Source organism: Zootermopsis nevadensis, unplaced genomic scaffold (assembly GCF_977971745.1).
Source record: "Zootermopsis nevadensis isolate Lab colony 2312 unplaced genomic scaffold, Znev_1.0 Znev_ptg000018l, whole genome shotgun sequence".
NCBI classification, from domain to species: domain Eukaryota; kingdom Metazoa; phylum Arthropoda; class Insecta; order Blattodea; family Termopsidae; genus Zootermopsis; species Zootermopsis nevadensis.
Window position 1 is genome coordinate 5,785,066 of NW_028259150.1, and position 124,344 is coordinate 5,909,409.

A 124,344-nucleotide genomic window follows, 5' to 3' on the forward strand; every position below is an offset into this window, starting at 1 on the left:
GATTTAGCTCCGTGTGACTTCTTCCTTTTCCCAAAGATGAGGAGGGAAGGAGATTTGAGACGATAGAAGAGATTCAGGCAGAATCGCAGATGGTGCTTGACAGGCTGACAAAGAAAGATTTCCAGGGATGCTTCCAGGTTTGGCAGCGGCGCTGGGATCGTTGTGTTCACTCCCAGGGGAACTACTTCGAGGGTGATGGATGAATTTAATATCTGAGATAAGTGTACGGGGTTTTATAGGCACAGTCTAGAAACTTTCCGATCGCACCTCGTATCATAACCTTCATTTCACTATACTGATAATACTAGGTGACCTGTATAAGTCTTAAATTGTCCTTTTCATCCCTTTTGGCCACATTATTTTCCTGAGTAATTTATTTTCAGAGATGCTTGCAGTCAGTAAGAAACCACATTTCATACCTATACAATAATTTCGACCTTATTTTTTTATCCTTATCTTTAGGATTTTAAAAAGTGTATAGGATGATAACATTTTACTTACTGAATGATAACAAGCATGTCCAAAATACGGATTTTTTTTTCCAATTTTGTCGTTAATCTCATATATATTTATTATTGTTGTTCCCAGATATTTAAATTCTGGAACATTCTCCAGTGATTTGTTATATATTGTTATGTTAAGGTTTTGTTCCTGATTTCAGTTTTGTTGTGTTCATATATCATTTCTGTAATTGTGTATGACATTTTATTTTACAAACTTCTAGTAAATTTACAAAGTAATGAAAGTGAAAAGAAACAAATGTGTAGATGATCCTCATAATCAATAATGTGCTTGAAGAATCTGGAACATATTGCATATGTATTTACTTGAATTAATATTATAAGTAACAAGCAGACTGGAGACAACAGAAATTGCAAACGCCAGGAACAAAACTCCAGTATAAATGGACGTATACATCGTTGATAAGAATAATATAAGAGGAACAGTAACACTTTAAATGACATCTACTGTCAGATCTCGGTGTATAGGTTGGTTTGGAGTAATTTATATGCATGTAGGTTATGATAGACATATTTTAAGAACTGAAGGCAGTCCTAGTGTAATGTTCTGTAACATTGTAGTACTGCAACCACTATAGCAACCATGGTAACCTTGACCTCAGTGTCACAGGGGTGGTTGGGAAAGTGTTACATGGGTGTGGACCTGCTGCTGATATTTTTGTATCATAGTAGGTGATTGTTGTTTAGTTGCATTTTAAATGGTACATGCTGTATAATGAAGGTTAATTAATGCCTCAGTTTGCTTGAGAGTATGTTAATGAAACAAAAACTGAAAGAATGGAGTTGAGTATAATTCAAATGTGTATTTGAACTGCACAACTAAAATTGTAGTGTAGGCTCAAACTGTAGCCAGGTACTTAACATAGAGACTAAATTGTAGCCCAGGCTACTATTCAGAAAATTGTGGCATATATATTTATTTTCATCTTTATAAAGAAAAGTAATATATTCAGTGTAAGAGTATCTAGTTTATTTTAGTGGCTTATCTTGTTGTTGTTTCATTAATAGTATAGAGGTTTCTATTGAATCCGTAACATATATGCTGAGATTTACTTTTAAAGGGGATTTATCCAAAAAATTTAATTTTTGTGAATTTATTATTTATGTGGTTGGTAGTCAGTACATTGAAAGTACAATAGTAAATCTCAGGACAAGCTTTATAAGCCAGGATATCCTCCAGTACTGACACAGTGATTTTAATGCTGACTTTGTTGCAAGGCCTCTATCTGTTTAAACAGAGGAGGGTTACAGATGATATTTGAAGACAGGCTCCTGGAGATGTTCCTTATCAATTACACCCATTATGTTTTGTAATTTCACATAAAGATGGCAGTATTTTCTGTTGTAATACGTGTGACACTAAAGTCATATTGTGATGGAATGACAGTTTTTAAAGTATGATACCAGTATATTTTAGTATTTGTTGCATGTTTTTACTAAATGTTGGTGCACCCTCCTGATGGCTGTTGACAAAGTTTACCGCACACACCATGTATTTCTTGAACCATCTTCTTTGAGGTTAAGGAAGAAGTTCTTTGATTTTATATCCTTCAGTTATGGTATTTTAACTTTCCATTTGGTTGTCCACATAACAAGGTTGAGTGAATAAAACACATCTAGTATGGGACTGTCTGTCAGACAGAATTCTGTTTACTTCCAGAGAGGTTCCAACACATAAGATATAAGAGGCTTGAACTTGGTGGCAGTCAAGCCTATGATCATACAAGTGACTGATCTGCTTGTTGTGGCATAGAGAAAATTAAGATAGGGCGTAATCTGCTGAACAACCCTGGACTGACAAGAGACCATGTATATATTGTACATAGGAAAGTATAAATTGTGATTATGTACATTCATTTTAAAATGAAATAATATATAGACATGACAAAGACAAATGACAGACTTATCCTATCAGGGAGGATGCAAAATGACAGTAAACTATAATGGTGAGACCCACAACTTAAAATCTGGTCATGAGTCCTGATAGGGGATCAACACCAAGATGGAATGGGTGTCTGATCATCAGCAATTGTAAAGTGACGTGGACTATAGAGAGATTAAGAGGGTTGGAAGATGGGATGTACAGTTTCACTCTGTCAAATGTGGTAAGGAAATTGTGGTTCCTGACTGTAGTGCTCAAAAACATTAATATTTTCTTTCTGTCTCAAAGTGACATCCACTGGAAAGTTAACTAATTTGTGAAAGCTTTGCTAGATCATTTGATTTATTAGGGCAGTATTCCTTTTGCAGATTGGCCTTAGTGATTTATTTTTCTTAACATGAAATAATATATAGTCTCTGTGTGTTATATAGAGACTCTGATATTTTATCAGTTTTGATTTAGAAAAATATTTGAAAATAACTTTATTTTATTTTACAACATATAATCAAAATTAAACACTGGCAAATTGATGAATTAGCAGCTGCTTGCATTACTAAGAATTTAATTTACTATTGAAAGAAAGAATTGTTATAACTTAGTAATTAAAGGACATCACATCTCTTGAAGGTATAATAGATATTAAGACACAACACAAAGCATATCACTTACAGATTTTCAGTAATTCAAATAAAAACATACCTAGACTCAGAGCAAGCCCCATTAAGAGAAAGAAAAATGATCCTTGAAGATGGTTCAGACTAAGGGCAGAATATTCGTCAGTTAGATCTTGAAGAGCTAATATTCCAGCTTCAATTCTCCTTGCATCTAATATACTTTTTAGAAACTGATTTGGTAAACCAGCTTCGACAATGTGGGTCATTACCACATTAATCCGATCCAGAAGGTGGCTTCCTTTTGGCATCAGCATAACAGAATGTAATTGGAAGGAATCTTCTTGAAATGCATAAATCTCATGTTTACCCTCCTGTTTCACCAGTTCATCAACAATGTATGCCAGCAAAGCCCTACCACAAAATGTTGCGTAGTTGTCTTGAGTGGCAACATAATCCAGACACTTGAAAGGTTCACACTGGACTCTTGGTTCTAACTTATGTAAGAAATCTGCAGTGAAGAACTTATCTAGGACATAGTAGAAAGCATAGACAAGGTCAGACTGAACGAGTTCATCCACATTACTTATCTGGTGTAGGAGTCCAGGGTTTACCACATAGCTGGTGAAAAATGTCTGGAATACTGTGTTGACTGCGAGTGAGTAGATTATCATGCAGAGAAAGAATGATCGAAGAGGGAGACTGCAAGGCATTATGGGTACACCTTCACCCAAGAACACAGCCCACATACTGGACAGACAGACAGAAAATCGCCAATAATTACCTGGCACTTCATTGTGTCTGATGGTCTTGAAAGACAGCAAAATTCTTGTAAAAATACTTGCTAATATAATTACTAGGAAACCTACTAACCATGTCATTGGATCAAACACTCTGGCCATGCCCAGCCAGCGAGGATAAGGTTTTGCACGAGCTACAAACCATGTAAATCTATCAGTGAAATAGCTTATTGTGTCATCAAATATAAGATGATCCTCAAGCTTGCTCAGAAGGCTGGCAAATGTGATATCTGCTTTGCCATTTACTATGTCAGCTCTTAGTCCTGTCCAGGTACCATTTTCCAGCTGTATTCCTCCTCTTTCATCTCCAGGTGGTATTCGAAGTATGAGTGTCATGTTCATACCCTCAGCTATGCATTGCATCAGTTGTATTTCCAAGCCATCAGTGATTGATGTATTTGTCCCGATGCCTAGACGCTTATCGCATATAACAAAAGGATAAAATTCAAAAGTAGAAGCTCTGATTGGACAGCTGTTGAGATTATATGGAACTTTCTGTGGGTATAGAGGTGAGGTTTTTAGAAATCGTCCCCCTTCTTCATCCAAGATCCAAGAATTAATATGGACAGAATCTCTTAGCTCCCCACACAAACCTGAGGGAGACTGATAAGGGAACCATGTATACACAAGCACAATATGCATTTTGCTGTTGATATTTGAAGCTGGAAGTAACACTACTACATTCATTATCTGCCATTGCCACAATTCTTGCAGAACATCTTTTGCCACTTCTCTGGCATTAGTTACCTCTGCTAACAACATTATGACAAATCTTGCTCGTGAGTTCCAAGCAGGAATTGTTTCCAGGTTCTGTATCTGCTCCCTCAAGCTGTACACTGCCTGATCTTGCCAATCTTTGTGCTGCATGGTAACCAGAACATAGCTACTATGAACATCGTCGTTCCTTGTATCCCAGTTTGTTGGGTCATGTTTTATAATTCCATCTGCAGGACAAGTGACCACAACTGGCCAGAGACTTGAGCTATGAAGACGCTGTGTTAGGTTATCAATAAGTTGTTCTGTGTTTCCATCAGTTGACAGTGCTAGTTTTCCCAGTTTCCTTGATGCATGGATTTTGAAGTCTGGTGCTAAAAGGGTTGTGTTAGGCAGTGATACCACAACTGTTCCACCAGGTGTGAAGTAATGGACTCCAACTGCCAAAGCTGAATCCACAACAAGTTGGCCATCAGGGTACTGGTAGCCAGAACCAGTATTTGTACTGGGTAGGGACAATATCAACAAAGCAATCTGTTGAAAGATAAAAGATTTAAACTCAAATGTCTTTGTTGAGAGATATGGTATACAAATCACTGGCTTGAGTGAGTTTTTGATCTTCCTCTGAGATATGCTACTTTTGCCTGTGTGAAGATCTGAAGCTGTGAACAGCATCACAATGAAGTACTGTTTGCCAAATAGAAGTTAAGATTGCATCTCCCCTTTAATTGCTTTATATTATCGAAAGAGAAACTTTTATGATGGAAAATCACTCACAACACTTTTAGGGATGATGTTATTTTAGATATCTCTCAGTCTGAAAAGAATATATTTTGAAAAATACTTTCTTTTGAACCATTTAATGGATTTTCTCAAATGAGTATTTTTATGCTATGCAAGTGCCCTTTATATGTTTACAGGTAAAAATGAATGTGCATGATTGTAATGTTAAAGCACGAAACTGATTTTTTTTAAAAACGAAACAGTTTTTATTAAATCTTGAACAATACTTACTTTTTCCCATTGATAAAAGTCCTTGTACAGCATTTTTGTTAACATTATTTCCAGGCTGCTACAGCTAACGTACGAAAGTGAATGGGCAGCAAGCACATACTAACCACATCAAGGAATACATCGCAAACAACCATGAGATGCTTTTTTTTTTTTTGCTCAAACATAAGAAACAAATTGAGCTACTTGCAATTCTTAGAACTTGCACTTAGTCTATATGTGATAGACATATGTAGATTCTCTCCATATGTAACCTTTGCCTGTAAGATCTGAAGACATGACATAATACATTTGCTGTATACAGTGTGTTAAGAAAATGGCAAGATGCCATCATACATATTGTAGGCATGTAATGTTTGCATTGCTATCCTGTAAAATATTAACGTGCATTTGTAAAAGAAACCCGAGTTTCAAAAGTATCATAAATATCATATGACATGTTTGAATTCGCCATCTTTGCTCTCCTTAGTGACATATGAGAACATAATCTACTTTCTGTTCTCATTTTAAGTTAATTTTAAACCCAGAGCTCAGAGAAGAATGTATTGAATTACTATGATTCATATTTCTTACTCACTCTACAGGTATTTAAAAATCATCTGAAATGTGAAGCTGACAACTGACCTCAATCCAGTTCTGAGATGATGAATGTTTGAAGCTATATCTTTGTTTGCTCTTTGTACCTTACTGGCATACTGCTTAGGCATGTGGGAGGCTTAATGTTTAATGTTATCTTTGGCCCACTGTAACCCTTATTCTTACATTCTATTATATATAATTTTATGTTTTTGTTATTTTCAGTGACCGATTTGTTTGTTGGTTTTGTTTCTTCATAATGTTTTACACAGAAAAATATTTCAAATTGAAATTGCTGATTTTGTTGACATGTTTTATCTTGTAGGTATTTTTGTACTATGAAGCTTCTTCAAGCATTACTGGCATTCTGAGTGGATCCTATAAGAGTGTGTCTTTCTATTCTTCACTCAAAATTGCAGTAACTAATGAGCCAAATATATCCTTAAACATATTTAAAAGGCTTATTCTAACTAATTCTCTGTTAATAGAACCTGATGGTTCAACACAGCAGATCCATACATATTGTTTTTTTAAGATTCTTTTATTTTCTGAATTTAGCCCATCATAACTGTTTATCATCCCATCATTACTAGAATTGATGTGTAAACCACAGAGTTCCTTGTTATATAATTTGTCAGATAATTCATCTCTCTCAGGTCCGTATATTTTCTGTCAGTGCAATTTATGAATTTTATTTCAATTGTTTTCATATATTTAAATCCTGAAAAATTTTACATTCACTTGTTAGCTACTGTCATACTACAACTTAGCACCAATATTTATTTTTCATCATGATTACTTTATGTACATTTATTCCGTGACCAATTCTTTTATTAATTATATAAACATTTGTACTTTGTTATGCATTCTTTGCATGACATGCACAGAATAAATGCTTATATGGCCGATAACGTTTATCCATCCACATGATTCAACTTGAGAACCTCTGAAGAGATTCTAATGCAATTTTGCCATTGTAGAATACCCTGAAATCGTACATTTTAATTTCCTACAATCGATAATACCATTACGTGAGATGGGAGCAGACTAGCAAAATGCAAGAGAAATGACATCTAGAAATTGATCATCAGATGGAGTCTGACTCCTGTGAATCAGGCATAGAATCAATTGTTGAAGATTCGTATTAGTTTTAAGGTAACAGAGTAATAAAGCACAAATTCGTGATTCATGGTATGGTCAGTTACTCAATATTTTGTGGCATTACATTTCAAGCGGATAACTCAGATATTGTTTTATTAATCGTTAAAGCAGTGCACATGAAAGTTTCACAGTCGATACATAGAAATCTAAAATAAAACTTGTGTTTAGTCCATGATATAAATTATAACAGAATGTCAGAACTAAGTTGTTTACTTATCGACCGAATTGACAAGAACAAACATCATCATTCATTTCATTTATATTTCAAAACGCGCCCATTTTCATGCTGGTTAACTTGCTATTGATCGGCAAGCGACATCATTTTTCAGGTTTATTTGATGGACTGAGCAAATGCCTGTTACACTTCATATTTCTGATACACGAAAAGTAGAAAATAAATTTGTCGTAAGATCGATCCTTCTCAAAGCTTTTCGTAACTTCATGCCAACAAGTCTTTACAAGTTGTATTCTGTATTCATAAAAGAGACTGGTAACTAAGACTGTTTCTGTCGATGTTGGTTTTCTGGGTTGTAACGGCGTACTGATTCGTGGGTAGATACCAGCATTTCCGAGGATCAGGCTCCCTTCATCTTGAGGGCTGAAGATCACAACTCTGAAGACCAACATCAACATTGTCGTCACCGTGAGAAACCCAAACCTCAATTCCAGGACTTCCCTGCAGTCGTTGAATCTGGGTGGAAAATACCACTACCTACATTTACTTTAAATTATTTTAATCTTAGATTTAAATGTGTTAGAACAAGTACTACAATCATATATTATTTTCCTCATGTCCGTTTGTTAACCTGCAAGTAATAGCGCGCAATTATGGCATACTCGGTAACGTAGAGTTGTTTGGAGTCAGGCATTTGGAATTTGGCGGTAGATCATAATTATACCTACAAATTCTGAATGAAATATTGTTTATAAGTTTGTACTTAATTATAATTAAATTCTTCCCAAGAAGAAAATAGATACTACTAGGGTCTGCCACTGCTGATGCGACGTTAATACCGCAAGTAGTAATACTAATACTAATAATAACAATAGCAATATAACGTATTTAAAATTGCAAGAAATAAAATATTTATTACCTAAACATGATGTGACTAACGCATAATTCGGGAAGTTCTAGTTGAAATTGTTTTTCTAATGAAGATAATTAACAGTCTGATTTATGAATATTTTTCTATAATATTAATAGTTTAAGATAAATCTTGACATATATAGACTGTTGTTTATATTGCACATATTTAATAGTTTGTAATATATAGGGGCTACACATAAAGTGTACCTTTGCTATAATGCTCTGTAATGCTATATAATGCTATTCTCACTTTCTCATTATAGATATTAATAATTTGAATTAGTCATGGCATTATAGTAATTGAAAATGTTGTGGCAGGAATACCTTTAACATTGTAAGCTGGAAGTAACTAGTGCAGTCAAGTTGGTTTTAAATACATAAATTAATAAATGTGTGAATGGGAATAGCTTATATTCAATTGACTCATTTATTATTGATTTTTCCTTTAATACAGAATTCTCTTTGTATAGAAGTGGCATTTTGTACATTTTCTCCAAATGGATAATTTGCATTTAATTGCTGTGGGAAATTCTGTTTCAGAGTAACTATTCTTGATGTTATAAATAATTTTGTGATCTACATAAATTATGAACTCTGTTCAGAGAGAGGACTCAATAAGAGAAGTAACAAAATTATTTAAAATATCTTTTGCTTATATCTTTGTAACTCACAAATGCAATGATTTATTAAATGCATATTTTACCATGGACCATTAATTGTTAAATGTATTTGTGACGATACAGCTTCTAAGAACTCGGCCTCTTTTGCCTATTGATTAAAGTACAGTGCTAATGGTTTAGACTGTGTTATTCTCACCACAGTGGACTGTCTAGAAAATGCCAGCCTATGTATCATCCCTAGATATTTATTTACAATCTAAAATACCCTGAAATAAATTTAATATACACACTGTAATACATGTTAGTGTTGTAACGAATATGATTCAGGTGCCATTGAACAAGGCTGAAATTTTAAAGACGTACTGAAATCCAAATTTTGCAGCATCTGTATTCCAGCTTCAGTTTTAAAGACACACACACAAAAAGAACTGAGAAGGGAATAATGAGAAAGAACAATCCAATTTGACACATTAGGCTGCAGTGTTTGTATTTAGTCAATAAAGGAAAGTTTTTGGTAATTGTTTTGAGCTTGAACTACTTCTTTGCACTAATTTAACACTTCCATACTAAAACATTCAGCCTCCTACTTTTGTGTTGTATTTCTTTTAACTTCACCCATATCAGAAATTAAATTCAGATGAAATGCAAGATCCCAAAATCTGAAAAGAACTAACAAAGCCTCTAGAAGCATAAGAGGGCCAAGTGTTCTCCATATTCCCAAAGCCAAAACTATCACAGAGGTGATATTATGCATTGAAATGCTATACTTGACTTGATTATTCAATAATTTACTCCTAGACAACCAGGTAAAATCTACTATAAAAATTTCTGATTCCCCGTTGTCATCAATCAATTTGTCGTCAAAAAATGACGTCATCAACAATGTTACGTTATTTGTTTACTCGGCATTGTTGTGTTGGTATACCAACACAACAATGCCGAGTAAACAAATAACGCTTCACAGCTACGAGATCACCAACTACCAAGCCAGTCGCATGATCACTGCTCCAGAACGCAACCAGTTTATTGTCTCATTCAAGATTTTAAAACGCAACCAACCCCCCAAAGGGGGGGTAGGTCAAGTGTTTTAACCCACCATTCGGGGGGGTTAGTTTAGTGTCTTACTCAAGATTTTAAAACGCAACCAACCCCCTTGGTTGCGTTTTAAAAACTTGATCCCCCCCCCCCCCCCCGAGGAGCTGCGAAAGGAGCGCTCTGCTCTAGTATATACAAATTATAGATAGAATGTAATTGTCAGAACCATTGCTAAGAAAGGGTGAGTGGAGTTACCACTCAGGATCTCACAGATTAATATCAGAAAATACACAATAATTGTTGTGCACCATTCTAGCTTTGAGAGTTAAAAAAAAAAAAAAATCAAGTATTGGTTCTTTAAATATCATTTCCTGAGCCAGTTCATGTTGAACTGAAATTTCTGCTAGTCCAACTCTCTGTTTTTCCGTCATTGCCTATTAACATATCTTAGGTACCTTAAGCTTTGAGTAGCTACAGTCACAGCTTGATGCCATAATAGGAAGGCATAATTGTTGTCAAAAGTAACTGTAATATTAAGGGCACTACATAGGACGATTTTCCCTGGTCCCCACAACCCCATAGGGATAGCCCTGGGATGAGAAAGTGAGTATGTGAGAGAAACCTAATGAGGAGTACCCCATAGAATATAAATGAGAATGAATGAGATAAAATCAGGTGTTCTAAGATACTTCTACAGCTTTATTTTTTATGTTGGGCCTGACCTAAGAAAAATTAATGAAATGGGATCCTCTTGCCAATTCTGAAGCTAAGGGAGAAGCTCATATATGTGATTTGGCAAGAACATTGCTTTCATGGGTCAGCTTTTTTTTAAGGTACTACAGTTTTTTCTACCTTAATTCATCATTTCCAACATCACTGTTAAGAGTCTCATACTACATGCTTCAGACATTCAAGATGCACTTGGAATCTGTGCAAGAATTTAGTTATTTCTGTTAGTCAGTTGCATGTGTGATGTCATTTTTGGCTTTAAATGTCTCTGTTTTCCCTTTTCTAATAACAGTTTCATTCTTGAATCACATTTTTCAAGAACAGATATAATTAACATTTTTTCAGTTAAATTTAAACATGTAAAATACTCATAGTGAAATATTTACGATGTGCAGAATGTCTCTTTGCATTATCTTTCTCATTGTCACATGTCTTAAGAAAGAATTTTATATTAGTGTTATGCTATCAGAAATGCTGTTTCAATTAGACACAAGCATACAGAAATATTAAGAGAATAGATAAGGAGATCAAGATTCCGCTTTCTTATGACCCCTCACGCTACCTCCACAGTAAAAGTAACATTATATTTCTAGTTTTTGCTGCATGGTAATATTAAATGTTATTGCAAAAGGAAATGTACTCAACAAACACTGTATTGGCTTAACAGGAGCACTGAGGTTTCTTTTTCTGTATTTATCAACAGATCTCATACAGGAGAAAAATTTTCATTGCAGTTAAATTCTCTGTGCAAAAGCACCGGGTTTATTGTTATCAAGACAGAATTAGAATAAAATAATTTGACAATAACTGATGATTTAAAAAAATATAAAATATTATTTAAAGGAATTGCTACTTTTTTGTTGTTGCTTACTTTCAAACTGACCTGATAAGCAATAATTTAACAGTATGAATTCATCTGTAAATGAAGAACATGTTGTCAACAATATCTTGGCTGTTAATCTGAAACTTCTGAAGCTTCTTGGACTGTGGCAAGGTCACACAGCTTCTTTCAAATTCTCATGGGCAATAAAGCTGTTTATCTTTTATAGATGGGCACTTCTTATCATTATGTATCTCCACACTGCAACAGAATACTTAGATATTGTGTTCACATGGGGAGACTTAGAAAATCTAGCTGCTACTGGCAGTGTAACTTTAATTTACACTACTTGTATAATGAAACAGACAGTATTTCTGCTATTTGAGAAACGTCTTCAAGATTTGGTTCATAGTCTGCGAAGTGGTAATTTAGCAACATCATTGAGGTGGACCAAACAGCATTTTGAGATCTTGCATATTGCTGATCGCCGTGCACAAGCTGCTAGTTGGAGGTACTACTACCTCTGTATTGGCACTATTATCTCATTTTTTATAACATCCATTATTAGTTCATATGGTACAGCCTTTGGACTTGAAGGATTCAGCCAAGGGAACCAAACAGTAAAAACTTTAGTGTTCAAAGCATGGTTTCCATTTGACATTCAACAGTCAGGCTATTTTGAAATAGCTTTTTGTTTCCAAATAATAACTTGTACCATGGGACCAGCTATCAATGTAGGAATGGATACCTTACTTGTGAGTGTGATCATCAATTGTTGCGGTGAATTCAGAGTACTGAAGTATTCACTGAGAACAATCAGGGAACGAGCAGAAGAGTTACTGGCTTCAGAGAAGTCATTTCGAGAAGAAAATCTCAGTGTAAGTGAGATGATACAATCTAAGGAGAATGTAAGAACAGAACAAGCCGGGGTTTTAACAGGTAGGTAAGCATTATATTTAACTCATTTATTAGGAGATAGACTAAAGACCAAAGACATATGAACTCCTTCAGGCAGAAATCAAACCAATACATACAGAAAATATTTCGCTTGTGGATTTAGGTCCTTCCAGATTTTAGATGTCACATACGGGGTCCGATATTGTATATACCAGTCTGAAAATATGGTCGATTTCTGACAGATTATTATATAAGCCCTTGTGCATAATTTTAGCGAATGTTCGGTGCGGATGATTATTAAATTTATTTTATTTTAATGGTACATAAAGGCATTAATTTTAGGTAAATATGTTTAGATATATGAGTAATACTTAGAAAGAAATTGGGAGAAAGATTGAATGAAAAATAAAATGTTTCCACTGTACAATATGAGACAAAATACCCACTGGTGGTTTAACAATATATGAATCAGAAGAAGCTGGGAACCACTGCTCAAAATAACTAGCTTATTTGCTCAAGCATGTGGAATTGACACAATGTGGCAAAACTGTCATGTACCTGTCAACAATATGTATCTGTATACAAAAGTAAAATGTGCGTGATTGTGTGTCTTCTTTCAGTGGACATTGGATGTAATGAGATATTTTCTAACAGTCAAAATAACAAAAATCTTGGACAGGAAGTTCACTTCTCACAAGAAGATCTGGATTTAAAGTCAAACATCTGCTTAGTGGAATGTATACAGCACCATCAATTGATTTTAGAGTAAGTGGTAGTGATTTCTCTTATCTCAAATTTTAAAGTACTAATGGCAATCATCTGAATAACCAAAGTAGATAAAAATTCAAGTGCGGTTAGTAATATACAGGGCGATTGAAAAGGTTAGGGCCAAACTGAAGGAGCGCGTAGAGGAACTCAGAAAGAACAACTTTCGAATAGGAATCATGTCCTCCAAAGTTATCCTGAGTCAGTCGAGGCCACTGAATGTAGGGAAGTCTGATAACATACCGCTGAAATAATCATACTTTGCTATTCTCCTACTAGCTACATGTATCCCGTCAGATTCTACAGAGGCCCCTGGGCTGTTTACATTGTGTTTGTGAGTTGATAGAGACTGGTGTACCCCTATCTTCAATGGCCTCGACTGACTCAGGATAACTTCAAAGGACATGGATTCCTATTCAAAAGTTGTTCTCTCCGAGTCCCTCTATACGCTCCTTCAGTTTGGTCCTAACCTTTTGAATCACTCTGTATATCTTTACATTTTATTTAATAGCACATAGTTTGTTTAGCTAACAGAGAACTATTAAATTATAAAAAATGGGATCATATAATAGAATACATTTTATACTTTTATTGCAGACTGGTGGCAAGTATGGAGAATCTGCTGAACCCAGTGCTGTTTTTCCAGTTTTTTGGAAGTACATGCACTATATGTCTCATCCTCTTTTACTTAGCTATGGTGAGGGACTAACATACAAATCATGCTTTTAGGTACAGTGTCATACAGTTTCTTGATTACAAAGGTCCAGGTTTAGGTACCAGAGCAATGATTCAGCAGGAAATTGCATAAATTAATATCCAGTAACTGATGTTCAACAGTGTGTAAGTACTTGTTATTATTACTTACCCAGCTATCTGTCTGCTCGATATTCATCCACATACTCATTTGCATTTAATAATCCCTTTTGAGTGAATGGATTATAACTTGTTGGCCCTTAATTCTTCTTTAATTTGTACAATGGTATAACTTTCACTTTGGGAAGATACTAAAATGATTTCTGCCCCTTTTCAACAGAATCTTAAATAAATGGGTACTCTATTTTACTTTTACACAATTTCAGGTCAATTTTTGTTTTTTGAAATAGAATGAGTTTTACAGAAACACATTTGTCATTCCTTTATATTAAAGGAGATGTGATTTACAGTCTATTTAGTCCAATGTTTTAATGAAATTTGGTCTTTTGGTTTCTACTAATATTTATTAGTCAAAGTTTGGACCAAATTTGACAATACACCTCCTCCTCCTCTGTCCTTGACCCTTAACAGGGCGTGGTGGCGCTTCAAGGTTTGGAATCATCCATCCATGAAGTGCTCTCTTGGGAATTTAATCAGGTGGTTTCCCCTTGCCTGCCTGATACACACTACTAGTTTAAACCACATATAAGTACATCTTACTAATGTATGAACTGAAACAAATAGTAGTTACAGAAAATATTTAGTGTTCTGTACATACTGATACATCCGAGACACTTATTCTGAGGAAAGAGGCGGAATTTAGGATATCTCAGAGCAAACTGTTTCAGGGATTGAGTCTAAAAGAGTTGCAATAATGAGAGAATGAAGTAACTTACAAGTGTTGCTTCAGAAATTGTCCTAGGCACTTATTATTGTTAGGATGTTTAAATAAAGATAGTACTGCTGCAACATGTAGCATGTATGAAGACAAACTGAAATACAAAATATTCATGTTGTGAGAATGTGAACTATAAGAGTGTTTAAAGAGTAGGATAACTGCACTTTGGACATCACACATGTCGGAGGTTCCTGACCACCCACCTCGCAGTACCAACATCCCTGAAGGAGTACGTAGCTGGTAAGTGGTTTGAAACTGATAGCAACATGCAGCACACTTTAATTTCCTGGCTAAAGGTGCTTGACACCGATTTCTTCTACCCCAGTGCCTTGATGTTGCAGTGGGACAGAAGCTTAAACATCTGTGGTGACTATGTGGAAAAGTAAGGTGTACCAGGGCCTTTTATGTGTCATACGTGCATCCATGTAAGAATAAAATATTTCATGCCTCATTTATTAAATACCCTCATAGTTCCACTTGGCTTAGGATCGTATCTAAGGCAGGCTTTGATATCTGTAGTGTTGATACTTTGGGATTTGATACCAGAGATTTAAATAGTCTGTAAATCAACCAGATTGATATTAATTCTTTAGTAACACCTCTCTCCATATGGATACGAGTTCTTTCTTGTTCTTTGTTGTCAGACTTTTTGTGATTACTTATAAATTAGTGAAGAATAGCTTGTCCTGAAAAAAACAACAACCTGTTAATGCAAAGCATAATATTGCAAATTTGTTTCTTAGGCCACATTACAGTCTTTATCACACAATCAACACATTTCTGTCCAGTATTGCCAAAGTCTTATATTGTAATAATTTAGTTATTGTTAATTGTATTTTACAGAATCTGGATGGTGATGGAATTATGGATCAATTAAGTTTCTGTTGGCTATTGGCTGTTGCTCTGACACAGCTTTTGCTCTTTTGCTGGTATGGAAATGATCTCACTTATGAGGTAAAATAATTAAATTTGTCTTATGTATTGAACAGCTATGCAACCCTTAACATGAGAGACTAAATGGATTGCAACAATATTAATATTGTTATTAATAGTCTGTTATACATTGTGAAGTAACCATCCAATATTCCAAAGAACTAAAGGATACCATTTTTATAGTGTTTCTCTGAAGTGGTCTGTTTTGTGATAAGATATTTTAAAAGATAATATGTGTAGTTACTTGAACTTCATATTTTCTATACTGTTTTACTGTCAATAATTAACAAATACAGTTGTTGTATTTTGTTGTTTCAAAATCTTGCTTTATCCTACATGACCATGTTGATCTTATGAGTTTTAATGCTGTGTGGATTTCTAGGTCTCCAACTTTACCCCTAAGAGACTGCCTGTTATCTTTTAATATTGTTTTGTTTTGTGGATTTTTTGTATTCCATCCATATTTTTTATGGCTGTGTCATCTCAGTTTGTCTGTCTGATCATCCAAGTGTTATCTCCGTAACTGCTGTATGGATTTTGACTATATTTGATAAAAGTCCTCAGGTGAATTTTAGTTCATATTAATATGACCCATACTTTACTTGAAGCTCAAAACATACTTTAAAAATTTTCTCAAAAATAGTTCATAAAAAATATTAACACATGATTTAAAATATACTTTTCTTACAGATTTATTTACTTGTATGTGAAAAATTGTTATTGATATGATGAATATATAATAAAATACAAGGAGAAATAATTTCAGGTACTATGCAGTGTGACAGCTTTGCAACAGTAGAATTACCTGTAATAAATGAACATCAAGGCATAAGACAAAGAACTCCAAATTTAATAATGATGTTGATGATTATATTGGTAACTGGATTAAGACATTTCACAGTCACTTGTCCTAGGTACCTGTCTTGTAGCACATATTTTATCTGGCATTGTAACATATTTTGGTAACTCCCAGGAAGACAGAACAAATCTACCAGTATGAAATATGAGGATAGTGGCAGAGGTTGTGGTAGTATATGATGATTGGCATAAATATTTGTGCAGTCATAATGAACTGTGTGCATGTACAGTCCTGCTTCGAGATGTATGGAGTGTGGATCTCATATTAAATTCTGTCTGACCTTAGTTTGGAGACATGTCTGCAGGTTGGCCTTTAACTGTAAGATAAATCAGAAACAGAGAACACAAAATATCCATTGTCCTGGATACCTGTGGAATCCTACACCAACTGCTTTTGTTATTACAGAGTGACAGCCTGACAAAAGCCATGTATAACACTCCTTGGAATGATTTCTCTGTCTGCTTCAGAAAGAACCTGGGGATTATGATATCACGTTCTATGAAACCATCGTACCTCACAGGTGGCAAGCTGTACATCATGTCACTAGAGACATACAGGCGGGTAAGGTCATGCTGAGATCTGTTTATTATTTAGAAAATGCTATGAAAGTAAGTTGTCCAAAATGCCTGAACTAATGTGCAGAACATCAGTTTTACATTTCTGACTTCATTGGTTGGTATATAAATGTACAGCGAGAAGAAGCATTTCACACATCCCCACAAGATAATCCCTTAGCCATAAAAAGAGCATAATGGAGTTCTGCCAGCAACAGATACAAAGCTAAATAGATACTCTTTCAAAAATTCACAATTCTCACACTTTATTCCCAGATGTTATTTGACTATTCTAAGAGGATAAACTTGATAAAATATCAGATTGCTGTCTTGAAACCAGTTTATAGTAAGTCATGTAAATATTAAAACTGTGTGACATATTTACTTTCACCTGACAGTTTTTAAAGTGTAGAATTTTAGGTATTCATTGTGATGTAATTATAAGTGATAGTTTCTGGATTGTTGCATATGTAGTCTTTTGATGCTATACCAACTAACTCCGAAGGTGGAGGAAATATACCTCTCCAAAAAAGTTGTGTACTTCTAAATGTCTACAACTATAACCTAGAACAGTGATGCGCAACTGGTGTTCTGCGGCAACTGTGTTCTAATAATTAGATAATTACTGATGTCTAGTTTTATTTTAAACCTAATATTTTCTCTGCTAACATCTACTCTTTGTAAATGATGGTCATATTCCATATGCAGTGGGATCTTTGGGTCGCTGGAAACTGATTTGGATACTGTGAAATAATGATATATAATCTACATATAAAAATATGAATAAGTATCTTTAAGTTTTAATGATTAAATGACATGTATAAATATATTTTAATTTATTTGAAATAATGAATATATTTAAAGTAAATGACAATAATAAAGATGGATAATTATGAACATCAAATAGAATATTTTTCGGTTGGGGTTGATTTGTAAGAAGTTGTCGTGGCCAATCAATGCCATAAACCATCTTACCCCCCCTCCCCCAACCACACACACAATATACAAAATGGTGTTGGTGTGCCACGAGTGTAGAAAGGTTGTGCAACACTGACCTAGAAAACCACCATCTAATTTTTAAAATTTTGAAAAAAATAATTGTTTCCTAAGACTGATCTTCACATAGCATTAGAAAGAACCACACATATGAACTCTTATTAATCACTGATTTTTCTTTCAGATAATTGGAGCATCATTCTCATATTATACTGTACTGCGTAATATGAACAATATGCAAAGCAGCAACATAATGTAATGTTACTGTGTGATTTTTACAAAAAATTCACTAACAACAGGTGCTGCATTTGATGTCCATATATATTGTGCAAATATTCACTTTATGAAAACAGTACTTGTTGCACAAGAATTCAAAACATACATAATATATGTATAATATAACATACTGCAGACAGATAGAAAGAAAAAACTAGTAGATCACTTCTTTACAGAGGGTTGCTCTGTAAAATTAATGCAGAAGTTTGTTAGTTCAAGAAATATTTCCTTGTTAGAAACAGATGTTTGTAATATTAGTCATCACAAAATATTATTAATAATAATAATAGATTTCCCTTTGGTACAAGTTTCCTTGTAACAGGTTTTGAGATTGTTTTTTTTTTCAGGAAATACCACAGTAAGTATCTAGGATGATGGAATAATGACATTCCATCAGTAAACTTTAAATGACAGAATTTCTAAAGCACTTTGGCCTCTCAGATCACATTTTGAATTTTATTCATGAGGTAACTTAAAACAGACTGATTGCCAAAACAACCCATGGAAAATAGAGGCTCTAAGAGAATGACATTTCCGGATGCTTTACACAATACAACTTCAGTCATTTTGTAAAATATCTCAGGAACTTTAATGCAAAGAGTTGAACCACACTTGGAAGGTAATGGAGGATATTTACATAGTCATTTATAATTTATTGTAGCAACTAATAGAGAGATTAGTTGTTTTTAACATATTTTATAAATTATTATAATAGGTGTATGGTGTCTTGTTTAAAAGGCCTCTTATTTAGTAACAACTGGACTTGTATGTTTGTCACTCTGTGTACACATTATGAAGATCATTATTTCAAATTTCAATGCTATCTATACCAGCTATGAAATTTTATTGTTTTCCAAAGAACCTACAATTGACTGCCTTTGGTTCCATCCTTCCCAATTCATAGTCATTCACAACAAATTTTATTATCCTAAACCCTACACTGAAACTTTAGAGTATAAACTTGTAATTTTTTGTGCTGCCCTGATAATGTCTTATCCCATCAAGTAAGGAGTTTTGCTGGTGATATATAATTGATAAAGGAGCATTTAATGTTGAATTCTTGAATAGTACATTCAATTAATGATCTTTCCTGACTTGCTTTGTAACATTTTATAAAATCCATTTAGGTTTTTGATCCATAATGGCTAAATTCCTTTAGTTATCAAAGTCAATATAACTTATTGTTCTCACACAAAACAAAATAAAATAGTGAAAAATGCATACTTTATAATCATATGCTTTTGCAAGTTGCTCAGAAGTGGCTTCTTGATTTATTATTAGGTTAACAATGCTTTTATGAACTACTTTGGTTGTTAGTGTCAAATGAGATTAATCTTAATTAATGGTGAATATGTAAGAATCTGGAAGGAGGTGTTATAGCCTATAAAAAAGTAATGTCATAGCACCTGGAGAGAGTGAGAAAAACCACAAAGAAACAATAGGAAAACTACTATCCCAGTCAAGATTTGAACCAGTTACCTTTCAATGTGGAAATACAGAGTCTTTAGCTCAGCAGAAGAGTCATGTTAACATTTATTGTATGGGAATAAGATATTTAAGTCCCCATACTACATGTCTGTTGGCTGGACGTTAGCTCTGAAGTGAATGGTTTAGTGGTGTGCTAGTTAGATGCCTGGCCAGCTGGGCTGCATGTAAGTCATAACACGTGGTTACAAAGGTTGATTCTGATTGCTTGAAATTTGTGAGATTAATTGACAGATAAATAATTCTTATAACAGTATTTAGAAAACAAGATGTGAATGTTGGATTAATCTAGTGAAATTTCCTGACGTTTTCGTGGTTTTCTTAAAATGAACTGTAATGAAATTGCTTACTTGTTATGATGTTTCAACCCAACAGACCACAATTAATACCTTCCCCACCATAAATACCACCATTGTCTACAAACTTGACTGTACTAAAACTGCATAGTTATTATAAGTGTTATGAATTTGTGCTACTGGTGATCAAATAGAAAGTTGCCAAAAGTGCCCATTTTATGTTAACTAGAGATAATTACCAAATTGCCTAAACGTTCATCTCCGAAATAACCACTGCCCTCCACTGGTCCCTGTCCTGGGCCAGCATAATCCAGTCGCCTTCAACTCCTATATCCCATGGATCCTGCTTGATATTATCCTCCCATCTACGTCTAGGTCTCCTCCCTTCACGCTTCCCGATCAATACTCGGTGCACACCTCTTGCCCCATCCATGCATGCCACACATGCCCTGCCCATCTCATTCTTCTTGAGTTAATCACCCTGACAATGTTGGGGGAAAAGTACAAAGTTTTAAGCTTATCCTTATGCAGTTTTCTCCATACTCCATCATCTTCTCTCCTAGGCCCAAATATCCTCCTCAGCACCCTATTCTCAAACACCTGCAATCTATGTTCCTCCCTGAGAGTGACAAACCATGTTTCACACCCATACAAAACAACAGGCAATCATTTGTCTATATTTATCTCAAACAGGCCTCAGCAGTTTCCATCCATGTTCTTTCCAATTCATTATACTTACAGCCACTTCTTTGGTGCCATAATCTTTGTGCTCAATAAGGGCTTAATTCATTACAAATTCTGTTTGGTAGGATTTGAGGTTTTCATGGCAGTGAGTATGAAGATGCCTGTCTTCTGGGTTGTTGCGCCATGTAGTCTGGTGGAAGTTTATATGGCGTAAAAATTCAGAAAACAGCCATCTTCAAATTCTATTTGATTTATGTCCTTATTTCCGGGCACTGATGATGTAACCAATGTAATTAAAATAGCATTGCTGAATGAATCAAGTTTCAACTGCTGTAACTGATTTTCTTGGCTTAGGACTTTGTGGCTGGAATTTTATGTACAACTTCGGCCTTTGGGCATGAACAACGTAGAATGTTGTGAATAATCCAGAGCAAGTTTCGAAAACACTTAACTATTACAAACACACCCTGAAGATGGCAGTTGCAATATTTGCCTAAACGTTGGATAATTCTAAAAGTTTGACGCTGCTCATTCACGAAAGCCAAAGCTGTGCAATACCGATTTTGTTGAGAAACCCCATGTGTCATTTCTGTAACCGTTAACACATTCATTGTACCCGATGGATTCTGCTGGTTTTCTTACTAGAAGACTACGAGGTGCGATCGGAAAGTTTAAAGACTGCGCCTATAAAAACCCGTACACTTATCTCAGGTATTAAATTCATCCATCACCCTCGAAGTAGTTCCCCTGGGAGTGAACACAACGATCCCAGCGCCGCTGCCATGCCTGGAAGCATCCCTGGAAACCTTTCTTTGTCAGCCTGTCAAGCACCATCTGCGATTCTGCCTGAATCTCTTCTATCGTCTCAAATCTCCTTCCCTTTAGCTGAATTTTCATTTTTGGGATGAGGAAGAAGTCACACGGAGCTAAATCCGGCGAATAAGGAGGGTGCGGGATGACGGCCATGGTGTTTGAGGCCAAAAACTGCCGAACTTTGAGGGCGGTGTGCGCTGGCGCGTTGTCATGATGCGTCGCATGTGGAGTTCTTCCTTTAGAATCAGCTGACAGGTCCCATAGCCTATCCCAACAATGTCGCACAAGAAGTTGATGGTACGACGTCGATCTTCGTGAATGGCCTGCCGAATCTTCGTAACATTTTCGGGCGTTGTGCTCGAAGATGGTCGTCCAGAACGCTCGTCATCATCGACAGAGGTTCGGCCATTTTTAAAACGTGAATGCCACACAAAAGTTTGTGCACGACCCATTGCGGACTCCCCAAATGCTTGCTTTAGCATTTCATAGGTTTCCGTAGCCGTTTTGGCGAGACTTTGGCAAAATTTGATTTGTTCATGAAAATCCGCCATTCCGAAATCGCAGGAGGGTCGGTGTAATGCACTACCAAAACGCCCGTAACTAAGAAACAAATGCTAATTCGATGATGCCGGCTGGCACACTGATTCACTATGAATGTAGGCCGCACCCCCTAGCGGCAGAAGCTCGTACTACATCCGGTTCACTCTCTATTGACACAGTCTGGAAACATTCCGATCGCACCTCGTATAGTAATCCAGATACTACTGCCGTCTTTCGAGTGTAATATGCATCAATATATGGCCTGGGTGGTTGCCAAACCATTAACGCAGAGTTGCCTACTGCACGCGAGTCATCTTTCGTTCCCTTACCTAACTACTGGTGTATGACTGGTTGTGTTAAATTTAGTGAACACGTAATTGAGGTTTCGCTGTCAGGTATTCCGTCACTTGTAAGGGGTGTGGTAGGTAACGTTAGGTGCCTTTATCTATTTTTCTTATGTGTTTTGTGCGTTAATTTATATATCAGCAATGGCAGGTGCGAGTAAAGAAAAAACTGAATCAATAATTCGAAAGAGAATCGGTGGAACAAGTATTTTAAGTGTATTGTATAGTTTTGCGAAGAAAATCGGCACAGTTGCAATGGTGTATTTAATTGGGTATTTCGAGTGGAGTGCTGCATGGTTAATTGGTCCTGTGATACTGTCTGTGATCCGTGATGAATGGAAGAAGGACAAGGAACTGAGAAGAAATATTGCCAAAGCAGCAGCAATGTGTAATGAAAAAGAAGTCATACTAGCCCGAGTTGATGATTTACCGTCATGGGTAAGAATGTCTTCATTGTTGAAGTACCAAGAGGGGTCTAGAAAAGCAAAGGCCATAGAATTGACCCATGGGAACTCCGAAATTAATTGAAATTTCATCTTGCAAGAATAATAATAGCATACTTTTTGTTTCAGGTATTTTTTCCAGACGTAGAAAGAGTAGAATGGCTTAACAGGGTGAGTCATTGAATTTGGTGTAGAATTGTTTGAGATGTTGACAAGTCTCATATCTGAGAAACCACTGGACAAGGAACTGCAAGATGTTATCCATACATAATGATGTTGAGTTCTTGATCATTTTATTTGCATTTAATGGTATAAAGGACATTCTGTTTAAGATGACAAGAAGACCAATTTTTCAGGCAGTATATGAATGTTAACTCTGTGTCTTGGTAAATTATTTTGATTTTGTTATCCTTTACCTTCCATAAACAACATTGTAATAAATCAGTTTTATTCAGATAGGGTTAAGTCATGCATCAGTGCATGGTCACCATATCTGTATGCCCATCTATATCAGCCAGTGAATCTAAGGAAGACAGTTATTAATCATGCAGGAAGACAGTGTAGTGAAATTAGTATTTGTAGTTGGCTTCTGTATCAATTTACAGGCAGTAATAGGGTTGTATACATACTTTACTTACAGTGTTATAACATTTCTGTTTTGACCACAGATCCTGCGTCAGGTCTGGCCAAACGTGAATCATTATGCCAAGACATTAATCAAAGAAACAATTGAACCAAATGTGCGCGTCAGTCTGGAAGCATATAAACTCTATGGATTTCGATTTGAAAGGGTGATCCTTGGCAGTATTGTGAGTATGCTTATGCAGACTCGTTATATCTGATGTTGCATGGGGAAAAAGAATGAAAGGGGTTATTTATTAAATAAGGACAAATTATGCTTATATTAACCTGTTCATAGGAATGTTATGTAAGGAAGCAGTAATCATAATGGAAGTGCTTACAGAAATCCATTTTTTTATTTCAGCCTCTAAGAATTGGAGGTGTCAAAGTATATGACCGCAATGTGTCACGCAATGAGATCATCTTGGACATGGATGTCTTGTAAGTTGAATGAAGAATTTTGAATGTGTAGTTGTTTGTTTTGTTACTTGTTATTTTCTTTTTACAAAGGAATGTTTTATATGTTTGTCCATTTGTCACTTCTTTTGACTCCTGAACCCTTTATTGGATATTTTTGCATATTTGACCCATATTAAAACTTGATGGCAGTGTATGGATTTTTGACATTGTAATTTCTTTATGACTGAAGCAATGTTTCAGGATGAAAATTAACTTTTCTACTTCTCTCTTTTTTAAACTTAAAAGTCTTTATTAACTTTTTTTTAGATATTTATAAAATTGTATATTGTATACTGCACACATCTTGGTGATCAGTGAACCAATTTTGTGACTTTAACAAAATTAAATTCTTCTGGAGTCAGACATTGATTTCATACAATAAATGTTACTGAATCCTTATTAGTTTTACTAAATTTATGGTGTTATGTATAGTAATAATGTATACTTTTGTTGGGTTATTTGGCTTGTATGAACTTTTGGTATGTAGTAGATTGGCAGTTTCACTTTTATTTCTACAATTACTGGTACTTTTCAGCTATGCTGGTGATTGTGATATATCTTTCACAATTGGAGGCATCAAGGGAGGCATCAAAGATTTCCAGGTATATTATTTTATTGTTACAAACTTCCATTTTGTGCTTATTCATCAGTGTTATATGCAGTTTGTAATTCTTTCATTTCTTGTATCTTCTCATGAGAGTTTATTGTGAGATAAAAGTTATCTTCTTGTGTATCATCCTGTACTTTGAAGTCTGTCATTTCTCTCAATACCTTGTGTCTCTGCTCTCTATGTCTATTCTCTCTTGGTCTTCCCACATGTCTTTATGCTTTTTCTTTCTATTCCATTGCCATTCAGACTTCTGTGTCTTTTCTAGAGGGCAAGTTATGATTCACTGTTATCTTTATAATGTTCTCAGCCTTCTCATAGCTTTATTTTCTTTTATTTTCTGTTTTTATTTGGTTGCAGTTGAAACTTCTGTATCTTTTATTGAGACTAATTTATGATTCATTGGTGGCTTTGTTTTGTGTGTTGGAGCTAATTTATAGTATTGAAGGAAATTAGCATTGAATTTGTAAATGAGTTACACAGATTATCAGATTGTATGAACACTCTTGTTCATAGTGATGATTTAATTGCTTGGTAATATGGTTTGTGCATAGTATTTTTCATGTTAATTTTTAGATTCATGGAATGATGCGTGTGGTAATGAAACCTCTTATCACATCAATGCCATTGGTGGGTGGCCTTCAAGTGTTTTTCCTCAACAATCCAACTATTGACTTCAATTTGGTTGGCATGGCAGATCTTTTGGATATGCCAGGTCTAAGGTAGTATAAAATTTAAAATATATTGAAATATAAATTTGATCATTTCATAAATGAAATTTTCATACAGTGCTCTAGCATATTTAGGATTTAATTTTAAGGGGATATTTAAAAAATAATAAATTTGAAATTTTTTGTATATATTCACATATTAATTGTGCTATTAATAAGTTTTGTTCCCTTAAAACAAAATATTTCCACTCTTCCCAAGGGAACACCTTGTTTTGACCTTTTGACTTCCTACAACAATGTCATTAAACAGACACAACAATGCCGAATACGACAATGCCAAATACAACAATGTTAATAAACAGACAACAATGCCAGACGCGACAATGTCAATAAACAGACAACTAAACTGTTTATTGACATTGTTATGCTGCTCTCACGGCAACGCGTCACAATATTAAAATACTAAAATCAGCCACGTGTTAAACACATCTGACAGATTAATTACAGAAATGAACTAATCATGGTGGGTAGAGAAAGCCATGCAATGCCCTCACCATCAAGTGAATCATCTCCTTGCATGTGTTGAGTTATCAGGGAACAAAGATAGTTTGAGGATAATTGGATTGGGAAAATCAACTGCATTATATAGGCAGTGAAATAAAGGTAATGGGGTTAAATGTTTCTTGCTTCCATTAGTGTATTGTGGAAAAGACTCAAGTTATATATGTGCTAAGAAATAAGTACTGTATTTGAAAAGTCCTGTGATTTAGGTGGTCTGGTAGGCAAATGATCATGTGTGCATAACCCCCTGTTCCTGAGTGGACAACATTGGTCTTTAGTACAAAGATACTTCTCACGCATCTTTGTTGCTTTCCGCTGCTGTGCTGTCTTTAATGTTGTACATTTATTTTTTATGTTATTACTGACTATTTTGTAACGTCTGGTGTTTGAAAGTATTACCAGTAAAGTTTACATAACGTTTGAATTAGCATTATGTTTTACAGTTTGCTAGTAGTTCAGCACATGACTTCCCAGCCTGCATATATCACAGGGACTGAACTCTTACATACTGTAGGTTATGAGAGTGATTCTTGAAGCATCTGGAGAATGATGAACATTGCAAAAAATTTAAGTTTGGAATGTGATGACAATGAATCTGATGCACCTTCATATAACATACTGAAGACTTTCAGTGATAGAAAATGGGTTTTGAAGCACAGTCATCTTTAAATATTTTTGCAACAAGTGTTATTTGTTCTTCAACTTTTTCCCAATAGCTTGGAAAATGTTTATCTTTTTCTGTTTCTTAATGGGGAGTTTATGAATGGATTACCCAGCAAACTAATAAATATGCCTCTTATTTTCAGAAATATAAGCTTGATTAATAGTTGGAAGGCACTAATGCTAGGGAAAATAAAGCATGCTATATTGGTGTACTGAGTTATGTAAGTTTCATTGAATCATCAGAAATAGTCATTACTTTCAAGAAGTCACTGGTGTGTGTCTTATTTTAGGACAAGTGATGATGATACTTTTTGATGATTTGAAAAAGCTGCACAGTACTTACGCTTTGTAAATGAAGAGAATATGCCAGCAAAAATTATGAAATTGATGGTATTCTGTACACAGACTGGTCATGAACCCAATGATTATGTTAAGTTTACAATTCCAGCTCTGACTTGGGGATAGATAAAGCAGTTATTAGTTTCAAGGGATATGTCAGTTTGAAACTGTATGTGCTAGGAGAACCAATCAAATGCAAGCTGAAGGTGTGGAAAATAGGTGACAGTGAAATGTTTAATTTACATGGGAAAATGGAAGAGGAGCTGAAAAATTGATTGGCAAAGCTCATAGTTCTTGATGTATGAGTGGACTATTTTAAAAAAATGTTACCATATATATTTTTCCTCATTCACATAACTGATGAAGATTCTTTGGTGGAAACAAACATATGCCTTTGGGATGTCTGAGACCAGCTGTTAGTAGTACAGTTAATGAAATTAGCACATGAAGGAGGCTAGGTGTTAAAACTAAGATCTATATTGCTGGTTTGAAAAGCAGTGACAGTGGATGAAATTTATGCTGTAGTTAGTGTGTAAACTCAATTAATAACATGCGTAAACTATGTTCTCATGTTCTGTAGGTATTTCAGGACTTGCATGCAAACTTTGATTAAAACCATAAAAGAATTAAACCATTGCAGTTTCAGAATGATTTTTTTCTGCATGTGCATTTAAAGCCCCATTTCTTCACCCTTCAGGCTACTTATATGGATTTAATTCTTCTAGCACCATTGTGCTAATATTAAGTGTTCTGTTTTTATAATGTTGCTGTTATGTAACGCTTTGATTATGCACTGAAGATACTTATTATCTGTGGTTTGACGAACATTATTACAAATTTCTATAACAAATTGAATGTGTTCCCAGTGACATTCTGCGCCGTATCATTGTGGAACAGGTAGCTAACATGATGGTGCTGCCCAATAAGTTACCCATTAGACTAAGTGATGAAGTTCCTGCAACAGTTCTAAAGGTGCCACAACCAGAGGTATGTGTTCAGTAATGGCAACTTGATTGTATATCTTTAACTTTCATATTCACCAAGAATCAGGATTAAATATGCTGATAATAAAATTCATTTTTTTGCTACTAATGTGCTGCATCAACAATAAAATGACCAGTTACTAATACAGTACAAAAACAAAAACAATAAATATATCAGGATAACAAATTGTAAAGAACATGGTTATAACAAAAGCTTATACACAGAAAGCTACTAGTAAGCAAAAGCTACTAGTAAGCAACAGAAACAAATTACTTTAAAATATAATTTAGTGAAACCAGTGTATCAGTATCTTTATCAATGGTATTTGCAGCGTATGCAAATCTAGCCTAGGGACATGTTTTAATTGAGGAACAAACAGTGAACAGAGTTAAATATTCAGAATTTGTAGTAGGTATACAACTGTCAACATTTAAATAATACAGATAAAGTTAATTTCCTTTATTAGAGTGTTTACCAAAATCCTGTGGCAGGCAAGCAATAATAAAAACCTACAACATTATTAAAAATATATGCACTAACAAAAGTATACTAAAATTAACAAATTAATTTGATAATTGTTTTTTTATAATTTTGTGATATAGCTGTATTTCTGTTTATTAGGGTGTGTTACGTGTACATGTTGTGGAAGCAAAGCAGCTGATGAAAATGGACATTGGTGTTCTGCGTAAGGGCAAATCTGATCCATATGCTATCATCTCAGTGGGAGCCCAGCAGTTCCGTACCAAGACAATTGACAATACTGTGAATCCAAAATGGGACTTCTGGTGTGAGGTAAGTCTTTACTTTGTGCCTGTCATTCATAGCAATCAGCAGAGGTAATTTAACCATTTGCATCTTTCAGTACTATGTAGGTGTCATAGAAGAGGAAACTGAAATTTCAGAACATTTGATCCGTATCAGTATTCGGGGAGTGGGGATAGTGAATCTTATCTGTAGACTTTCAAGTTTGTAATATTTGTATATCACTAGGAATTCACTGCTTAAGAATAAAATAATGATTGTCTTTTAAAATGATATGATAAATATATAATTTTATCTGCCTGTGAAAGGAAATAAGGTAACTTGCCTAACAAGTGTTTGGTTTCCAAGTTTATACAAATTATCTCCCATTTGTTACTGATATTTCAGATGCAAATCAAATATATATTAACAGATAAAGAATGTTGTTTCATGCAAGCAGCATTTATTTCAGAAAGTATTTTGACAGTGTTTCAGATTAAAAAGATTTTAATTATCTGTTGCTACTTATTGAAGAAAGTAGACCAGTTTTGAATTATGATGTAACGGTTATTATCAGTATATTTTCTTTCAGTTAATGTGAATACATTTTACTTAAAATCTGACATTTCATGCTGAAGTTACTCCCTAAATTTAGCTCTGTGAACCTTGTGCAGTAGTAGTATGTGTGTTATTTCCTCATATTTTACAGCAATTTTCCTCTCAAATTCAAAATTGTCAGCACCTGCTGAACATATTAAGGATGACATTTCTTTTCCTCTTTTGCCATAGAAGCATTTTCTTTCATGAATACTAGTGCATATGAAAATCCTATGTTGAACAATATTTATTTATATGGTGCCCCTTTGTGAGGACAAAACTGCTCTCAGCAGAAACACGTGAAAATGAAAATTCACATGTTGGTGTATTTAGCATTAGTCTTTGGCAGGTTAAATGCTATTAAATATAGGTTAGAATTTCCATTTGATTAAATCACTAGTTGTGGCTTGTCTGAGCATGTTATAGGCAATTCACGTGACAGGCTGATATGTAACTACCATATATAATTTTATATTAGTAGAATGACACATTTTCATTGTTTCCAGTGCTGTTTTTCTGTAAAAGAATATATTTTAGAATTGTAATTATAACTACCCACCATGATTCAAACCATCACGTGTGCAGTAATTTCAACTCAAACTGTGTACTTCTTTAAATGTGATATTTTACTAGAAGAATGCCTTTTGGTATTTCTTTTACTTACAATTGTAATAGTCATACTAGACAGCTCTTTACACTGACAGAGGTCATTTAATGTCAGAATTATGTTCTGGAAAACATGTTAAGTGATGTGATCTTAAGTGGGTGGATGTTTCCATAAAAATTAACTTAAATAGCTGGGATGTGGTCTGCGATTCCCTTACTCCATTTGCAGACTTTTAACTTATGACAGTTTCAGTACTAAATAAAAAGGAAAATAAATGTAGATAATAGTGTAATATAATAATATATATTCATTTTATAATTGTATTACACAAGAATATTCCAAATAAATATCCAGAAATCATGTAAGGCACCTCAAATTTTTCCTGACATGTACACAAAAATATCAACAAGCAATGTGCAACAACATATAATGCTGTTGAACGTAGTTTCTCTGCCATGAAAGAGCCTGCAGTTTAAACATAATTTTAGATGTGTTCCAGCAACTTAACAGGGTTATATTACTTTTTTTGATGAGCCAATGAAGTTGAGTAAAAGTGATAAAAGTCTCTAATTTTGTAACAGTATTAAAAGAATAAAAAGTTAACTGATACCACATAAAGTGATCATTGCTCACTGAAATTATCACCTGATTGGTAGTGTATATTAAAGAGAAAATTGGAGAAGATACCAGTAATGGTGGGGTTCGATCATAGTAGATATGGGAATCTTGGGTTCAGTATGTATTTTCATATTAATATAACAATAAAAGAAGTGACACATGAAGATCTGTAACCAAACAGTGATGATAATTATGCTTGAGATTATGATTGTGTTGGTACACCAGTTAAATACAGTAAGAGTAAAGTAAAGCTGTCCCACTATATGCCATGTAGGTGGTTGGTGGGAAAGGTGGTATAGCTCCTACTCATTCTTGACCTCAGCACTAGATGGGGGGGGGGGGGGGGGGGGGGTCAGCATCAAGCCCTGATCGTGCTGTACTCCTGGGAAAAGACCCTGGTGCCCATCAGATAAGAGGCTGGGTGGGCCCCAGAATTGGTCTGAACACAGAGGCCAGAGGAAAAATCCTCTGCCTTCATCGGGGACTGAACCCCAGTTGTCTAGTTCATAGAGTTAAATACAGTGCATAATGTAATCCTCTTCATTTGTACAAAATTTTAATATTGTAAAGGACAGTTACAATTTGATTATTTTTTAGTATTGAGATTGCTTTAATTTGAGAAACTTAGAGATTTCTGTCTTCTGGGTTGTTGCACCGTGTAGTATGGTTGATGTTTACCAAAATTTCAGAGGTCATAATGCCTCCGTCATCAGGGCGATGAATCTGACAAGTGGGTGGAGGGGGCTAGGTTTAGGAACCGGACAGTGAATGGAGTAGCCTGCCCACTGCCTGTTGATTCACTGTCCAGTTCCTATAAACCTAGCCCCCTCCACCCACTTGGCACATTCATCGCCCTGATGACGAAGGCAGTATGACCTCTGAAACGTTGGTAAACATCTACCATACTACACGGCGTAACAACCCAGAAGACAGAAATCTTCATACTCACCGCTGTGAAAACCTCAAATTATACATTGAGAAACTTATTTTTCAGTAAACTATTATAACAGAATACTACAGTAATATATTTACAACCTTTGCTTAAAGGTCTCATTTAACTCTCTTTCTTCTTTTATTATTTTAAATTATATTGCCTACTACATCCAAAAACCTTCAAAGAGGAGAGCCGGCAGTAAGTTAAAGATCTGGTAGTGTTGGAGAATTTGTATTTTAGATCATAAGTAAACTGTGCTCATTCACAGTTGGAGCTTTCTATTTAATATGCATTACTGGACAGTTGTATGAAGGTCTTAGTATTGAAATATATAGATTCCTGTTGATATAATGGCTTGTATCACAGCGTGCCACTTATTTTCCATGCGCGCTTCCTGAAAGAGCCATACATGAGTATTTTCATTAGGTTTATGCAATATTGCATCTAAATTTTTATAAGAAGTATATTTATTATTATAGAAATTTATGTTAGTTATTTTTAAATTTAACTAGTTTTAAGATTTACATATTTTTGTGTTTCTATCGTCTGTGCAGTTTATATTTCAGTAATACCTGTGTCATCTGTCCAGTTTCCCACTCATTATGACTACACACTTAATCATTGTTTTTAAGAATTTAAAACTTGGCAGAAAAGAATACCACAGAAACAATATGCAGGAAGTGCCTGGTTCAAATCTAAGCCCAGAGACTGGCTATGTAGCTGAGAAATATGTGGTTTCTCTCCGTCCCTCCAGGCAAAATTAGGCCATGGCCACATCTTTCTATATCTTTTCCAAGTTATTATTTGTTAATAATATTATTTGATGCTATACAGGATGAATCAGAGCTGTAGTACAATACTTATGGAAGTTGTTGGGGAGATTATTTGGAGCGGTGTTTTTTTTAAAGATTTACCATTGTTTCCAAGTGACACTGATGTTGCTTTGTATTATTACCATGAAATTTAAAAAAGTGCAGATACAAGTTTGTTATTATTAAGTCTATTTGTTTCATACATATTATTTGTTTAATTGAAATTTAAATGCATTTTTACTTATATTAGAACATCAACACCTCAGATTAATCACCTTTTCCTTACATAAATGGACCAGTTAAATTTAAACACTAAAATACAGCTGATAAATAAGACACTTTATTTTGTGTACGCGAGATTATAATGCTTAAAATAGCTGTTTTATTTAATTTATTTATATTTAATAATGCTATTAAGTAACTGATTATTAATTATACAGAGAGTGTGCATGTGTTCATGTGTCTGAGTCCGTGTTTGCGTGTGCGTGTGTTTGTGCTTGTGTGGGTGTTTGTGTATACTTCACAGTTCTGAAAATGACCCACTTTCACAGCTGTTCATATGGCACTACAACAAGTTTGTTCCCTGCTTCCAGACTAAGAATGTTATATATTGTGTGCGCTCACCTTCTACACCAAGATTTAGTTATCACAGGAGATGGGTGTTGAATGGTTGGACATATTTCTTGCATATATTTTGTAGTAATCTTGAACCAAAACTTAAGTGTGTTATGTTTTCATCATTATTGACAAACTATGTTGCTTCTCCATCATCAGAATTAGGTAACTTCAGGTCACTTAAGACTGACATGATTCTCTCATGAAAGTTTGCCCCACCTGTGTTGTTGTTTGCGGTTCATTATATTAGTAGTCGATACTGAAACTTCATTACTTTATGCCCAGATACATTGAGGTTCTAGTTAAAACATGTAATAAATTACATTTCTATGTTCAGATTGTACTTTTGGGCATAGTTATATTCTACTTCTCCATATGATAGCAGAAGTTGTAGATTGATCTTTCACTTTAGTAAAGCAATATTACTGACTATGTTTTATTCAGAGGACTGAAATAATGTAATAGAAATGGTTCTGTTAAATTCCCGATAATTTTTAACTTTTATGGTTGTGATTGCTTCTGCTGTGTGTCAGTGTATGAAGTGACTGAAACATGAACGTAAGACAGAAGGTTTTATATTTTTTGTTAACATGAATGCACCACCCTTGCTTTGTAGTAGTATTTTATGCTATTTTGGCACAGAAGCAAGAGAACCAAGTGAAGTATCAAGGAAACCATGCTATTCTTCTGTAGATTATCATCTGTAAGGGTATCTGTCAAAGATACAGCATTACATTCCTGATGTTTTGGTCTAAGATTATCTTCATATTTGAATGACATGGAACCTGTAACCTAGATCCAGAATGGAATACATGTATTCAATCAGAGTAACTCTCAGTTGTACTTCCCAAGTCACTGAAATGTGAATTGTAATTTGAATATCTGTTCATGTAAAGAAATTACACTCTCTGAATTGTATTCTTCTATTTATTTGTTTACAGTGTTTAAATCAGCGTTTCTCAACCTTTTTGCCCTTGCGGAACCCTTGAAATAATATTCATGTCTCAGGGAACCCCTACATAAAAATTATTATATGTCATTATTGATATCTTTCTTTCTTTTTTATAAACTTAAAGTTCATAAGGAAAACTTAATATATTTTTTTCTGATAGCTGGTTTACGCAAAAAATTACTTACGTTTTTCTCAAGTTTATTGACAATACAAAAAAACTGAAATCAAACTGCCTTTTCAAGAGACCTCATACAGAGGTTTTCATTCACACAAAAAATTAACCCATATCTGTAAACACAAGAAATAAACATAAATAACCAGTATCGTATATAACACATAAACAGAACGAAAACAGATAATAACTACTACAATAACTAAATCGTTTATTGACAATGTTAAAAAGGCATAAGATAGATCAAAGTAAAATGTCATATGAACAAATATATATGTCAGGGAAATGTTATTTTTGAAGCCAATTTAAATAATAAAATTTACTTTTCTAATGTGAAATCTGTACTTGTCTTTTGGTACACAATACTTAATTCGGGGTCGAACTTTAGATAAACACACACGGATTTCATCTTCAACTGAAAGGAGACGATTTCTGTCTTTGGTCTTGATACTTGTTAAATAAGAAAAAGCTTGCTCACACATGTAAGAGGTTGAAAACTGCAGCAATATATTTATTGCTTTCCTATGAATGGCAGGATACTCTTCTTTCACAGAAATCCAGAACTTGTCCAGGGATAGGTCAGTAAATCTCATCTTGAGTGTACGATCAGATTGCAGCCCACAAAGTTCTTCCTCTTCTCTTAAAGTCAAGTTCTCAGGATGAGCAGAAGATTCAGAGTATGGATCCCTCACCCAGTCATACACTTGTGTTGAAAGGGAAGGAAAATAATGTTTGTTTTTGATCAACAGTCCTTCCAGGTGGGTTTCAATAAGACTTGAAATTTGCTGATATCTAAGAATATGTCGTACGTGTATTGTAAAATTACGAATATGAAATTAAACATAAAAATGACTCAAAAATACATTTACATATGATTAGCCTATTCATCACTATTTCTCACGGAACCCCAGTTGAGAAACGCTGGTTTAAATGAAGCATGATTTCAATTACAGGTGTAAAGAGAATACTGTATGACATTGGTCTTGGGCAGTGTATATGGCATGACTTGTATAATGGAAAAAGCAAGTCTCTCTTGAAGGAAGTACTTCTTAGAGGAAGGAAAAATGGGTCTCAAATAATTCACTTCTGAAGATGTGAACAAGGCTGAATGTCTTTGGGTAGGGTGTACATTGACTAACTTCTTGGATGACTATAAAGATCCTCTGGATCCCTTAACAGGGGAATCCCTTTATATATTGAATAAATATTAACTTCTCAATGAGTTTGTTGTTTTATGAAGTTAATAGAATAACTGGTTACATTTATAAGTTGCTAAATGCCATATTGTTTTTATTTAATATTAATCATTATTCTATGTTTGATGTCTGGATGCAGGGACAATGTGTGTAAATCCGGGACCTCTGGTCACTCTTCTGATAAAGCAATACCCAGTCTTTGACATGTACAGTATTTTCATTCTGGATCTTGTATCACCTAGAAACATGTCGTACTATGACCTTTGTGTTAATTATTCTTACTGAATACTTTATGATTTATTTTGTGGCTTTTTATCCACTCTCATGTGCCATTCTGTTGATGACTGTTGAGTAAGTGTGATGTGAATTGTCCTACATCGTGTTTTATGGCCCCCCTGGCCTGCTTCTTGCCCCCTCCTAGAGCATCGTGTTTGAGCCGCAAGGACAGGTGTTGGAGCTGCATTTGTACGACGCAGATGATTTATCCAAGAAAGATGAGAGTCTGGGCAGGTGAGAGATGGTACACAGGATGACATAACTGTAACAGCTTGCCTTAGGGTGGCCACCATTTAACAGCTGCTTGCTTGCATTTCTGAATTTTCCACATAAATAATTTCTATACTTCTTGATATGTATGCTATAGTACCATTCAAAATTCAGGTATCTCACTTGAAAGTAGTGGCGTACAATATGCTCATGGATTAACCATAGTTGAATGGTGTACTCCAAAGTGGAACACATGTTTTACAGTGATTTTGTATAACTGATTGGCATTCATGTTCATTTCTTACGAATGCAAACTTATAATTGCATTTACAAATCTGTTGTTGCAGAATTATTCACGCTACATAAAGTCGATCTTTTTTATATATAAATATTTACAAAATACGTTCCAATAAATGTTTTAGAGTGTAATAAGATGTATATCTCATGCCACATACAAATTGTTATATGAAGATACATTTTTAGTAAATTAATATTCAATATTCAGGTTATATTAGACCCGTAAAAGCAAAAATTTAATTTTCCGGGCAAATTTCACTTTAGCTTCTAGGACAAAATTTTACTGAAATCTGTTGAGTAGTTTCAGAGGTTAAATGGACAGACAGATAAATGGGTGTGACCACCCATTCTGCCTTTGTTTCTTGCAAAGAACACATGGATATGACATTATTTAATCTTTTCTTTGGAACATAATAGTTAAGAAAATGTCCTTTTACTTGTTATTTTAAAACATTGGTTATTCCTTTGAAAAAAATCTTTGTTCTCAGTTGATTGTTTTTGGTGTTGAATGTGACTCCGTGGTGCTTTTGTGTATCATGCGAAGTATCCAGCTGTATAATTCAGAAGTACCAATTATTAATTTTGATAAATTTGACCCCAGAAGGTCAGAGTCGTGAAGATATATAACTGAACTGTTTTTGAAAATTTTCATCTGGATTCCATATACAGAATTTAACTTGAACATGGTTTTCACTTATTATCAAATGGATCACTACATAACTCTCTGCAGACATTGTTTGAGAACTTTTTTTAAATGTATCCCTACTTTATCTGTATCATTTTCCTGAAAAAAGTTAAAATGAAACAAATTAACTTTTTCATAGAAATATGTCAGTTCAGAAACATTTAAAAATTAATGCTTAGAAATAAGAATATCTTCCACTATGTTGTTATGTTTAAATCTAATGGGTATAATAATACATTGCTTCAAAATGCTTCATTGGTGGTCACCCTGGAGGGCTGTCATATTGCTGCTACCACCACTACCGTGGTCTTGATCTTGTTTTATTGAACTTCCATTCTGATAGCCCATTTCCCTAAGATCTGTCTTCATACTATTCTTCCAGCTTCTCGTTCTTTCAAATGGCTGCTTTCCAAGTAGCTGATGCACTGAAGTCATATCCTGATAGCAATTGTAGTGGAAGCCATAATCTTCTGTACATATCACTGAACCGTACAATTAAACATTAACTTTTAACACTGCTTATAGCACAGGTTGTATATTTTAGATTGCATCACTCCCTGTTTGCCTGAATGCCTGGATGGTGGTTATTTTGTTCTGTCGTTCTTCATTGTATGGTGTGGGTGTGATCACAAAACTTATTTTTAATAGGGGTTTAGGTGAACAGTTCACAGCATATGTTCGACTTTGGAATCATAATCATATGTGGAAATAAGGTCTTAACCTGCTTTTAAGTAACATTTAGACTAAAGATGGAATAATTGTCCCCCTGCTTCAGAAATTGAACTTTCCAAAAAATGTCTCTCTTGTACTAAGTATGATTCATACATGTGAAAACCAACTTTTCATTTGCGTTATATTATTAATAGCAGTTATATTATTCAACATTATTGTTACCATGTCCACATGTGCTCTGGGGTGTAATGGGTACTGGGAAGGGGGTGAGTATTTATGTTAATTGTGTTAGCTTGGCTAAAACTTTGAAAAATAAAGTCTTCTGTCTTATTTTTGTTGTTCAGTGGTACTCCATATACTGGAACACAGCAGAATCAGTCTGATAAAATGCATTTTAGCCAGTTGTAGCCAGCCAGGCATTGTTAGCCAGCTGGTTGAGGCTTATGCCGTCAGCAAGCACCTGGCTGGCTGGAGCTGACTAACCACATTTTAACTGATCAGTTCTGCTGTATTCAGTGTATGGAATACCACTAAATCATGGAAGTAATACAGAAGACTTTCTATATTAACTAATTAACTACCTAAATGGCTTACCGAACCTGAAGGTCCAACACCGAATTAACCAAAGCCCTCCACCGGACACTGTCCTGGGCCAACAAAATCCAGTTTCCTTCAACTCCTATCTCCCATAGATTCCGCCTGACGTTATCCTCCCATCTACGTCTAGGTCCCACCCATGCGCGCTACATGCCTCGCACATCTCATTCTTCTCGACTTAATCACTCTGACAATACTAGGGGGAGGAGTACAATTTATTTTAAGTTCGTCATTATGTAGTTTTTATTATTGTTTTGTATACTTTAATTTCCAGGTTCTTTGAAATCAGACAGGAAGACAAAATATTTTGAACTGAAAAGTAGCAAGCATTTTCGGAATTTAGTCTCCTCCTAATTCCCTCATGAGTATCATTTTGATTTGTTATTGTTGTTCCCAAATATTTGAACTTTGCCACACTTTCAAAGGATTTATTAGCCACCCTAAGACAATTCTGACCTCCTGTCTGCTGACAGGATACTTACATGTACAGGTAGCCCTCGATTTGCGCCGGTTCAATTTGCGCTGATTCAGAATAACGCCGATTTTGAAACCAGCAAGTCTAAAAGTGAAAAAAATATATTTTACTATTATTTATAACATTTTACAATGTTTCTCATACTGCTTCTTATACTAAATCGTAATTTTTACATCACTGATTTTGAATAAAAATTATAAATACAGTCATCTCTGCAATTACGTATGTTTCGTTAACGCACATTTGCTCCAATGAGATCGATGAATCGGTAAAAGCTGTTTGTGAAATGCAAACTTTTGCATATGCAAGTTTGCTCTTATGCAATTTCATTCCTGGCGCTTTAAACTTTCAAAGGACTAATTTAATCTGTGCGGAGGTACCCGGGTAATTTTTACTACGCGATTTTCTATAGGTCGGCGTCATACATGAATGCAACTATCGCAGTCAATCGCGGGGACCAACGAATTGCCGATTGTATGTATATAAAATATATTTATTTAAATTCCCTTTATTTTATTTACGTTATTTCAGAGCTTTAAATGTAATGCCATTATATTACCCGTCAATGTTTGGGTGCTGGGAACGCATGTCATTGACCTCCCATTGATTTACATTATAAAAGAGTTTCAGTTTACGCCGGTTCATCCAGGAACACATCCCCGGCGTAAATCGAGGGCTACATGTATTTAGTTTTTTCTGAATTTACTTCTAGCCCCACTTGTCTACTGGGCTCTAGTAAAACTTCTGTGTTCCTCTTTGTTATATTTATATCGTCACCCAATAAGTTAACATCATCAGGATATGCCAACAGCTGATGTGTAGACTTTTTATATTTCGTTTTCCAAAGTGCTAGCCAGTCGAACATGGTTAACATGAATACTCTGTCTGTGGTACCAGGACTTCTTTCCCCAGGATAAATCAATCTGGGAGTGAAGGTGGCCACTCATGTCTGTGGTGAGGTGCTCAGGGCCAGGGACTACTTTATCTTAACCATATTGTACAAGATTTTACCTGCACACTGTCAGATATCAGGCACTCTTAATCTCTTGTGTAAATACAAAATTGTCATAAAAGTAAGCACACTGAATTCCTAGTCACCCTGGAGGTGCTGGCCTCTGTACAACGATTTCAGGTTCAAGACTTGGATATGTCCACTGCCAACATACTTCCTGTTTTTGACAGTGGTGAAACTTTGTGAATGTGGATAGTATCAAATTTGGATTTTAGGTTTTCATGGCAGTGAGTGCAAAGATGGCTGTCATCTGGGTTATAGTGCCATCTAGTCTGGTAGAAGTTTACCATTGTTTCAGAGGCAGATTACATGGTGCTACAACCCAGAAGACATCTTGAAAAATATCAAATTTGGTGTCCACAATAAAATTATGACAGTTAATAAAACTAATAATTTTGAGTTAAAACTTTGAACTGTCACTTAATAAATAAGTAAAATGACTGCCATAAACTAATAGCCCATGCCTTTACCACCATGTAAAATCACAAATGGAGCTATAAATCCTTCAGTCAATACTTTAAGCACTTCAAGGAAAATGTTGATAAAATTCTGTGAAACTTGGTGAAATTCAGCTTAATGTCTATTAAGATTTAACTACTACCTTTCATTGTTTTAATTGGGAGCATGCTCAGGACAAAGATTTTAGTAAATGGTGCATGTTATGTAATATTCGCATGCGTGGTGTGCTGAGTGACTGGTTTATTTTTAATTAAAAATTTTATGATAATTCTTGTTTAAATACATTTTAAACAGCTTTCTTAAATGCTTTTCTTATTCCAGAATAGTTTATCACTTTTCCTGCATTTGAATTTTTGTTTTGGATTCTATTACATTATATATGTATGAAAACGTACATATTTCTAGTTCTTATTTAATTATGTGATAAATACAAAGTCAACGTTAGTAATACATAACTAACAATTAGTAAATGATCAGATATATGTAGTGCAGGTCCAGAAGACATTACAAGATTCATAGAAAGTAGATGTTACCCTCAGTTTCCTTTATGTATGTATGTATGTATGTATGTGATAACTTAGTTGTAGTAATATTTATGTAAGATATTGTTTTGAATACAGTCTTCTCATTCTGTCTCCCACTTCTATACAGGATGATTCAGAAAGGTACTGCACCTCCTTGCTCAGAAAGTGCTTGTGAATAGAAGGTGTTTTTGATACCAATTTAGGAAATTGTCTTACCACTAGATTACATCAGTACCCATGTTAAACTCTCACCTTTGTGGTTATTCATGAACATATGTAGCCAGGTAGATAAACTTTGGAGCACTGTTATGTGTTTCTGTGGTTTGTAGCTTTGTGTATGGGTCTTTGACCGTATTTACTTGTTCTTGCATGGCAAAGTTGAAGGAAAGTGGAATTTTGATTTTGAAGGTGGCTGTCTTCTGGATTCTTGCACTGTGTGCCTCCATTATCAGGTCAACTCATTGCCCTGATGATGGAGGCAGCAAGGATCTCTGAAACGTTAGTAAACTTCTATCAGACCACATGGCGCAACAACCCAGAAGACAGCCATCTTCAGTCTCACCACTGTTAAAACTTCAAATCATACTAATTATGATTTTGTCAGCAGAAGGGACATACAGCGTAATGTTGAATGTGAATTGTGGTGGCCTGGTATACACAAAACTTTGACTTTGTTAGAGGTAAGGGAAAGGGAAGTTTTGCAGAAAAATTTGCACTGGATCCAAATGGTCTCAATCCCAAGACCTTCTACAAAGAAGGCCTGAACCTTATCTCTTAGACCACCAGGTTCTCATTGTAGCACTGAAACTCATCAAAGAGGCTAGATTTAATAAATCATTCCTGAACCTTTTCTATTTGAAATTATTGCAAGATCACAACAATTTATGGACATAGTTTGAATCCCCCTGTATAACTGAATGAGGTGATCTTAACATGACGTGTATGTGATGTGTTCCTTAATGTAAACATGCACAATTTCTGGGTAACAGCAACTTGAATGTGATTTTGTTGGTCAGCTGTTTAAGACATGCAGCATTACAATTATTCTGATTAAGGCCCATGTGTGAATGTGTGTGTGAAGGCGGTGATATCTTCTCACAAAGGTCAAGGGGTGACCTTAGAAGTGTGGGACTGGGACCCAGGCTTTCCCGGCGTACAAAACGACGATTATCTTGGAAGGTAGAGCAAATAGTCCCCTGTTAATACTAATTGGTAATTTGTGTGGTGGCAGTGTTGTCATAACTTGTTTTTTTAAACCTTTATTATGTGTGTTTATAGATTTTATGCTTATAGTCATATTGTATCAAATGTGCTTAATTCCAAAAATGTATTTGTTCATGGTGAATTATAGATGTGCGTTTTATAGGTCTGTTTGCATCCCTGTGGAGCACTAATTAAAATTCTGCTGTTTGCCTGTCTGGCTGTCTATAGAACTTATAAACAGCTAAACGTATTTTCATGAACTGTAATATTTTGGAGTTTTGCAAAAATTTGTCAGATTTCAGTTTTGATTAAAATCATGCAACAATAATGACAGGCATGTTATGTGAAGACTGTAACATGCATTTCTTTGCACCAAAATCACTGGGTTGCCATGGGTACTTGGGTTACCTTCTTTAAAAGTTAACATTTCTGTGAATGACTTAGGATTGTTATATTGTGAGGCCATTTCTTAATTTGTTTCTCTAATTAAGCAATGGCTTACTTATTCAAAAGCTGTAAATTGTAGTCAGTGAAATTGTATCAAAACTATGCAACACTGTTCTTATGCTTTGGAAATCTGTGTTCAGTTCCCCACCTCTCAAAGCCTAATGACAGTTATATAGTCATCTTCATTTGTTCCACATATATTTTAAGAATGTTTTAAAATGGATCACATATATTTCTGATATAATGTCTAATGAAATTGGCTACTGTCGTTTCTTTTACTTCTGTTTGTGTGAAAGTCATTCTTGGTACAGGAACAAATAAAATGAGCCTTATCCCTCCTTAAGATCTGTATATAATAAAAGCTGTAAAAATATGCACAATATGTGTCTTGAAAACAGGAAATTTTTTCGAAATTTTTTTGAAGTAGTATGTTAGTATCGTTCAAAAGTTTCAACTGTTTCTTAAATAATGATTGTTATTTTAGAACCCTTGTGCTTAAATTAAACCTGTAGCAAAATTCGAGTAGGTAAATATGTATCTGAGACATTCTTCATCAAGAACAGCCTAAAACAAGGAGATGCTTTGTCTCCCTTGCAATTGAACGGGACACATCAGCTATTGGCATATGCTGATGATGTTAATTTATTGGGGGGCGCTATGAATACAATAAAGAGGAATGCAGAAGTTTTACTAGAGGCTAGTAGACAGGTGGGGCTAGGAGTAAATTCAGAAAAAACTAAGTACATGTTAGTATCTCGTCATCAGAAGACAGGCGGGCAAAATTATCTTAGGGTAGCTAATAAGTCCTTTGAAAGGGTTACAAAGTTCAAATATCTGGGAACAACAATAACAAATGAAAATGACACTCATGAGGAAGTTAGGAGGAGATTAAATTCTGGAAATGCTTGCTACTTCTAAGTTCAAAATATTTTGTCTTCCCGTCTGATTTCTAAGAACCTGAAAATTAAAGTATACAAAACAATAATCTTGCCTGTTGTTTTGTATGGGTGCGAAACATGGTCTCTCTCTCAGAGGGAGGAACACAGATTGCAGGTGTTTGAGAACAGGGTGTTGAGGAAGATATTTGGGCCTAAGAGGGAAGACAATGGGGCATGGAGAAAACTGCATAATGATGAGCTTAAAAATCTGTACTCCTCCCCCAGTATTGTCAGGGTGATTAAGTCGAGAAGAATGAGATGGGCTGGGCATGTAGCGCACATGGATGGGACAAGAGGTCTGCACCGGGTACTGGTTGGGAAACCTGAAGGGAAGAGACCGCTGGGGAGACCTAGACGTAGATGGGAGGATAATCTCAGGCGGGATCTATGGGAGATAGGAGTTGAAGGAAAGTGGATTTTGTTGGCCCAGGACAAGGTCCGGTGGAGGGCTTTGGTTAATTCGGTGATGAACCTTTGGGTTCGGTAAGCCATCTAGTTAGTTAGTTAGTTATTTAGTTATTTTAGAACCCTTGTCACTCATGCTGATTTTTATTAAATTATGCTCTTTATAGTCAACTAATACAATTTCTGCATCACAAGTGGTAGCATTCCATAAATTAACACTTCAGTTTTTTTAATTTGTAACATATATGTTTAAAACTTAAGAAACACATTTAGTATATATGAAGGATGGGTAGGAAAATTGCAGCATTAGGTCTAACACATGATGGAGGGATGGGAGCTAATATTTAATTGATTTAGAGAACTGTAACAGGAAACCATTTTGTCACACCTAAGTTTGCTTTCTTAATGTTGTAGTAATTACTTAAAAGGAAGTACTATTTCTTTTCTAGTCCATAATAATTTTTACAAGCATTGCACTATTTTGAAACTAACACACAATTTACCAGCCTCTACTGTTACTTATTCATGCAAAAACTCAGATCATTCATTAACAAGACTATAAACTACTGCTACCTCATGAAAGGTTCCACATGGTTTTGATTTTTGTTTTTTAATATTATTTTATCACTAGCATTGCTAAACATTTAATTAATGAAATCACAAAGAACCTATTTTAGAGGAAACATGGTTACTATCAGGTTACATTGTACAGAATTTTTTTTAATGTTTTTATAAATATGTACATACTACTTTGTTATATTTCTATGCATGTTTATACCCTATTTTTTCTATTATAGTTGTGCACAAATTGTGATAACTTGATGTATGCATCCCTCCCTCTGCCACTAAAGTCTTTTGTGATTGTAAATGAAAATTATTAAATGTCAGAGATGTGATGAAGTGTTTGTTAAAGCAGCACTTTGGATGTACTAAAGTCACTTATTCTTTCCCTCAGCATGATTTTCCGAAAACAGTAACCCACATAAGAATTATTGTGGTATAGTTTTGTGTTTTTAAAAAGTGATGACAATCCTAGATTAATATTGTTTGTTATTTGCAGAATATAACATTTTGCTTCAGTGGAGATTATATTTGGAGCTTTACTTCCATATTCTATGTAAAAATTTCAAGACATGGTACATAGGCACAGGAGTAACTTGACCTTAGTTTTCATAATGCTAAAATATATGTTCACAGTATAATTAAAACAAGGTTCACATTCAGAAACTTGCAGTCCAAGATGGCAAACTCTGTGTCTTACATAGTGTGTTGGACTAAGTGAAACCAGCTTCATGGTGCAAACTATTATATTTCCTGTCCTCTAAATGTCACAGTTGTGAATATTTGGCAGTGGAGCATATACATGCTACTTTAAAAGCTTTTGTGTCCTTGTATGCTACCCTTTATTAAAACATTAATGTGAAGAGTTCGAGCTTCATTAAAACAGATGCTTTATCTGTTATGTTTACCTAACAGTTATGAAAAGAGAAAATTGTTTTCCATTTGGTGCCAAGAATTGATTTTTTTTGTGCTGGTTTTCTGTAACTGCTTTACCTGAGTCAAAGACAGTACTGACCCTGAGTTCTTCAGCTGATTAATAAGTAGATTCAGCTGCTTAAACTTTGGAGTTTTGCCTTGTGTGTGTGTGTGCATGTACCTCCCAGAATAGTTACATAGAGTTTCTTTCCCACAGTAACTTTTTAACTCATCGGTCATGCCTACTATGCAAGTCTTCTTGCCATACATTGCAAGAACGCTGAACAGTGTAGAATAACTGCTAAGCACTTGAAAACATAACCATGTTTTATTTTGGGAACATGAACAGAATGTGTGACTTAACATACACATCTCTTGTTTCTGTTTATATAATTTCTGTGTATCTGAGGTATAACATGTATTTTGCTTCTGCTTCACTTTGTCTTTCTAACTTCTTAGTGTTTCAGCAAAAGTATTTGAATTTTCTAATACAGTCTAAACCTCTGGTACAGAAAGCTGAATTACCAGTGAAAATAATTATTAGAATATCCTTTGCTTCTTACTGTTTGAACTGCTGTGATCATTTGTATCTTTTACTGAAACACTATAATTCTGTCTTTTCTAACTATAAGTAACCACCTAAGAATGAAGCTGCTTTTGCTGTTGTTGCCAGTTTGAAGTTGAGGAATTGAAGGGTCAGAAGTTGGCTGCCATACTGTATGACAAAGATACTACAGGAGAGGACGACTTTCTGGGAAGGTACACAGGCACATGCATGAGTTATAAGCAACAGTGGTCTACTGTCCAGTTGGAAACACTACATTGCTATTCACTTATTTGCCATTTTGTTGTGAGGGCTAAAACATCATGAAATACTTTTAACATCATACATTTTTTAGTTTTTTTATTTAAATTGTTGCAAGGTGCCTATAAGTAAGAGATATAAGTTAAGCAATTATAATTTACTATCTTTAATATGCCTTAAATTACTTATGTAGTGGTTTTGGAAGTTTGAGAATCAAATTTAATATTACTAAATTCTTTGACTGTCCATTGTCTGGTATGAGTATAAAACACAATCATCAGAATCCTTTAACATTGAAATTTCATAGTGTAATGTTGCAAGTTCAAATTAATAGTTATACAATTTAGTGATTCATTTGTATGTATAATTTCCACTAGTACAGATTTTGATTACTTAAAATTTGTCTGATATAATCTCAAAGTTTTGCACCAGAGCCACAATTGAGATTGTGAACATATAAAAAAATGTTTCATACAGAACTTGTAAGTACACTTATAATCTTATGTCTGCACATAATTTAATGTGCCTACCTCCAGTATATCATTAGTTATCTCCATCAACCTGAAAGCTATAAAGACTTTACAGAGCTGCTATATTGTTTTACATTCTACAATAAAATTACCTTAAGAGAGTTGCATTTATTTGAAGATTGGAGGTCTATTACTGCACATAATTTCAGGATCCTCTGCTAGTAGAAGCTAGTAGCTGCTCTACTTTACATTTTTGACTGCTGTGTTGATATTGATGATAGGAGATTTATAAGTATAAATTCGATATGATGTGAATATAAAATGTCATAATAAGCTTTCGTTTGATTCTAAAATTACTGGAAGAGGGCCAGACACGCAAACATAATTATGTCACAAGTCTGTCTTTCCTGTGAAATATGTACTAACCAACTAACTAGATGGCTTACAGAACCTGAAGGTTCATCACTGAATTCATCAATGCCCTCAACCAGACCCTGTCCTGGGTCAACAAAATCCAGTCTCCTTCAACTCCTATCTCCCATAGATCCCATCTGAGATTATCCTCCCATCTATGTCTAGGTCTCCCCAGTGGTCTCTTCCCCTTGGGCTTCCCGACTAATATCGGGTGCAAATCTCTTTCTCCATCCATGTGCACCACATGCCCCGCCCATCTCATTCTTCTTGACTTAATCACCCTGACAATACTGGGGGAGGAGTTCAAATTTTTAAGCTTATCCTTATGCAGTTTTCTCCATACCCCATCACCTTCCTTCCTAGGCCCAAATATCCTCCTCAACACCCTATTCTCAAACACCTGCAATCTATGTTCCTTCCTCAGAGTGAGAGACCATGTTTCGCACCATACAAAACAACAGGCAGATTTTTTTTTGTGTATTTTAATCTTCAGGACTTAGAAATCAGATGGGAAGACAAAATATTTTGAACTGAGAAGTAGCAAGTATTTCCAGAATTTAGTCTTCTCCTAACTTCCTCATGAGTATCATTTTGATTTGTTATCGTTGTTACCAATGAAATATGTACACAAAAAAAAATGGCCGGCTTTGTTTGTTTTAAAAGTCTTTGAAGAACTGAGTGTTTGTGTGTATGTAACACTGGACTGTGGATTACTGTTGACATTTTACACATACAGTAGCCATTCTTCTGATGCCAACTGCACATAGTAAACTGAATTATCATGCTCATAATTAATGTTTTGACAGTGTCTTCTTTTGCCTATTTTCTGATACCTTGGTACCTTTCTTTGTTGTAAATTAAATTTGAATGTATTGAGTGATTTATGTTGATATATATTGCATTGCAAGTTCATAAATTGGGTGATTTAGAAGTCATATGCAGAAATGTATTCAGACTCATCACCATGAAAACCTCAAATCCTACATACATATTTAAAATACTTTGCCTCTTCTTTAGATGATACTATTTATAGTTAGAATCCAAGCACATGCCTGTAGCATATGAAAACATGCACAATTCAACATAAGGAATGTAAGCTTTTGAGGCCATTAGCTTAAAGTTCTTGATTTTTGAAATAGTTGTCTTTGTGACAACTGTCTTGTTTGAACTGGCTGCTGAAATTGTTTCCAGAATCACCTGCTATTAATTGCATCTCTAGTTCTAAGCACATCTGCATGGATAGTGTTTTGGAAAGTGTAATTTATTGAACCTACCCACAAAAAGGTAGAATTAGTTGCTGTGTGTTGAGTGGATTGAAGATGCTCTTTAACCTGACATGTGGGTAAATGATAAATAGAATTTTGATTCAGAAGAATTATGTTTTGAACTTTGTTTCTATAATTTGGTCATCAAAAGTTGGGTAGAACCTAGTGTTGGTTGTGTTTCAGAGTACCCAATATTAAGAACTTCCTGCTACTGGTTTCAAGCATTGTAGTTTTGTACTCTAGCACATCATAGTCTCCCTTTCTGTTTTCAGTGTTCTGCTTGCCATACATTTTTGGTTTTATCGCCGATTCAAATCTGTATTGGGCTGCCAAAAATAGACTAATGGCTGAGAGGCTTAAGTCTGGCATAGGATAAAAGAACATTTTTCACATTTGTTGCATGTTCCTGTTGTTTGCATGAATGCATGCAAATTGCTTCAAAATATATTTTACAAAATCAGTAGCATTTGTTTAGAAAAGTCTCTGGTTTTATGCAGTAATGAATAACCTACCTTTTCGTGTCCATTTTTTATAAACATAATTTCATGACTATCAAAAATTGATTGTAACTGAAAATTGCTTCTATAGTAGCTCTGTGTTTTTACCTGTTAAATTGCTTTGTTACATGAAATATTGAATTTTATGTAAAAGACACATAATATTTTCATTTGGAATCAATGAATGTGGAGTGTTTGAATGCACTTTTCAGAGCAACTGTGGATGTGAGTGGTGTAGCCAAGAAAGGACAAGTTGATTTGGTAAGTAAGTTATCATAATAAAATTTGCATCAACTTTATATTGGGACAGTACATTTTGTTTGTAGAATTTTACCTCTGAAGTAATAAAATCATGGAAAATATTTCAAGAAAGTTGTAATATAATTTGATTTTGTAGCCATTCTTTACATCGATCAGCATCATAAATTTATTACAGCCATAGCACAGCTGTCATTTGAGTCTTTCAATGCCTTATCATTTGTTATGGTTCATAAATTTTGTTTCAAATTAATTAAATTTCAGATTAATTACAGTATTTAAAAAGAAATATGCAACTAAATTAAGTAAACACTTGTTACATTTTTCCACAGTGAACTGTAGGTTTTGTAGTGGACATTGTAACAAAACTTATATAAAGAGGGCTCAATAAATCTATATTATCTCTATATAACAAATTCATCAGTTTTATGATAGAAGTTTTAACTTGTAGTGATGTGCAATATGTTTTATTTATACATGGAGAACTCCCATTTATTGAAGTCCAGACATTGATTTTCTGGCATGTAAAAGTAAGAATCAGAGGTAGTATAATAATTTTGAATGAGTCAGATACTGAGAATAGATGAACTGACGTGTATCTTTAATTGCTGTAATGACAATAAATTAACTGTGGTAACATTTGCAAAATGTACTATGGCTTTTTGCTAATAATATTTAATATGGTATGCATATTTTTCAAGCACTGAGCTATGATTTAGAAATTTGACAATGTATAATGTAAAGTTGTAGCATTACTGTTTAACACTGTAAGTCTGCTACTATAACAGTTGTTTCTGTTGTAGTGGATGACATTGGAAGGCGTTAAAAGTGGTATGGTCCACTTGCGTATGACTTGGCTGACTCTCAGCTCATCTTTTGAGGATCTTAAAGCAGTAAGTAGTATGTAGCATACATTATCTGAAGATTAGTACAGCTTAGAATTAATGTGAAACAACACTACCAAGTCAAATGATTCTGAGCTGCTTCAGCCCATTTCATGACCTATTTTCATAAGAACCATTTTAATATTATCTTTCATATAGTTTTCAGTTTTGAAATACTTATATTCTAAGAGATTATCCACATCAAAATTTCTTTTTCTTTTTTCCTTGCTCTTTGTAAAAAGTTGTTGAGTAACCTGTGTGATTGGATTACACTGACAATACTAGATGAACTGTATTAATCATAGAGTTCTTATATTCTCTGTTTACTTTATCCTTTTATTGTCCAGATACTTTCATAAGTATTACATTTTATTTTAAATCACTTGCTAGCACTCCTGCTTTGTATTCAGGAAGTCCTAGATTTGAATCTTGGCTCAGAGACCATCCATCCTAGCAGGATTTTTATGGCTTTCCTCAGTTCCTACAAGCAAATGCTGGATAGAACCATAAGTTAGGCCATGATGACTTCCTTTCATATTCTTATTTAATTTTAAATTAATCATTATATTATTCATCATTTTAATATGAGCTTCTGACATCATCCTTAAATAAACCACTAATAAATAAACAGACTTTTCCAGTTTTATTATTTTCACTCAGACTTACAGGAAAGCAGTCAGTATAATGACTAGACCGTGGGGTAAATGACCAGGGTTTGATTCCCAGATCAACAGGATTTTATTTTTGCCACAACTTGAAACTGGCCCTTGGGCCCATCCAGCCTCCTGTTCTGATACTGAGGTTAAGAATGTGTGGACCTATACCTCCACACCCCATATGTCTGCATAGTTATTCACATGCAGCAGCTGTAATTTTACCTTTTACCTAGACTAAGGGACCTTGTTCCACAGCTATGCAAATTGATAAATATGTTATTTATATATATATATATATATCTCTTAATCTTGGTTTTGGAAGGTAACAGTTCGTGAATTGACTAATAACAAACAATCCCTGAATTCAAGTTAAGTTAATGTGATTTTCTTATAAGATAAATATGGAAGGATATGTTTTGTATATTATGTGGTTTGAAATGTTAGTTTTTATTATTTTGTGTCATTAAACATCATCATAAAATGTTTTGTTTTCAGGCAATAGCCGAGACACAGCTGTTGCGGCTTACTAATATGAGCACAGCATTGCTAATGGTGTTTATTGATTCAGCAAAAAATTTGCCTGTAAGTTACAAACGTTCAAACAAAATTATAATAATGTAAAAAGAATGTAGATCAGTATTCAGTTTTAGTAATAATTGTCATTGACTTGTTAGCCATTTCAGTTCTAATCTTACTGAAACAAAAGTCTCATAGCCCATTCACCTGTCCAACTTGATTACCTGTTATAATGCAGGTAACAGATACAAAAGAATGGGCAGTAAGAAAGCCGAAATTTAGTTCTGATATATGATTTTCTATATAATTAATGAGGGATTAGCCTAAGGTAACAGGGTTGAACAAATGTAAAAACAAATTTATTTATATTTCTTCATAATATTTATTCTTCTTGCTCCTTGCTACACGTATGCCATCCTATTTTCTTATTGTCAGAGCTATTGAAAGAACTGTTGTGTTATATTCTGCTGATGGGAAAGGATTTTAACTGCTACATATTTGTGAAATGCTGCTTGAAGTGCCTTTATTATTTCATACCCAGTTTCTTAATAGATTTAGTAAGAACTCCAAAAACCAAATTTGATAAGATTCATTTATCCATATTACAGTTAACATATGCAGAATGTACAGATAGAAGGCCACTAACACTAATAGACTCTTGAGAATTGATGCAAAAGTCATCTAAGATACTGTAAAGCAGGAGATAGACTTTATAATTTTTATTTTGCTACAGAATGCCCGTCCATTAAAGAAGCCTGATCCATATGCTCAGCTAACTGTAGGGAAGCAGCAAGAGACAACCACTGTTCTTTTTCGGACTGAAGATCCTGTGTGGGAACAAGGTTTTACATTCCTAGTGAACAACCCAGACTCAGACACTTTGCGTATAAAGGTAAGGTAGATGCTGTGCATAAACAAGAACCACATTTTATTTAATTTGCTTTCATACACATGTAGATCTTTTGTGTGAACAAGATAACCAACATTGTGTTTAAATTACTTTAATTAGGTAATTGATCAGAAGACTACACGGGAAATTGGCTACTTTGTGTATGATCTGATATCCCTTGTTGACAAACCAGACTTACAAGTGGTTAGTCAGCCATATCGCCTTATAACATCTGGGCCAGACAGTAAGATCAATCTGTCTCTGCAAATGAGGGTAAGTTTGTTGGTTTTTAAATATAACAGTGAAAAATTGTTTGCTTGTTGTGTCTATTAAATTACTTGCAATTGAATTTAAAATATTTTTGTTCTTTTATAAATCAAGTATTATATTTTTAAAGTTGAGTGGGTAGCAGGAATCTGCTCAACATTAGTTCTATTTTACATGGGAAATTGCAGACCTCTACCAACTTCCTTAATAGAAAGATACTGTATTTAGAATTATCATAATGTGGTCTACTTGTACTGTAACAGAAATATGTGTTATAACACCAGCATTTACTATTAAAATCATTTGAAAATAGTGGATCACAGTTAAATTACTCATTATTAAGATATTTACCACACAAATTTCAATTGTGAAGAATTTTAGTGCAAATAAATAATCAGTTTGTATCTGTGTGTATGTCTTATATTTATTTGATGAATAAACTTTACAGGCCTTAGCAGCTACATACTTGTCTTTTAAATTGTAGATACATAAATATGATTATATTTAAATAGCATCTGTAAAAAGTTAATCACTGCAAGTTGTGTTATGTTGAGTATGTATATAGTCTATCTTGATTTTGATATCACATATTTTTCTGTTATTAGGCTCAGGTTAAGAGTAGGGTGTTACAGAAGATGATTTTTAATCAGAACAATCACAATTCAATATCGTAAGAAATCATTTGTGATAATGTATATCAACAGAAATCATCATTCAGTATTGTGTTTGTAGATACTGAAATTTGAAGGATCAAAAGAAGGGGTCACTGAGGATGATGATGAAGTTGAAGAAGGAGACAGTCTGTTGAAAACACAGGAGGAGTCACCACTGGTACAAGGAGACTCAGTCAAGAAGCCTGATTCACCCTTAAGTACAAGAGAGAAAGAAGGTATATTGTTCTTTTTGTTTCACATGTTATAGTATTATTCAAAAATATCTTATTCTAAACTTAATGACATTTGCTTTATGTTAATATTTATACCATATTTAGTATGACACAAAAATTACTTTTTGGTTACATAGCTTCAAATGTGGGAATAATTGCTTTTAATTGAAATATTTTTGGTGGAGGAGGGTATAGATGAAGAAATAATGTTGGTATTTCACCTTCAACTTCAGAAGTTTGGCAGTCATTGTATTATGATTTACATAAGTGAGCATCCCTTGAGTATGGTATTAGTATTGACTGTACATAATTAGTAGGTAGCTTGGTTGTGTGCATACATCACGCTGAGCTATGGACTGAGAAAAGGTGCAAGCATATGGTGGCAGTATGGACAGCAGTCAGGTTCCATGTGTTGGAAAACTGTCGCACAAGTGTCACTTGAAGGAAGGTTTAAAGACCCATTCCTGTCATATGTAAGTACTTTGTGGTGAGTGAATGCAATTGTCACCAGGCAGGAACACATAGCAAATGTCTCCTGCAGTGGTAAATCCATCAACTAGCACTAATGTAACAGGTGGAGCTTATGTGTGCAGTACTAAAATTCATGCATAGCATTTTATATACAGCAGCTGCAGTTGAAGTGGGAATCTTGCTTGAAATGTTGTTTTGCGTCCATACTGAATACCTGGGAAAGCAGAAGATCTATGCAAAGTGCGTGTTACACACCATTAATGTGATATGAGTTGCAGCCTGCCTTCATGGAATAGTGTAATTTTTTTATAGGACAGTGCAGCGTCCTGTTGCTATTTTGATATGCAAGCGTGCTGCAGGCAGGAGTTGGGAAAGGTGAAGTTTTTGTTTGTTCAGGTGAAAGAACAATTTTTAGGACTTTTTTAATCTGAAAATTATGCCATGTAATTTGAGCACAATTACAGCAAAGAAGAGAAAAGTGTGTTGACCACAGGTAAATGGGGGACAGATCCAAATATGTGATATATCATTAGTATAGATTTATATCTGTTGTGTGTTCTGTTCATATACAGGTTCATTCTGAAATGCTGAACTGCTAGCAGTTTCTAGCAGTGACTAGCAGTTTCGTCTGGGAAATACAATACTTCTGTAAAGTGTGAATTAGTGCAGTAGGGTTAAAGCTTGACAATTTTTTTTCCTGATCTGTCAAGTGGTTTTAAGTTTAAACTTGCATATAAGACACATTCTTCATTCAATTTTTTGTTTTGTTTTATGTACCACATTTAATTACTTTAAAACTGTGCATGTTGCTTCTTATAATTTTTCTTCTATCATTTCAAAGTACAGTAATTGGAGGTAGAATAGGAACATAAAGAGAAAATTTCCAATTTTCTTTTCACAGCACCTTCAGAACCAGGCTCTCCTGTGAGAATCTCAAAGCAAGAATCGAAGGACTCATTACAGAGTGCCCCATCCATTTCATATCAGCAGCCAGCTGAGGATTTGATGACATTGTCTAAGGCACCCCCAGGTGTAGATAGTCCCCCCACTGGAGATCTTAGAAACCGTACACCAAGCAGTACATCGTAAGTAATGTAGAAACTTGAAGGTTTTGTGATGTAGGCAGTGTCAGTATTGATCTCTGGATTTACGGTTCTGTGAAGTTTTCCTTAGTTATTCAAAGAAACTGACTTACATTTTGGAGGTGCCCATTTTGAATTGTCTGGGCACCAACTAACCTAATTGATATTTTTGTGGTTTTCCTTAATCCCTCCAATAAAATGCCAGACTAATACTTCAAAATAGGCTGTGCTTTGTAAATGCAATCTACATTTATACATACTTGCTAAACAGGCATTATCATGTGGGAACAAAATGTAGACCATAAAGAGGGGCTTGTGAATGAAGATTAATGGCAGCTAAAATGTGTTTCATAAGATGGACAGCAGAGATATAGAACAACAGATCACCTGTACCAGAACTTATACATCACTATGGGAGAAATTAGAAAGAATTTGTTGAAGCAGGAGTACTAACAACTATACTGTGATATTTCATAATTTTCTTCTGGGGGGGGGGGGGGGGGGGGGGTGTTTAGACAAGTTTTATTTTCATGTGTTTATTTCTGTAGGTCAACAGGTGAAGCAGGTTTGGGTCGCATTCAGCTGACACTTCGCTACAGTGTTCAACGCCAGAGGCTTGTTGTGGTAGTGCACAAAGTTGCGTACGTAAACTTTATCATGTTAGCCAGTATGATGTGATAGTAGTATTACCATTTGTGGGACTGGGTGACAATATCTTTCCTGGTATGAGCAGAGATTTTGATTGAAGTTTAAACATTTCTAATGTAGGTGTGACATATGGTGTATAATTATTTTCATGGACTTATCCATTGATGAGGTGTAGGTTTCTGTTTTCTGACTGTCGCCGGATGATGGAGGTAGAATCAAGAAGATTGCTGTCATCTGGGATTTTGCACTGCATAGTTTGGTAGAATGCAGCTTATATGATTCAGCATCCCAGAAGACAGCCATCTTCATATTCATTGTCATGGGAACCTTCAATCCCATAAAGTAGAACCAACCTCTCAAATGTAGTGGTTTGGAAAAAATATTTGGGTGATGGCTAAGTCCATCAGAATAATTATACACAGATCTTTTTCTTCACAATGACATCTGCACTATCATTGAGGTTGGTCCAGCCTGCGGTTGTTATTGGGCTCATTCCCAGGGGTAAAGTTTCCAGAGCATGAAACTCATCAATCACCCCCATATGGTGCTAATTAATGTTAAGAATGTGTGGAGCTTTACCTTTGTGCTTTATCATGGTGTTGCACTTAGGCATAGGAACACTTTTATATGTTAACCTTCTGTCAGTAGTCAATTTTCCATGTAGATACATTCCTAAAAGGACATACGAATGAAGAGCTAGTTTTCTGTAGTGGCTAAAATGAGACAAAGTGTGCCCTTGATTTTCTGATCTACACAAGTGATGCTGCTTGTAGCTGTGCATACTGAGTGTTCACAGTTTCTGCCATCTCTAACACTGTCCACACCACACTGTAGACCACCATGTTGCCTGTTAAAGACCATATAACCTCATTTACAATTAGAGCTAAAATTATTTAAATTAAGTAGTGACACGTACCTTTCAATCACCTTAATCTTCATAAAATGGGAATAGGGGATTAAGTCCACTATACTGTGGGACTGGCCACCAAATTCCAACTTGATGCTTAAAGTAGTAATGGTATTAATAAAAAAAATGGAAATATCTTTGTTTTTTTTTCTGTTTGAAAGTAGGTTATTTGAAAGAAAATACATTTTCATTTTTTTCCAAATGCCTGAAGGACAAGAGGTAATGATACTATGGGACTTGAAAATATTTCTCCCATCCTAACACTGAACATAAGCACCTTTATTGTGAACTTCTGATACGATTAGAAGAATCCACAACACTGAACCATGATGACACTACAGTGAAGAATAATGTGCTGATGACAGACTTACAATATATTCAAATAACAAAAGAAGCAAACAAGTAGGACCTGATGTTTTATTTTTATGAGAATGTCACTGTGTATGTGCACAATCTCACTTCTGGTTCTCATCAGCACTGTCACCGTACAAGCTCACATCTATTCTTTCTTCTTATTGACAATAGTGTTGATGTTCGTAAATAACCTCACTGCAGGAAAGCTTAATAGAAAATTTTATAGAGTAAGTAGACAAAATCCTTGTACCATAGCTGCTATAGACTGGCTCAAAATAAAGGGTTATTTTATTGTTGTGGTATTACAACACAGCAGCATCTGGATGCACACCACTGTTATTGTGCATCACATGACCATAAATGATCAGCAAAAATGCATAAATGAAGAAATGACTATAGATGTAAATATAATTTCGAGTCACTGAATAATTTTAGAAACAGCTGCTTGCCTGTGTTATACTGTACTAACAATTGATGTTTATAAACTTTCTGATAACGATTTTTAAAAATGTGTTCCAAAATTTTCAGTAACCTGCCTTTGAGGGACCCGACAAATATACCAGATCCCTATGTGAAGCTATATCTTTTGCCTGAAAGGGCAAAGGACTCTAAACGCAAGACAGAGGTAAGTCCTCAGTGTGGATATTTATTTATTTGGTCATTTTATTACAAACTAGTTGTTGCTAATGTCTTTGTATTTTATGGTGTATGGTGTGATGCTCATGACTGATGAATCAGGTGGGGTGTGAGATCATTAGCATGTCCAGAGCTTCATATTTGAGTATGTGCTATATTTTACTATACAGACTTCCTAAATCAGTTATGCTCATGATGTGAATGTTTGCTCCTCAATCAACATTCCGTTTTTAAATGTTATCCAAAAGCACTTTTGATTGTGCCATTCTGGATATTTAAGAAGGGGGGAAAATATGGTCAATATAATTTTTGTAGCATTTATATATTTCCAAACAATAATGATAATCTGCTGTGACAATTATTTGTGTATTTTTGAATTGTTACAATTCCTTTCATTGTATATAGCCAATTTCTGAGCAAACATTGTTATTAAAAACTAGTAGAAGCTAGTGGAAGAGAACTAGAAATTAACTTTTTCTCAAATTGATTAATACAAATTATGAAAGTTTACTATGTTATTTTTATGGTTTCTTTAATTATACATGGCATAAAGTACATATATGTATTTTCAGACAATGAAAGACAACTGTAATCCAGTATATGATGAAACATTTGAGTATATCCTGTCTCAAGGGGAGCTGAACTCTCGGCAATTGGAAGTGTCTGTTGTTACTCGTAAAGGATGGTTCTCATCGCAGAGTCCTGTCATGGGTCAGGTGTGTGATATAACTAGTTGATTTTCTGCTTACAAGCAGAGTTGGGAGGTGAATTTTGATAGAATTATAGTCTTAAGCAAACCCATACATTTTACATGAAATTTTGTTTTTGTCTTGGTGATTTTGTGAAACAATAAGGTAGTCTGAAAAATTTACAGTGATGGAAATTTATTCTAACATAAGTCATGCACAAAGATAGATCACAATTATTTTTTTTAGTTATTTTATTGTTATATTATCATTATCATCATCATAATCATCATTTGTGCTGAGATATAAACATAAAAATTACTAATGTTGTTACATGCAACCATAGCAAATTGTTTGTGTACTTTTTGTTAACTCCTAAGCTTCAGTCAATCAAGAGATGGGCTTTGAATTGGACTGTGTGATTTACATTCTCAGAAGGGTTAGGATTTTTCTCTTTGTCACCATGTCCATTTTGGTCTCCTGTCCAATAGATTCTGGAGAAAAATTAGCCAGAGTAGCTGACCATTGAACTACATCTAATGCCCAGAATGCATGGAATTTAGTGTTCATGGTGTAGTGTTTGGGCACATGTATTAATTGTATATGACATATGTTTTCTGTGTAGGTGGTTGTGAACCTGGGAGAACAGGACCTGTCAAAGGCTATCACATCCTGGTTTGACTTACAGCCTGAGAGTCCCAAGGATGTATAAACTTCACTGACTCAATTTACTCGTCTTGTGCTTGCACATTGTGTAGACTATGTTCTTCCTTGCATTTTATTTTCCTGCCATTTGTGCAGGGATCTCTCTTGTTTGTATTTGATGCATTTTGATGTCTTTATAAGTCAATTGATGGCTAGAAGTGCAAGCCCAATTACAGAAGGAAATAAAATATTCAGCTATTTGCATGAGTGCTTTCCATAGGTGCAGCTTAAAAAAAGTTAAAGGCAGCAAGACATGGATATAATTAATTTATATTATTTTGTTGGCAGCACAGTTTGTGATTGAATTAGGTTAATCAAAAAATAATATGATTTCAGTCCTGCAGACTACTGCATTGTACTTCCGAAATATGTTTACTAGTATTCTAAATTGTTAATCAGAGGCTCATATGTTTTGCATACTAAACTTACATTTCTATCAGAGTTAAAGTATTTGTAATGTTAAAATAATTTGGATATGTATATTGTGTATCATAGGAAAAAAGTTCTGTTTGAAATAATTATAGTACCATGTTAAATGATTCTGTAAAAGTTTTGCATTTTTTGTGCTGTGGGAAAGTTTTTATATTTTTAGAAAATTAGGTGTGAACGTTACTACCTAGAATTTCAGTGATTTAGTGGTTACCTCCAAAGAAGTCCTTACTTCAGAAGAAAAATAGCTGCATATTGTTGTGAAAGATTGTATATTTAATTGGTGATAGTAATAGCATTTCTATGGAGAATATTTTTATGTGTATAAAAATAATTGGAAGAGTGCAAATGTTTTATATTATTTCTTTTCCTGTTTTTCTTTCTTTCATTGTATATCTGTACTAGTTGCAGAAAGACCTATGTAATTGTCTGACATAAGAGAATTAAGAAAACCATTTCCGAAATTTGACCGAGTTAAAGGAGTAGCCAGGGCTTTCTTCTACTCCATGATTTACTCTGTGATTTTGTAAACCATGTTTGCTATTTTTTTAATTGTACTATGACAGCAAATTGCATTTAACACATGTCCCTTTATGCTGAAAGTTTAAAGATTTGTTATAAATAAGATTTTGGTATGAAGTGATGTTTATTATGGGATACATTGAAACAAAAGTCCTTGCTTGTTGTTGTAACATAAATTATTTGTTGTTATGAACAGTTTAAAGGTGACTGAGGCCATTAAATGTAAATGAATCAGCGTATACATGTTAATATAATTGGCACTCTTTCAAGATTTCAGTTGTATACAATGTCAGTGGTTTTTGAAATTTACAGAATTCATGAGTGTTCCTGAAGTTCTGCCACTAAATTGTATTTTGAAGTTGTGTCACTTTGTAACTCAGCTAATGCAAGATTTTGTAGTGATATTGGACCTGCTCTGACCAGATTTTCTATTGAACCATGTAACCTTGCTTTCAAGCATGAGATTGAAAATTTGCACTTTGTATGTTTAATTTATAACATTATCATTTGTATTGAAATATTTTAAAAAATGATCTGTGCTGTTATTAAATGGATTCTCATATACACAACAAAACAAGTAATTAATTTATCTTTTTAATTTGTATTATTAACACAAATATTTTATGCTCTTTTAAATCTGTTTTTCAATATACCTGCCATATTGAAGAATACTGATCAGTAGAGGTTACCAATGAAAACATGGTCACAGTGGAAGTATGAACTTTTGTACATGGTGAAATTATGTTTCTGAATTCAATTAGAAGCTGCACATCCTAACTGATTTATATTTCATGCTTTTCATGCAGATAATCTTTTGTAGAAGGTACATGATAAACATCTGTAAGAATAGTGACTGATTTTATGCATTGCTTTTCACACATTAATGTAATACTTTTATTAATATTTAATGTGTAATTACTGGTGGGTATAATAATTAACAGTTCTGCAAAATACGGTTATTGTATAACATTTTAGAATGACATGAATAAATTCTGAATGTTGCATGAAGGACCAAAGGTGGCTGAAGTATTTTGCAAAGCATATAATTAATTTGTCATGCCCTAAATATTTTTAGTTCAATGAAAATAATGTAAGTATTAAACACCTGTAACTTTCTGACTGACATTTATCAACCAAGTTCCATTGAGTTTAAACACACAAAAACAGCAAAACGTCCTTCAATGGAGAGCCATGACACTAATTAACAGCAAGATATAATGTTATTTTATAATGAGTTTAGCATTCTAGGTTAATTATAGGATGCTTGAAAATGCATGGTATTTTATGATTTATCTTGCGTATAGTGTTTGTATAATTATAGAAGCTAGTTACTTACATGGTTATAACATTTTGTAAGAATGGTGTACTGTCATCTTTAGAGCATTTTCTTTTGACATTATCTTTTGTCTGTGTTTTAAAATCTACAATTCTAAGAATTATGACATTTTGAAAACTGGCTGTCTTAGTCTTTGGGTTTCACACAGAAGAAAGGGATGAAGGCCTACTATCCTAAACAATGTAATTTTTAGAATTTAGAACTTTAAAATTTAGGCAGTGGGTAAGTTATTTGTGCGTTTTCTGTGAGACAGTTTCAGTATCATTGCTTTGGTAACGGTGTATATTTGTGTTACAGATCATGGAGGTTATTCTGAATTTGCACAGTAGGAAGTTGATGTTTTGGGCCTTCCCCACAATGAGCATACAGTTATGAAAAAAGTTTTGGGGTATATTGATATAGATATTACATATCTGAAGATTTATTAAAGGAAAAGCTTTTGATCATACTCTTAATATCTTAATGGAGCAATTGTAGACTTATAAGGATTAACTGATAGCACTGAGCCTGGCCAGTAATCTGATAGTGACAAATTGTAGCTTACCAGGGAGATGTACTGTAGATGTGCGCAATATAATGGGCAAGTTGCTGGCAGTAGTAAAGTCTTATGTAAAGGTTCTGTCTGCTTCTTGCCTGTTTCACACGTAACTTCAGAATTAAAATAGGATTGGTATCATCATGTGTTTTCTTGTAATTCACTACTTTAGAAATATACAGTAGCAAGACAATAATACAGCTGCTGATTTAGGGGGAAGTGAAATATTCATCATCATAAATTAAAGTATACCTCAATTCTGATTGAAAATCTACTGCTTTCTGAGCATTAAAGAGATAACCCTGAAATTATAAAATCAAAGAAATTTAGAATGACTGGCAGCAAACTGATATGAACATGCATAATTCTCATATGAAATAGGTTTCATGAATTTAAAAAGTGTAAAAGAAATTCACTGTTTTCTGAACTGTCAGTTATGTGATGCTGAAGTATAAGTTTCTTTCCTTAAATGTTTCTATATTTATGGCTTTAGGGTGGCATGTTTGTAACAGTCTTGCTTTTTTTTTTACTGAACGTTTTTAACATACATTATTTGTAATTAATATTTATAAATCACCTTAATTTGTTACTAACATAGATATTAAAATATATGCATTTATAATTTATGAGATTTCAGGTTCTCATGGTGGCAAGTATGATGATGGTCTTCTGGGATGTTGCACGATCTAGTCTGGTAGAAATTTACTGATGCTTCAGAGGTGCTTACTGCCTCCATTAGCACTGTAATTATGGAGGCAGTAAGCACCTCCAAAACACGGTAAATTTCTGCGAGATTGGTTTGTGCAACATCTCAGATGACAGACATTTGTAATTCTTATTATTGAAAAGAATCTAATTTACAAGCATATATGTATTTACAAAATCATTTTCTGAATGTTCTAGACATTTTATGGTATTGGCAAGTAATTTTTAGTAGTATTTGTGACAAAAAAATAATTTCTGTAGTTTATTAAAATTTTCATTTCTGAGTGTAGGAAATGTTTCTGTTCATGATTTGGCTTTCAGTATCTTGCTTGGAAGGCCAATACCTCTTCTTCCTATTCATGTATAATGTAAGGCTTGTTTTGATAGTCTTGTAACATTCTTTGCAGATATTTTAACTACCAAGTTCTTCATTCTTTCACTTATTTTATCTTCCTTCTCTTATATTCACACGTGTTTCAGCTTCATATATATTCCAAAGTTTGACATTTGTAGTGACTCATGGATAGATGCCCAGAATTGTAGATTGTATTTATATATGATGTAGTGTAGCAGAATTATAATTTTGTCAAACTAAAGTAGGTCTAATTAAAATTATTCTCCAAGATCAAAGTAGAGATTAACCATATTTTTGCTACTGTTAATCCTTTCATATTTGTAGACAGAAGAGTTCTGTGGTCTAGATAACACTGTAAGTGACAGTCAGGTGCATTTAGCATACACAAAGCGAACTAGCATTATTGGGATTTGTCTTTGCTGACACTAATGTACAAAATTGTAGTGTAGAAAACTTTTGCTTAAAGTGTATTTACAGCAGGGGTGTTTTAATGGTACCTTATTTGTCTGTTTTGTATTTTCATGACTTAATCCATTGAGGGATGATATTTAAAGAGCTTGAAAGCTATTATTCACACTATTTTTGGGAGGGTAACAGAGGAAGAGAGAGCAGCAAATTGAGAACTTGGTGTAATCAGTCCCAAACAGATGTCAGAAGCTTGCACTCCTGAGCTAAGCAAAGATTTGCTGTACATGCACACTATGGAAAATGTGTGAGTACATCCATACAAATAGTACCCTGATATTGAACGTATCGGTATGTTTTTCACATCAGAGGGTTAAGGTCTAAATAAACATGAATACCCAATTACTAAATGAATTGGTATTCTTATCTGTTGTGGTAAACCAGCTATAATTAACCATGGCTTAATGGCATGACTTTTATAAATTATTGAATATTGAACACAAATTCAGTGAAGTATTTAAAGGATCTACTGTACTTTTGTATCTTTACTTTTCATTGTGACTTTTGTTTGATTGTAAATGGTTTACAGTGATAATTTAACATGGTTATTGATAAATAAGGGTGACAAAAAGAGTTGTTTTACTTTTACATATAATGTTAATTGTACCATTGGCTGACTTTAGAAACCTTGTGTGTGTGGATCACTAAATTTTCCTGGAGACACTAAAACATTTTGTAATGCTGTAAGATTTCTAAAATGTTTGCTTGGGGTGCCATTATTGATAGAGTTGTGTGGTATTTAAATGTAGATAGAGGACTTTTATTAGAGAACTGTTTTGTTTTGTAGGGAAACATGTAAATATTATTGAATGCTTAAAGTCTGACATGCAAGGTTTTTAAAGTAAGCCGGCAATATATGCTTTTCATATAATTCAAGACATGTTCATTTTTTATCTTTGTCAAATGTTCTGTTTGCAGTGGAATCAGGGCTTCATTATATATATTCAGAATCTGCATTTAATTACGTAATTTAATCAGAGCCGAAACACTGGAAGTTATTAGTAATTTTGTGTTTGTAATTACTGGAAGTGTGGATGAGGTTTTTTTTTATTTTCTTTTAAGTCTTTTTTCCTGTCTTCTCTATTTTTTTGTTAATGTGTGCAGTGCAGCGTGTTAAGTTTGTTTCATAACTTTCGTTATCTGGATCCATTTTGCAAGTGTGATTAACAATAAAAATGCACTCTTATGCTCTGTGAAGAACCTACACTAATTGTCTTTCATTGGGACTATAATCAGACATTGTTTGACTTCGTCTCATTTTGAACCCACTGTAACTTTTTATTGATTTCAGTATTTACGTCATTCTGGACTCCTTTGATTGGGCTTCAGGTTGCAGTGGTTACATGTAAACACTTGCATATGCAAATTGTTTAATTCATTTAACTGTTTGAGGAGACCATGGACCAAATACGGACCGGAGAGCCGTAGAAGAAGTTTTACTATATACATGGATTCAAGTATAAAAAATGTTTTTTATCATGGGCAGGGCTTATAGTATGCATAGGGGGAATGGGAAATACTGCATTTTGGTAAGAAAACATTCAAGGAAAAGATCACTTGGGAGGATAATGCTGATGTATTTATGATAAATGGTAAGTAAAGGTGTTTGAAGCCATCATCAGTGGCAATACATTATATATTTTGTTCAACATATGAGATAAAAGAGTAGATTAAATTGTAAAAACCTTTTATCATTTTGAAATGACTGACTTGTGCAAATGTTAGAACTCGAAGTAGATGTTTGAGTTAAAAATATATGTACATTTAAGCTCCATGCACTTGTTTACAGTCACCTCAAATCTTTGTAAATTATTGTTGCAAATTCGCATTAACTGTAGCTATTGTGTTCATTTCTCATCTTTTATGGCAATTTAAGGTTAAGAAACTTTGTGAATTACATATTACACCTATATGCAGGTGTTGTTGTTATTTGTTGAGAAAGTTTCTTATCTCTTCTTTTTTTTTTCAGATTGTTGATTTTCAAAATGTCCATCTGTGCACGTGGACTGTGTAGAATCTTTTTGTGGGGTGGTCTTGTGTTCACTATACGAGTATTTCACAACAATGGAAATGTGTGCAAGATAAGTGTAGTCCTACGTGCTTGGTACTAGTGCGTGTAACACTATTAAGGGCCGCGATTCATACCATGGAGTCCCGTGTTCATGCTCATGCTAGTCCACGTGAGATTTCTGTTGGATGAAGTGGCACTGGGACAAACCTTTCCCAGTGCTTCCATTTCTCTTTGCCAGTATCATTCCTCCATATCTGGGGGATGGACAAAGGGCCCGTTAGGCAGAGTTCCAACAATTTCCTACCGTTATGACGTCACGTTTATGTGACAGTCGTACTTCCTCTTTACTTATATACATTATGTGCCCTTGGAGTGTGTACATGTTCCCCTCCCCCTCAGTCCCTTCACCATCCCAGGAGCAACACCGCGTCAGTTTACCTCTCCCTAAGTGTTTCTTGTGTCGTCTGTTTGCGTGCTTGTCGCCGCGTTTTGGTGCCGTGGGTTCCTTGCAGAGGGTGAGCAGACATAAAGAGGACATGAAACTGTTGAAAGGCTAAATGCAACGCCATTTAGCAAATCCTGTCAGCAAAACCTCCTCTTGTATCTTTCAATCCCCTGGGTGCTTAGGCACAGGAAACGAGTGGCTTGTGTTTTTAAGGAAGGAATGACACTAAACGAAATGTCTTTCGTGTAGATATAATGCAGAAACGAGTTTTTCTTCTTAATTCCGTCTTGTAAGCAATGCTTGCTTACATAAAATTCAGAATGTTTGGTACCTTCCTATATGCTGTAGGGGCTGACGTTCTTTGATCATCTTCTGAAACACCAAAGTAGACCCACTGCGTACTAACGTTTACATGCAGGAAGCCAAGTAAGAAATGCCTAAGTATTTAAACTTTTTAAAATAATTTATGTTCTTAGGAGATTACTCGCCTTCAGCTCAGTATCTACGAGACCCGCCGGTTTTCGTCGGTCCTCATGAACGGCATTTCAGACTTAAAAAGTAACACTTTTCTGGAATTCTGTCCGGACGAGGCGTAATCATTCGTCATAATCGATCAAGAATTAGATTTAAACATGTTCCGGGCCCAAAATTCCCATCCTTTGTCTCCCAATTCATATTTCTCTAGGATGGTGTTCCCACATCGGTCTTTGAAAACGGTCCTGCTTCGTTCGTTCTTATGGCAGGAAAGCTGTGGCCGAAAGCCTGCTTAAAAACTATCCCTCGAGACAAACTTAAGTCTGGAAGTGGAGTGGAACCAAACCTCCACGCATTCTTAAACTCTGCACGATATACAGATGAATGCTGCCTTCTAGTATATTCCCCTTGGATAGGAGGCGGACTAGATGGAAGAGCGAGTCTATCTCTGTCGGAATCGAACCCCAGGTTTTTATTCATATCTGGCCAGTTTAAATAAAAAAAATTTACTTGTTAGGTGATTTGAATTCTGCCTATGTAATTTTCTATCTAATATTATCCAAAATATATTAAGAACATTTATTTTGATTTTTCTTTAAAGTGGTTCTTCTACGCTTGTGGGTTAATCGACTAATGGAAATACTTTTTTGTTGTTTCTTTTACAATAATTGTGTATCCCCTCATTTAATTTTCTCTATTCTTTGCTGCTGCTTCTTTCTTTAGTTTGATTCGTCTTCACAGCAGAAAGTTATCAAACAACCTCATTCTAAGTTCTCTGTCTCAGATAATAGTTAAAGAATAATTTCCGAATTGATAACTTGGGCAAAGTCCTGGCGTGAAAATCATATGATTTCGTTGTCGGTCGCTGCTATAGTTCGAAGAGAAACATTTTTGTGAGTGTCATAATTTTCGTTTCTACACTAATGCATCTGTCTACAAATGTGGGTGGCCTTTACACTTAACGGTATCTCATTTCTTTCAAAAAGACTATACTGAAAGACATCTGCAGAAACCATCTTGCATATATACAGAGAGAGATCGTGAAGGCAAAGGACAGGGAATGTGTGACATGTGAGATGTTTTCCCATCAGCAGAAGTCAAACAGGCGGCCTTCAGGAGGAGTGCGGGGGGGGGGGGGTGGCGTAGATCCTTTCGCAGACTCCGCCGTCGTTTAGTCGTCTGTAGTAAGTGGGGCAGCTGTACCGACGCGACCGGGTGGGTAACCGTAGTCCATCTGCTTCATTCATTCATTTCTGTGAAGAAAAGTATGAATGAGCTTTTACGAACAGGTCTCATTTTATTTCAGTCTGTGACTCCATAAACTGTCTTGTTTAGGTCGTTAGCTTTTAATACGTTTATTCGTGTACATGTAAATAACTTTAAACGTAAATAATCCACGTTACCGCAGTTTATTTTGACTGTAGACTGTGTTCTGTACGATTTAATTTCGATTGTTTAAAGAGTGCTGTTGGAAGTGAACTGTCACAGCAAATATCGACTTTCTATATGCTGAAATCAAAATTTTTTATCCAGAAATAATTTGCACATGAAACAAAGCATGTCTCTCATTAAGAGTAATGATTTCTTTATTAAGAATTTATCAGATTATTGTGTTTTTAACGAACTGATACGTGCGATATTCGGGCGATAAATTAATAAAGAATGAAGCAGACGAGGCATGAAGCATGGGGTAACGGAGAAATGCTTAAAGACAGCTATCTTCTGGGATGCTGCGTTGCGTAGTCTGGTAGAAGTTTACCGACGTTTTAGAGATGCTGACAGTCGTCATCATTAGTGCAATCTCTTTGGTGATGGAGACAGCAAGCACTTCTGAAACGTTACTATTCAATTGGTGCCCACTCCAGATTCGGCTTAATAAACGTCTTAACCAACACCCTGAGACTACTAATCAGAGTTTAGGATATTATATCCGAATTAGTTATTAATGATATTACTATGGTCTTTTTGGCATTTATAAAGTGTGCTCAGCCAATCTGTATAAATGACAACTGTTCAATAACTTCTGAAATATGGAATTGATTCACGAAGATTTTCGGCCCTGGGTCAGTTGGAAATACCTCCATTAGTCTTCGACTAAATTAATTGCTCGTCTCTGCATTAAAATTAATTCATGAAAAAAGAATTAATTTGCCAGCAAAAAAGAAAATTTCTAGAAAGTTTTGAAAAATTCTTTACGATTTTAAACTTGCATTCATGTCCTTTTACAAAGTGCCTCCTAGAATACGTGGGTTTTTACTGCGCTGTGTATAAGGTAGCCCATAAAGCACACTACTTAAGAATCTCCCTTCCCATTCCCTTGAGACACCAGTCTATGAAACTGGCGAGTGCTCCGTAATAAATCAGAGAACCGGTCCTCCCCCTCCCCCGGCGCACACACACAACAAGGAATCGTCTTGGAGAAAGCCTCCGTTTCGTCCGCTCTTATTAGATCGATCTTGTGATGGTCTTATCGACTATGAAAATTTATTTTTATTATGGATTAGCCAAATAACGAAATCATTCTTAATGATATATCAGGTTCTCACGGCGGCGAGTGTGAAGTTGACTGTTGTCTGGGTTTTTGCGCGCCGTGTAATTTGGTATAAGTTTACGGACGTTACAGAGGTGCTTGCTTCCTCCATCATCAGGCCGATGACCTGATGATGGATGCTTGATGAATAATTTTTTTTTGCCTTTATTGAAAATGTGCAGGAGCCGGGATAGCTCAGTCAGTATAGTGACTAGCTACGGGCTGGACGACCGGGGTTCGATCCCCAATGGGGGCAGAGGATTTTTCCTCTAGCCTCTGCGTCCAGACCGGCTCTGGGGCCCACCCAGTCTCCTTTACAATGGGTACCGGGGTCCTTTCCCGGGGGTAAAGCCGGCCGGGGCGTGATGCTGATCACTCACCCCCATCTAGTGCCGAGGTCAAGAATGAGTAGGAGCTATACCTGCACTCCCCCCAAGCGCCTACATGGTGTATAGTGGGACAGCTTTACTGTACTTTATTGAAAATGTGCAGTTATGTTCTGTTTGAAGAAACTGCCAGTCAGTGTTTGGAGAGACTGAGGAAAACCACGAAAAACTTTAGTCACGATAGCCATTAAATCTGCAGAGTTTAAAACTGGGCCCCCCTGAAATTCAAGTTCACTGCGTCACCATTACACCAGGGTGCTCGGTGTCCGGTCATCGAACGCGTTAAACCTGTTACGGAATGAGATTCGAAGAGGGTCACGAAGTTCGAAGGACTGGTTTGGAACGACTGTTCCTGCATTAGTTTCGAGAGACTGTGAATCCCAGTCTGAAATTCAGACTAAGAATAGGTTAGTCGGTATCGCTGCCGAGACATAACTTCCTACCTTTGCCGGGAATCGAACTACGGTAGTTGAACCCGTATGCAGTATTCTGATTATTTCAGTTATAACGATTCACACTACATGAAAGTATCGCCAAACGAACAGCGGAACGTGACGTGCTAAGCAATTCAGAAATACTGCGGAACCAGGTCTGGGTCCCAGTTAAGTTCTTGTGTGGGGGCTACAGCAGTGACGCGTCTTAGAACATCATCCGTCTTGCGATCAGCATCTGTCTGTCTGCTTCGTCAGCGTAAGAACGTGACTTTTAGTTCCTGAGGGATGAAATTGAAACAGCCTACACCTCATCCACCCTGTTAGGACCCCAACTTGTAGAATACAATGTTTGGAAACTAGAGGCACGATCTGAAATGGCAAGATTACCTTTTTGTTAGTTCCATAAAATGACAAACGAGACTTGAGGTATATGATTCCGTACAGAATAATATACGAATCTCTGAGCTGGGATTATCAGCAAAATGACGCGATCGATTCTCTGTAAGAGCGAAGATTTTCCCCTTTTCCATTAGATCTATATTCAGGCCGGCTTTGGGGAAAACCTAGTCTCTAATCGAAATATACTAGATATTCTTTCTTTGGGTGAAAATCGGTCGGAGCATGATGCTCACGTCTTACCTCAGGTGAGTCCTGAAGTATTTCCAGCTTTACCGCCTTTATTACTATCAGATTTAGAAGAAGAGAATCATTTACTTTTTATTTAATTATATAAGTACAACAGAAGATAAAAATACCCACTCGTGCATTTAAATATTTTTGTTAATTTTACGATGTCTGTCTGGCCTACTCTAGAAATAACTTAATTTAATAATTCAATTCATTTATTTAAGTGTCTGCCAACAGCAAGAAGCCAATAACAGGCAAACACTGATAATACATACACATAAATAAGAAGTGATCGGGATGTAGGCTAATATTATTTTCGGTAACGCTCTAGCATTAGAATCCATACGTTAATATATTTATTACAAAAAAACTAGCGACCAATTAATCCTCAACCGAATCGCTCCGCGCAACACGACTGAAACCAATTTTAGTTTTTTCCTCACGTATTTGTCATTAACTTTCTCTGGGTATTTCCCATCTAAAACTCAATGCACATATTTATTGTTTCTCGAAACTGCACTATCTAACCCTTTCCCGTTATGTAAGTCAGGTAGCGAACTTAGAACTTAATTTTAGAGCAAGAGACAACCAGTCCTTAGAGGGATGGTTTAATGTGGAAATAAAGATAATTACATATTCAGGAACATTATGATATCGACTATTGGATGTATAAATGAATATGAAATGGATGGATCGACCCATATAATTCTTGCTTATCTCCTGCATAAGAAAAAACAGTTATAAACTGGATTATAGTTCAAGATGACGTCCAGTGACAGATCTGTTTTCACTGTAGTGAACCATTGGGTTCCGTAATGACAGAAATGTTCTTAATCAGCTGAATAGCAATCAGAGTAAAGAACGCCTATATTCGCGCGTCTTGGTAATAGGTTGTCCCCCTGTTCAGAAGACCGAATCTGCAATACCGATCGCCTGGGGTGGAAGTCTGTTGCCAAGAAGCTGTAGCGAAGGGGATTACAGAAAGAGAGGTCACTGGGATTAAGGCGGGTCATGTGCTGACCACACACATGGATAGAGGGACTCCATCTTGCATTTCCGTTTAGGAAGCATACTAATGGACCGTCCAAAGTTATTGCTTTCCGCCTTGAAGACAAAGTCAACAGATCTTAATTAGAAAAAGGCAGGTTGCGGTAAGTCTGCTGTCCCAGTCATTTAGCTTGACTTTTGGTGATCGCAGAATCAGGGTACATAAAAGTGATCGCAATGAGACGCGCAGGTGACTCAGTAAACTCACGTAAGCTCGTGTAACTAACTCAGTCTGCAGAACATAATTTGGTATGGATAAGTTTAATCATTCATTATTAATCCCTTACAGAGCAACGTTAATTTAAATAAACCTTTTTGCAACGTGTAAATGGTATTCAGAAAAGCCACAAATAACTTCAGAGATGGCAGAAGAAGTTTGTTTCAATGACCTTCGCAGACGCCAAATATATTTACATCATCAAGACCAATGATCCTTGGCGAGATTTCTCGTACGTAGCATGGAATGGATATCAAGTTAATATAAAATTATATTTATTAAACTGGCCTCCTTCAGTTATTTTCCTGTGCCAATTAGAGAAACAGTGTTAAAGAATAAGTTTCTTGTGGATTAACAAAGTCTTTCAGTAGCCACACCGTTTTAAATGGCACTGCGACGCTGATGTTTGAAAATATACAATGTGTTTTACTCATTTTTCCTATAATAAATGGGAAAATGTGTACTCCAACTTGGAGGATCAATATTTTTATTACATCGTTACATAAACCAGACTTCATTAGCTTTGATAATAATTATTTATTGCAGATAGAATGTATTGCTGTAGACACAATAAAGTTACAAAGCTGATAGTCTCTTGATCCATCGATTACTTAATTTATCAAGAAAACCCTGTTAAACAGGATTTGTGGTTCTCACGGTAGTGAGAACAAAAATGGTTGTCTCTGGGCTGTAGCACCGTGTAGTCTGGTAGAAGTGAGTGACTCATCGCCCTGATGATGGAGGCAGAAAGGACCTCTGAAATGAAGATTTCCGTCTTCTGGGTTGTTGCGCTGTGTAGTATGGTCGATGTTTACCAACGTTTCAGAGGTCATACTGTCTCCGTCAATTCATCGCCCTGATGACGGAGGCAGTATGACCTCTGAAACGTTGGTTAATATCGACCAGACTACACAGCGCAACAACCCAGAAGACGGAAATCTTCATACTCATCGCCCTGATGATGGAGGCAGTATGACCTCTGAAACGTTGGTTAACATCGACCAGACTACACAGCGCAACAACCCAGAAGACGGAAATCTTCATACTCACCGCTGTGAGAACCTCAAGTCTGACCTCTGAAATGTTGGCAAAATTCTACCAGACTACACGTCACTACAAGTCAGAAGACAACCATATAAGATTCTGTTACTTAATTTAGTTAGTTGATTCTTTAGTTACATTTGTTGCCTGCTTTAACATTACGTGCGTTCAATGAAACTCAGAAAATAACATTTTCTAATCTCTCTGCTTTCAGGGTCAGATATTTAACTTTATTCCTATGATGAAAGGTCAAATGACGCCTCATTTATGGTTCTACAGTCTAATAATTCGAAGAGAGTAGACAGATTTAAGACGTGTGACACGATTGCTTGAAATGGTCTGAGAGATGCTGTTGATTCACGGTCCAGCAGAGAGATTTATATGCCAGGCGGTCTTTGGGGTCCGTAGGAGAAATGCACACCTTGTCATTCCTCCGGACACTGCATCACTGTTAGATGGCGTTCAGCAATTATTCTAACATTTCAATAAACATGTAGACCTATCAATATCTGTGTCAGTTTACGAATTTATACTATAATTTTAAATCGGTCTACGAGAGTTCAGAATATGTACGTTGTGTGTGTTTGTCTTTGGGTGGGGGGCTATTAATGGTGTTTTTTAAGCTATAATGCCGTTGATAATAGGAACTACGCGAACCGTCTCCCTCTTCTACAGTACTGGAATTGCAGTATCGAATGTCTTTCGAGGCACGGTGTGTTCCATGTTTCTCTGTGTTGTGTTGTCCTGTTTATGAGCGGGTCTGGCGATTCTTTACAATGATATCACACCAATGACTCTGTAGAGTTACTTAAGACATCCTATCTAACTAACTAACTAACTACCCGAAGGTTCATCACCGAATTCATCAATGCCCTTCACCTGGGCCAACAAAATCCAGTCTCCTTCAACTCCTATCTCTCATAGATCCCATCTGAGATTATCCTCCCATCTACGTCTAGGTCTCCCCAGCGGTCTCTTCCCCTCAGGCTTCCCAACCAATACCCGGTGCAGACCTCTTGTCCCATCCATGCGCGCCACATGACCCACCCATCTCATTTTTCTTGACTTAATCACCCTGACAATATTGGGGGAGGAGTACAAATTTTTAAGTTCGTCATTATGCAGTTTTCTCCAGGCCCCATCGTCTTCTCTCCTAGGCCCAAATATCCTCCTCAATACCCTGTTCTCAACCACCTGCAAGCTGTGTTCCTCCCTCTGAGTGAGAGACCATGTTTCGCACCCATACAAAACAACAGGCAAGATTATTGTTTTGTACACTTTAATTTTCAGGTTCCTAGAAATCAGACGGGAAGACAAAATATTTTGAGCAAGCAAGCATTTCCAATTCTATTCTTTTAACTGCTGAAATGATCCTATTATGTATGAAAAATATTGTCCCTAAGTGGTGATTAACGTTCCCTTTTCCATAGACAAATATATAATTTTCTACTGTTTGATATCCTTCCCATTCCCACCCAACCTCTTGTACTCGCACTTAATCTAGATTATACTTCTCCAACACCCCCGATACTGACTTTATTGAACCTTCCCTATAAAGACCCCTAATATTCCAAGTGCCAAGTCTCACGTCCTTTTCACAATGCTTAGGTTGTGCCAAAGAATCAGTCCAGGTTCAGGTCCGAGGCACTTTTGGACATTTTGAAACAAACAACAGCTGGAGAACCACCCCCTGTCGGCTTTCCGCGACTATTTATTCATTGTATTCCCAGCTACTATCAATATCTTGAGCCCTTATCTTCCATCCGCAACCTCAGGACGCGTCATGCAGTGGTTATAAGGGACCCACCTAACACGAGTGCTCAGCTTATTATGAACATTAATTTTTTCATACACAAAATATAGTGGAATCGACGTTAGTATTTTAAGATTACCTCTTAAATAAGACAATACGTTAAGGAAATAAAACTAACTCCATACTACAGACGCTTGCTTGAAGAATTATTGTTTATTTACTTGGTCCTGAAATTCATTGTTTTTAGAGAATCAGAACTCCATCCTCTTGCTGCTTTTACGTCATGCCAACTTTTTAACAACCTACCAACGAGTGGCAAAACTGATGTTTCTGCAAGTGTCCTAATAAGATTCTTTTTTATTTTGTTTTGTAGAGAAATGCGTCTTTATAATGTTTCCTGCTCTGTTATTCTAGTCGATATTCTTTCGAGAGTCAGTTACGTCTGAATGTCGTGTGTAGTGGTGTTGTGGTGGCCATTTGCTGTGAAATACTGAATAAAGAACACGGAAGTTCCGTCCAAGACAAGTGTTCAAGTGAAATAATCATGTAGATATTTAGTAACAAAGGACGGAAGCAAATTGAGTTTTGATCTAGTGAGGTAGCAGGCAGGACAATACTTTGTCCAAATACTGTGAATTGGAAGACTGGTGTACGTGACTGAAGGCAGTGCTTGTGACGTCACTCCCTTGCACCTGTAAGTATAATTGTTTGCAGTTTGTCCAGCAAAATATCTGTAGTTTGAAGAGGGTTTGTGTGTTTGCTAAAAACTGCAAACCACCCCCCCCCCCCCGTCAAAAAATTATTAGAACATTCTGGTTAAACATGTGCCATTTTATCAATGCAAACAGAAAACACTATGGTAATCACGCATGATATATAACCTCCGCGCCACCAAGTTCAATGACGTTTTCTCGGGCAGTCTTCCTGGGCTCCGCAGACAAAACAGATCCCTGATGATGACGACTGAGACGGTTCTCGAAACGTCGGTTTTTCGCTACCACCTGACGTGTCTGATTGGCCAAGAGACTCCATTGAACTGTGGTAATCATGTTATACTGAATGCCCGTCAAAAAGGAATAGTACTTTTTAATAATCTTTGTGTAATCCCAGTATAGCTTCTCCACATATACAAAAACTTGGGTTGTATTAAATGTAAGCAGTCAACTGGCGGTGACAGACTGAGGCGTGGGTTAGGTATTTTATATTATAGTGGACGATTAGATCATTTCAGGACATTACATCAATTACTGAGGTTACGTAACGTCGAGTCAGATGAAGTAGAATGATTATAAATTATAAGTAGGAACGGATGGAGTAATGAACCTATTATGGGGTAAATTCTCGATCGCATCGTTTGGTGTTTCCGCTTTGGAATTAGAATGGCGGCGTAGGAAAACACAAACGGTCATCGTAGAATCGTGTGGCACCGGAATTAAGCACGTTACAACACATCTCTCCTGCTGCAGTCATCATTGCTTGTCAGATTCGGTACAGCTCCTTATATGCCTTGCTATTAAACATTTTAGACACTGCTGCAAGTACTGTTTTGTGGGAATTATCATATTTTTGGTACAACATATGGTTCAATAGTGAAGAAGAAATATTCTGGGTTTTGGTGTCCAACTGAATTCTGTTGTCGTGTTAATGTGTAAAACCTTGAAAGTGCTTGTGGCTGTTATCCAAAAAGACCTGGGAGAACGAGTGTAAACAATCAGGAGACGTAGGTTCTGGCGTATAAAACCGGAATTCTTGAGACCCGAAGAGGGTTTTAGCAGCAGTGCACGAGTTAGCTCTGATTTCGAAACGCAACCACTTATTAAATTTTATCAATACCTATTTATTTCCTTTTCTATGCAGGTTTAGAATCGCCTAGCAGTTGGTGAAACAGCAGTCATGCATATGTGTTTGGGAGGTACCAGGTTCGAATCTCTGATCATATACTGACTATCCTGGCCAAGATTCTGATTTTTTCCAATGCAAAGCCCGGAGGAAAGCACCTACAAAGTACCCAGTGACCGCCTACTCCAAATCCTTAACCTACTCTCAACTCACAATTTACCCACAGATTTTCATTTTACGCTATAGGCCTATAGCCTAAACTTTGTGGTTGAAACAGCGTCGTTACACGACCCAGCAGTCAATAATTTCAGGGCACAGCAAATCATTCTGTGTACTTTTCTCTCTTTTTGACAGAGGAGTTCCATTTCATGCATTATGTCGAATATTTTATCTGAAAATACCCCCAGATTCGAATTTCAGTCCTCTTGAGCGCCTAGGCAGACGTGTAGAAATAATAGGCCCAAGCTTTCTTCCTCGCTGTGAAGGCGTCAAAGGATTGGATATCTTTAAAATAACAAAGTTTTTCTGTCATTCATTCTGAAGTCAATGCAAATTCACTGTGAAAAATATTTTATTTTTCTTGAAAAATTATTATACAAAAGAAAGCCGAAGATATTGCTATCGTACTTGGAGGAAGTAAGTACTATGCGTACTGACAAAACCAACATTATTTTATGAAAAGTGACGGCGTCATCGGCAAGTACATATATGCGTCTAATTAACAGCTTAATAATTACAGTTATCCTGCCTTATAAATGTACTATTTAACAAGTTGCATTGTATATACGTGTGGTAGTGGTAATGCCTGATTTCTGATCCGCATTTCTTGTCATTGTTAGATTACTGTGTTCTTCTGAGTAAGACATTTATCTTTGGTGACAAAGTCCTAGTCCGATTCCAGCTTTTGACATTTTTCTGTATTGTGGAGTTAATGTACGCCAGTGGTTCTTAATTATTTTTTTCAGCAGACTGTCTGAAATTCTTTGTATCTGCTTCGCACTCCATACAGATATTTGTTTAAGATTTCGTATATAAAGACAATCAACGATTTGTTTCGACCCCGTTTGACCTTTTGCAATAAGTTGCCAGCAATAGCGTGTATTTACTGTAGTACGTAATGGTTGCAGTTGAAAGTAGTGTTCCGTGGGTTTTTTAGATGAAACAGGGACGAATGTTGAACGCCACCAGGACATTTCTGTAGAAAATTTTAGTTTTGTTGTTGTACCATATGACGGCTTGTGAGGAAACACGATTTATTTCCAGCCATCACAACACCCCGTTTATCAGATTTTGAAGTCAGGCGTAAAAATCATAAGACAGAAGATGCCTTAAGCGAGATTCGAACTCGAAGTCCCATTGTTCTAGAGATTTAAGACTGTAAGGCTAAGACTTCATGGGATTAAAAATAAAAATATTATATCGTTCTATTAAATTTAAAAATGATTCCACTAATAATAATAAAATAAATTTTGAAATGGTTATTAAGTGTGTTCAGTCCTTTTATTGATTTTAAATCGACCGCTGTTGTCGAAGTTTGTTTTTTTAGTGTTGAAATAATAGTATTCTGTTCTTTACCGCAGTAACTTAATTATAAATATGTGAAGTCAGAAATTAAGCATATCCAACACCACTTGAGCTCTATTAACAAATATAACATATCTAAAAATACACAGACTGACATTTTATGTCATTAAACGTATTTAGTTTTGTACCCAGGATGTAAAAACCTAGGCATTATCTTTGAGCAATTTTAATTTATCTTCGCTTTGAGAAGATATTTTAACTGTTGTCATATGAAAGTGGGAATTTAGTATGTCGCAAAGATTCATCCTTGTAGGACTTTAGCAAAACTGTTATGCCCAATGTACCGTTCTATATCTGCTGCCTCATTCCGTGTTTGAATTCGTGCTTTGCGTCACACTGGTGTTACTAAGTAGCCTGTTCTCAAAGCCTATCTCCAATGTAGCAGGTCTGGAGTCTTTAAATTTCTTAAGTCAATATTTGCATAGTTTCTGCCTTTGTTTTTCTAAAGTGACTGCTGTGAATGTAAGTGTATGCTTTACATTTACGTTCTGCCTTCTTATTTTCGTAATGCAGTTTGTACAAATAACACCTCCACACTTGCATGTTGATGTTAGTAAGAACGCGACGTCCAGTGATCTGGCAAGTGGGAGAAGGGTTGCTCGTTTCCCTTCTATTAATGTCTTATTTGTACACTGCTTTAGCAAAGTGATTCTTATAAATAGAATCTTATATATGGTTTATACACGTGAACAGACGTGTCTATAAATTTCCATCGTCTGAAACAAAGGCAATGTGCTTCATGTAGGGCGTTCAATACCTCATGACAATGAACTGAAATAAATACTATGCGAAGGAAGTGCGTATAAAGTAAAAGATTCATCTCATAAGAGCAGAATTTCTTGATCATTTTCTTCTTACCCATATCTTGAAGGTCAAAGTATCATACGCAGCCAACACCCTCAGATAAACAATGAATTTTTTTTCATTATCCTCCAAGATGAGAGCCCACAAACCTGATTTAGGATATTTTTAACGTACCGTACTCAAAATATTTTAACCCTGGTTAGAACCCATGTATAAATGGTATATATATTTAGGCTCAAGTACTTTTCGATTTGTGAGGTTGACATTGTCTTTACCCAGGGACCTAACTGAGTAGGTTTTGTCCTCACACTGGTTTGTAGTGGAATGTATCTAAAACGTGTGTAGGACCGCAAGCAAAGGTTTTGTTTGCAATGTCGAATTTGAATCAAAATTCAGTCTGTGAAATTTGAAGTTCTCACGGCGGCGTGTACAAAGATAGCTGTCTTCTAAGTTTTTGCGCCGTGTAGTCTGGTAAACGTGTACCGACTGTCCTGATGATGCATGCAGCAAGAACCTCTGAAACATCGGTAAACCTCTACCAGATTACATGGCGAAACATGCCATTCAGTTTCATTAATGCGATTTAATAAAATCATAACAAAAACTTTATTGAAACCTGCTCGTTTGAGGTAATGTTCAACACATGTGAACGGTCGGTCAGAAAGGCGGATAGACACCAAGAGACGGATACTTCACGAACTGCTGCAGAGAGTTTCTAAAATATGCACAGTCACAATGAAATTTTCAGCGACAACGAGCGTTTCTGCACGAAAAATTAATCCAAAACTTGCATTAGGGTAACCTACAATAACGTAATAAATATCGGTAAACAGAAACTGTGTGAATGTGCTGTGTAGATAACCACATTCTTTGTATATCGGCAATTAATAATACAAAATTATGATCACAGCAGAACCCATCTGAAAAATTTCCGCAGTCACAATTTGAGAGTCAGTCACTTCAAGGTCGGAGAATTCATGTTAAACTTTGTTAACCCCTCTAAAATTGCCTGGTTTTCCAGTGGTTAGACAGCTGTTTGAAGCTTATGCTCGTAGCAAACGTAACAATGCCTGACTGACTTAGCTTCCTAACGATTCGTTATATCTGATCAGTTCTGCTGTGTTCCAATATGTGGAGTACCACTGAACCATGGATTTAAGACAGAAAAGTTGCTATTTCTAGTTTCTTAAAGTGTTAGCCAGGCTAACATGGCTAAAGCGATTGACGTAAACGCTCCGCCTCTGAATCACTTAAAAGACATACATTAGGCACCAGGCACATTTGCAGTACGACTCTGTGGCGACGTGTAACTGAGAACTGTCTTGAAGGATTGAAAATAAATGTGTTCAAACAATTTTTGCATCTTCGAACACACTCCCATTGTGTGTTAAGATATTGGCACTCGCGTTCCTTTGCTTTGTTGGTGTTATGGAATACCTGTCAGAAACGGAACGATTTAGATGACGTCTGAAAGTTTTTGACGATGCGGCGTTGAAATATGTAAAAATAATATTTGGATATTGTCCATCGTCTAAATTACAATGTGTTTTTACTTTTATTTGTAATTTAAGTGATGGACAAAGTCCAAAAAAGCCACTTTTACAGATTGAACCAGTTTAGTTTATAGATTACATGTATCGAAGTGATGACACGTCATTGTTGCGTCATTTTGACGACTGGTTCTGTGTGATCCACGTTGTCTCCGATTTCTTCATGTTTGCTGGTTGCATGTAATCTCAGTGAAGGCCGTCCTTGTCCCTGCAATAAGCCAGGGCTGATGCTCTCCACAATCAGGCTGAGACAGTCCAGACTCGAAGTCCCGTCCCCTCCACTCGGGTTGCCGGATTGTGGTTGATTCTGTCCTTCATAACCTGCAAAATAATGAAAATTAATATTTATTGTCGCGAACGAATATACATTGTCTTGTTTTTCGGAAGTATAAATAGTGATTTTAGGAAATGAACAGGAAATAGCGAAGGAAATGGGAGAAAGCCGATAAAATATGGCCTGAAATTTTTCCTCTCAACTCATACACGAATAAATCGGGGGTTGAACCGAGCTACGACGTTGGCAGAAGGGGATGGGAAATTGCAATATATGGACACCAATACCACACTGATATGTGTGTGCGCGCTCCTGTGTATTTATAGTTACTTAAACCTTCTTAAAAGAGGTGCGATCTTTCGACCCGTAGCCCAGCTTCCTTTTCAGTTTTTCCGTCTTATTAAAGTCAAAGAGATAAATTAATATGCAACTTAAACGTTTGTACTTTAACACTGTCAAACCTCAGATATCCATAAATTTGTTCAGGCAAATATATTCAAAAGTCACTAGACATGCACACTAAATGTTATGGCGCCTGAACCTCGTTTCTGGTATAAAATACTGAGCGTGTTTTTTACTTCTTATGAAACTTTTATTTTTTTTTGCAATAATTTCTTTTGAAATAACAATCAGAACGCAACCAAATAAAACGGCTACCAGTCATCTAAACACTATGACCTTGGAACAAGGTGAAATATGGAGGACATAGAATGCCCAGGTGGAAGCCCACAGCCAAAATGGGCGGCGCTTTAAAATAACTTCTTGAAATATATATAAAACACTAAGATTTGAGTCGTATCCAAGATAACTTACCATGCGTATAGTACGTCCATTTTAAAACATATTATGTTCCTTGACTTTTCACGTCAAAACAATATCAGATTTCTTTAAACTCGTTACGTGCTGCAGTGATGCAGTGCATGTCAAGGTAAGTATGAAATAAATAGGCCTACGTATCAACTACAACATCTACTCACTCCAAACCACGTGGGCGGAAGTTAAATTAAGTTCTAATTGAATCCAAACCTGTGTTGGCAACATATACAAGACGTGTCTATTTGTGGATTTTGTTTGTGATGAGTATACATGACTGTGTGGTAGCTTAACGAATTCCGAACATGAAACCTTCGAACGTAGAGCAAAACTCAAGCTGTAACCTACTGATAAATGCAGATTCCGAGACAGATGGGTGGATATGAAGCTGTGTCGCCTTGCATTTACGTGGGAAGGGGACACAGATAGCGGCATTAACGAGCGGTATTTCTGGATATTAGCTGAGGGAATACGATAAATGTCGCAAAACGAAAAAAATTTCTTCTCTTAAACGTCCTGAATTCCATTTATTCTTAAGAACAGCGAAATAGAGCCAAGATATTTGTGACTGTACAGTACTTTAATTTTGTTTTGTAGACATGAGATAAATGCGGATGATATTCTTAAGACAAGGCTTTGTGCAAGTGTATTTTTCTTAAATAATTTGTAATATACAGCTTTGCAGTGATTGGCTACAGGATGGACGGTCGAGGTTTGATTCCGGGCTGGGGCTAGAGGCTTTACACTGGCCCCGGAATCCACCAAGTTTCCTATCCAGTGGGCACCGAGACATTCTTTTAGGGGTAAATTGGTCGGAGTCTGAACCTGAATACTTATCGTTATTTAGTGCTGAGACATACAGGCTTATGTTCACCCTCTCGGTACAGCTTCGTGGTGCGATGCTTAGCTACAGGGGTAATTTACACATAGGGCGTATGAGTTTGAACTTTACCTGAAGGTGGCAACGACAGGTTCCTCCAACATGGTAACCACATGGCAGACTACATTGCGTCATAATCCATAAATTTACGATCCACTAACCTAATATTGTTCGGAGACAGGATACTTGAATGTAGATTATCAACGTCTTCATTGTTGTACATCAAAACATAAACACGTATCTTGGCTAAGGGTTAATGTCTTAGTATGTTAACCTACTTATTTCTCATTTTCTAAGGGTATGTTTTCCTTCTCGTTTCACGGTGAGTGCTAATGAATTACGAACTATGTTAAATTTTGTATTGAGGTTATTGGTCGACATTTTCTCTGCAGCATATTTTATATAGTGTCAGATAGTAGAAAGATAGTGAATTACGAATTGGAAACGATGTACATTATTCAGTAATATAATGTAATAATGAATTAAATGTCTGTACTTCTTCAGAATTTTCACGTTTACAAAAAAAGTGGTATGGAGATCTCGTCATTAATAACTCAGTGTCATACTACGTAAAAATTATGACAAGTCTAGAGCGATACAGATTTATGATTCATGATTTGATACACGGTTCTCGTGAGCCGCTTAGTCAGTGGATGTCGTAGGTTTCTTCTGTCCGTGTTGCCGGACAGGGATATTAATGTCTCGCAGTCAGAACTTGGCGGGAAATGAGCGAGTCGGCGAAAAGTTTGGCTTAACTGTCTACTGATGTCTACACGGGAAACTGGCCGTGTCACACCGGCGAAGTGCTCCAAGCACGTCGACCATCCACCCGCCCATCAGATAGACCAGTAAGATGGAAAGGTGTACTCTTCGGAGTACACTGACATTCCAGAGGTGTTCTACACGCCACATCACTTAAGCCATTTTTACACTAATGCAATCTGAGGTCATTGTTGCATGTTATTCTTGCTCTAATGTGACCCGAGGCCGTTGTTGTGCATCACCGTGTTCCAGCAGTGACTCACTGTTATACAGGTTGCCTACTCCTGTGGGAAAAAAAGCGATAGACAAACAGCCATCTGGCATGAACGGGCCAATAAGGCGTTCTTCGCTCACGCTGAAGCGTTAGGAATATCCCAACGAATGAGATCTATTCTCATACCAGAGGAACGATCTCTTTACTTTGTTTGGATTTAGAAATGCTGAAAAAATTATGCTCAGGGCTTGCGCTGAGATTTTGTGTCTGATGAAATACTGAGGATTTATTTTGATGTATTATGCTGTGGCATTAAGCTTCCATATTTGCTGGGCGATTATGCTGTGATTTTATTTTTCTGTGGGATTATACTAAGGATTGTGCCGACGATTGAGCGTAAACTGAGCATTATGTTGAGGAAACATGCTGAGAATTAAGAGGTATAAGGGTAGTGATGAAGTAGAATAGATGCAGGCTGGATAATAACACTCCACAAAACCTCATTATCCTCTCCATTCTACAAACGAAACAACGGCATTAAGAAACATCTGTCAGTCAGTTCCAATCTGTCATCGGTCGCCATGGGAAGTCTGGTTACAGGGATAGAAACGAACCTCCTAATTTGATAACACAATTGTGTTAGTAGAGAATAAACTATAAACGGTTGGCGGATCGCAAAAGGTTCGCTATTGTTATTTAGATTTCCAGAGATAATTGTCTGTTAGATTATAGAAACATTCCACTCTTGCTTGGCCCCTTACGTGAAATAAGAAAATGATTCTTTGTTTTAAACAACGTTTTAAGCAAAGCAGCCCTCTGATTCCATTACATATCCATTGTATCCGACCCAACTAACACAGGATTCTAAAATGCATATCTCTTCCAGACGTTCTTGACTTAACAGCTCACCGTCTTCGTCTAAACGTCGCGGCCCATATCCGAACTGCGTTGACAGTGTAGTCCCGGTCCAAAACACACAAACAGACGGACAGACAGACAGCAGTAGCACGGGCCCGTGTCTATTACAAGATATCGATGCGGCAGATAAATTATAACGTCGTGAAAGATACCTTTGTCTTGGGAATTCTTTTTGACTTGACTTCCTTTGATTTGCAGTATACCAAGGAATGTTGGTTTTGGCAGAGAGCTGGTGTGTTTTGGATGTCTTGTATAAGTTGATGAAGTCCAGGGTCCGCCTACACAAACAACTCAGATACTGCAACAAGTAATATCGGATAACTCTCAGAAAGATCAATTCCATTCCTTTGAAACTAAAGTTGCTGGGACTTCAAAATTTTTATAATGGAAAAAAATAATGGTGTCTGTGTGATATATATGGCCTAATTTGTAAAGCATTGCGTACATATTTTGTGGTTTGAAATTTCATTTAATTTTTAGGAATTTTATATATATGTAAAACTAGATACTTGTTGAGAGATTGTGTCCATCAGTACTTTCATATGTTTCAATTCTGAAACAAGGTGTTGAATTCTTAAGACAACTTGTATGAAAGGCCTGTACTAAAATTTGTGGGTCGAAATGCGCACTGTATCAGCACATAAAACACAAAATGGCTGGTTTTGGCAACAGTGGCGTTCTGTTAACAGGTAATTGGTGTATCCGAAGGTAAGAGAAGACTAGTCGAGCTGTAATCACATCGGTACAAAAATAATTGCTGCAATTAATAAGTCATGTTTGTGTTGATCATTAAACTCGTGGCTGGACGTGTCACAAGACGCTTTTACGTGAAACTAATAGCTGTTCCTTGCAAGCGCAAGACAGAAAGGTGGCGCTGGTATAACAGATAGTCACAGAAAATGTGAGCGGGCCGATAAGCGTCGCGGAAAGAAGCGGTGACGTTGATCAAACGGCGTCCCACACACCATGGGATATATTTTAGAGACAGAAACACACGGAAGATATTTATATAAAAAAGACAGTTAAATGTCGAGCTGCATTAAGCCCTGGTAAACGTTACATTCGCGTCTAATGTTGCAGTTGTTATTTTAAGAACTCTGAAACCTCTCTTCTTTTGTTTTCGCTCTCTCTCTCTCTTAATCTCTTGTTCGAAATCTGTTTTTCATTTGAGGTTGCTTGTATCTGTGAAACCATGTCAACCTACTGTGTTGAGAGCCAAAGTGCCCATCTGACATTATGTTTATGTCATGGATCCAGTTACCGGCTATCATGGCTAATGATTTTCGTGGTATAATTCAGTTTCTTCAAACAAATTCCGATATACTCTGCGATCGCTCCCCTCAAAACCATTCTCGATTCATAATTCTCGCCGATCTACGGTGAATCATTCATCACTACATAAACCCAGCAGTTGATACAGTGTCAAACTTAATGAATATACAACAGACATTAATAAATGTAAACTTATTTTCGGATTATTTGACAAACCTATTTCAACTATAAAATTTATATAACGTCGAAGGAAGTAGGTATATTATCATGAGTGGTCAACAGGTAAGGATTTGGGAGGAGGCAGTCAACTATTTGAAGACACTATCCCAGCATTCGTGTGGAGAGACTGAAGCAAACCACGAAAGGCATTACTCTGGACAGCCGATAACCGGGTTGAGATTCGTATTTTGTTTTCCTAAAGCTCTTCGGCAAGCACAAAGCAGTTCTTTTGCAACTATGAATCACACTCAGAATCTTGTGTACAGTAACACACGACGAAAAATCGAAACCGGATACACGTGTGCGATACTTGTCTTAATGTGACTTTCGATAGAACGAGATCACAGTGTTTCTGTAACTGCGCTTTCAATTAGTGGCACTGTGTAAGAACGTAGCAACAGAGGGAGTCTTTGAAGTACAGTGTAACCGCCCTGGGGAGACAGATAGTGTATTCTTAACATGCTTTCATTTTAATGAGATGTGCATCTCCCTTACGTTTCCTGAGACATATCTCCTCTGAACGAATGACTCGTTCTTATTTCGTGGTCTGAGCTGTTGCCTCACACCTGAAAAGTGACAAAGCCGCCTGGAGCCATTCTAAACGGTTCATTAGGATCTGAAATAATTTTACAGCAAGCAACTCAACCGAGTAGTTCTTTAATATACCTGTGTAGCACTAGTGATTCTAAAACTAAGAAAGATTCCAGCTATAAGTTCATTAAAATTATAAATGTAGCAGAATATGTAACTAAGAGAGATTTTGCAAAAGAAATATATTAAATGTAAAAACTAGAAAAAAGATTGAACCTTATTTTATACATGTCATGTCTCAATGTTTTATGTAACTTATATACAAAGGAGATAAGATTAATATGTACTCATAAACTAAATCTGAAATCGCGCCAAAAACGCACTTATAGCTGTGTAGTCGTGACTTTTATTATAAGGGATCAACTAAATAGTTTTGTCACCACGACTAAATACCTTTGCTGGTATCTGTGACATTTATTTTCTGTACCATCAAATGCAAGTTTATTATTTGTGGTACTAGGAAAGTCGCTGGCGCCATATTGCTTTGTTTTATCAGGTTATGTGAAAGTATTAGTGTGGTGCGTAGTCACTGACTGAGTCTTTTGTCCCGCCGAAGAAGCCATTGCTGCTAAAACATAGAGTACTTGGTCTCATTGCTCCCATTTACTTCTGCGATTTCCTTAGCTTAAACGAGAATTTAACCTTTAAGAAATCAGTAAATTGTACTAATTTAGTTGACCTAATGGATACTGGAAAATCTGTATATAAAGTTAGATGTAAATGGGAAAGAAAGAATTAGTAAAAATGTAGCTATTAGCTGAGGGTAGGAGAAAAGAATTATAGGTAGATAAAAATATTTGCATAGTTAGAGGCAGCTCAAAGGGAAATTTATATACGAGAACTATGTACAGCAAGAACGCGATGTTAAGCGGTCACTAACCTTTGCTAAGTCGTCACAAGCCAAAGAAATATTTAAATTTGTTAAAATATTCTTTTTCGACTTGTGCTCTTTTCATCACCAATCATCTTACTCGTTTTCACAACTTCATCCTCAATGATGCTGATTTGTCTAGTCTAGATTGTTTCATGTTTAGTTCGTTATTTTCAAGCGGTACTCATCATCATTACAATGAATAATTCCATATGAAGTAATACTAAATATTAGGTATGTTACATTTCGACTCTTATGTAGTGAAATTAGAGTGCGAGGGTAAGTTTCTGTCTGCAGTAAATGGACATTAGATTTAATGAGGCGTGAAAAAATAGATAAAACACCCTTGGTGGACATTTTTCAACCCTTCTTTGTACTTAATAAAACCTGTGGTAAGTAATTTATTTAATGTATGATCGAGTATCTTGTGTTATCTGGAGCTTTCACGGCCACTAAGTACAGTAAATTCTTCAGGGCTGAATCGAGGAAACACCAACGTTTCGAGAACCATATCTGTTCTTATCCTCAGGGTTGCTGGGTAACCAGTCCATTACTTTGTTGCAGGATGGGAACAGAGATGGTTATCGAAACGTTGGCAAAAGATTTGGTTTGTTCACCGTTCAGCCACCTGGCGTGGCTTGTAGCCCGAGAATATTTCATCAGCTTCAGTCGTCGGGAAAGCTTCGCTTCATATTTCAGTTTTGTGGCTGCAACATCGATTCATTATCTTATAACTGTCCGTTTAAGTTGTACGTTTCTGCTATGGTACTATGATATTGGTTTCATCGAATTTATTGAGCAGCTGAATACCTACAAACTGTCCATGGAGTAGGTTTGTTAGATAGGAAAATCGTGAAGTATTTGTAGAAGCCCTGAGTAAATTCTAATATGTACATTGACTTCTATCATTTATATCAGAAGCAAAATCCATGAATTTGTGTTAAAACCCCAAATTCACATCTACTATCTTCTGACTAAGTCAGTTTTCTGTAATTAACATTCCAGTTCTCCCTTTGAAGCTATTTTTGCTCTCTTTATTGGTTATGTGCGTTTGAACATCGGCTGTTTTAAAAGTGGCATGCTTTTCAAGTTAATAAATACAATTAGAACACCAGCTCGTTTAGAGACACCACATTCATGTGTGTTTCTATAATGCATAGCACAATTTGGCTTAAACTAAAAGTAGGTTTGTTTCTTTGAAACGGTCGCTGAAAGAAACTTCATAATAACGAGTAAATTAAAATAAATCTCGTTTGTGAATTTTTAAGGTGATTGCTTTTGTGGGTATACATGATGAAAAGGCTTCGACGCATGTGTTCCTGTGTTCTGACAGATGTGGACAATTCTTTGCTACAGTTTTCATAACTCTTGCTACAGTTCCTTCACTTATTGTTATGGTAGGATGTAGTGGAAAACACCCTGAAACATTATACGTTTCAAGGACAGTAGTATATTAAATGTCTCTGAAATTCAATAGGTTAAATTTTCGATTTCATTTATATTGAAATTGCAGCAAAAAGTAAAACCTGGTTATTTTTAAAATATTATGTGGCAGAATGGACTATGACTACGTAATTTATTTAATTTTGTCCAGTGATGTTGCTGTTTGAAATTCTGATGCTAGTTTGTAACATGATCCTGACAGTACTAGTTGATTATTAATCTACAAATTTTAAGGCTTTTCATGTATTTCTTTCCACTCTGTGTTAGTCTGCTCACTGCTTACAACGGGACATACTCCATACGTGTATCAACTTTCCCCAGGTTTTAAAGTTGGTCCTTTACTTTGCGTTCTTTGGTTAGGTTTGTATCGTTTTAGCTTTTGTTATTACGGGATAGGTATGTTGTGGTCACATATCTGTCAATGTCATTCAAGTTCAAGGACATTAGAAAACGAATTTTTTCCTCACTTATTTCTGAAGAAACATACATCTTGGTGAACATACCCACGTATCATTGATGTCGCGTAGAAATCAATGTCATGTCACAGACACGTCCAGAGCTGTGGAGTTGTAGTCGGAGTGGGTAAAAATGTACCGACTCCGACCTCGATATAAAATTTTAAGAACAATTTCTATACCGTGTTAGGCTCCTCCAACCTCACGCTTAGGGAGATTCAACGACGCGTTAAGCCACATGGTATGGGAATAATGCTTTGTGACTTTGGTTCCGATGCCTTAGGAATACAAACTGTCTGCAAATCAACCGATCAGACGTATGTTTAAATATAGGTTATGAGTCTAAAACGTAGGCTGATGATTGCCGTTGTGTTGATGAAATATCTTAACGTGCCATTTACCAATTTAGTAGGCTTACCCTCATTAATACATATTCAGCTTCTATGAAGGAGTCGGATTCTGAGTCGTCATCAAAGCCGAAGCCGGAGTCGGAGATTTTAGTACCGAATCCACAGCCCTGATTAAAAGACTAAGAATATTTTACTAAAAAGTTCCTAAATTGTCTAATTCCCTCTTCTCTGTCTCCGCTCATTCTGTAAGCCATTATTCTATTACTACTATTATTGCCATTCTGAAACGCCACGACTCATTGCTAAAAAGGTTAGAATGCCTCACTGCTTCCTCATGTGTTCGACAGATGACTGAAGACGCCTCTAATGGGTGGTTATATCTCATCTAAATAGTAGTAATGATCCAGAGACGTCTGGCTGTCTGTCTACAAAGACAGATATGTCAAATGTGGCTGGAGAATAATCATTGTAACTGGCCGCAGTCTGTGTTAGGAACACGAAGTTCTCGTATAATCTAATATGAGTGTTAAGTGGATTGTACTCTTAGGCGCAAGGAATATTTTCTCTAACGTATATCGTCCTTAATTGATATTTAAATTTATTTTCTCCACATTAGTACAGATGAAACCTATAGCTGACAGATCAAAAACCGATTTAGTCTGAAGATGGCCGTCAACTGGGGTGTTACGCCATGTAGCATGGTATAAGTTTGCGGGCGTTTCAGAGATGCTTGCTGCCTCCACCATGAGGGCAATGGTCAGACTACACGTCCCAACAACCCAGAAGACAGTCATCTTCATACAAGACGCCCTGAGAACCTGAAATATCACAACAGTACATCTTTTACACTATATAATGTTATGGACCAGGCTCTGAGGACTTTCAATACGAAATTAACTGTGAAACATTGAATGTTTTAGACGTTTGGTTTGTCTTCTTGGACGGGTGATGAGTACATCGCAGGGTCTGTATCGACGTAGGGAAAACAGCTTAGAAAATCATGGGCAAATACCAATGCCACAAACGGAATTCGAATTTGCGACCTTACAAGCCGCATTCTCGACAGTCACTACGATCAGCAATTACGTATCGCAAAGTAGACTACATACTTAAGGTTTCTCCTGGGGTGTTTAATTAAACGTTACCCAAGACGCAGACGTATGGGGAAGTGGAGGTATAGATCCATGTATTCTTAACTTTTGCACTAGATGGAGGTATTATGTTACCTTAACTCCCACGCTGCTTTACCCTCGAGGAACGATCTCTGTACCCATTGGATAGGAGGGCTGGTTCTTTTAGAAATCGGACATTTTGATTTGACCTGATCCAGAACCACTGGGAATGAAATATTTTAGTGTAGCCCCGTAATAAAAAATTCTTTTAAACTTCGTCGTTTGTGAGATGCATTTGTTTATATTTTGTGTAAAGAATTTATAAAAAATGATAACGAAACTTTTAATTCCGATCTAAGTAAGTTAGTTTAGTCCTTAGTTAATTATTAAGGCAGTTAGTCACTTAGTTGGTCGTTGTTATTGTGTTTATTGTTTAATTTCTTTGTGGATTATTGTTACAAAGTAAGATATTTAATTAACGATTTATTTAGTTTTTACGCAAGGTAGTTAGTAAGTTAGTTACGTATGTTGTGTTATGTAATGAGCACTTTACAGTCTGACGAGACATATTGTTTGCCACGGAACAGTGGGATTAGAAACATCTGTGTATTCATTCTAGTCATTGATTGATTAAAAATTATGATATTTTTCCATCCTTCCTAAATGTAGGAATTGTCTGCTTTTCTTTTGAGCCCAGTAGTATTATCCATCGTTGAATTTACGTTGACAGGTGTGAGATTAGCTGAGACTTAAAAACAAAATGAAGCGTACAGTATTTGCTACCATCATGTCTGAAGAATAATTAAATTCAGGGGTAAATCCTCTTAGTTTTACAGCGACAGACTGTTAACTCTGTGTCTGGAAATAGACTGAATTTATACGGCCTGGCAAAACGTTCACGTTCTTGCTTTGAAGTTTAGTCTTAACCCTATTGTTGCTGTGTTGTCATGACAACGTCAGAATCACGTAGTCATAAAAATACATCAATAAATGGTATTACATGCATCACTGGCCTAAATCACGTATTATAAAATGAATGTTAAATACTTTGTGTGCAAGTTAAGAACTGTGTATCGACTGCAGTAAAACCTCTGCCACTAACTTCATAAAATGGATAAGTTAGAAATAGCCATTAGTATAACGACACTCAGACACCCGAAGATGATAATGAAGACAAGACTTTTAAAACGTTGTGTTATTAAGAATCCCAGATACAGCACAATAAAATTTCTAGAAATATTACTATCTAGTTGTACGAATAGGCTAGACTAGTTGATTCTCATCGTTATTAAAGGGCTTTCTTCAGTTGTTGATGATTATTATTTCTACCTCTCTGGAGCGGAATCCTTGTTCAGAAGCTAATAGTCGCTCAGGATAGCTAACGGATGATTTATTAAATTCCTGTTGTTTTGAACCCAAACAGTTCATTTTTACCAAAAATCATGAATTGACCCTGTTCGAATAAATTCAGTTCAGTTCGCAATTTACATTAAAAATTCGTAATATGGTGCATTTATAAATTCTGTTTTTCTTTATTAATAACCATTTCTTCACAAGACACCATTGTCATAAGCGAAGCTCTGGCGACAGGTCCTTGACTACGAAAGCATTTTACCTCTACTGGATAAAATTCCATTACCAAATTTAAGGAAATTGATTCGGTAGATCTGAAGTAGGTGAAATCACTGCAGATAATTCGGTTTAAACACATGTTTTAATGCTGAGTTCATGTGTTGTGCTGACAGTCGCTAGCTACCAGTGCAGATGAGTGAACTTCATTATACTCCTAGCTTAACTAACAAACCAGGCAATCAATAAACTACTATTAAATTAATTTTTAAGCGTATTCGCGTCTATTAAAAAGCTCCGTCCGCCTATAAGAACTTGAGAACGGCTGAGAGGATTTTTATTAAATTTAATATTTCGATGTCTTACGAAAATTTGGCGACGCTTTCCGATTTTGATTATCGGACAAAAAGAACGGCCCCTTTACATGAAGACCAACATGTGTTTTCATGCTTGGGGAATTTCCCACCCGTTCTCAAAGTAAAAGACCAAACACTGGAAATGCGCCAGGACTGTTATACTGTGCGTTCGTTTCCGAATTTGTTATATTATTCTCTCGTGGATGTTTCGGTCTCTTAGGTGATTTATTCTTGTGTTCTCCACTTAACATTGTCGTTATACCATTCCAGCCTTTTCGCTCCTAGACATGGCGATCTTACTGAAGATGAAGACGGCACAAGTTTATTGCGTATTTACCGTGATGAAGATGTAGTGTGTTGGTCCTTTAGTTAGTAAATGAGATACAAGTAAAGTACACGTCTTGTCTTTCTGAGCAATAAAAATGTTCTGCTGCCATAGAGTGTAATAAGGAAAATAGATGGTACGCGGTTAATGCTGCTTTATGTACTCATGTTCCATGAAACATTTCGGTGTCTTATTTAAAGATGACTTGGGGCATTCACGTAGGATTATATCAAATTGCTGCGCATTTGCCTATGAAATTATAATTTATACATAGATGAGTGAGAGGAGATTCAAACCTAATTTTAGGAACGGAATTTAAAAGAAATTATATTTACGAACGACTGAGATGAAAATTGTTATCAAGCTTTTCAGTAACGTTGTTCCAGCCACGAAATTAAATGTCACAAGAATAGGCCTGGGCTTTATTATGCTACCTCTGCTGTATTATTACCAATAAGTTTATGTAATATCTTCTTGAAGATGACTATTTACTTTGGAAAGCTATTATAGCCATTGTAGTAGGTACGTATATCTTGTAGTATAGAACTAGCTTTTTGCCACTTATGGATTGTTTATCCAAGCGGTAGGCCTATGTAACAAGGCAGGCTGCAAGAAACACACTAAGCTTACCCTGAAGAGAGCAATATCGTTATAAGTTTAGGCCTATAGTATTTAGTTGAAGTAAACTGTTTTCTGGATATTATCCATCGTCCAAGCCTAATAAAATCGATAAAAACCACGACGTTTCGGAGATGGGAGTCTATATTCGTCTTCAGGTAAAACCTAGAGCTAATCCCTGTATCAGGTCCGCCCTGATGACGGAGGCAGCATGACCTCTGAAACGTTTGTGGACATCTACCAGACTACATGGCGCAACAACCCAGAAGACAGCCATCTTTGTCCTCACCGCCGTGAAAACATCAAATCCTACAATTATTAATTTACTGGAAAGTAATGCAATGTGCGTCATATTATGGTCGAGGCTAAAAAAAACCCACATTGACATCAGCTCGACCTGGAAATGGATGGCAGACAAAAGATTCCTACGATAGTGTGTTGCAGTAAGCTCGGCTGTTATTTTGAGAATTTTTCATCATCATGGCCAGTTGTTTAAAAACGCACAACGTCTCAGAAACGATATGTCTCCGTCAGCAGGTGTAAGTAAGAGAGACTAGCTGTGTCTAAGGGACACACTAGAGTACGCTCTGGTGCATTCCTTAGTCTCCAGCGCTGGACATGCAACCAGCAAATAACCAAGACGATGGCTAATTTCCAAAATAGCAGTCAAACTTACATATGCAAATGTATGCCACTAAATTCACAAATCCAGTGCACTGAAGCGAGATAATCCGGAACGTTCTAGCTCATCTGATCTCGAGGCTTCTTTTCTCCTCAAGTAAATAAAGACAAATAGTGAGAGTGGCAGTGACTTCCTTCTGTTTCGAGCTTTACCTCAAGGCATTCTGTGTGTCTGTGTCTTTGATGAAAACTACGCTCTTTGATCTGTCGTCAGATGAGATGGAAAGTTGATCGCGTGTGGTGAACAGGTGAAGATTTGGAAAGAGACAATCATGTTCTTTTTATTTTGGCACTATTGTCATATTCGCGTAGGAGACTGAGGATAAATATGAGAACTCTTAGTATAGCTGGTAACCCGAGACTCAAACTGCATTCCTCCCATTTGTTTTGCTGGGTTCACGCAAAGTCCGTAAAAAGTTTTAGCGTCCATATTCGTCAATATTAGCATTAAAGCCAAGTGGTAACTATGTAAACTATCGTTTTTCAATATTCAGTAACTCGGTGAGACTTCAGGTTCTCAAGGCGGTGAGTATGATGATGATTCTGTTCTGGGACATTGCGCCATCTAAGCCATGTAAGCATCTCTGAAACGTCGGTAAATTTCTAACAGGCTACAAAACCTAGTATCCCAGAATACAATTATCAAAATAAACAGCGATTATTTCCCTGAACAACATTAAACAGTTGATCTTTGTAATGGAGACGAGTTGTTTTTTCTTTGTGAAAGGAACTGAATTTTTAAATAACGTTTACACGAGGTTCGGCTTCAAAGGGATCGAGTAATGAGGAACCTGTTCCACTGAACAAGTAGCATGAACTTCATACTTTTAAAAGTTCATGCTGAAGCCAACACGTGGAAGAGACACCATCCTGCATCCTGTTTAATGTTGTTTTTTGTATTGTTTCACAATGATATATTCATATGTAGGTTTATACTCTCATTACGTGACGTTTTCCCATACATTTCAACATCTGGGATTGTTGAAAAAGGGATAATACGAACCCTACGAATAATATACTTCCACTAATGCTCTAAGAAAGAAACGTCGTGTTATTTTTTTATTACGTATCCCCCCCCCCCCCGGTCTCTTAAAAGTATAATCTCTTGAAACTTAAGTAGACCTATGCTAAATTGTCGAATGTGGCTGAGTGCATGTAACTTCACATTACATTGAAACATCAGGATGTAATTGTTAGCACTCCTGGTTTCGATTCTAGACATTCGAAATGGAAATATTGGCCTAAAGGTTAGTAATTATGAGCTTGTCCGTTGTTTTATTCCAGAAATATTAAAGGTTCATAAACCTTCCTTAAAATAAGTAAAGTCCTTTTCTTTTCGCATCTTTTCAAATTCATTGTGCACAGTCTGACGGCAATTCGATGATGTACCTTATCACTTACTTAGTTAATAAAACTTTTAAATAAATCACGAAATCAAATCAAACCGAAACACATTACAACAGCGAGATACAGTCTTATTTGCATTTGTTATGTATTTATCGTATATTATTTTACAGTTGCGTATTAAATGCTAAGTTTTATTGGTTATTATATTAAAGACGTATAGCCAACGAACACGTCATTTACCACATATTTTGACAAAAATTAATATTTAATAAACATTCAGTGTTCGTGATTAGAAAAATCAATAAGCATTTTTCGATGTGTTAATGAATCTTTGACACAACGAAAATATTCAAAACCATGTATATGTTGGCATTCCTGTCCACCATTCCCACTAGTTCTCGTACAGTCAGCAGGTCTTCACAAGCTGTTTCTTAGTGTCAGTCTACTCACAGAACTAACTTTTATTTCAGTCTTAACTAAAATATTTGCATTACCATGGGCAAACATTCATAAATACTTTTACCATCCTTCACTACGTACTGTCTAAGAGTCTCAGTCAGTTGCTTAGCTGACACATTATGCGACATTTGATGTTCTCACGAAGGCTAAGAAGTCGATGTTGTTCTTCTGGATTGTGACGCCATATGCACTCATAAGCAGTTACCAACGTTTCGGAGAAATATACTGTCTCCATCTTCAGGGCCTAAATGTTCTCACAGAGCGTTAGTGTGTGCTGTCCGTGAGAGTTATCCAATTACCTGTGACGTATGCGCCCTGAGAAGTCGCGTAATGTATTATCAGCAGGTCGAAAAACGTCGTGTTTGGTCTGATTTGATGTAAACTTTCTGTGTAATACTTTTGTGAAGTGATAACAATAATAATGAAAAGTGACTGAAGTGGCCCTAATGGCAGTTCAGTTATGTGTTGCGTATTTTGAAAAATTTCTTGTTACGAAGTCCTCTCTGAGGCGATGAGCCGTGTTAAAATGTGCTAATAATCGCCTCCTATCCAATATGTACCGGGGCCTCTTTCCCTGTGAGTAAAACAGTTGAGGCGCGAAGCTGAACACTCACTTTCGTCTGGTGCCGAGATTAATAATAAATGGAAGTATACGTCTTCATGGCATAACGGGTAATCCAGCACCAGGGATATAATGACCTTACATCTTACCGCGAAGTGGGACGTGCTTATTTTTTCCTTTAAATAAAGTGGTCTGTTAACTAAAAATCAGTAGCGTATTGCCGCAATATTAGTTATATAGGCTTAGGTTTACTTAAATTTAATTTATGTTATAAACAGAATATAAATAGTGACGGTGCTATTATATATTATCGTTGTATCAAGATAAGAGCGAAAGAGAGGGGGTGGTGCTGTTTAAACTCCGGAAAATCTCTGTTTAACCGTTTTAGTTTATAGAATTAACCATATAATAGAAGGAAAAATGCTATTAGTACAAGCGAAACACTAATTAAGGTGTAATGGTACTTAGTCGCGAAATATTATGGTTTTGCGTATCTGGTGTTGAAAACCATTTTGGAACAGTGTAAAAATAAATCATCACCAATTCCTTTCACGTAATTCATAATCTGTATTCATAACGGAGGAAACAGTTCGTCGACGAAACTAACCGAAAAGTGACCATTTAGAAAACCATACCCACGTTAGGATAATATTAAAATGGATATAGGGAAATACGTTAAGGAAGACTGTGAACTGGTTCTGTGTCGTGTCTATTGGCGCTTTTTGGAATAAGGATGATAAACGTTGGAGTTCTGTTACGCAGTGTCAGTTGTTTTAATTAATGGATTTTTTAGGGGGAGTCGATACACGAGTCTGTTATTGGGCTGAGGGAGCGCTGGGTTTGCGGATTAAAGCCCCATCCTGACTGTGGTTATTTGTGTTTTTCAACACGCACGATTGTTAAGGGTGTGTTGCAACAGAAAACATTAGTCCTCGTGAATAATAAAAAATGCATACAAGAACGCGTTGAACACTCTTGCCAACCATTAGAAACAATCAAAATTTCTCTCCATTAACAGTGGTGTCATTGAAACATGGCAGAGTTGGTGTCGATCTTATCGCATGAATCGCTTCCTCCCATTAACAATATGGAGCTGAATGTGACGTTGGCAGGTGCTAGTCTGGGCAAAGGCCCAACAAGTGTGTTGTAGCACTTACCGTTGATCGGGACGAATCTGTGGAGGGAATCGCTGAAATGCTGTAATCTGTCCGCCAGGTATTGCGCTGATCCGCCATTCTGAAATAAAAAATAAACTGAGTCAGGAATAACATCGCTTCCTCCTCTCTACATTTCTCTGAGTTGCCAACATTTGAGATTTTTTATTAACTCGTTCTTTGTTTGTTGATCTTATTATAGTATATGTTTCCACTTTATTTCGACCGTCAGAAAATTTATGAGAAAATATTTGGACTCGCGAGAGGTGAAATGAACCGAGAACTGAGGAAATTACATAACAGGATACTTCGTGATTTATATCCATCTACTTGTAGAATATTGTCAGGGCGTTTGAATGAAGGGAGTTGTAATGCGTTAGAAATTTAATCGGAGAGAAATATTATTCTACAGAATTTGGTATGGAAAGCTATTTGAAACTATTTGGATCTAGGAGACATTAACTTAAATGGAACTGAGAATGTATATTGTTTAATGAATAGCAGTTTGAATCTGAAATTCGCCCTGATGATGGAGACAGAACTTCCCAACGAAACGTTGGTAAATACCTATAAGACCAAACTGAGGCACAATCCATATATAGAAACCATTAAAATCAAACTTACGGTCCAATAAAACGTACCGAGCGTAAAAGTTGGCTCACGTGGTCTGGTTTGATGTTTCAGAACAAGTATGTGACAGAAATAGAGCTTATGTGCTCAAATGATAATCGATGATTCTATCAATGAAACTTGGCTTTCTGAAATAATTTGAAATGGTTCATAGTTCCACTAATTATTAAGGTGGAGCTGCAGTCTTGCCGATTATACTACATTTCGTTCGTACCTGCATTTGTCTTGTGTCACTTTTTCTCTCCTGTCTCACATGAAAAGGAGACTAGATGAAGCAAAGTTACTAACCAAGAGAACCTCTCGCGGCTTTCTTAAAGCTATGAGCCAACATTCCACTACTTTAAATCACCCGCGTCTTGTTTTGACTTTTCACATCCGTCGAAAGAACTCTTCTTGCAGTGCAGGGATTGCCATGAACAGGGTGGAAGCAGATTCAGGGGATCTTCGGGTAATATATGGGTCTCTGACCTCATTCTCTCCCTCAAGGACCAGCAACGGTGAAGATGGCTCTGGAGATCATGTTTCGTTTGTGTGTGTCTCTTCATTCCTCTCGCATCCTCGTTGCTGTATCTCCCTACTCAACCCCCATTAACCTTTCTTCAAACATGTTCTACTAAGAATGCTACTGAATTGAGTGTCGAAGAAGTGGAGTCACTCCACCACGTGAAAGGATGAGTGGCTTTCGTCACACATCTTGTCGGATGTTAGTAGTTGAGGCTCTTCGAAAGAGAGTACTTACATTCCCTTACGTCTCTAGTATGCATTTAAGAACTTCCGGTTCGTGAAAGAAGTAATTTTGTTTCAAATTTATGTGACTCCTTCATAATGGTTTGGTACATTTAGACACTTCAGTTCGTGTGCAAATTCCAGAAAAGATCCCCCGATTTAAACTGAGGGAGACAAGACGTTTTGGAAGACCAAGGAAGATATTGGAAGCTGGAATACGTCGTAAGCGTCCATTACATTGGCAGTGGTTGAAGCAGCATCTCCGATATGTAAGTTTTTGGTAACGATTTCCAACAAACCGTTGTAATTGGGTGGTTATCACTCTGGACTTTGGAGACCCTGTATTCGATTCTCGTTCCGGAGGCAATTTGCCTTGACAGAGATTTAGAGGATTTGCTTCACCGCTCGAGAGAAATTTTGGGATAGGACTATAGAACAGGCAGCCGCTGCATCTACCTTTATCCCTCCCCATTAATAATTGTTATTTATCGTCCCAGCCCACACTGTAAATCTTGTTTATTTGAAGAAACATTTTTTAATAAACTAAGAAAGAAATTAAACCATTGACATATTAACATTGTAACTTCATACGTTTATTCGTCTCTTTGTCTTTCGTTTCCAAAGTGGCAATAAAAAAATCAAGCTGGATGCTATTCTGGCACGCTTGACCACGAAATCCAAACGCGCACGTGGCGGAATGTGAAATACGCAGGTGGTCTATTTACCTGGTTCCGATGTGCGTTGTTGCGTCTTAACCTCCGTAACTAATAGGAGAATAAATTTCGTTTAACGCTGTTCCTGTCCGACATAGCGGCGTGTTCAGCAATTAGTGCAACCAAGGATAAAGTAATTTCTCATTTGTGTCATTTCGATATATTTCACAGTTTTTAAGACCGCATTTTCAACGTGAATCTGAGACCAATTATATATTTGCAACAAGAATGTCCAATTTCTGGAAGTTAACAACGAAATTATATTTTAATGTTCGACTGGACGTTGAACAAAACGGTAATGGGGACAAATTACAAAATGATTCCATATACATACTTTAACATCAGGTTTACTTACAGTTTTACTGGGTCAAAATTACTGTAGATTTCTCCCACATTATAAGTACCTATTAGAACATATTGGTAGATGGGAAATTTAAAAAAAAATACGTGGGCGAAGGGGCCTAGTGTGGGTCAAATTCTGGGCATGCTGTTACGAAACGTGGGCCGGGAGACCTGCTAATCTGCAATTTTCCGTATTGTCTTTAGAAATTCAATGCAAATGTCAGAATATTAGTTTAAAATGGGCCACGACAACGTTTTGTAATGTCCTCAAGCGTTATTTAATATGCCTGCTGAACAATATGTGAGCTTTACAGGATTACATAAATGATATGCGATTATATTAGCTGAGTAATAGTTCATGTGGCACGCACCTGTATCCTCATGTCCCTAAGGAACCGTCTGTCTCCACTTTCTTCATAGAAATGGGAATCTATACCCTAAATAGGACCTGATAGCCTCGTCACACGTCTCTTCAAAATCACCATTCTTATAAACTTCCCACGTGTTGTCCTTTGACACTTTACAATTCCTGTTTGTCTTAAAATAACAGGGCCTTTAGACTGCGTAATGCAAGAATTTTACGGACTGTAAAGCGATAGATTTAACCGACGTTTAAAAGGTGCTTAGTCGTCTCCCTGATTATGAAGGCAATAGGATCCTCTGAAACATCGGTCACAATCTACCATACTACACAGCGCAACGTTCCAGAAGACAGTCTTAGTTGTAATCATTACCGCGAGACCCTGAAATTTCACCTGGATAATGTAATTATTTGATTAATCCTTTATCATTGGCAAATAGCAATCGTCGGTCGATTGCCAGTAAATTATGTTTATTTATTGTTTAACTCACTCTTACTAAATATTCTCCTCGTTTTATAATTTCTGATGCAAAGAACTTCACATTATTTGGTGAATAGTACAAATTGTGAAGTTTCTAAGCAAGTAAGTCTCTTCATCCACCTTTAACTTCACGCCTCTTGCGTATTGGCTAAATTATGAAACATAAAACTCATTTAAACTGCGGATGTTTTATAGCTTCGAATAATGTGGGAAGACGATAATGAACTGTGAAAAGGTATGAAACTAGAAGAAGTCAATCGTGGTCTGATTCAAACCGATAAAATGCAGTTTACCTAGACGGACCGCGGACATCCGCAAGGGGACTCAGGACAGTCAAGATACATGGTCGGGGACCACACGATGTAGGCTTAAAACGTTACAGTGGCGCCCCTTTTTACAGTTTATTAGTCTAACGCGTATTTCGGATTTCAGTTGAACCAGAAAACGAGCGCTGTATTGAAATCTGCAGTGCAAAGTATTTTGTATGCTGGTCATTCCCATTCGATCACGCAGTGGACTAGAATAATGGGATACAGGAGCGTAGGCAATGCCCTATAACCCCTATCAATCTGAAACAGAGTAGTACTACAGCCTGTACCTCAGCTGCACCCCTTTCTTCGATAATGGCAGCTTCGTGTTGCTGTGCCCAAAGATGTTTTATTTAACCCTTCTCTCTGTCTGACGTAACAAAGATTCATTTTGTTGGGATAATTTGTGCCACCTCTGTAACGAGATAACGTAAAGGCCTTAGATCGGTTAAATTCAAGGGTATCGATAATTTGATTCGATAGAGAGCCAAAAGTGTTTGCCTTAAATACACGAGCTTACAACAGTGCACATTTTTTCCTTACCACGTGCCTGTCTCCCGATTTCTTTGATGTCGCATACAAGAAATATTTAAGCGCGGGATAAATCTTAATGGCGAAACGCGTGTGCATGTGTTGCAAACGTAGCCATTTATTGGGTCCGCCTTATTTTTGGGTCATTTTTAACTGTGTTTCAAGTTACTTCGGCAGCCCTCGTCCTGTTCTGATTCAGAACTAATGAATTATATCTGAACGGTTTAATCTTCTACTTCTTATTTCGGAGAAGCCGGAATAAAATCTGCGCCTGGAGATTGCCCATTATGATTGAAGTCTTGTCGTGTTTTTTCTTAGTCGCTCGAGATAAATAAATGCTGGGATAATATTTAAAGAATATAATTACCGATTCCTTTAAAATCTGGTCTTCTTAATAATCCTCCCACTGGACGCTACATAACATATGTGTCTGAAAATTCGTCTATAGTCAGAATTAAATTTTAAACAAAAATATTTTATACATTTTTATTAAACTCCTTGAATAGGCAGTTAGAATGATCGCAAGCCTCAGCATGCAAAGAACAAATAGTTAAGAAATTGAATATAACAGTTTCGTTCTCTAGAGTCTGATAGTCGCTCACCTAGTCAATAAATTACTAACCTTTTGTGGAAACGGAAGTTTCATTACCGTGATGACAAGAGTTCGCCTCTAGTTCCTGTTCTGAGCCAGATAAATCCAGTCCACGACGTCCTACCCAAATCTTAAGATAAATTTTAATATTATTTTTCATCTGCGTCTAGTTCTTCCATGTGGTTTCTTTACTTCAGATTGCAGACGAAAATTTTGTATACATTTCTTTCTTCCGCGGTCATGTCCTATCCACCTCATCTACTATAAAACACGTTTAGAAAATATGTGAACTTCAGCGAACTCTTCCATTCTTGTATACAGAGTTCATAAAACCTTTTTCGTCGTACGTGTAGATTGTGAACCGGGACATATTTATGACGCATACTGTAGCTTGTAGCTGCCGGTGTATTCATTATTACCGAAGAATCGTCTCAGTACTCTACTGGTATACCTTGCGTACACAAGCAAGTCGACATTTTGGCGGGATTCCAGAGCCCCCGTGGACTAAGAATATCTCTCATTTTAATCGGGGGGACGATCGTCAGTTGTCTCTCGCTACCGGTGTAAGTTGCGATGCTACAGCACATGTGCTATTGGAGACCGACCCAGCCCACACCCTTTGCAAGATAAACTGCGTCTGAAGAAAAACTAAAAGTTCTGATAGGCTGTTTGTACAAATGCGACATCACCATTTGTTTTCAACCCCCTCGCTTTTTTAGAAATACAGGATTTCACTTCAGGATTCTTCATTGGCACAAGTTTACATTAAATTCCAGACTTTCTTATAGTCAGTAACCCGGCGTGTGTCACTGTCTTACATTGACGATGTCAGCGTTTTTAATTAATAGGAAGATGCACCGGTCATTAAGAACTATGGACTGACTCTAGGGGCGGAGCTTTCATGTTAACCGTGTCAGCCACGTTATCTCGACTAACATTTCAAAAAACGAAAAATAAAAAGTCTTCTGTCTTACTTTTGTGGCTTACTAGTTCTGCATACGTTGGAACACGGTAGAACCGACCAGAAAAAATGATTCGATAGAAGCTTCAATCAGCTGGGGCCTCGCCGTCAGCATAAGAACCAACTACCTAACCAGCAACACCTAGCTGGCTAACGATGCTGATCTGTTCTGCTGTACTCCAGTGTATGGAGTACGAATGAACTATATTACTATGTAATTACAAGCCCTACAATTCGTCCGCTAATTTGTGGATGCCCCTTATATAGACTTAGTGCTATATGTATGTGCGTGAGTGCGTGTAGATGTTGAAACCGAGCAGTATTTTAAGATTTGTTTGGGAGATTTATGGTAAACTCCTATGGGGTCCAGATATTCACATATTCCTTACGGCTTCCGGAAGTCTTCAAGTTCAGATAAAGCATTAAGTGAGTAAAACTTTAAAATTTCATTTCATTTACCATCAGTTACAACATTTGTATTCCAAGTAAGGATGGGTACCATGGTAAAAAGATTGTAATTTTAGTTTTTCATGCAACGAAATGGACTTCAAATTATTTAAAACTTCTCTATTGCCTCGCGTTAAATAATTTCGGGTATAAATGTCTTAAAAGTCTTTACATAAAGACCAAAGGCGAAGAGCGTATAAGGAGTTTATTTTAGCTGTTTTTCACATTAAATGTTACATATTATTTGCTTCTTAGTTTCTTAACGGTATTTTTCAACTGCATACAATATACAGCGTTGGCTGAGGAGATTACTGTGTATTATATTGACGATATTAAAATAATCATAATCTCATTTAATATTGGTCTATTTTCCCTGTATTTACCTGGAAGGACTTTGTAAGAATAGCAAGCCTCCGTGCCGAGAATCGAACACGGTTACGCAGGAAGGTTCGTAACTATCCAGCCGCGACCATCAGTTAATGTTGCGTGTTATCTAACGAATAGAGGCTTCATGCAGCAGCTACATCCGAATTTTGGGGTCAGCCCTATTGAACCTACCCCATCCCTCGGGGAGGCACATCATACATCACCGTCAGATGGTTCGCAGTTTGGCCTGCTCTGCTTCATTGCAGTTAAAGCCCTAGCGACTAATGAGCACACATATCTCTTACTTTTCCTTGCAGCAGCAGAGGAAAAAGGAAAATAAAAACAGTGAAAAAATCGTAAATCCTCCGTCACTGAAATAATGTCCTGACTTCATTCTTGATGCTGTAAAAGTGTCACTGAAAGTTTTGTCCTGCTGCTAAGTTACAAACGAAGGTATAGAAACTTCTAAAACGAAACAAGGTTGAAGTATATATTATTAATTTGTCCACATGTTGAGAATTAAGATTTACGAAAACACGTTAATTCCATTGCAGCATTCTCAGTATACAACGCAGGAAAAAGAAATAAACGTAGGAACCCGCAAAGCAAACTCCAAATCTAAGAAACGGAAGCACCATCTGTTTTTCGGTTGCCTATTTTTGTAACGGTCGCTTTTACCAACATACACAAAAAAAATGAATGGCAGTGCTGTAATAATTTCTACAGTCCCCGTGGTATTCCATTTACAAAATCTTTATATGACATTACTTCACGAAATATCTGAACAAAATGTCTATAAGTGCAATACCTCTGCTGTTTATTAGTGCCGTCAGCAGAAAATTATGAACGCAAACAGAGTAGCGTTTGTAGCGTTGATTACGTATTGGTCTGACAACATTAGATTTCTGTCTGTCGAATGAAGCTCTGAGTAGGTCTGCTCCTTGCTAGACATGTTTCATTGAGTTCACGATGTTAACTCTGGAGATGCACCGGTGAACACCATAAAACCAGCCCATTACCACATATATCCATATAAATAGACGGTAGTAGAATTATCTCTTCCAGTCAACAGAACAATGTCAAACTGTCGTGTTATGTGTTGATGTACATACACATGTAAAAACACTAACAACAAAAAGAATCTTAAAACATGAGTATGAGCTAAGAACATAAGTGATAATAGTGAAGTGGTCTTTCCAGCTGTTCAGTAAACTTAAGGGCGACAGTAAATTTTTATAACGATTTTAAAGACTTTAATAAATTTAACAAATAATTGATGTTAATACAGTATAATATCTAATTATGTATCAAATGAACCTATTTAAGTAAGATCATATGAATAAAACATATGTTTTCATATTAAATAACGTTAATTAATTAAATACAAAATCTATCTAAATAGTTTCATCTAAAATGCTTATATGAATTACGAGCCTGCGCTCTGTATTAGTACAACATTAAAATTCTGGCTTGAAGAAACAAGTCGCCATAATACCAAACATTAATTCGCATTTGGAAAAAAAAAAAATTGTAGATGGTAATATTAAATGATTTTAAATGTTAACAATGAACAATTTACAATAAAATATCCCTATAAAATATAACACGACACTTTAGCTCAGACGTCTGATTAAAACAACTTATTACCTTCTTGCAAACGGGATTGTTTTTACACTTAAAACGTGACACAGGGTCTGATTTTCCTGTATTTTTATTTCAGACAATTTGCCGCACGTTTTTATGTATACGTTACGCTCTGAACTGCTGTATATGAGACTGTTCACGTTTATTTTCTTAAGAATATACGAATCTTCCCCAGCAGCTCTTAAAAACCTTTTTTGTCTTTTCTGTATGGGGCGTATTGTGTATCATTATAAACTCACTCTTCGTGTATATGAACTTCACGGCGATGACTGGATATGATGCATGGATTTTTGTGAATGGACCCCTCTTCCTCCTCCCTGCTGCTGGGATGATTATGATTCTTCATGAACAACAACAGAGAGACTTGATGGTGTCATGTTATAGTACACCGCGTTAACATGTGGAAGCCACATGCCTGCTTCCCCTAAGTGTGGGAGACTAGCAGCGATGCCGTATTACGTACATACCAGCAGGACTTCAAGAGTCACTGCATTAAATTTGTCGAGTTCTAGGCGACCAAGAATGAATGTCGCGGTCACTGTTGCCATTGCTCGCCGGTAGTTGGTGATCAGTGACTACTCTAGGGTTTGACCGTCCGAACACTGGGACAAGAGTTCGAATCTAGATCGGACCATGGATTTACGTTCACTGTATGTAATGACGTGTTGTCCTGTGTAGGAAGAGTGTTTGAGATGAAGTCAGTGTTCAGGAATTTCTTCCAAATACCCAAAAGAATGAATTGTTTTGTAAGTTAACTCTAAGTAGGAGCCAAACTACACATTCAAGATTTCTCGCGTTCGAATCTTGCCCAAAGTAACACCTCAAATAATGTCCGCTTTCCTTTCCAACAATCATTTTTCATGATCATGCTGCCGTATAAAGTGCGCATCGAACGTTTTGAAACAGGAAGCAAAGCTATGAAAGCTTCAAATCCTTTAAAAGTGTTTTAAAAAAGTTGCACGCCAAATGTTAACTGCCCCTCAATATGGGCTTCGATGCGGATTACCAATGTCTGCACATACGTCTCTATTAACTTGGCTTACGTGTTCAACAAAGTTTACACCTAGGACATCCACTACCTGAAGTACTTGGGCTACTCGTGTTTGAATGTTTTGGGTCAGATCATTAAAGAAATTCATGGTGCTTGTTAAAGTTCGATACTAAAAAATATAAGCAATAAGAAGATGGTTTTCTTATGGTTTATAGCAACGTGTAGTCTTGTAGAAGTTCGCAAACGTTTCAGAGGTTCCTGCTGCGTCCATCATCAGGGCGATCAGTAAGTAGTGCGCGAGAATCGGTTTCAGATATGTGGCCGAGTTGTCTTGCAAGGCTTACGCATAACCCAGAAGACAACCATCTCCAGATAGCCTTCTCTGATGCGGCGACTATATCACTAAGAGCCCGGGGGCATGGTGACTCGTCTCTAGCAAGATGTTCATTTTGTTGCCAAAATATAACACGCCTTCTTTTTCCAAGTGCAGTTTTTACTACTGTTTTCTACAAATAACGTAATATATGTTAGTTCTTAAAGAAAGTATAAGCTTATTTACGTGTTTTATATAATAAAACCGAATCTTGTATATATCAGTGTAAAGTGGGAGCTGATGGACATATTAGTCACTCCTGAAGATGTTTTACTGTTGAACACGAGTTTTATTACCCGTACGAAGACATCCGTGTTACTCCAATTTCGACGACTGTTAAATGTGACTTATTTACGAGTTTCCGTTTAACGTGGGCCTACATTATGATTATTTCGAGACTACGTTTGGAAAAGAAACGTAAATTCTAGTTTATATTATCATTGGGAAGAAATATGTTGCTATGATGTCACCGAATAGTTGTCTGTGACTGTGAAAACATGTTGTAAGAAGCCCAACGTTTTAATGTTTGTATTTTCAACTTAGGAAGAGGAGGGGATACGAATTGACATCAAGAATGAAATATGACCCCTTTTTTACATAATTTTGCGATAGAGTAAATGTGAAGTGTATGGCCGGATGTACAGTGACATGAAATGAAAAAAATAATTATAATTAGGCCTATTTATTTATTACAGTAGTAAATAAACTTTATATTTAGTGTTAATAAAAATATGAAGAGGCACAAAGTGTAAGTATATTACACAGTGGCATTTCCTGTTAGTTGTCTTGAGATAATCAGGAACACATGGGCGATTTACATGCAACGTCATCATAAAATACAAAGTAAATGGAAGATGTCTGTCAGCTACTAGTCATTTAAAAGTTACAATCTCTGTATTACCAAGAGAAGTCAGATTGACAATGAAAGAAAATGGGTGCCAGCGACGATTAAATCGATTCTCTGCGTGGTTGAAACTGTAACGATTTCATGTCCGTATAAGAACATCTGAACATGACTGTGACTCATTTGAGGAGGCACATAATTTGCACAATATTGTTCTTGCCGAACACCTAAAGTGTATATATGATTTGAGGTTTTCACAGCGGTTATGAAGATTTCTGTCTCCTGGGTTGCGCTGTGTAACAACCCAGAAGACAGAAATCTTCACCTAAAATGTAGTTTAATTTCGCTGATTGATTTTTGTAACTTTGCTCAAGGTGGGTGTATACTATGTTCGTAGTAAACTATTATCTAGATATCGGATGATCTATTAATTTTACCATTTTGTAATATGACACGGTAGAGTTTCTTAACTTGTGTATGCTGTCAGCCATGTCGACCAATATGCTTCTACTAGTGAGTGAATCATTGTACGCCGATGGTACTAAATAACAGTGCTTTATTGTCTTTTACTTTGTCCGATTTAATTAGTTCCGTTCAATTCAAATTCACCAAAGTTAATTACAATAAATTAATATATATACATGTATGGTGATGCATGAATGGACATTTATATATTGTTATAAATGAAGTATTAATTATAACGGATTGGATTTGTAATTATTTCGGATTTAAGTTGATCCATTAAAAATTGGAATTATAGAAACGTTATAGAAATGTATGATTACAATTGTCCATGATACTACTATTGAATTATTAGAGTGATTATTAATCAGTGGAAGTTAATTGATATTCTGTAGGTATAGGATAAAACTTAAAATAAGCCTTGTCGGAAAACAAAAGGCATGCAATAAACAAGAACGTGTATATCTAATTATGGGCTTTCCATCAATGGAAAATTCGTTTTCATTAACAGACAACGTTCAAGGAGAGATTTTTGCAGTCAAGTGAAGAGTTACTGTATTACATGAAGTAACAAGTCTTTGTTGATCGTATCGTGTGTATTTTATGTCCTGATTCTCACTTGTCTCCACATATTTTGATAGCGTCGGAAGTTTTCAGTTTTTTCATAAAATATAAAAGCGCTTCTGAATCATGCGGATAATGTGTGTGTTTATGTTAATAGAACAGAAACTGGAGCTTCTCAAACTCGTAAAGTCCGTTACTCCTCCACCCTAATAGCTCGACAGAATAACATGAAGAGATCTTCTCTTGTAAATTCACAACCTCTCTGAGTCACACTTTAATGCACAGCTTTAGTACATTTTACTGTCGCAGTTGCTTTGCATTCGGGAGGTTTCGGCTCGACTCGAAGGTATGCTATCCTGATTCTTTTATTTTTCTCATTCGGTGCACGAAACTTGGCGACAGTGCATTAAAATAGCCCACGACGGTTTTATTTAAGATATTTTAACGTTTATCATTCACAGTATAATTTTTTTTATCGCTGTGTAACAGAACCAGTTCAGAAAGCGTCTTTAACCGAAGGAATTGCTAATCCTTGTAAACACTTTAATGTTTATATAACAGCGGTGTGTGGCACAATCAAAGGAAATGTTACGAATCTCCACTTCAAGTTCATTTTAATAAGTGGTATTGAGAATATTCGTTGCCTAATTGTGCACGTAACACTGATGACTTTCACGTTTCTTGGTATTTAACGTAATCCGTATTCTATTCGGCTACAAATTGACGTAACATAAGATTCAAACAACGATAATATTGATCAAGCCGCATGCAGGTCGCCTACAGCGCGAGTGGTCGAGTTTGCGCCTAAAACATAGCGAAACGGAAATTCCTTACAGAGCCGCAAAGCCAGGTCACGAGCAGTAGGTTGCGTACGACTCACCACGTAATCTGTGTTTCCGCTTCTGCAGTTGGCTGCGCAGCCAACAATCTCCAGCTTGCCCGCCCCAGAGGCGCCTGAGCCGTCGTGCTGCGTCGCATCCTGAAGGAGATCCTCTAGGGATTCAATGTACTCGATGGCGTTCCTCAGGATCTCCACTTTGGGGAGTCGCTGGTTAGGGTTTGTACTCGTACGCCGTTTCAGCACCTCGAAAGCTTCGTTCACCTGGCAGATGTGATGAAATAACACGCAGTAAAATATCTGTTAGGATAAACCGGTTCTTTGGAAATGAGCGACTTAACTAAAAGTCCAAAATGTAAGTCCAGGACAGAAATTCTTTGCTTTTATAGATTGAAGATTCATCCCTGTGATCACTAAACGTCGCGGCTGAGTGTATAGCATTTCAGTTTCTTATTCGGGAGGTCCCTGGTTAAAATTTCGGACCGGATAGCGAATATCCTGATCGATTAATTTTTTGGTTGTATTCAGTCCCTGACGATCTTAAACATGGAAAGAAAATGAAGTTTCAGGATTTAAAACGAGAGGCTGAGAATAGGGAAAACTGGCGAACTCTTTTTGGGCAGAATAATGGACCTGTCGTCAGACAGAACACTAAATAATAATAATTCAATCCCTCCAGGCAAGGTTTTGGATAATAATGTCAGGGCTTTACCACGTCCTTTAATGTTTTTTTTAAATATTAATTAATTATCTCATCATCCAACTCTGTACAGTCTGGGTTTCTGACAGAGTCGTTAAACAAATCACAGATAAATAAATTTACCATGTTCACAGAAGCCAGTTAATTGGACCATATTCTGCCCACTCCGTTAATACACGTGTTAGCACTCTGATAACACAAATCATATTAGAGAATAAAACTTATCGAGCTTTTTATGTATACTGGTATCGGCCTATTTATAATGTTTATTTACGGCGAATAATGCGACTGATTGATGTATTTAGCTACAGGACTTTCTTCTCGAGGCTGATTGTCCAGTCTGTGATTTCATGTAAATATAAAATTGTTGCATAAGTAGCCTACTATACATAATTAACCTAAGTAGAGAGAGATGACTCTCTTCTGGGTTATTATGCCGTCGCCCTGACGATGGAGGCAGCGAGCAACTCAGAAGACAGTTTTCTTTTTTATCGCCGCCTTGAGAATATATAATTTCACAACCTAAGTGTTTATTAATGACTGAATTTTTATGTTTCATCCTTCTTTCTTTCTCTGTCTTTCATGAAGAAAAATCTGCCATTGAGTTTAAGAACTGTCATAAAACCGTGTAGGGCGCGCGGAGTTCCAACTCCACTCATTCTTGACCACGGCTCTAGATGTGGTTGGCGTCATGATCTGGCCGTTTTTTATCCCAGCAAAGGAATCTTCTGTTCCAATCGGATAAGATAAATTGCGTGGTATCCATATCCTTAACTTGACGTATTTTGTGGGAAAAAATAGTTGCCGTTGTAATTACAGCTGTCCAATTTGCAGCCAGTCTCTTAACCGACTGATCTATCCGCGTATCTTATGCCATTGCACAGAATGTTTAAGATTAACACGCTCTTTTATCGTGAGTTCCATGTACCTATATCCAGGACGGAGTCCAGACGTTAGAAAACATGAAGTAGACTGGCTGTCACCGAACTGCTTGTCAACATACATTCTCCTATACACAGGAGCAGAGAGAGATGAAAGCTGCGAAGTTTGTGTTGGGACGTTTCTCTGTCTCGCTTCTCTCCTATGTTGGTGGTGGTGGTGATGCCAGTAGCAGCCACTAAACCTGTCAGCAGGGTCCAACAATTAGCCTCATGTCAATCCGAAGCTCACGAACCGTGCTACCGGCCCAGCGCGGCTCGGCCCCAGCAAACAGACTTGAAACACGCTCCAGATGTACCCAGCTACCTCCTCCCAAAGACGTTTCGAGTGACTTCAGTAAATGCTTTCCTTGCTTCAAGTTAAGAGAGCTTGGAGAATCACCTTCCCGCAATGAATGCGGAATTGGAGACTGAATTCGATTCCTGGCAGAGGCGTCGGGATTTTTCGCTCAAATACGGCTCTGCTTCCTCCGACGTCATTCCATTGTCATTGTAACATCTCAGACGAAGTTATTCAGCGTCTGCAGTGCACACAGCGTCTTTAAGAGCATACCAAAAATCACGAAGTCCAACTTGAGTAGGTTTGAGTACGCGACATTGGTTCTGACTTGTGGTCTAGAATTTTCCGGTTCGATTCTCAGGCTGAAACTGTTTGTGATTTTCTCATTATCTCAGGTGAATGGAATGCTAACATTCGTAACCATCTCACATTTAATGCCATGCCAAATAACGCCTGCAGGTGAGTCAGCGTCATTGTATAGCCCAATTAATCACGAAGTGCATACCTTGCGCAGTCTTCTTCGTTCCCTCAACGTGGCTGCTTTTCTGCGGTCCACTGTGACCGTCTTCTTCTTGCACGCCTTGCACGCCCACAGCAGACAGCGACGCGGTCCATGGTGAGCAAGAGTACCTGGGTGGTCTCCCTCCGGGTAGGCTGCAGCGTCTGAGCCCCCCTGTAGGAGCGGCAGGGGTGCCAGGACGTGGGGAACGTGCTGGTCCTCCGATGATTCGGATTGACCCCCTTCTTCGTCATCGCCTTCCTCGTCGTCGTCTAGCTCCTGGTGCTGTCCGACACCTTCCTCGGGCGCAGGAGGCCTAGATTAAAGAAAATAATCATCCCACAATAATAGGCGGCCTCTTGTTGTGTCGGAGTTGAATCTGCGAATACTGATACCGGAAAATGAGTTAGTTATTTTAGTATTCGGAGGCAAAACTGGTCATTTTTCCTCCTGGGGTAAGTTAAAAGACTTTCAGGCTCCTCGCGTCTTTAATTCGTAGAACCACGAAACACATCTCAGACAGCAAGTTATTGTAATATATATTTTATTTTTCCCTTTTAACGTAACGTAAGACGATTTCTTTCGTGGCTTTTGTGGATGGACCAATGTATCATCTGCACACTTACCTGCCTCTGCCTTTCATAAATTTGTGATTTGGACCGAATTTGTTGGTTAAAATGTGTAGGCTTTTTGATTTCTGAGATGTGCTTTTATACCGACTACCAGACTTAAAATATTTGAGACAAAATTTTAGTTTAGTATTATATTTTTTGCGTTATGTTATGAATATTTGTCAAATACTACCGCAAAATTGCAGCAATGCAGCAATGCTGTATATCGTTCAATTTAGTTTCTGAAGGGCGAAGTTCTCTTACTTGTTAATAAAGGCTATTTTCAAAGTTTTTATAATAAGGAGACTAAATAATTTTTATTATGTCATGTCGTAACTCGAGTACTTTTCACACATGGCTACTGTAATTGTCTTGCGTATTTGATAAGAATCTGTTAATAATCCGTAGAATGAGTTTACGCTTCTCCGTCCACGCTCCTCGCTGGTGGTATTTAATGGTTTTGTCTTCATTCTTATCTGTAATGAGTCTTCCGCTCGCGCGTATGTGTAAACGATGTTACACTCAGGGTTTAGTACTACAGGTTACAAGAAGAATTGTTGTTTACAAACTAAAGGTTCTATTTTGAAGAGTTCTCACTTTCTAAACATTATGTTTCATATAAACCCGTAATGCTAGAAGAATTACGATTTACAGCCCTCCACATTACAGTTTCTTGATCACTGCAGTCTCTCACTAGACGCCAAATAACCCCAGCTATCGGCGTCGTAAAGTAGATAAAACTGTAATAATTAGTTGGCTGCAGTGAAGCCTATTAAAACAGAAATATAATTACACAGGAATTCTTCCTTTATCGGAAAATACGTGTCTGATCTCGCGCATATGGAGAAGAAACCTTTGCAGAAATACCTCTAATAAGGGTAAAAACATTAAATGCGGAAATAGAAAGAATTACTATAATTTAACTGAAGGTAATATTGTTTTATGTTCATTTAGTTTTGTTATATAAGTGATGTTTGGAATGTATCTGTCAAGGTATATATCATAAATGTGAAGAAGCTAAGTTTGACATGTAAAACAAAATATGAATACAGCATTTTAATGGAGTACCAGAGAAAGAAAATAAAAAAATAAAGAGAATACTAATGAAAGAAACAAAGAAGGAAAGCAGTGAATAAAGAAAAAGAGATGCATAAGGACTAAACAGAAGCAATTCTGAAACTGAAAACATGTTCAAGTTCCTGGCGTGTCAGTACAAGTTAATAAAATCGAAGGTGCAAGTGCACGCGACATTGTAGCTAGCCTACCTGTGAGTGAAGGAACTGACGTTGACATCGTCGTCTTCCAAATCCAAGATCTTGTTCTTCTTCCTGTGGTGACTGGTCACTTTCCGAGTGTTTCTACCCCCGACGCCGACCGCGGGCTCGCTCACGCAGCTGCCCGTGCTGCTACTGCGGTCGACGCCTGCCGGCGGCGATATGGACGGCTCGGGGCTGCTGGCGTGACCGCCGCAGTTGCGACCGAAGGGCGACGAGCGTCGGGGCGGAGGCAACCGGGAGTAACTGCATCTCGCCGGTGGCTGCTGCGGGTTGTCGTAAGGGACAGACGGCGAGGTTATCTGGTGCTGGTTGTACCGTGTTATCAGATGCTCCTCGTAATGCGGATACACGGTGCTGCTAGCGTCTACAGACAGCCTCGAACTATCTCTGTATGGGGGCACTAACTTCATAACGATGTTCTTGTCTTCACACTGACGCTCGAGACTGTTTGAGCGATAGAATGAATTGTCACTAAGCGTAGATAAGGAGTTTACGTTATCACAAGAAACTTCACTTTTACCGACATGCTTTCTTATTCTCTCCTGATTTCTTGGACATCCGATGTGGTCTTGAATATGCTGTTGGTAATGTAGTTGTTCATGGTATGTGTTTGTAGACGTCCCATTATTTTGCAAGCGCTGCGCGTACTCTGACAGATTCATTTTGTACCCTGAATGCGTAGTATTATTGCCACTAATTTGGCGATGAATGCAGTCAGTATTATCAGAACCATTGTTGTACCGACAGCTGTTATTGCACATGTCTGATGATATTAAAGAAGGCACGGGTACTTGATTTGCTGTTGTCGAAGTTATCATCATGGCCATCGTCATTTTTAAAACTAAAATTAAAATAACAGTTTACGTTTAAAATTTTGAATTACTGGCTATATGTATTCTAATATGTTAAAATTCCTATTTTATTCTATTTGTTATTAAAACTCGCTTATTTATTTCTTGCAATTTGTGCGCTTAATTTAACACATTATTTCTACACTGATGCATTTTCGGGCCTATGTGAAACACATAAATGTTTGGAAAGTGAAAACTCTTCAAAACTTCGCAAACTTTAGTTTGTAAACAATACACTTATAAAAATAATGACATTTCTTGCAATCTGTAGTTCTGAACCCTGAGTTTAATGTCATTCACACACACGCTCGCGGAAGACTAATTACCGATGACATGCAAGATAAAACAGACGCAGTAACACTTCTCAACGCGAAACTTTGCGACTCTCTCGTTCCGGTTGATGACAGCGGTTCCGGGGCGCGGGCAGCCTCCTCACCCTCCTAAGGCAACGACACTGATCTCAAGACTTACTCCAAAAAGCACGCGGCAGAACGCACGTTTACACACGCGAGCAGTTTTGCGTAATGTTGACTACGCATGCGTCAGAATAATAATAACCCACCCACAAGTTATCCGTAACCAATCGGATTTCACGTCGCATAAGTTAAGGTTAACATGATCCACGCCTCTCCACGGCGGATGCAGCCACTCTTTAACCAATTACCAAGTTTTGCTACAAAATTGATGGGATTGTTTTACAGGATGCAGAAGGAGAAGAAAACCACGACTGAGCTCATTCACTTTTAACTCCTCCCCCTATTCATCTTAGCTCCTAGAAGAAAGAGAAACGAGAGGTTGAAACATCAAAGAGTCCGAGTACGAAGATTTATGTCTTCTGGGTTGTTGCGCTGTGTAGTAGATTCATCGCCCTGATGACGGAGGCAGTATGACCTCAGAAACGTTGGTTAACATCTACCATACTACAAGGCGCAACAACCCAGAAGACGGAAATCTTCGTACTCACCGCTGTGAAAACCTCAAATCTTGCATCAAAGAGTTCATTGGTCACTCAGGGTTATGTCTAGCCGCCGTTGCAAAACAGACGCTTTGTCCTAGTCTCAGTTGTACATTAACTTGCATGGCGGTTTGTCAGCTTCTGTCAGTATCTGGAATACCCTGGTTGTGAACTAATGAACAAGTTGAAGCAGTCGGAGTTCCTTTCTGATGGTAATTGGAGATTCTCACGGCTACGGGAAGGAAGACTATTTATTGTCTTCTGGGTTCGTGCGCGTTGCAGTCTCGTAGAAATTTTCAGAAGTTTCAGGAGTGCTTACCGCCTTCATCATCAGGGTCAATTTCTTTGAGACTATACGATGCAAAAACCTAGACGAAAATCATATTCATGATCATATCAGTCCGAAATTACTGTTCTATAAATACTTTTAGCCGAAATTAATGTTGACTTGTATCGATCTAGTATAATATTTATTTTACGTGAAGCTGGAAACTAATTTATTTTATAAGTTTTCTCAAATACTTGTTATTTAAATCTTTCCACTTTAAAATCAGCTGGACATTTCGCTCGAGTTTTGGTTAGCAGTTCTTGAAAACCGGTCGCTTTTAAGGAAATGACAGTGTAACATAAAAATGGGTCTGCGAAAAACAAATAGATCTTCCTTAGTTTCAAACTAGATTGGAACGGCCTAGGACTGTACCCATTGGTGATCTTCGTTATCAACGTTGTTGAAACTTCGACTTGTATTACGAGAGAGGTAACGCAGTTGTCCCTTAGCTGTAGGGTTTTTTTGTCTACTGATCACACGTACTTAATATCACTGTTATGTCTGGCTGTTTTCTGAAATTCTTGAAATAATAAACGTAATTTTTTTAAAATTTTCTTTCCAAAGTCAGGTCACTGGAGCTACCTTTCTTCGTGATAATTATCGCTTCCGAACTCACTGAAACCTTTGATTCGCTTCCCGGTTTGCAAAGCTAGGACTAATTAAATGTTTAGAATTTTCCACCATCTTTTTCAGAACATACCTTCACCAATGTAACTAATAACAGAAACAAATTGGACACATATTCCATCGTATTTGGCATGTGTCTGCTAACTAATTAATTTTCAGGTGAGCAGATTACATCTTCTACTATATGATTCTTATTTGCATATCATAACATCTGTTTGTGTCCCTGCTTATATTTTGTTGATTTGATAAGTTTTATTTGTAATGTCACAACGTTTCGATGGCTGCATTCTTCTTTCGTTATCAGGTGAAAAAGGGGAAATATGAGAAAAAGCCTATCTGTTGGGGGCCTCTGGATGGACTGGCTTCAGGTCTAGACTGAACCAGAATCCAGCTTCCGAAACGACGTGACTGTATGATTTTAGACACTGGGAAAATTTCAGAAAAGTGTTTTTTTCTATAACTACGCACTCTGTGTCTATATCCGACTGCGGTTCAAGGAGCCTTATCGCTAGTTTTGAAAAGAGTTTAGAAAACATATGTCATGTGTCTTTGTATTTCGTGGTAAATTTTCTGCGTTCTCTGGATGTTCCCAAGTTTAATGATGACCGTAAAATTGGTTTCATTGGTGTTTGTGATATGGGCCGACCTCATTTCCTGTAGGGAAATCTCAGTGCAGGATCTTAAAAACAAACTGAGATTTGCACCTCGTATTCTTTTTAACTTAACGTTATTTCTTGTCATTTCTCAGCGGCGTTGTATAGCTTATACAGATAGTACAACGTCGTTAAATCAGCAAACAAGGAAGCATTCTGTTTTCTGAATAAAAGCTTTAGAAAATGTTTGCGATAGAGAAGCCAAAGGCTTCATTAGAGTTAGTGCCAAGAAGAAGTAAATAAATGTGTAAATTTAGAACCGAGGAGATAAAATTAGGTAATATTCTTATACTCCTCGTTTTAAGAAGTCTTAATTAACGAATACTTGCTGTAACGCACTTGAACAATTAATATTTGTTTTCCGGCTTGCGTAATAAATTTTTGCTATTAGAAAAGCATGCTAAACGAAAATGTGCCAAGCCGTATCTCGGAACCTCAGCCATTTTCTACCTGTGAATCATCGCAAGGCGACATCGACAGCTCCTCTCGATTATCTTTTTAAGATACATGTACACATCGAGTATACAGTTATACCTAATACCTGCAAGTTAATGCGTGTCCATACTGCCTCCTTCTTCAGGGCTAAAGTATGTAATGTTTCTCCGATCTGTTGGTATCTGCCTATAAGTCAATACAGCATTACAGACCAAAATACCAAAAACGACACATTCATTGTTAAATCTACAACTCATATAATGTTCAAACGCACTGTACTTATTGGATATCACTCCTCCCTCGTAAGCCCCACATACACGCAGTACTGTTGTGTTGAAGAAGTTGCCGCTCCTCAAGGCGTGTAGTACCCCTGCTCATTTAAAATCACTGCAGTTTATTCTGAAATCTGTAGTTAAGAAGTCTTTACTGAAAGTGCGTTAGATAAACGAATTATGGAAGACTGTATTTGCCATTTTGTCTGTTTGTCCAGTCGTCTGTTATTAACGTATTTAAGCTAATTTGGAGAACTAACACTTGCAGATCGATTTTAGTTTAATTTGTAACATTCATATTTATAAACAACTGTGTTACGATATAATTAAAATTATCAGTTTTAGAAACGTTTGTATTACGAATTATTGGTACACTGTACGTGGTGTAATAATAGATTATAATTAAAATCGGAAAACCTTATTTGAAACATGATTGAATACGGCCAACATGTAACTAAACACAAGTACAAATAATTTATGGCTTTATGCAATGTCATATCTGCACCATGATTAGTTTGGGAACAGTAGCTCTGTCACTACACGGTACAAAATCTTTCTTAAAACTGATAAGAAGCCTTTGTGAAATTGTTTACTTTTATACGAGAGGAACCAGAAGAGTCATTACCACGCTTACAGATGTCCTTGGAAATTAGAATGCAGTCTGTATTCACACATACTAATAAAGTAAAGCTGCCCCACTATACGCCACGTAGGCGCTTGGGGGGGGGGGTAGGAGTATAGCTTCTACTCATTCTTGACCTCGGCACTAGCACATACTAATTAGCCCTCAAAAGTGGTCTTTTTGTTTCAGGATTTACAATAAAAAATTCGTTGGCTTTGTATTGTTCATTTCCTTGTGCGTAATACCTGTACCATTTAAGTTACAAATAATGAAAATTAATTCCATTTATTATGCTCTGTGTGTGCTAAATTACAAATAGCATTAACCACTCTTTGCTGAAGGTCTGCCTTCGGATCATTAGGGGTTCGGTCAAGCCTGAGATTTGAATTTTTTTAAAAATTATTGTACATTTCCACTGAATTTACGCTTAGGAATATTGAGCAGGTACTTGCTTTGTATAAACATGAAGAGGAAACATATCGAGCCTGAAGTACGTGGAAAATCCGTAATTACAATCAAAGTTTGTGCTTTGAAATGTCTGCTCTCAATATTTAGTACTTGTTTTAACAGGCTTTTATCTATCGTGCAATTACCTTAATTACAAAATAATTTAGGATTTAAAGTAGTTTGATGTTTATCCGCTTGATGGCATCTTATATCTGTCACATTATCGTATCTTCCTCTGTATAGTTTCGCAGCATCCCGTTAGGTACCTCTAGTGGAGACTTTTACTTATATAGCATACATATGCCCCTAGTAGTTCGCCACTGCATCCCGCGAACCTGTTGCGGCTACCGAGAGGAAATTTGCTGTTCTCTATAACTATTTATTTCTTGTATTCATTTCTCTCGGATCGTACCAAATGAACTCGCTCTTTAATTATGTAGGGTGTGTAGAAAGAACGACTTCTGTCTTTTGTATTAAATACCTCTGCTTCTTAATACAATAAACTTGTAACTCGCTTCAAATGCTCACATGAGGTTTATATACAGAATAATATAATATTAATTAATAGGCTTAATTGTAAATATTATTTGTGAAGCGGTAACAGTGAGGCCTGTAACATAGGAAAGCACCAACAGATAAGAAAGAATACTTCTTCTTCTTCTTCTTCTTCTTCTTCTATGGCTCTCCGGTCCGTATTCGGTCCATGGCCTCCTCTTTGAGGTTTCGAAACATCTTCCTTTTTACGGTGCAAGGTTGTTAGCCAGTGTTGTAATTTTTATACGTTATCTTAGAAGCTTCTTCGAGAAAGCAATTTCCGCAACTTGACGCCTGTCTGATGCCTCTCACAGCTGCTGCCAATATGTAAAATTCAATTAATTTGTTTTCGAAGTAAGCGCAGTATCACATTATGCTCATGATGTGTTTTCCTTTCAGCCAATTTAGTTCCTTGACACTTTGACAGAATGAAAGGCAAGACCAGTTTAGTTATTTAGTAAGTCTATAGGACTATTTAAGATTATTTTCCATATCATTTTACACTTTTATGGCGAAAAATACACTTTTATTTCAGAATCTTTCAACTTCAACTACGGATCTTATTTGTCTCAGCTTGTCAGTTCCTTATAGACCTTATATATGGGGGATTCATCTTTGGTTAAAATTATTTGGATCACTGACTTTATAAGCATTTTGTGGTTCCTTTGGTTTTCATCACGATGTAGCGTGAATGAAGAATACCTCATGGGCCCATCCATGTATGTTCGTCAGTGGGCCTGATGATCATTGACTCTTTTAAAGCCTTTATTCGTATTATAGCACTTACTGTGAATTGTTAGTCCTTTTGTTATTTCCATCTTCATTGTCATCCTTATTTATTTCTATTGCACTGCTGTGTAATCACTACAGTGAGTAGAGCGTCGTAAAATGAACCGATAAGTACTTTACGTCCTTCTCCGTTCAATGTTAATTGTGTATTGATCATCACTCGTACTTCGTAGGTCTCGGATCTCGACCAATAAACGGCTGTCGTTACAGGTTTTTGTTATTTTCTCAACCTTTCCGGACGAATGCTGGAATAGTACATTAAAATGTACCACCACGTCTTTATTTTCGATTTTATTCTTTAAGTCACTATGCATCTTAAGTTACGAGGATGATTAAGCACAGTGACTGGAAAAAATTTCGTACATGTAAGATATTTACAACACGTGTTAACTTTAAAGGGCTCTAAATCAAAATAAACACCTTTCCGGACCATTATGTTTTTTTTTTCTTATTTACGGTCTTAAACATTTCCTCAAATTTATGAAAGGCAATATTGAGCCATCCTCTATTTTTCTTATCGTCTTCCTGAGGCGGTAGATTTTGTTTTGCGTGAAGAAATGTGAATGCCTGACTTAGGCCTACCTGTTTATATTTTGTTGGGACTTTATTCCTTTTACGTAAACTGAAGCTGTTCAAATGCTTTTAACAGCTATTTTACTCGAAATTCTGCCTTACATTTTGCTCGTTCTTTTATTTTTAATGGAGCTAAATGTATTCATACCAATTTGCTGGTCTTCTCTTGTAAGCTCTTGTATACTTTACAAAACCATAATTATCCATTGTCTTGAAAAGCACAGTTCGTATCATTTTAATTACTTATATACCGCGTTTTTCCTTGACGATGAGAAGCCATGTTCCACAATTAACAGAAATAAGATGGAAAATTTGCAGTTGTCTTAATTATTAGTAATTACAGTAACGCTGTGTTGGACGTCGTCCACTGGCTAAAGGTGTGCTTGATGCACACGACGTTTTAGTAGTTGGTTCTACTCTCGTTTTAGGTGATTGGTTGTTGTTACATTGGCACTTTATAATTTCATATGTTAAGTGCTGTCGCTGATGTTGAACAGTCTGTAAGCGCTTCGATTTTCCTGTGAAGTACGTATGACGTCACAGTATACTAGAAACATGCTTAAGATCGTACTGGACCAATATCGATTACTGTGTGGGAGAGAATACTTGTTCATGTCAGTTACAGTGATAATTAAAAAATTATGCATCTGCCCAGTTCATGGGAAGGTCATGACGCACTATTCGACACTGACGCGAATCGATCATGATTGTTTTTTTATAGATGGGGGGGAGTCATCAATAATGAAACAGGAACAATCTACTGCGGTTCAAAAATCGGGTTATTAACCTGACTTAATTAGCAACAGAGCTTAACTCCTGCATTCTGAACCTTCGTGCAATATAGCATTAGAGGAGAATGACATAATCTGTGGCCATTAAATGAAGACCTTGTTTTATTTATGAGGTATACATGCAGTTGTTTCAGCCATTATACTGTATGTATGGTTCTGAAACATGTACGTTACTAAGATGAGAGAATGTAGTTTATAAGGAACAAACCGTTTCAAATTAAAATTCTTGGATTAAAAGGTGGTTTCCTGCCTTCCTATTGTGATGACAGAGAATTTTGACAAAAGTTAAACAAGACGCATATAAAAAATGTTTGATAAGACGCCAAGGAACCTCGTCGTGCTCGTATTTTATAATGCTGTGTATTTAGAAAGTTATTAATGAGATTTAAAGTTTTCACGGAGCTGAAGATGTGGTACGGGTATCGACGTTTCGAAAGAGCATGCTGCCTATGTCTCTGGGTATGAACGTGAGAAATATGACATTATGAAAGTAGGACTTAAGCAAGTTAAATTGGATTCCTGAAAGTGTTGCTGGATGTAAAGCAGTTAAATATAAACAAAGATGTGCAATTTAAAAGAAATTAATTATTTTTTTATAAGCTATGCAAGTATAAGTATAGAGATAACGGAATTTGAAGAAATGTTGATACAAGAATTCATGAGTTATTTTTTCAGAATATTAACTTAGAACAAGAACAAATAACCTAAATTCGATATTTGGTTGACATGTCACATGTGTATGCAGAAATTATATTTGGCTATAGCATGAAACAATGTAAAATAAAAAATTATTGATTTTGAACATTTTGGACTGAATTGGTCTAGAATTGAAGACATTTTATAGTTTATATACGTAATATTATTGAACTTATCTTTTTATAACAAATGAGAATTTAATAATTAAATCAAAACTGATCGGAAATACATAATGATGTTTTTTAATATAATCTTGCGCGAAATAATTTATAATAAATATCTTCGTTGTTGTTGCTTTTACTTTTTAGAACACGCCAATTTTAGTGGCTAATCCAGGTTCTAGGAGTCAGGTCATGCGGAAATGCAGTTGGCTATTATTAAATCCCCCAACACTACTAATAAGTCTTACTTGTATACACATACATTTAATACATAGCGTAAAAGAATATTCACTACATAATTTAATTTTGTTTATATAAAGTAAATAGGCATATAAATAAAAATTAAGAAGATAGACAGTTCTTTGAAGAGTGGAAGTGAATAGTAACACATTCTGGCAAGCGACAGCTGTGAATTTCTAGTTGATGGTATGGGAAGACGCCTTCGTGTTGAGAGGAAGAATCGATTACACAAATTAATTCATGACGCCAGGAATTGAACGTGACACTTTCTGAAAGCTAAACTCAGAATTGGATTCAGAGAGAAAGACAGCATGATACTACACTCTATGCTCTGAGAGCCGAGGAATGAAAATGTTTCAATACAGCTAGCTAAAGGGAGATGCAAACAATACAGAATTCTTTTGAAAGTTTCTCTGCTTAGGTTCTGCAAATAGTAAATGTTTACTCTAGCAGATGTCAAGTGTTCTTTTATTTTCTGTCTGTATACCAATAGATGTTTGTACTAAAATCAAACTTCAAGAGTTGAAATCTGTACTTCAATCCCGAATACAAAAACATTCTAGCTACTTCGCATATCTCCCTACCCTTTGTTAATTCAAATTGTTTGTGGTGCTTGATAAATTTAAGTTTTGTGAATATATAAAATCATGCATTCACACAAACTGTTCACACTTGAAAAGACACTTAGTGCCAAACGCGTTTCGACGTCCCGTGATTTTATATAACAATACACTGCACGGTATGCAAAGTTTTAAGTTCTGTGAAGTTTCCATGAACATATGTGAGTTCCAACAAGAATCACACTGTTGTTAATATCGGTGAGTTCTGATGCCGTGTGGACTTGTAGGTAGATACAATGTTTCGGAAAAACGTACTGTCTCCATCTTCTGGGTTGATGATAGTAATTTTTTATCCGAACGCTAGTATCCAAGTACGAGTCTACACTGCATCATAACCCAGAAGAAAATGAGACATCTTCACCGCAGTGTAAGCCTGAAAGTTCTTACAGCGTTGTTAAATCACAATAGAAAGATATAAAACATGGTTCCTGTAGTCTAGATACGGCATCCTTATTCGGCCTGCAATACCCTTGTACTAGTTAAACTTTCGAATAATCCTAATAATATTTATAATTCAGCCTCTTCTTCAAAAAAGCAACGTCTCTCTATCACAAACCAATTGGTTAATAGATTTTAAGGATATTAACCACTGTTTATTCTGAGGAACATGAGAAGCCCGTAATAAAACTTTATAGACGAAATGCAGAGGTACTGAATGTTAAAAAAGGTGGTACATATATTTATCATTGTACGTTGAGGGGTTAGGCTGCAAGATGTATAGATTTTGTTAATATTCTGCAGAGGCCTACGTAATGCGAGTGCTGATTATTACGGTAACTGGGTTCAGTAGGCTTGTTGTCAATTAATTTTGTAATTAGGATGTAATGACGTAGGCAGGCGCGATAAACTGTGTGAAGAAAGATTCTTCTGATTATCTTGCATCAGCCGTTGACTCGGATGCTGTAATCAAAATTCTCATGTCCAGGAGTCGCGGTCTAAAACGTAGCAAAAAAGTGTGTTCAGGAAGGCAGTTGGGCCCATAAGAGAAGTGAAAACCCCAAGCCCAAGTATTATACTAAGTGATTATTAGATTATTCCATGACGTTGTTTAAACTGCATAGGTTATTTGGTCTCAAATCAGAAGGTTTTAGTTAATGAACACGTAGTAAGTATGATTTAAGGAAGAGATGATTTTGGTCTATTTGACGAAGCTATCTTTGGATTTGTGTGAAGTGACTGAGGAAAGTTCCGTTAAACCTTAATAAATATTGCTGGTAACCCAACCGAGTAAAATTATCGTTGAAATGTCTAACATGAAATAAAATTAAAAATTAAATGTAATATAAATATTCAAAAACAGTTTACAAACAGATTATCTCAGTTCTATTCTCATTATTATTTTTTATTTATTTCCTTGTCTTGTTTCTTTTTCTTTACATTTTCGTGAAGCTATCAAGTCAATCGATTTAAGGCAGCGTTTCTTCCGAAGCGATAGCTCGTTCATTAAAGATACAAGACGGTGGACGCGTTCACTGTCAGTAACATACTGGTAGGACTGTTCCGAAAAGCAGTAAGTTTATCCGTAGACGTTATCCCAAAACTAGATCTAAACTTGACTGATATGAGCTATTATTATGTTCTCCAACAAGATCCCACATAGACTCCGTCACTAAATTTAATCAAAGTCGGTTCACTACTTTCAGGAAAATGTGAGAACAGACTGTCCCTCTTTATCATGAAATCGTATTATGCTCCTTGTTCAAAGAATACGCAGAATATAAATATTTGGAGTAGAAAAAGGAATGTTACTCGCAACTATTTATGACGTATAGC

General features: G+C 36.4%; 4 protein-coding genes and 1 long non-coding RNA gene across 8 annotated transcripts; 3 read left to right on the forward strand and 2 right to left on the reverse strand.

Moving 5' to 3' along the window:
• Positions 1 to 236: 236 nt before the first annotated feature.
• Positions 237 to 10,159, reverse strand: LOC110837432 (uncharacterized). The gene is made up of 2 exons (XM_022079541.2): positions 5,543 to 10,159; positions 237 to 5,062 (listed from the first exon to the last, which is right to left on the reverse strand). The coding sequence occupies exons 1-2, from the start codon at positions 5,585 to 5,587 to the stop codon at positions 3,065 to 3,067; spliced, it is 2,043 nt and encodes a 680-aa protein (XP_021935233.1). The 5' UTR covers positions 5,588 to 10,159; the 3' UTR covers positions 237 to 3,064.
• Positions 10,160 to 11,572: 1,413 nt separating this feature from the next.
• LOC110837397 (odorant receptor 10-like) lies at positions 11,573 to 19,375 on the forward strand. The gene is made up of 5 exons (XM_087351204.1): positions 11,573 to 12,506; positions 13,085 to 13,229; positions 13,827 to 13,926; positions 15,664 to 15,774; positions 17,018 to 19,375. The coding sequence occupies exons 1-5, from the start codon at positions 11,654 to 11,656 to the stop codon at positions 17,186 to 17,188; spliced, it is 1,380 nt and encodes a 459-aa protein (XP_087207330.1). The 5' UTR covers positions 11,573 to 11,653; the 3' UTR covers positions 17,189 to 19,375.
• Positions 19,376 to 19,446: 71 nt separating this feature from the next.
• On the forward strand, positions 19,447 to 20,429 carry LOC147873421 (uncharacterized). Its single transcript, XR_015535759.1, has 2 exons — positions 19,447 to 20,107; positions 20,158 to 20,429. It is a non-coding gene; the product is annotated as an uncharacterized LOC147873421 (long non-coding RNA).
• A 2,100-nt stretch (positions 20,430 to 22,529) lies between these two features.
• On the forward strand, positions 22,530 to 63,717 carry Esyt2 (extended synaptotagmin-like protein 2). 3 transcript variants are annotated; one of them, XM_022079406.2, is made up of 20 exons: positions 22,530 to 23,038; positions 23,173 to 23,214; positions 23,712 to 23,852; positions 24,029 to 24,105; positions 24,659 to 24,725; positions 25,307 to 25,452; positions 27,831 to 27,951; positions 28,570 to 28,740; positions 41,481 to 41,578; positions 48,532 to 48,580; positions 49,381 to 49,470; positions 50,613 to 50,699; positions 51,367 to 51,525; positions 51,643 to 51,795; positions 52,522 to 52,678; positions 54,048 to 54,231; positions 54,777 to 54,869; positions 56,666 to 56,762; positions 57,346 to 57,489; positions 58,085 to 63,717. In XM_022079406.2, exons 1-20 carry the CDS (start codon positions 22,745 to 22,747, stop codon positions 58,169 to 58,171), a joined length of 2,457 nt encoding a protein of 818 aa, XP_021935098.1. In that variant the 5' UTR covers positions 22,530 to 22,744; the 3' UTR covers positions 58,172 to 63,717. The 3 variants fall into 3 exon arrangements, with proteins under 3 accessions (XP_021935098.1, XP_021935100.1, XP_021935099.1); XM_022079408.2 differs by lacking the exon at positions 41,481 to 41,578 and adding an exon at positions 45,542 to 45,627; XM_022079407.2 differs by lacking the exon at positions 41,481 to 41,578 and adding an exon at positions 35,614 to 35,702 and having other exon boundaries at positions 22,531 to 23,038.
• A 12,151-nt stretch (positions 63,718 to 75,868) lies between these two features.
• On the reverse strand, positions 75,869 to 114,281 carry nau (myogenic-determination protein nautilus). Of its 2 annotated transcripts, none has more exons than XM_087351205.1 (5): positions 112,966 to 114,281; positions 111,096 to 111,405; positions 108,715 to 108,936; positions 96,502 to 96,580; positions 75,869 to 79,574 (listed from the first exon to the last, which is right to left on the reverse strand). In XM_087351205.1, the coding sequence occupies exons 1-5, from the start codon at positions 113,808 to 113,810 to the stop codon at positions 79,357 to 79,359; spliced, it is 1,674 nt and encodes a 557-aa protein (XP_087207331.1). In that variant the 5' UTR covers positions 113,811 to 114,281; the 3' UTR covers positions 75,869 to 79,356. The 2 variants fall into 2 exon arrangements, with proteins under 2 accessions (XP_087207331.1, XP_087207332.1); XM_087351206.1 differs by lacking the exon at positions 75,869 to 79,574 and adding an exon at positions 82,960 to 83,412.
• Between the last annotated feature and the right edge of the window lie 10,063 nt (positions 114,282 to 124,344).

Bases quoted from the DNA above. Each gene is read 5' to 3' on its own strand.
- LOC110837432 (XM_022079541.2), bottom strand. From the start codon at position 5,587: ATGTTAACAAAAATGCTGTACAAGGACTTTTATCAATGGGAAAAA. The intron at 5,063-5,542 runs GTAAGTATTGTT...ATCTTTCAACAG, and splicing joins ACTTTTATCAATGGGAAAAA to ATTGCTTTGTTGATATTGTC.
- LOC110837397 (XM_087351204.1), top strand. From the start codon at position 11,654: ATGAATTCATCTGTAAATGAAGAACATGTTGTCAACAATATCTTGGCT. The intron at 13,230-13,826 runs GTAAGTGGTAGT...CTTTTATTGCAG, and splicing joins CACCATCAATTGATTTTAGA to ACTGGTGGCAAGTATGGAGA. The intron at 13,927-15,663 runs GTGAGGGACTAA...TGTATTTTACAG, and splicing joins TCCTCTTTTACTTAGCTATG to AATCTGGATGGTGATGGAAT.
- nau (XM_087351205.1), bottom strand. From the start codon at position 113,810: ATGACGATGGCCATGATGATAACTTCGACAACAGCAAATCAAGTACCC. The intron at 108,937-111,095 runs GTATGCACTTCG...CACATCTGCCAG, and splicing joins AACGAAGAAGACTGCGCAAG to GTGAACGAAGCTTTCGAGGT. The intron at 79,575-96,501 runs GTAAGTGCTACA...ATTATTTTGCAG, and splicing joins CAGATTCGTCCCGATCAACG to GTTATGAAGGACAGAATCAA.
- Esyt2 (XM_022079406.2), top strand. From the start codon at position 22,745: ATGGCAGGTGCGAGTAAAGAAAAAACTGAATCAATAATTCGAAAGAGA. The intron at 23,039-23,172 runs GTAAGAATGTCT...TTTTTGTTTCAG, and splicing joins TTGATGATTTACCGTCATGG to GTATTTTTTCCAGACGTAGA. The intron at 57,490-58,084 runs GTGTGTGATATA...TTTTCTGTGTAG, and splicing joins AGAGTCCTGTCATGGGTCAG to GTGGTTGTGAACCTGGGAGA.